Source organism: Dipodomys spectabilis, unplaced genomic scaffold, assembly GCF_019054845.1.
Source record: "Dipodomys spectabilis isolate Male_0828 unplaced genomic scaffold, ASM1905484v1 ptg000132l, whole genome shotgun sequence".
Taxonomy (NCBI): Eukaryota; Metazoa; Chordata; class Mammalia; order Rodentia; family Heteromyidae; genus Dipodomys; species Dipodomys spectabilis.
This window is the reverse complement of record NW_024870809.1, coordinates 2502478-2636989: the sequence shown is the minus strand read 5'-3', so window position 1 is coordinate 2636989 and position 134512 is coordinate 2502478. Positions and strand designations below refer to the sequence as shown.

The 134512-nt window shown below is 37.7% G+C and overlaps 1 protein-coding gene across 2 annotated transcripts; it reads right to left on the bottom strand.

The window, feature by feature from the left end:
* Nucleotides 1-15755: 15755 nt before the first annotated feature.
* On the bottom strand, nucleotides 15756-112324 carry Dcx (doublecortin). Of its 2 annotated transcripts, none has more exons than XM_042690071.1 (7): nucleotides 112306-112324; nucleotides 110197-110582; nucleotides 101291-101631; nucleotides 37260-37362; nucleotides 36406-36543; nucleotides 25341-25435; nucleotides 15756-15816 (listed from the first exon to the last, which is right to left on the bottom strand). In XM_042690071.1, the coding sequence occupies exons 2-7, from the start codon at nucleotides 110558-110560 to the stop codon at nucleotides 15760-15762; spliced, it is 1098 nt and encodes a 365-aa protein (XP_042546005.1). In that variant the 5' UTR covers nucleotides 110561-110582; nucleotides 112306-112324; the 3' UTR covers nucleotides 15756-15759. The 2 variants fall into 2 exon arrangements, with proteins under 2 accessions (XP_042546005.1, XP_042546006.1); XM_042690072.1 differs by lacking the exon at nucleotides 112306-112324 and adding an exon at nucleotides 110915-111118 and having other exon boundaries at nucleotides 15760-15816; nucleotides 36421-36543.
* Nucleotides 112325-134512: the final 22188 nt, after the last annotated feature.

Genomic DNA, 134512 nt, shown 5'->3' with positions numbered 1-134512 from the left:
GCTGGGATGACAGGCATACATTACCATACCTGGCCCTTATCTTGAAGGCCATTTTTAAGTATACAGTTCAGTAGTGTTAAATATGTTCATATTATTCAGAAATAGATCTTCAAAACGGTCTTTTTTTGCTTGTTGAAACTCTATATTCATTATTTACCTCTTCCCTCAAGCCCGTAGGGACTGCTCTTTTACTGTCTATGAATTAGATTGCTTTCGATACTTCATGTAGGTGGAATCATATAGTGTTTGACTTTTGTGTTTTTAATCATTGGTCATAATATTCTAAAGGTTCTTCCATGTTAATAGCAACATGTGACAGGATTTACATTCTTCCAAGGCTGTATAATATTCCATTTCACATATACTCTATATTTAGCTTATCCATCCATTGATGGCTACTTGGGTTGCTTCCAATTTTTGGCTATTGTGAATGCTTCAGAGAACATGTTTGTACAAATATATCTTAGGGATCCTATTTTTAATTTTTAATACATATTCAAAAATAAGAATGTTAAATCATATAAGTATTTTTATATTTTAAGGAATGATTCAAAGCATAACAGCTGTACCATTTTATGTTATTGTGACCCACCTACAAGGTTTCTAATCTCACTATATGCCTACCAACTTGTTAATTTCTGCATTTTCTTTTTAAAAATAATAGCTCTTCTTAATGGAGTGAGTTGATTTCTATGGTTTTGATTTGCATCTCCTTAATGATTAGTATGGTTCAACATTTTTCATATGTTTCTTATCCCATATGTTTTTTGTTGGAGAAATACCTACTCACGTCATGTACTAATTCTGCAATCAAGTTATTTTTTATGTTGCTGGCTTGTAGGAATTCCTTATAAACTTATATATTCTGCGTAGCAATCTTTGGTCAGATATACTATTTGTATATATTTTCTGCTCTTCCATAGGTTGGTTGTTCATTCTGTTGTGTTTTTGATACTGTAGTTTACATTAAAACAAACATGAAATTAACAAACTATATACATATATACCTACATATGGTATATAATATGATGTTTTGAAATGAGTGTCTATTGTAGAATGGCTAAATCAAACTAACATACATGTTACCTCATGTACTTATGGCTAAATCAAACTAACATACATGTTACCTCATATACTTAACTTTTGTGGTAAGAATTCCATCTGACTTTTTTGATGGTTCTGTTTTTTCCTTTTCTTTTTTTATTATTTTTGTATTTTATTGTAAAGGTGCTGTACAGAGGGATTACAGTCACATAAGTAATGTAATGAATACATTTCTTTTTGGGCAATGTTACCCACTCCCGAATTTTCTTCTACTTTCCCTCCTCCTGCTGACTCCCTTCTCCCTCAAGTTGTAAAGTTCATTTTCAGCTTAGTATCTAGTGAGTATAACTCTTGCATTGATCCCCCTTTTAGTATTACAGATTGAATCCAAGATCTGTGGATGTAGGTGGGCTATCTACCATTGTCTTACATTTCCCATTTGATTATGTTCCTCCAGAGTTCCACCCAAGATTTATCTTTATGGTATCAGCATCAAGCTTCTAGAGAGAAGAAGTCCCCATTCTGTTCTAAGTACCATTTGCCTTAAACACCCAACACATCCTTGCTACTTTGCCCACACCTGTGAGATCAAGCATTTTGACATGGCAGCTTCAGATTTCCTTGTAGTCTCTTTGGCATTCCAGCTGAAGAAGATGGTGAACTGTTGTTATGGCATTCATAATGGTAAGTCTTATTGTAGTGGTAATTTGTCATATCAAATTTTATGAAGTCAACCCAATGGAAAGACCAACAGACTATCATTTTTGGCTGTGTGTGTACAAGCAGGTCAATCCATTTTGCCGAACCCCGTTTTCTCTATAAACATGAGAACAACCTGGGTTTGGGTGAAACTTATTCTGGATAATGTGTTTGGGATGCTGAGAACAGTGCTAGCACATATTAGGAGAGTTCAGCAGCTGGTAGCTCCTCCCACTTGGCCCTGACTTTTCCTTTCACCAGGATGAAGCAGGGAATCCAAGACCACTGTGAGGCAGCACACCAGTGAGGGGTGGGAACAGTAAAAAAGTCATCATTGGCTTCTTGTCCCTCAGAATCTTATGTCCACAGCCCAACTTCTGTGAGAGCTTTCACTGCTCACCAGGAGCTTTCACTGCTCACCACTGCTCCCAAATGACAGAGTGGTCCTTAGTTCTTCCTGGCTCAGTGTACTTCCCCTCCTCTGACGCACTTCCATCCAGGCAGAATGTTTTTCCTTTACTTTTCCACAGATTTAAACCTTCACCAAGAATTCAATCCACTTCCTGAAAGTCTCTCCAATTTACCACACATTTTATCTGCCCATCTTACTCTCCTGTTTCAGACTCTTTAATGACTCTCTGAGTGCTCTTCAGGGGGAAATTCAAACTGCTTAATGCAACTTACAGGCCCCACATGGTCTGACCTCTGTCTGGCTCACTGGTGTCATCTCTCACCACTTTTCCTGCATCTTCATCCATACTTAGGCTGTACTGAATTTCTTTCAGTTGCTCTAACACAGAGTTCTTTTTCTCAGACACTTCACATATTCTTTTCCACTCAACTCGCATGTTTTTTTCTCCTCTCCCAGCTAATTTTGATTCACATTCAGGTTTCAACTAAGATGTCACTTCCTCTGCCATTCAAAACTTCCTTTTGTCACAGAATTTGACAAATGCTGCCAAAAGTATTACATCACTAAAGCTTAAACTGGAGACCTGTGAAGTGAAGGGCGACAACTGCTTATCTCATAGAAATTAGCCCAGTGCCTCCACAGAACATATTGCATAGTTCTCTAGGAAATAAATCTCAAGTTCATTTTTCCAAAATGGTTTCTATCTACCTCTCTACCTTTCATTCCACACTCTAGGCTCTTCAACCTTACCAGAGGCCTTTTTAACCTCCAGACACATTAGACATGGATCATACGTCATTGATTTTGTTCATACTGGACTTTTTGGCAGAAATGCCCTTGTTCTGTCCCGCACCCGGATTTGCCTAACAAACATCAACTTGTTTAAACCTCAGCTCAAGTTTTACCTCCTCAGTGAAACCTGTGTTTGAAGGAGACCATTAAAATAAAGATTTATTCTAGGCAGGGTAAATGGTAGCTCTTTCCTCATCATTAATGCTTTATTATACTACCCCCAATATCTAGCAGCCTTCATCACCCTATTCTAGCAGTTACACCACCCCTCTTTGGGCTCTCTGGCTCCTTATACATTCTCCATCACACAGTTTTGGGGGATAGTTTTTGGTATCTTAAATTAGTTTATCCCTCCCCTAGATGATGTAGAAGGACATTTTATAACCTTAACTCCTGCCCTTCACCCCATAGCTCCTTGTAAGGGGACCTTGGCTCATTTCTTCAAATAAAATGAGACATAAATCTGTCCCTTCCCCCACCCTTTGTCTTTTTTTTTCCTGCCAGTGTGCCCACTCATTACTGAGACAAGCCAGGGCTGCTTCTCTTTCAGGAAGCACCATTTTTCCAATTAGCCCTTGATTGGAAACAGTGCCATTGCAGCTGGGCTTCTTTAAGTGCCTGTTTGGTGATGAGCAGCATGGTCATATGGAAAGAGTACTGGTGCAGAAATCAGGAGTCCCTAATGTTAGCCATATCTGTTTCAGTTTCCTCTTCTGAACAAAGATGGGCTTGAACTTATTTTTTAATAACTTTTTTATTGTGAAAAAACTGTACAGAGGGTTACAATTACATGAGCAAGGTAATGAGTACATTTCTTATCAAGAATTGTTGCCCCCTCCTTTGTTTTTCTCCTACCATCCCATCTCCACGACTACACTCCCCCTTCCTCTCCCCCCTCCCCCGCCAAAGTTGTAAAGCTCGTTTGTTTTTGACATTAACATCTTGTACATCTCATTGTTGCAATGGGTCCACCTTTATCCCTATTTAAACAATTCATTTTTCCCTTTCCCTCCCCAAATTATACCATCAAATACAGTGAAAACAGGGGTTATACCGTGGGGGGAGGAACATACAAAGCAACAAAAGAAATCACCTTATAAATACGTTAGAATCAATAGCAAGAAAGAAAAAAACCACTTTGTGTCCTTGTCTTGGGGTTCATTTCGCCTAAAATCATCTTATCTGACCTTTTCTGCTTGACTCAGACATATACTAGTTATTGCAAATAAGGGAAACCATGGAACCTATGTTTCTTTGGGCCTGGCTTACTTCACTTAATATAATTTTTTCCAAGTCTTTCCATTTCCTAACAAATGGGGCAATGTCATTCTTTCTGATGGAGGCATAGAATTCCATTATATATATATATATATACATACACACACACACACATACATACATACATAGTGTGTCCATGGACCAGAAAAATAGTTTTTCAGTGAGTAGCTTTTAAGAAAAACAATCTGGGCTTTATATTAAATCTCCTAAATCAGGAGATCATTTTTAACAACAGCCTCTAGGGATACTATCTACTGCAAAATTTGGAAGGTGTTGTAAACATCTCAGATGGAATAATCATTGAGGTTCTTATTCAATGCAAAGCTTTCCATACTGCTACCTGAAGACTGTAATAAAGTGAGTCAGAGATAGAGTCCCAAGAACTGGTGTTTGAAGCAACTATACCATGTCACTCATATCCCCAAGTAAGTTTGGGGACTACTGGATTAGTGGTTTATAAATGCTCTTCCACTTTTTTTCTTAATTTTATAAGCATTAGTTCATTTCTAGGGAAAAGTATAGAGATTCCAACAATTTAAGTGAAGTATTCTTGATTGGAGAAAATCAGCAAACTCAGCTACAACAAATTACCTGCTTATTCAAGGTCATCTGCTCAAAGCAATTAGGCTTCATATAAGTAGATGATTTAAAAGACCCTCTTGGAGTATTGTAAAGAATTACAAATGAAGGATACAGTAACTCTCCCATATTAGTGAGGGGACACAGGGGATGAGGGATAGACAAGTTGACAAGGAAATCTGAGCGATGACTCTCGTGAAAGTAGTCCTATTTTACAAATCCTCAGTGAGGACATGCAGGCCAAAAAGGGATGTTTTCAGCTTTGTGAGTGTATTTGTATAAATTCTTTTTTAGGAAGGTATAAAAATGAAATCACGTTCAGATATATATTTAACACATCACCTTTATTTGGAAAAGGAACAAAAATTACATAAGATTGGGACTGCCTTGGAAAGTTCAGGATAAAAAGTTGCCAGTTTTTCTCCATGTTTGGGTTTGTTTTTCTTATAAATATGCCTTAAGTTCCGTTGCTGGTAAGTTTTGGCTCTGGTTGAGATTTAGACAGGTGGAGAGAATGTGGAAGGGCATTCAGAGGGTATTTTTCTAGGCAGGGAAAGAAGGATAGACTGTCAGCAACAGGGAAGTGTGAATGAGCATTGCAGAGCCAGAACTATTCAAGGGAGGAGCAGGAAAGGCTACTGATCTGTCCAGAGCAAAGGAGCCTCATGGAACAAGGAAGGTTCCAGGCTGAATTGCTCCAGTTGGAGTATTCACTCTTCACTGTGCCGCTTGATTTTTGTGTCAGTAGTGGGGCTTGAACTCAGGACTTTGCATTCTTCCTTGGCTTTCTGCTCTACCACTTGAGCCACAACTCTATTTCTTGCTTTTTGCTGGAATTAGAGGGAAGGGTCTCACAGACTTTCCTTCCCAGGATATCTTTGAACTACAGTTCTCAGATCTCACCTTCCCAAGTAGCTAGTGCCTGACTCATGCAACCAATTTGTCCACCATGTCCTGACACTTATGCCTCATAAGTTCCTTATCTCCTTCACACTACCATAGCTCTAGCCTTAATTCAAATTCTCTATCTGAACTCTTGGAACAGCATAGAAGACCTATTTTACCATATCTTTATGTATGTGAGTTTTGTCTCCAATTTGAAAAGGCTGTCTTCTTAGAACATTAAGAAATAAATGCAGGGCAAGGAATGTGGCTTAGTGGTAGAGTGCTTGTCTAGAATGCATGAAGCCCTAGTTCTGGTTCCTCAGTACCACATAAACACAAGCCAGAAGCGGAGCTGTGTCTCAAGAGGTAGAGTCTTGAGCAAAAAACAGAAGCTCAGGGACAGTACCCAGGCCCTGAGTTCAAGTCCCAGGACTGGGGAAGAAAACAGAAAGAAAGAAATACATACCTATCTTCTGCTATGACCAAAATTTCACAAAAGACCCTCTAAATAACAACAAAAAAAAGAATGTGATTTCTTTTTTTGCATCGTACACATAAATGGACATGTCCAGTTATAAACCCATTGTACAAATATTTAAAGGTAACAATATATATTAAAAATGATGAATGTTGAAATCACGATTCTTTGCATTGAATTCTGGATCTGGCCCTTGGGGATTGTCTGACTTTAAGGAGATTAACCTAGCAGAGTTAGTAAAGAATGTGATTTCAAAAGTAATGACTATCACTGAAGTGAATACTTTCTTATTCCTACAATTTTATTTATTCCTACAAACCCTCCCTTTAAATCTTTTCTTTAAACTCTTTAGCATTATTTGACCCTTATCCTTGACCTTGGTCTCAAAAACAATTGAGGGATATGATAAAACAATGAACAAAAACACCCATCACTGTATTGTCTTTCACATTATATCATTTTTGGATTGGAAACAACAAGATGTCCCATCTCTATCCATTCTGTTTCTATGAGAGTCAGGGGGTTAGTTAATAAAATACTGTTAGGGAGGAGGATTTTGTAATCATTTTGGTCCTATGGTGTGAGATGTTGGCACCTTGTTGTTCAAAGCACAGATTAAGGGGGACCTGCAGGGTTGGCCTTCACAAAATGATGTTGATCAAAAGGTTTCCATCCTCCTCTCTCTGAACTGTTTCCTCCTACCCTATCCCTCAACATCTCCCCAAGCCAAATTCTTTCTGGTTTTCATCCCATTAAAACTTTATCTGAGAAAAAAGGTATTATTCATTTTTAAGGATGAATAAAATCTGTTTCCTCTTCCAAAATGGTTGTACCATCAACCTTTTGAGGGAAAAAGGCCACACTGTTAAAGAAACTGCAGGCAGCAGGTATAGGTATTTTCAAGGAATATGAAGTATTTTCGTGGGTCATAAAGTGACTTCCTATTTGGATGATAGAGACTGACTGTGGGATATGCATTTTATATACATAAGAAGGTAATTTGATTCCTGCTGAAACTTTGAAGGGAGATTTGACATATTACAAATATGTGCCATTCATTGTGGTCTTGGTAGCCTACTCGACTTCCTCATGTATAAAATGAAGAGTTTGGTCAATATAATGTCTGTTTCCTGTCAACCTGGATGTCCGTGGTTATTATGATCTTTGATTCATTTTGGTTTTTTTTCCCCTTTCTTTTTTAAATTTTTTTTAAATTTTATTTTTTAATTGTGAAAATACTGTACAGAGGGGTTACAATTACATGAGCAAGATAATGAGTACATTTCTTATCAAGCATTGTAGCCTCCTCCTTTGTTTCCCCTTCCCATCCCTTCCCATCCTCCTCCCGCCCCTCACCCAATCCTCCCCGCCCCCCCCCACCCATTTTGTTTTTTTTTAAAGAGAATGTCAGCCTGAAATATTGAATGAAATCAAATTTTATTTTTGGAAAATGACATTACACACATCTTGCAAATGTACACATAAATGAGAATGCGATGGAGAACAGCGCTTGAGAGCCAAGATGATTTCAAGTGCAGCACTTTGGCTGCCCGGTATTGAACACTGCACATCTGCAGCATTCAGTTTACAACATCTTACACACATGGGGGAGCTTCTCTAGATGACCTTGAAGTCCTCTGATCAAAGAGCCTTCATCAAATCTTGGAAGGGGGAAGGGAGGAGGGATAGTAACAGGCACAGAAGATAAAAAGGGTCTGCTCCAACCAGTTTACATGGGCCTCACAAAATCTACCAGTCCACGGGAGAAATACCAAACGAAAAAGGAGAATGTATTCTTGAAATACTGCCTTTGAATCAGTCTAATCCCATGGCCTGGGAAACTGAAATGCATATAAACCCAAGCCCTTGCCATTGTTGGCTGTAAGAATTCTAAATGGGTTGCTAAGGCCCCTAAACATTTTTCTCTTCTTTTTTTTCAGACACTCATGCTGAGTCTTCTGGTGTCCTCAATTACCTCAAAACTACTACAGAGATCAGGGACATCCTTATCTATTGCTTTTAGATTATTTATGATTCTGAGAATTATTCAATCCTGTCATGTAATCCAAGGGCCAAAAGCACCTTGATTTTGTGACTGATAATTTATGGACAAGGAAGCTGTCTTCGATCACATGCCATCGTTAAATATAGTCCATAATCACTGCTGAAAGATTGTTGAGAAATGCCTTTCTCCCCTTTTTGGTATTTGTTCTTTGCTGACTTTACTTGGCAAGAATTATTGGCCCCTTAGTCAGTTATTTACAATTAATTTGTAAGATATCTGGGAGCAGGAAGTTGGAGAGGGAAGAGGTATCACAAGGAATAATATAGTTTGTTCAGAGGTTAAAATGAGATATTTAAGAAATGTGATGTACAATACCATGCATTTACTCTCCAAAGCTAGTCACTAGCAAACTAACGCCTCTAACACTACAACCACCAATTACAGTTGTTTTGCTACAGTTACGCAATTCTAACTACAGTTATAGGGCAGAAAGGGTGGGCTGTTTCCATTTCAAACTTTCTCCCTTTGAAAAATGGCCATAAGAGCATTTTCTGTACAAGGTTAGTGGCACAAAAAGGTGATCAAAAACATTTTAAAAAACTTACCGCACATGAGAAATGCAAAATTCAATCAAAACATGCATTAGTTGTATACAAGTCATAAGGGATCATTGGCTTCAAGCTGCAATATATTACAGGACCATATATTGGCGACATTTTGGCATCACCTCTTACTTTCTCAAACCCCATTAAAAGAACTTATAAAGAAAGTCATTGGAAAAGTTGGCATTCCAGATGGTATTGCCAAGCAATGACATTCCCAGGGGCTGTGCACTCTGTTGAATAAATTAGCACCTATGAGCTGGTTTCTTTAAGCCCACTAATTACTCATACATAGACTGCCTGTGCAGGATCATGAACAGTTAGTGTCAAAAGTAAAATTTTAGCTGAATCTAGTAACAGAAGGAAAAATAGATTTCAATTAAGGGAATGTGTCTTTTATAGTATGGATTTATTAAATACCATTTTCATTTAAATTAAGTCCAATTGCCTACTAGTTTAAGTTAAACAACTCAACAGTTGGCAAACCCCAAACATACGGTTATTACAGAGAACTTAATGAGTAGTGGTAAAAGTTTAAACACATTGCTCCCGCTTTCCCTCCCCCACCCAGCCAAACCAAATGACAGGAGCAATTACCTGTGGTCTCTCACTATATTATATTGCAGCTTTTAAAACTATGAGCAAATGAAACAAAATCAACTAATGGTATTTAGCTGATATTAAGCCAGGGGTGGATTTTTCTCTCAACTGATTATTTTTCTGAGCATGCCTCATTGCTCTACAAAATAGCAGACTAAAAAGGAATCACAAAGAATTCTGTACAGTGCTTGGAAGGCAAAGACCTAAAGATACCTAAACATAAGAAAATGCTTGTAAGATCTGCTAAGACTGAAAAATGGAAAAGAAGAAAGGGCTTGATCAGATTGATTTCCACCAACATACTTCTAACTGGACTGGGGTATGACCAAGGCTAGGCTAGTTGAGTCAGAAAATAATTTCTCATCAATCCCAAGGCAAAAATCACAGGCTAAGAATAGGTAAATGCCCAGTGCCTAGAAAAGAGGAAATGAAATATAATAGTATAAGGAGAAGAACTGCACAAGTCAAAGAATTATTGCCTATGTTTGTGCTATGAAAAGACAGATTAATAACACAATAAAATGGAGACCAAATCTAGGGAACAAGAGATAAAAGGGGAGTGAAAATGGCAAAAAGCTATTCATTTCCTCATGTTATTTCCAAGAAATGAGCAATTCTAATGTCTTCAAATCATTTCCTTAATTTATGAGGTTTTGTTCAGACTTTTGTTGTACTGTCTGAAGTCTCTAATCTGGAGCAGAAAGATGGTTTATTTCCCAATGGAAAGTCTGTCCTCAGGCATTCAAGGTAAGAAAATAATGGTCTCTAATTTCAGAAAATGTTGAAGCTAATAAACTACAGGATAAAAAGATACTTATGTCAAATGATAGCCAATGTAACAGTAGCTTAACAAAAGTGAAATTTATGCATGAATCTTTCACAAATAGACAGCGGCAAGCAACAGCAAGAGATTGGGGATGAAAGCAAGCTCTGGGGACTAAAGTAGAGCACACAGATAGCATAGATAAAAATGGAAATATTCTTCAATATTCTTCAGTTAGACATACTGAAAAACAAGCTTTTGGAGAGAGAGCTTTCTAGTCTTTGATGAAAAAATGTAGACTAGGCTAGGAGAAGCTAACAGCCTCAGACCATAGTATGCTCCCCATTGGGGACATTATTTTACAGTTTTAGAAGTGTATTTTATTCCTCATATCTTAGCTGTTATGTAACAAGAGCTCTAGCCTTTTGCCTACTAGAGAAGTGAGGTCTGCTACCTACAGGAAGAAAAAGATTAGGAATTAATTTTTTAGAAATAATCTATGTTTTCTTAGTCCATGGCCACAGCATTTAAAGGCTGACTACAGGTATTTTTTCAGGAGACAACATTCTGGTCGACCAATAGCTAGAGAACCTAAAGGAGATGCCTTTCTTGCCAAAATGTAGACATAAAGAATCAATGACAAGAGAATGGGTGACATTGTCCAAAAAGAAATGTAGTATTTACCTGACATGTAACTTTAACCCCTCTATATATCACCTTTATAATGACAGTACAAAATTTTTAAGAAGCATCAATGAACTACTCTTGCTCCATATGGTTATGCCTTCAAGGAAAAAGGAAAACGTTCATGGATTCATGGATCAATGATAGGGCTTACATGGGGCCCTCTTAAGGAAGAGGTAGAAGTATACTAGCTTCTAAATTCTATACTAGAAGAGAGTCAGGAAGGCCTAGCCTTTACAGGACTCAATTGCTATAAAGAGATCTCAAATCACTCTTGACAATATAAATGACTGGAACAGTATATAGCCTTTGTCCTCTCTGGATTCCAGATCCAAAATCTAAGCCTTCAGCTAGTACCTTGCTCCAGATGTGATCCAAACCATTGCTTGTTTACTTAGGAAACCAGTTGGACCCTAAAATCTAAAACATTTAATGCAGTAAGGACAATACATGAATGATGCCTAGTCATGGATCCATGTAGTCCCATGCAGCCAAAGACAGTTTGCAAATACCTGTTTATTTAAAAAATGAAAGAAAAAAAACAAAAAGAATAAAGAAAAATACCCTGTGCCTTTTATAGCTACATCTATCTGGACCATCACAAAGAAGGGAATTGAAACCACATTGTCCCAGTGCATCTGTCTAAGGAACTTTCTGGATACAAATCTTTCTGAGGAGGGCTGATCCTTTGAAACCTTCTAATCACTGTGCTGGAACTCACTATGAGGATATTGGCATGCCTATTCTTTCATCCCAGAGAAATTGGATTTTTTATTATAAAAAGAAAAATCCATTACTAATCAGATGGCATTGAGTGGCATTATGTCTTCTCTATCCAGAGAATTAAAAATACTAGGGTTGTAGATACAATTTTACCCAAGGCAAACAATGAATTGTTGTTCTAAGACTTGTGCTAGATAATTCTAGAAAATGTCTATATGATAACTGCACATCTACCTTAAGATTCCTTGATTACTTCTGGTTGGAGAGAAGAAGGAAGTAGAGAGGTACCTGAGGAGTGGGATGAGCCTAGCAGAAGATTTCTTACAACTCAATGAATAGCCCTTAATTTTCAGGAAGAAACATGTTTCAGGGAGAGCTAAATGTTCAGACCTTGCTACCCTGGCCATAGAAGCAATGTACACAGGAAGATAGGCCTGGTGTGGAGAGCATACTGCTTGCTATTTTGGAGCAGAAATGAGGAGGCAATGTTTAACACCAGATATGGTACATTTTAGTCAGAAAGCCCAATGCGTATGCCTGGAAATTGTTTCCATCAAGGGTGGGTAACTAAAAGGGCATGGTGTGAGTTAGGGCAACCATAATAACATAAGATTATTTTCTGTAGCTTGTTTCACTCTGATATTTCAAAAGTATACATTGCCAGTAGCAGTTATAAGAAACAAAAATTATTCTACTCTTCCTTTTTTCCTTCAAAAACTAGAAATCTTTCCTTTAGCCTGGGAAGACCAACCAGCATGAGAGGGTACGAGGTGAGCTGGAATGGAAAATTAGTCTCCTGTTCCATTTTGACACTGCTCAGAAGGCTATTTGGAAGGCTCCTCAAAGTGGCCCAGTTGTACTCTTAGATTGATGGTCTGTATCTCCTATTGTTCTTTAATATCATTCTCTCTTTGGGGACATCTGTAGCTTCTGTAGATTGGAACCATGGGAGTGTGAGGAGAAAAGGCCTTATGAGATTCCTGGGTGGTTTTCCTGTTGTGTATGAAACATATGGCTCCAAATGCAACATGACCCTGGGAAATAATTCTCAAGAGTCTAGTGAAAGGCAATGCTGGTAAGTGGGAAATGGTCCTGGAATAAGAGCCAAAAGATGTGAGTTCTAATCCCAGCCTTATCCCTGGCCAGCTGTGTGATCTTGGGGAAATTTCTTTACATCTATGTCTCCCTTTTCTGGCCTGAAAAATGAGAGATTTAGAATAGATGATGTGATCTTAAGGTTCCTTCCAGCTAGCAAATTCTATGATTCTATCTAGGCTAATCCTAAATCCATAAGGACACAAAGCAGTCATGCTAATGGCTATCCTTTCCCAAACAGTGAAGAGAAAAGAAGCTCTTCTCTCTAGTTAACACTACTTATGAAGTTAGTTGTTCAGCCCAGCCCCCATATATACATTTCCCTTTCTTTGTCTCTATTTCTATTTTTTGTAGGGAATATCAGGAGGTAGGAACAAGCAACAGATGAAGTGTGTGTGTGTATGTGTGTCTGTGTGTGTGTGTTTCTATGTCTGTGTAAAGAGGGAGAAGTTATGGGCAATAAATAGTGGCAAATGCCTTCTGACTTCATATTTTCTGACCATGCAGAAGTCAGCACAAGGGGACTAAAGTGGTAAAACTGGATTGGATAAAATTGGGAATGAATAACAGAGGTGAAGGTGTTCAGTTACACATGACATAAAAGGTCAGGACTTGAAAAGGTTCAATTTAAAATGAAATTATTGGAAACTTGAGTTTTGAGCCAAGTCCCCCTCAAACAGCAATACAAAAAATCCTAGTAATTAGCTAAAAGAAAGAGGGAAATTGGTACAATTGTTATACAACAGTGTTGGTTCAAAGATAATTCTAAAGAAAATATATCTAATATTTTCTAGTGTTATATATGCCACAACCAAGGAAATGTTCAGCAAGCTCGTGTGTGGAGCCAGGCATGCGGAAATCTGGATTCTCCCTCTGCTCCTAATTCTCATAGTAAAGACCATAAAGCTGCCTGGGTGTCTATTTCCTTGGCTGAAAATGAAGGCCTGGGGTTAAATGAGATCTTGACAAAGGCCAGAGTAGTTGGGGAGGGTCTAGCTAGAAGATTAAAAATAGACCTTCTAGCACTCTATCCCCACTCCCACCATGTACCAATTTTCCCTAATTAAATATAAACTTTCTGGGAGGCACTAAGGAAACCCTGAGCTTCTAGAAAGAAATAGGGGCTGAGTAAAGTGGACTTCTAAATGGATTTGAATGTGCCTAAAATTTAAAAAGGGGCATAATTTAAAACGTCTCATATTATTGAATTCCTCAATAACTAGTGTAACCAGAAATGAGTACTATCATCATATCACTTCTGAACAAAAGATATTTCTAGTACCTAAGGACATTTTATATTTGTCTCGGGATAAGAAGCTACCCCTCCCACCCTGGGTTCCCCCTGTATATCAGCAATGCACAATTGGTGTCACGAAGTTGCCACTATTCCAGGTTGGGTTATCCTGTACTACCTGTACTATTTTCTGATCATGAAGCAGTTGCGGATGTGCATGTGTGTGCAGGCACACACAAACATACACCTGCATACACATACACACACACACACACACACACACACACACACACACACACACAGAGCACAAATTCATTCCACTTATAATGGAGGGACAGCTGCAAGTCATTCAGTAACCAAGCAAAAACTTGGTTTTGAATGCTACACTTTTCAAAATATTAGTATAATTACAAAAAAAATCAAGGAAATTGTCATAATAGCAAACACAGTACTGGCATGCATGGCTTTCACCTAAACTTAGTTGACTGCTATTACGGGCTATGATTATAGACAAAAAGTAGTGTTATGAACCTGTACCTCAAAGACTAAGAACTATTTCAAATGATCAGTCCATTGTAAAGAGAAATCCTTTCTAACATTAAAGACAAGTGAAAGGTTTCTGTGTCTTCAGTATGAAATATTAGGATTATAGATAAAAAGAGTTGCTGAAAATATGCCATAACATCTCATTTAAAATATAATTAGAATGTCTGGTCCACATTGAAATTATTATTAATGTAAGCACAACTGTCAAAAAGCTATCAAAAGACTGATTCTATTGAATTGCCCTTTGCTATTCATTTTATTTTCTCCTGGAGATTTCTGTTTGGCAGTGACTGCATGATTTCTAAACTACATTATTCTTCCATATTTTTTTTGGTAAGTTTTCTGCATGTGTTTTTTAGACAAAAGAAAAATCACCAGTTTATAAAAAAGGAGCCTGAAGAGTGTGCTCCTGAAATACAGGCATGTTTTATAAAAAGGATACTGGTTTCTTGCTATAAAAATCGACCAAAAGGTGTCAGACCTGAAAACAAATTCTCACAGTGTTTTCAGTGTTGGCTGTTTACAAGGCATTCAATAGAACAGAGATAGATGGATACCACATAGTTCACATAATAAGTTGGTATGTTAGGCAGCCTCCTTGAGGAATCAAGTATATGAAGTCCCTTACCCAAGACTCGTATCAATTGCTTATTGATTCCAAATTGTCCCATTAGAATAGAATGATTGACCAGGAATTCATTGTGCTTTATAAACTCTACTGAAGTGTTTTCGGCATTTGCTGATTCTGTCACACTATTTTTAGCTATTTCTGCACCATGGTCCTAACAATCTTGTATCACAATTATAAGTTGCTGGTGTTTGTCCCCCTTGTCAACCAGCATTGGTGCTAGACAACAAGTTGGGAGGGGGGCAAAATTAAGAGTGAAAAGCAAGGCTGGGGAGCTGCCTTGCCAACCTCAGGAATCCTCCTGCACTGTTAAATTTTAAGACAAAAAGAACTTAGCTTTATCACTATTGAAACTACCAATGGGTTTTTGTACCCCATGAAAACATTTTGGGGGCTATGCATCCCACAGAAGTAAAGCTGTCACGTAAGAGCAAAGTGCTCAGTAGAAAGTTCATGGACTAGCACATTTTGCATTCCTGGAATGTTACCTTAAAAGATGGCTATCAATCTATCTCATAACTGGTAACTGTGAATTAGTGGCCCAGAGGAGAAGTCACAGGAAAGTAAACTCAAACATATTGCAGTGTGTTTTGAAAATAACAACAACAACAAAATTTGAAAGCACCAAGAGTCCTGTTGGATATTTGAGCAAAGTTACCCTACATTATTGGTAGGCCTGCATTATACTTTGGACTCTGTAGTCATGTCTCCTTCACATGGAATCACCGAGTGAATCCGAATCATCCAATGAGAGGGGAAGGTACAGGTCCTATAAGAAGAGAAGAGACAAAGTTAACTTTCCTTTTCTTTCACCTTTCAAGATATGGAATGATTGTTTCATGTTGTTTTCTAATTAGTGTTTTTCCTAATTTTTATTTTGTATTTTATTTTCAACAGAAGTTGAAAAAGATATAAGAAGTATCTATGCAGTGATGCCCCATTCACTCACTTTTCCCCATGGGTAATAGCTTGCAATTTTAGTTATTCTCATTTGTGTGTGTATGTGTGCATGTATAATCTTGTGTGATTGTATCATGTGTACAAATACAGAACTGTACTCACATAGAGCTCCCTTGTATTACCCTTTTATAGACTTATCTTCCCTCATCTCTATGCCTTGGCAACAAATAATATACTCTATCTGTACAATTTGCATCTTAAGAATGTTGTATAAATGGAACTATAAAGTAATATTTTAGGATTCATCACTTTCACTCAACATAATTCCCTGAAGATTCATCCAAGTTGTTCTATGTATCAGCATTTTGCTCTTTTATACTGTAGAGTGTATTCCATGGTGTGGATATAACACCTTTTGACCATTCACCTATTTAATGGCATATGGGATGATTTCAGTTCTGTGTTATCTGATATAAAACTGTGGTAAATATGGCTGAGTGCCTGTGACTCACACCTGTAATCTTAGCTGAGATCTGAATTCAAAGCAAGCCTGGGCAGGAAAGTACATGAGACTCTTATCTCCAATTAACCATCAAGAAGCCAGGTGACATGGCTCAAGTGGTAGAGCCTTGAGCAAAAGATCTCAAGGACAGGTCCTAAGCCCTGAATTTAATCCCCAGGTCTGGGATAAATACCCCAGAATATGGAGTTAAGACTAGTCAGGTGTACATAATGAGACACCATCTGAAAAAAATACATACTTTGTAATAGACAATCCCATGAGGTCTCTTCCAGCTCTGAGACTATATAACCAGTGGCTATTCAAAGGAATACTGAATGATTTAAAAACACATCAAAGACAACCATAGAAAAATAAACTCAAGTCTCATCAACTACTGTCCCCTCCTTCACTGTATATAAGGGTTTAACAAACTTTTTTGTAAAAGGGTAAGCAATAATATTTTGGACTTTCTCTGATGGTCATGTACGATCTGTTTCACAGACGCTTCTTCATTTCGTTGAGATTTATTTCTTTGTGTCTCTTTAAGATGTACATTTTTTTTCTATCAGGGACTATTTACACAAAAATATAGTGGGACTCAGGCCAGAGGGGTAGCTGTCCTAAATGATCACACAGAAGTTAATAACAAAATAATAAAGATGTAAGAGGCATAATGTGAGGAATAATAACATTGTAACAACATGTTTATAAAATTGAATTAAAGCAAAAGAATATATAATAAAGTAGTCTATGCAGGGATTTAATTCACAAATGCTTGAGTAATATTAAAATTCAATAAGAGCCAAAATATTTTTGAGCTTGGCATCCAGAAAGGTGGAATAATACCATGAAAATTTGTTCTTCCATAAATACAGTGACATTAGTAAAGTAACTTTTTTCAGAACTCTGGAAATGAACTGAAGGTTTGCAAAAATAAAAGCAGAAATGGTCAGATAAGTTGATGTTAGGCGAAATGAAACCCAAGATAAGGACTCAAATGGTTTTTCTTTCTTGCTATTGTTTCTAGCATATTTATAAGATGATTTCTTTGTTGCTTTGTATGTCCCTCCCCACAGTATAACCCCTGTTTTCACTGTATTTGATGTTGGTATACTTTGGGGAGGGGAAAAAACAAATCATTTAAATAGGGATACAAGTGGGCCCATTGCAACAATGAGATGTACAAGACGTTATGTCAAAAAACAAACTTTACAACTTTGGTGCAGGGGGGAGGTGAAATGGGGGGGCGATGGAGAGATGGGAAGGGATGGGAAGGGGAAACAAAGGAGGAGGCTACAATGCTTGATAAGAAATGTATTCATTACCTTGCTCATGTAATTGTAACCTCTCTGTATGGTATTTTCATAATTAAAAAGAGGTATTTATTGAACAAAAATGTTTGAAACTTGTAATGATACTATGATTTGTGGTGTCTTAGCTTGTCCTACTTTCATGCTTCCCATTTCCAGCTTCACAGTACCCTTGAAAATCAGCAGCCTCCAATATCCACAAAAAGCAACCTGGGCATCACTGAAGTTGAGGAATCAGAGCTCAACAATGACATTCTCAGAGAACTGTCACACTTTGGTCTGTGTTGGAGCACACTGGAAACTCTACCTTAAAGATTTCTTTATTTGACATAATTCAGAGCACACTTATTGGAACAGTATTTTCAGGGTGTGTTAAAAACAGATACAAGTGTTTAAAAATTGTAGTTGCCTGAAGGTGGGCAAAAGGTGGAACAAATAAAGCTGCTTCAGGCCTCATAAGGAAAACTGTATAGAAGTAGCTCTTCATTGGGAGCTTCAAAAGCTTCTAATATATATTACTAGGAATCTAGAAGGTCAGGCATATGTTGAGGCTTGGGCATATTCTCAGGAAAGAGAAGCTCTAGTTTTTCATCTCTGGCTAACCTTGAAGTCCTATGCAAGTAGCAAGTTAAAGGCTGAGGGAGAGATTCCCCGATCCTCAGCAAAGACTGGGAGACATAATTGCATAGAAATATTTAAGGAAATCAAGAAAAATTACTTTTGTTTAAAGCCATAATTATCAGATATAAAGGAAAATAATGAAGATATACCACATTACACTGTGGTAAATATGGCTGGGTGCCAGTGACTCACACCTGTAATCCTAGCTGAGATCTGAATTTGAAGCAAGCCTGGGCAGGAAAGTGCATGAGTCTCTTATGTCCAATTAACCATCATTGAAAATGTGGCTCAAGTGGTAGAGCCTTGAGCAAAAGATCTCAAGGACAGGTCCTAAGCTCTGAGTTCAATCCCCAGGATTGGCACATATCCCAGGACTGGGATAAATCCCCAGTAAATGAAAATAGAATTCTCCTAATATAATTTTATTAGCTACTGTCTTTGTGTTATACATTAGATCTCTAGATTTATTCAATTTACAAAATTGCTTTGCATCATTTGACCTACATCTCCATATATATGTATATATATATGAATATATGAATTTTACTTATCCAATTGGAATAATATGGTATCATTTGTAAAGGAATGGAAAGACCTAGAAAAATTATGTTAAGTGAAGTAAGTCTGGCAGAGAGAAAAAGGGTGTATATTTTCCTTCATATATGTAAGCTAGAATTCTTTTATAAACTAATAAGTAAATATATTAGGTGGTATGCAAGTGAATACAAATGTATTAACTGAAATATGGTAGAATGTATTAACTGAAATATGGATTCAAGGGAAAACTAAAAGAACGTAATGCCTTAGAAAGGCAGAGTCAAAGTTCAACAAAATGAACACTAGGACGCAAGTACTTGGAAGGGGTGGGGTGGGGTCATAGAGAAAGGAGTTGGCAGAATGAAGAAGAGAATGCAGTCAAGAATTCAATGTATATGTTACAAATGAAGAAAAGTGAGGGAACGGGTGGTTTGGGAGGAATGGGTGAAAATGTTGAAAAGGGTGACATTGAGCAAGATGCATTGTATTCATAAACTGTTAAATAGCAACCTCTTTGTATAACTACTTAAGATAATAAAACATTAAAAAAGAATACAATCATATACAGCAAAATGCATGCAGGGATGGATAATTAACATCATAATATTTAGAATGTAATAATATGTATAAATGTAAGAGGGGTTGTAGTAGTTTTTCTTTTTAATTTTATTTTTTGTTGGACATGGGGATTGAACTCAGAGCCTAGGTGCTGTCCCTGAATTTTTGCACTCAAGGGTAGCACTCTACCATTTTGAGCCACAGCACTACTTTTGGTTTTCTATTGGTTCATTGGAGATAAGAGTCTCAAGGAGGCTGGGAAGGTGGCTCAGTGGTAGAGCACTTGCCTTGCATGCCTGAGGCCCTGGGTTCGATTCCTCAGCACCACATAAGCAAAAAGAAAAAAGCCAGAAGTGGCGCTGTGGCTCAAGTGGTAGAGCCCTAGCCTTGAGCTGAAGAGCTGAGGGACAGCGCCCAGGCCCAGAGTTCAGGCCCCACGACTGGACCCAAAAAAAAAAAAAAAAAGTCTCAAGGACTTTTCTGTCCTGGGCTAGTTTGAACCATAATTCTCAGATCTCAGCCTCTTGAATAGCTAGAATTATAGGCATGGGCTACTGACACCCAGCCAGTTTTATTTTTTTATTTTTATGAATTTCATAATTTCAACATACATATTATGAAACTCTCATCTGGTAGAAAAATGACAGGATTAAGAGTCATAATTTTCAGTTGATAAGCCTAGCTTTGTCTTTTAACTTACGCTTTCAGGACCTTTACTTTCTTTAGCTGAAAACTGAAGGAGATGTGGACTATCCGATCTCTAATATTCTTTCTAGTTCTCAAATTGTTTAAAGATGCAATTCCAATAATTGCATTTTTCTTTAGTTACACTAAAGCACATGAAGTGAACTGAATATTCTCGTTGGTGAACTCCTAGAGTAATTTTCAGGCAGTACACAATGACTTTACAAAATTTAGAGGCCACTGTGAGTCTTACCACAATGAACCACTGAGTATCAACATCCACTTCTGCTCTAACTTGTTCAAGTAAAAGACACTTAGTGGAACTGATTTATGGAAATAATTCTATGAGAATATTGTTCCAGACTTTAGCTCAGACAAAGTAGTAAACATCTAAGAGTGTAGTAAACATCTAAGAGTGCAATGATGACTTAAGGTAGGTATGGATAAGGCTATGGTGAAAATCCATGAGACTAGACCTAGGTATCAACTTCTGAACTTCTGATCTCCCTATTTCCTATTGATGATTTATTTCCAATTTATACTTTATTTTCTTGTATGGGTAGAAGAGTGTTCAGGAAAAGTCATTGTCTCTGAATTCTGTTTCTGTTGACTGATATGTAGAAATACAGAAACGTGCATATCGCTTAACAATACAAATAATTTGCACCTGAAATTCATTTGCTTAGTCCCTTGGAGCCCTAAGGAACAAAATGTTTATAACAAATGCAGCTGTGCTGGCAATACTACTGCATTAGAGAAAACAAAAAAGTTGGTCTGTGGTCCAAGGAACTTATAGTCCAAAGAAAGTCATGAAAGGCTTTTGAGAAATCTGGCTTCTATTCCACATTTTCTATTTCTTGAATGAGCCCTGAACGTTCATGGAGGTGTGGCTTTGTTCTTATGGACGTTTTTCAAAGCTGGAATGCCTGTTCTCTAAACCAACAATCAAAGCCTTGGAGATCCTATTTAAATGTCATGTCTTTGAAAATTGTTCCCCATCTCCTACCCTCCCCAAATCAGATGTTTTTCTTACTCTGCTTTTTGCACCTCGAATCCTTTTATTACTCTGATTTCAAGGTCGAAGTTTTGGTTTGTTCATCAAAATATCTCTCCAATCACATGGAGGAAGATGAAAGAATCTGTGTGTGTGTGTGTGTGTGTGTGTGTGTGTGTGGTGTGTACAGATAGATGTTCAGATAATGTATTAAATATATTTTCTTCAATTTCCTAAGTGGAATGCAGTAACCTGAAAAAATTAACTGAACAGAAGGTTTTCTCTGTATTTCTAGATTTTTTGAACATCACCAATAGGGGACTATCTCCAGATGGTGGCTTCAATAAATTTTTCTCCTTAATCTCTCTATAGTCCTTTCTTCAAATCAATACAGTAGGAATGCTAATCACCCCACAGTGATATTATGATATTCCTCCACAGGAATATCATAATAGTGAATGAGAAAATAGCATCACAGAAGGTTAAAGCAGTATAGAAAAGCAAAATGTTGTTCTCATTAACAACTCAAAGATTTACTTTGTGTCCATATCATAGCACTTGAGTATGCGGACTTTGGCTAACCCCATTGCAGCTGCATTAAAGAGTATTCTACATGAGCTGCTCTACAAGAGAAGCCAAAACTCTGATTACAGTTTAGGCCTGCCACAGCCATCAAAAGTTACCAAAGGGATGCTGGGATTTCAAGATTGTTTCCAAGTATGCAGAAGGAAAGTCATGGCCTCAGCCACCTGCTTCCTGTCTCCAACATGACTCACACCTTTCAGGTCCATTTGGACAGAAGTTCAGATGAGATATGTTAAGGGCCAATGTCCAGAGATATTGATGGTGTTAGGCTCAGAGAGCTGGCTGAACGGAGTGGTGTGAAGCTGGAAACTGAGGCACAAGGGGATCAGAGTAGCCACAAGACATATTTTTTACCTCATTCAGAAAAATCAGTTCAGCCTCCATCACTGGTGGTATAAAACATGAAGCTATTGCCTCTTGGTAAGGTGCAGTGGGAGGGATGTGATAGCATTTACAGATATTCCTGCCCCAAATGCATCACTTGACTCTAGTCATGAGAAAACATAAGACAAGCCCAAATTGAAAGAAAGAATGAGGTAGTCATGGCTCATACCTGCAATCCTGGCTACTCAGGAGACTTAGACCTGAAAGATTAAGGCTCAAAGCCAGTCTGGATTGAATTCTCTTGTTAACCCGCAAAAATGCAGGATGAAGGCAGGGCTCAAGTGGTACAGTGTCAGATTTGAACCAGCAAGCTGAGGAAGAGTGTTCAGTACAAAAAAAAAAGAAGAAAAGAAAAAGGAAAACAGAAGTCTACCAAATAATTACCCTATGCTTTTCATTCCTACAATATACTTTCTTGAAACATAAAGGTTCAGGAAATTTCCAAATTACAAAAGAATAAAATGACATTGTAACTGATTATAATTTATGATCCTAGATTAGATCTTAGACCAGAAAAATAACATCACTGAAGCAATTGATAAAGCTTGAATATGTGCTGCAAAATGATGATAGTATTAAACCTCATAGCTTTGGTCATTGTACTGTGATTAGAAAAGAAAATGTCTCTTTTATTAGATATATGGAATATTTAAAGGTAAAAATGCATAATGTTTGCAATTTAATCTCATGGTTTTGGAAAATAGTAAAGTGTAATGAGTATATATGTGCTTTTGTATGCATGCACATAGAGGTAGAACGGAAAAATAAATGTGGCAAAATATAAGTAACTGGTAAATTTATATAAAATTGATATAGCTCTTCTATAATCTGGAAGTAATATAAAGATATGTTCATAAAAATAGCACGGCATACAAATATAAGTGTTTATTTTAATACTTGCTCTAGATTTATTACTTCATGTTTGTATTATTGACTAAAAGAATAATTTTAATGCCAGGTACCAGTGGCTCACACCTGTAATCCTAGCTACAGAGAAGCTGAGATCTGAGGATCACAATTCAAAGCCAACCTGGGAAGGAAAGTATGTGGTACTCTCATCTCTGATTGACCACAAAAATCTGGAAGTCAAGGTGTGGCTCAAGTTGTAGAGCTCCAGACTTGAACACAAAAGCCCAGGGACAATGCCCAGGCCCTGAGTTCAAGCCCCAGGAATGACACAAAAAAGATTATTTTAAAAATCAAATGATATATTGAAAATTCAACAATGAAGGAATCAGTAAGGTCAGACAATTCTGTTACTTTCAGTTCTACAATGGTTAAAATGTTTTTAGAATTGAAACCCCACTTACACACACACACACACACACACACACACACACACACACACAAAGCACAAGTGCCTGCAAGAACAACCAATAAAAAGTTTGACATTGTCAATACTCACTCACCTTAGTGGACTTAGGGATGATCAATCCTCAGCCTAAATAAACTGGACATGGATGATTTAAACTGACTGAATGTACAGAGTAAATGCTCAAGTTGCCTCTAGCATTTTGGAGTCAGTGCTGAGTAAGTGATGGAATATACTTAGGAAAGTGGCTCTTCCCAGAAGAAAGGTGGGGGGGGAGGGGGGTTTGATTGGGTGGGGGGAGGGGGGGAGGGTGGGAAGGGAGGTGAAGGGTAAACAAAGGAGGAGGCTGCAATGCTTGGTAAGAAATGTATGCATTATCCTGCCCATGTAATTGTAACCCCTCTGTACAGTATGTTCTCAAATAAAATAAAATTAAATTAAAAAAAAAAAGAAAGGTAGGGCATAAAGGCATAGGGAAAATATAATGGAAGAAACATGGTGGTATGGGAGGTTCTTTAAAGGCATTAGAAGAACAGATGTAGGTTGTTCTATTTTGTAATGTCCATATTAGCAAGGTTTTCTGCTCATCAGTAACTGAAAACTGACTATAAATGCAATTTTCATCCATCTTTTGATATCTGGGTAACAGTCTATAAAACAGTTCAGCAAATCTTGAAGCCAAACAGCTCAACAGAACAATCAGAAAGGTCAATACTGGACGTTAAAGAGGTTATTAAAGGGGGCTGGGAATGTGGCCTAGTGGTAAAATGCTTGCCTAGCATGCATGAAGCCATGGGTTCGATTCCTCAGTACCACATAAACAGAAAAAGCCAGAAGTGGTGCTGTGGCTCAAGTGGTAGAGTGCTAGCCTTCAGCAAAAGAAGCTCAGGGACAGTGTCCAGGCTTTGAGTTCAAGCCCAGGACTGGCAAAAGAAAAAGAGGTTATTAGAGGAATGGAATCGCATTAGCAAAGTAAGAGTCAGATTAACCTGGAAATGAAGACTGATGTAGAGAAAAGGAAATGAAAATGGATGTCAGAGTGTAGTGTACTATTAAATTCTAACAAGTGATTTTTTGTGTGAAAATGACAATCTTAACTTACATAATTTTTTCCTTATTTCCATGTATAATTGGCTTTACCATAGCAGAGTTCAAGTTACCAACACAATGTCACTGAACACAGAATGTGATGCATACAATGTGCTCTTAAGAGATAGTTTTGAACTGACTTCAGAATACCACTTGTGATGACTTGGGTACCTGTTTTATAACTAAGTTGCCCTAGGAAGTAACTTACCTATCTCTGTCTCATTTTTCTTGTATGTAAAATGGCAACCTTATACCACTGAGCTATGCCTCCAGCTCTTATACTTCTATTATTTTAATGATGTATTTATCTGTGTTAGCACAAAGGGTCTTAATGGTGACTATGGCCCTTGCAATACATTTGTGCAAATATTTCACATACTGCACAAAAATCTGCCTGCTAATAAACAGTGCACAGTGAAAGTAGAGCCCTTTGGTTATTGAAGTCCACTGAATTGAAAGGGAGTAACTTTGTGCAACTTTTCTTTGAACCACTATCACATTATTTCCTTTGTTAGGTTACCTGGTGATAGAAGCTTCCTTCAACACCTTCTTTCTGTTTCACTGAATTAAGGAGACAAGAGCTAAACCGATGCCACAATCGCGGTTTGGTTACACCATTACTTCAGAATAGGCACTTAAGATTATAACTAGAAATTTAGACCCTGTTGGGATTCTCAGGAAATGAAGATAATGGAGGCAGATGAAATGGAATTCTGCTGTCACTGTATGTTGAAGTAGAATAGATAAGAAAACCTCCACCCATCCAATAAAGAAACTGAGTGCAAAGGGGTTTAGTAAGGTATAAGAGACATAATACCTTGTGCTTCCGGAGACTGCCAGGGCTGGTGGGAGTGGAGATGGGAGACTGCTTAGACTTGGGAGTAGACAGCTGGCTGCTGGAGGTTCCATTTGCTAGCCCAAGGCAAGAGAAAAAGGATAAAAATCAAAAACATACAAAGGGGTAAGTTATCATTCCCTCCTAAGACATTAAGAACATTTAAACAAGGCACACATACAAGTGATTTGATGAGCAGAACGAGGACATAAAGACGTTCCTCCAAAGGGAAAGAGCTGTAATCCTCAGTTCATTAGACTTCTGTGCAAAGCAAGGCACATCCCCTTCCCCTCCCCCATGCCCCCTTCAAACCTTTTTCATATTCATTCCCAGGTTTGACCCTACATATGTGAGAAGTAGCCTAGCAAATTATTATTTTGTCTTGCATAATTTTATAGAGAAAAAAGAGAAACCCAGAGAGGTTGTGTGCCTTATATTAAAGGGGTAAAAGTATGGGTGATCTGGGCCTGGGCACATCATTTTGGTGGCATGTAATTAGGCAGATGCAGGAAGACCCACTGTCAATCTCTGTCTATTTTGTCTGCTCATTTCCTACCAGTTTGTAGACATTTTCTAGTTTCTTTCAATGCCTCCCCCTCCCCCAGCCCCTAGCAACCACTAATCTACTTTTTTGTCTGTATAGATATGCCTGTACCAGGTTCATCTTCTAAGATTTCTCAAGTGTTACCTCCAGCCCTCTGAATATAATTCATGCTCTGAGCTCCAATAATACCCTTTGTATGGCTCTGTCTTCACATTAAACTTTATCCTCGCCTGCCACGTAACATGAAGTAACTTAATCATTTCTGATACCTCCTCATTTAATAGTTTGCCTCCCTTAGAGGCAGTGCTCCATAGCTGTTGGCTAAAGGAATAAATGTGAAAAAAGACAGTCTTTCCAGGAGCTATGAGAGATGACTAAATGGGCACTTAAAACCCGTAAATAGGTGCCTAAGTGCTCATTTTTCTGCTCACTTCCACTTGAAACAATGTGCTAGCAAACACACTTGTATCTCTTTCACCTCCATTATTAATGTTCATGTTCTGAAAAACTTAGGAGTTACTAGCTCAAGTGATATGGAAAGATTATATCTTCAGGAAATATTCATGATAACAGCAGTGTAAACTTTATCTGTGGGACTAGCAGTTACAATTTAGGCCATTTTGCTACTTAGACTAGCTCTTGCTCATTCTTCTGCTCACTCTCTCTCACTCTCTCTTGCATGCAACATGCCCTCCCCTCCTCTCAACCTGTTCCAGATAGAGGAAGTATCAGACAGAATTCAAATGTAGCCTATGTACATTATTTTTTGTTTTTGGCATTCCCTCCTTAAAATTATTTGCTTCAAGGAATCTTTCCATTGACAATTTTCTGACAATAGTTAAGGAGAAAGATTGTAAGGCTCTGACAAAGAGAAAGGAATCAGAAGGTAAAAACAGACACCAGAGCTGACAGCCATCTTCAAAGCCTCTATCCTACTTGATTTGGTTTAATTGGAAAGTGGTTAGCAAGAGCTTGTGTTCATTTTGCAAAAAAAAAAAAAAAAGTTGGGCAAACACACAATGCCATGAAACAATAGAAGGCAGAACAGCCAGAATGGCAAAACTACCTTCATGCCACAGAGCTGTCTGAGAAGATGGTATTTGTGCCCTGTCTGTCACCTCTCTTAGATGATGCCTTTCAGCTATGTAGCACAGTTGCCAAGCTTGGCCCCATCTGGCCTTGTCTTAGTGACTTCTCTGAATGACTGTGCTTGTCCTTGCCCCAGCACACATCCTTAGCAACCTGGCTCTGTCTGCCTTTCCTGTCAGAACGGACCAGGACAAGCCTAAGCAGGAAGGATATTAAGGCAAATAGGCTAACTTACCTCAAAGACAGGGATTTAAATATATGAGGAGAAAATAGGTCCCCAGGAGTAAGGATTAGGTTGGTGGGGGATGGCTATTCCCAAAGAACAATTTTCTGTTTCATTAGTAAAGTGAGCAGTTACCAGGAAGGGAGGGTTACAACCACTGAGTTTCCACACTGTGGACTCCCTTGTCTGGAGGCTGTAGTGATTGATCCCTGAAAATTAAGATGCCACTGATAGGAAGTTGGGGGTAAGTGGTTCCAGAGATTGTGAATAAAAAGTCCTATAGAAGGCAAGTAAGGCAAATTTTATTATCCGAATGGTTTCAAGAAGGGTCAGCTTAGCATTTGCTTTTCTCTCAGCCTGTAACTGGGATCAAACTGACTTAATGCTCATTGTTCATTCACTTAGCCCTGGCTTTCCATCTCACTCCATTAGTTTGTTTTTCTTTTGGCTGTTTGTTTTTGTTTGGAGTTTGAACTTAAGAGTCATGTATTTACATGAAGCACACCTCCAGTTGTTGGTTGTTCTAGGGTATTAACATTTTGCTCAGGATAGCCTTTAAGTCATAATCCCACTAATTTCTCCCTCCCAAAAAGCCAAGTTTACAGGCATGAGCAACCATGATAGGCCCTTCCTTTCTTTGCTGATACTAATACTAAACCCAACTAAAAACCAAATCCACTGATTTTAATTTGATGTCTTTTCTAAAATATTGCTCAATATGAATACCATTTACAAAAGTCTATGATAACAATTTCATAGTCCATTTACCATTGTAGTTACTATTCTACATTTATTTTCAAATTGTTTTATTATCCTCATGATAAACCTGAGAGACAATTAACAAAGATACAATGGGTTACAATAAAAATTATAAGCCAGGCACTGGTGACTCATTCCTATAATCCTAGCTACTCAGGAGGCTGAGATCTGAGGATCAAGGTTCAAAGACAGCCCGGGCAGGAAAGACCATTTTTTGGGGGGGGGGGGGGGGTCCGGTTGTGAGGCCTGAACTCTGGGCCTGGGCGCTGTCCCTCAGCTCTTCAGCTCAAGGCTAGTGCACTACCACTTGAGCCACAGCACCACTTCTGGCTTTTTTTTCCTTTTGCTTATGTGGTGCTGAGGAATCGAACCCAGGGCCTCAGGCATGCAAGGCAAGCACTCTGCCACTGAGCCACCTTCCCAGCCCAACCATGAGATTCTTATCTCCAATAAACCACCAGAAAACCAGAAGTGTTGCTGTGGCTCAAGTGGTAGAGTGCTCGTCTTGAACTGAAGGGCTGAGGGACAGTGCCCAGGCCCAGAGTTCAGGCCCCAATGACAAAAAAAAAAATTAAAAAATAAATAAATATAAAAATAAAAAATAAAAATTATATATTATAAAAGATATAATGGTTCTGATCAGGGTATACCTTGTTTAAAGTGTATAAACTATTACTTCTCCTCCCTGTGTGGTGGTTTCCAGGATCTGATCACAGAATCTATTTCAAGATGTCTAAACAATTACCCATCATATATCTCCACTGTGATCTTTAGTGACTCATTTTCTGTCTAATATTGTCTCATCTCCTAAAGTCTTATAGAGGGACATCTCAATGCATAATTCAGCCACCTCATCATTTTTTCATATTGAGATGCTTTAAGCTGTCCTTCATTTGAACCCAAAGAAACTGTGTTTCCTGTTCACATATACAGGGAGATTTTCTTTTTTATGTATACATTTTATTGTAAAAATACTGTACAGGGGGGTTACAGTTACATGAGTAAGGTAATAAGTACATTTCCTATCAAGCATTGTTACCTCCTCCTTTGGTTTTCCCCATCATCCCTTCCCTCCCACCTCCACAACTACATTCTCCCCTCCATCCCCCCCACCCCCGGCCTTGCCTAAATTGTAAAGTTCATTTTTCAACTAGAAGGCAATCCAAGTCGTTTCAAGGTGGTTTAGCCTTACTTCAAAATGAGACCAAGAGAGGCAGACCCTATGGGTTTTCACATGAATATCTATTCCCTGTAGCGCTTGGGTTAACTTGGCCAATTGTTTTTGCACAAAGAAATCCTTTGTCCATCTCCTTAGCCCCATCCATTAGGAAAGCAAGAATAGAGAACCAGAAACTGTTCTCAATGATTTGGTCATTGGGTTGCTATTCATGCCAAACAGAATCACATAGGTTCTGAGATACTGTTAGATTAGATAAAATTTGAATTTTAAATCTAATTTTCTAATGAGTCTTATGAAGTTGTGAATCCTTTCAAGAAAAGGGAGGAGTGAACATTTCACCTATACCCAACCCTGCAATATTTTGATACAGATGAGTTTTTCTCAAGAAAAGGACTCATGTTAAGGGGACTGGAAGTGTCTAGGTTGTTTGCTCAGGCCTGACAATGCTATCCATACTCTCATTTCTGTCCTGCTGAAGGTGGTTCTGCTCAGAGCATGTTTGTAGAACAGGGAGCCTGAGTGATCTTGGGCAAGTCACTTAATCTTCAGTTTCTTCATCTCTAAACAAGGCTAACAATACTACATATAAGGTTGTTTTAAAGATTAATTTATAGATTGCAGTGATAATAAAACTATGAAGTTTTATAATATAAATTTATATTAGCTATGCAAATATCCAAATAAAACAAATGCCAACACTACAAGATACTTGTCATATTTTTTTTCTTCTTAGTACCTAGTACTCCACTAAAACTTTAGAGATTCAATTGTACTTAAATACAAGTCCTTGGATAGAGTAGGCTAATAGGACTCTGATTGTAGGGATGGGGCAGCACACCTCATGCACTATGTGGTTCTCAGTGGCCTTCACTGTTTTGTCTAACCCAGCCATATTCTAAGGTCTCTCCAATAGTGATAGAAAAGTTGACTTAGTTCTTTCAGCTAAATTGGACATAAGCTGCAGCATTAGAAAGAATCACATTGGAGAAGGAATCTAGGGAGGTTTTCAGCTTCCTCCAATCCTAACAAGTCCAGCTCTTCTACTTAGAATGACATTAGAGAAAGTGATAGAATATGTAAGATGGGACACTGGAAACAAAGACATATTACGTATGGCCTATGTGCAAAGCAGCACAAAGACACCATACCACCCTCCATGGTATCCCACACTTCCCTGGCCAGGAGATGGGAAGACAGTAGGAAGCTGTCTGCCTGCTCAAACAAACTGACTTAAGAAACCAATCAAGCCACAGGAAAACCAAACACCACAAGCAGACCAGAGACTCCACCAAAGCACACAGCATTTAATTCATACAAGGAATTGTTACCCTGAACTGCTCTTAGCTGGAGAAGAAAGGGATTAACACAGTAACCACTAATCATATGTGGCTGCTGATCATATGATATGTGGCTAGCCAGATTGTGTCGTTAAGTAAAATACAACTCAAACATCTCGATAATGTCTTAGGTTGATTATATGTTGATATTCCAATATTTTGAATACATTGCTAAACATTTTCAAGTTAATTTAACTTTTTCTTCTGACTTTTAGAAATGTGGTTACTAACAACTATTAAATTCCATATATGACTTGCCTTTGCGGCTCACATTTTATTTCAAGTGAACAGAATTGGTATGTCTAGGAGGTGGAAATAGCTAGGTCCTCTATCATGAATGGCCTTGAGCAGACTGCAAGCAAGGGCTCTCTCATTGAATCTTCCTGTTTTATGTTCCTTAACTCCCCCCTTTTAAAGACTGTACATCTTTTCTGAGAAGTTTAGGAACATCTTAGAGGTTTGCCTTTCAATAGTATGTATACATGTCTACAAAGAAAGAAAGAAAGAAGGAAGGAAAGAAGGAAGGAAAGAAAGAAAGAAAGAAAGAAAGAAAGAAAGAAAGAAAGAAAGAAAGAAAGGAAGGAAGGAAGGAAGGAAGGAAGGAAGGAAGGAAGGAAGGAAGCACTAGTAGCTAGAGAGCATCAGTTGCTACAAAAATGACTTGTAGAGAAAGAAAAGAAAGAAAGAAAGAAAGAAAGAAGGGAGGGAGGGAGGAAGGGAGGGAGGGAGAGAAAGAAGGAAGGAAGGAAGGAAAGAAAAGGTTCCTTCCCCATAAGTTCTTTTATTCTTTCGATTCAACTCAGTTTGGGGAAATGTTACAAAAGGGAAAATTAAGACTTTAATGACTGAGATAGATACAGAGAAAAATATACAAGAAGCCAAGCTTACTTGGCTAGCCTATCAAAATAACAATTCCAGAGTTAACCCCATGGCAATTCCAGAGTTAACCAAAATATGACATTGCATAAACTTTCCTCAGATAGTCAATGGAAATGTCCTGGGTTCAGATTTTATCTGGTTACCACAGCTCTCTGGACTGCTGCACATATAGATATGGTGAATGTGACTTGGTTTCTATGATACTATCAGCTGTGCTCAGGAAGAATGAGCTCCTTATATGAAGAGAATATGGACAAACAAAACTTCCTTCACTGATATTTAGGGCTTAGCAACACACATTCCATTGGAGGAAAACTCAGTATTGGCAGGGGTAAGTGAACTTGAAGAGAATAAAGTAAGGTTTTGATTTATTCACAGGGCAAAATAGGAAAGAGCTTCAGAACTAAGGAATCAAATTATGACGCACATTACAGACCAAATAGTATCAATTTACAAAACCTCAAGTCAAACTGAACTCAGATATTAGCTGAACCATGAACTAGACCAAATATATACATATTAAAAGCCAGCAAATTTGTTCAAACTAGAATAAACCCTTATATATTTTCTAGTGAGCAAGAACATCAAAATATTCCTTTAACTGAACCTGAACTGAACCAATGTTTCATTTGGTTTGAGTCTCTGGTATGAAGGGACAATTTTGCTTATTTTTTTTCTTCAGCGAATGGTAGTTAAAAGTGGCCTCTTCACGACCTTTAGTTACTCAGTCTACATGGAGGTTATGAACCTTTCCATAAGTTCCAGATCCAAGATAGATTAATATGAGACATAAATAGCTGCTAACCGCCATGGCCTAAAAGAAAACAAAGATGTCTGGTGTCACCCAACACTATTATTCATGAGTTAAATGTGTACTGCCCTGCCTATTTCCCTTACTAAAAACTCAGAAAATAACTTGGCATTTTAGGATATGATTCTTCCTTCGCCAACCTCAAACACCTGGAAGAAGAAACATATACCAACTGAAAACTGCATTGTCTACATTATCTCATTCTGAACCTGTGAGAGCTGTTTTCTATTACTATAAATTATAACTGACAATAACAGTAAATATTATCTGTAGGTGCACAAATCCTGTCTTATCTAAAAATCATACTAAAACTTAGAGAAGGTAAGAAATTTGCCTCAACTCACAAAGCTAGGAAGTAGCATAACTGGGCATTCTTAAAGAGATGCTTCCCTTCCTTCTTCCATATCCTACCTCCTCCTATCTTACAGTGGTCCTGAGTCTGAAATGGAGGTGGAGAAGAGAAAATGTGTATGCCAAATCCTAAAATTACCTAATTTACTGTTTTGCCCGAGATCATCTTTTGCCTCTATTGAATGTTTACTAGTTTCACTTTGCACTTGTCCTAACCAGTGAAGGAGAAGAGGCATAGACATATTATATGAATCCTCCTATTCACTGGAACTAAAAGCATATAGAGGATTTAGACATAACAAATAAGGTAAATGTAAACATTCTGAAATTGCCATAAAGGTTGTCTAGACTAGTATTTTATTTCATTTATGTTCATGAACTGATTGAAATGAAGTTTCAAATTGTCTACTGAGAATGATACTTTAGATTGGTCATATGAACAGGATTGTGGATAATTCTAACATCTGTCAAGTAAACTTCCTTGTTCTCCTAGCTTGTGATTGGATTTGAGTTTTAATATGTCCTTATTCATTTTTTAGCAAGGTGTAGTCTGATGGAACAAGAGCAGATCTTGCTTGCCTAGCCATAGATTTTACTATAACTATTTTCAATTTTACAAATATTCTTTGAGTCCAATGTATTCCTACTGGTTTTTGTCAATGAAGTGTATATTTTGCAGAAGAGCAACTCGGTAGGTAACAAATTAAAAATAAATGTTCAAGCTGTGTTTAGTTACAGGTGGTTGTGTTCACATGTTCTGAGTAACCAATTAAGAATCTGTTTACTTAAAATTAATAAGTTATATGATGGTTTACCACTAATTCTTTTACACCTTCTTTGGAGAAATATAGCCCAATTCTATTCCCTTTGAATGTTGGCTACTCTTACTGCTTCTAAAGATTAGAATAATCTAAAAGTGACACTATTGGCCTTGGAGACAAGGCAGTGCATCTTCTTTGTGCATTCTCTAGAGTAGCTGACTCCAGTGAGAGAGCTTGCTCACAACCATCTTGGAAGTTGATCCTATAGATCTACTTGAGCCTTGTGATGATTACACCCCCCTCCCAACACCCTAACCACAACAACTTTAGAAACTCTGAGCCAGAACCATACAGTTAAGCCTCTGCAGAATTCCTGACTCACAGAAACCATGAGATAATAAAAGCTTATTTTAAGCCACTAAGTCGTGGGGTAATTTGTTTCACAGCAGGAAACAGCTAGTTCTGGTTCTGAAAAAAATGATAAGCTAAGCAATTAATGCCAGACTTTATAAGTCTTAAACAAATGTTTTAAGGTTCTTAGAAAATGCCCAAATAGTTTTATTCTCCAATCCAAATGTTAAAACCTGGATCTCTGTAGTTTAACCAATTTGAATTTGCTTTGCTTACACCCGTGTGTTCTTCTGCATTCTTGAACAAGATGCCATCAAAGCACATGGGTTTTTATTCCGTCATCAAACATTATGTAAATTCTTTCAAGTCTCTAGCACCATGCTAGGTGAAATAGGTACTTTGTTCAACTATTTATTAAAAACATTACTTGAGTACTACGATGGGTCAGGCACTGCTCCCTACTGAGGATTTAAAGGGAACATGACACTTTGCCCTTGAGAGGCTCCGTATTTAGTTGAGGGAATAGACAGATAAACACATAATTTACAACACAGTGTGGTGTATATTATCCCAGAGACGTGAACAGCATTCTATGATACTACAGAGAATGGAAAATCTCTCTATGTGAGGTCTTGAAGAATAAATAGGAATTTTTAAGCAAACATTGGTAGGTTAGAAGGATAGCATTCCAAGTGTCGGGAAACAGGGTATGCAAAGAAAAGGAATCATGAAGAGTTCCAACTGCTTTTTCACACTTGAGTTTCCTTTGCCTGAGAATAAAGAGATGGCTGGAGATAAGTACACTCCTGCCAGGGTGAGTCAGGCAAAACACGATATTTTTCTAGGCACAGAAATTTTAAAGCTTGCTCAAGCTGCCACCAAGTTAAAGGGCCCTTGTGCTTCCTGGAGAGTATCAAGTTATAATTCCTATGATGATTTCTAAGTATCCAGAGGACAAATGTGCACATTTTCTGGGCCATATAATTCTCTTAGTGTGATGAATTCTAAATGAGGGTGAATATAGGCAAAATACCCTATGTACATTTGTAAAAATGGGATAATGAGGATTGCTGGGATTGCTTTGGGAAAAGGGAGGGGGATTAGGGAAAAAGATGGAGAAGGTGTGTCTGATCAAGATACACACATATATGTATGTAAGGACATGTCAATAATAAAAATGTGGAGAACAGTATTCAAGTTGTGTGTGCATGAGTCTACTTAACTTCTGAATTTAGACATCTATGGCTTTTTATTTTATACATTTATTATAAAAGAATGGACTACATTGTCTTCAAATCAGTGCCATTCAAACTACAGGCCCAAGACAAGATGTAGTTCTTGCCACTAATTACTCAAGAAGCAGAGGCAGGAAAATCATGGTTTAAGGCCAGACTAAGCAAAAGTTAGTGAGAACTTATCTCAAAAGCAAGCTATGCCTCACAGAGCATGTCTGTGGTCTCAGCTACCTAGGAAGTGAACGTACAACGTGGATTTGAGGTTAGCTGGGAAAAAGCATGAAACCTTATTTAACAAACTAAGAAAAGCAATAAGGTGTGGGCATATTCGTTCATGGCTGTAATCCTAGCTACTTGACAGAAGCTAGCCTTGACAGAGGCTCTTATTTCTAATTATCCACCAACCCCGCCTCCCCCCTCCCCCAGAAGTGGAGCTGCAACTCAGGTGGTAAAGAACTAGCCTTGAGCCAGAAGCTCAGGGACAGCACCCAGGCCCTGAGGTCAAGCCTCAGGACTAGAACACACACACACACACACACACACACACACACACACACACACACACACACACACACACACACACACACACACACACACACACACACACACACACACACACACACACTAGCCTTGAGCCAGAAGCTCAGGGACAGCACCCAGGCCCTGAGGTCAAGCCTCAGGACTAGAACACACACACACACACACACACACACAGCAAAAATACTAGAGACATCATTCAAATAATAGGCCTTGAATTCACTCCTAAGTACCACAAAAGAAGTTTGTAAGAATGTAAATCAAAACATTCACTGCTGCCTTTAATGAAGTAATGCTCTGAAAGGAAAGGTCAGGTGGTCTAAATTGTTTGCTTAGTGGAATAATTAATTTACATTTAACACAAAACTTTAAGATTATACACTGGCTGATAACAAACAGCTCATACTTTGGCAGTGATCCATTGACTACAAATTAAAGATTATTCACAATCCGCTAAATATATTATAAATCTCTGTGGTGTTTTCAGAACCTTGTTGGTGTTCTTTTCCCATTAAAAGAATGAAACAATTTGGATTATCTGTTTTTTTTAAATTAAATGTATATATAATGCCCTTGACTATATTGTGTTACAATATTCTTAGGTCAACATCAAAATTGAAACTTGACTACATCAATTATGCATATACACTGGGATGTCAGCTTTTTACATTCTTTTCCTTGATGCTGATTTTTCCTTTCAGAATTACGCTTGTCTTATTTCATTAGATATTTTTGACAAATGGTGTTGAAGGTAATGACAACAATGATAGTCATGATATTAAGTATTACAGTAAGCACAGCAAATAGGCCAGATTTCTGGTTGTGGCTGTACTTCCATGACTCCAAACATGCTTGAGTCTCTGAAATGATAAGATGGGTGATGATCATGAAGATCATAGTAGTGATAATGAGGAAGTCATTTCTGTGCATCAGAGGGTATTAGCATCCATAAATGAAGTCAGCATGCACAATTTGGAGAAGAACACTCACCGTCTTGGTCGTTACCTGAGTCAGCTGGAGACTTGCTTCTGCGCATAGGGGCAGGGCTCTTGCCCAAACCCTTCTGAGGAGTTGGAGATGCCTTTGGGCCACCGGTGGCTGATGGGTTTCCCTTCATGACCCGGCATTCTGGGGCAAAAGAAACAGCCAGCTTAACAGAGGGTCGAACTGTTAGCATATAATCAGTGGAAACTGGACTAATTTCTAGAGACCTAAGTGGCTCAGGAGTACAAGGTCAACTTCCCTGTTTGTAGGAACTCTGGAGAGGGAGGCACAGGAAAAACTTCTGGTCACCTGAGCCAAACTAGGTGCTTAAATCCCTAGGCTGCACAAGGGCAGGAATTTAGAAGTAGGTCAATAGGTCATAAGTTATAGGTCAATTTACTCATTTGAGGCAGACAAGTTGTGCCTGAGAATAGCACTTATGGATACAATGTTTGATTTTCTTGGAGGAAAGGCTGATATCTCTCAGAGGTTAGGTTATAGCTATACAATTATAACATCTGAGTAATTTGAAGAGTAAGGAAGGACCACTTTTTGTCTATTGCATGCCACACACTGAATTAGGAACATTATGAAAATCATGTCATATACAAATAATCACTGGTCCACTACCATATTGCATTTATACAACTCTTTCTGATGCATGTTATAGTCATTTACGCCAGATAACTAAATGTGCCAGCAATGACTTATGTCCACTAATATATACAAAGAAAGCCTATCAATATTTTCCTTTGAAGGGTTGTGCTTAGAAAGTCTCCAAGCCACATAAACCCATGAAAATCCAATATGGTACAAGGGAGGGAAACAATCAAGTGATAAACTCCAATGGTTGTACTTACCATTTTCATCCAGTGAGAAATCATCCTGGGCATAGCGAAATTTTTCAGGACCACAGGCAATAAATACGTCATCATCACCGAAGAAATCATGAAGACAGGTTACCTGTAGAAAAAGCAGAAAACACTGCATTTGAATGTGATGTTCTTGTTACAATGAACCTCATGCCATGATGGCAAGAATAAAACCATGAACTCCAGGTCCCAGGGATCTCCTTTTTCTCAAAATACCTACCACACTCATCGTCCACACCATGAACCATAACCTAGCATTTAAAAAACAAAAACCCCTGGAAACCATTCTTCATTGAAAAACCAGGAGAGGAAAACTATGCTTACTGCTTGAAGTTCATGGAGAACAATGTATCCAACAGACTTTAGGCTTTTCTAGTAAAGCCTTGGTCCTAGAACTCTTCCTGCCCTCAAATGCCCTAAGAGACTCTTTTTCAAAAGAGTCACTTTATCCTTTTTTTGCACAAAGAAACAAGGATGCCTGAAAATGTATGCTGCTTCCTGCAATCTCCCCACTTCTCAGCTTTCCTAATTACATCTGATAATTAGTCCAGGACATCAGGGAAACCCCAGGAGAAACCATATAGTCAAAAGCATGCTTATCTAACTCCTTAGATTATAAGTGTTCAAAGCTTCTAATTGTTCTAAGCTTCTCATTAGAGCTGCTAGCAATGGCTTTCTAAAGGCATAGTGATCACAAACTAACAACAGCTTGCTGGGTGCAAAGAGCAATATGTTACATTTGAAAAAATGTTTATATTAATAATATCATTCCCTACTCAAGGTTGATTCAATCCTTGTTCCCTGAACCGAAGATGGTAATCCTTCCATGAAAGAAAGATACTAACTAGAAGATTATCTCTATTGCTCAGCCTCACAGTCATCTACCAGATGCCAAGAGGAGGGAGTCTTGGAAGACTGACAGTATTGCTCCTATTAAGCTTCTTACCATCTTTGACTCTCAACCTCATCAAAGACCCTTCTTCAGCCCACTTGTCCCTCACCATTCATTCCACAATCATGTAATGACAATCAGGGATACATTGACTGAATGATTGCTCTGTGACAAGCACTCTACTAATAGTTTGTGATCTGTCATCTTATTTTATCTCAAAAACTCCTGAAAGTTGGTATAATTGACACCACTATTTTACAGATAAAAAATTTGAAATCCAGAGACAATAAGTAAATTACCCAAAGGAAAAATAATGAATACAAATGACCAATTTTCTTTTACTTTATAGGTTGTGTTTTTAACCATGCAGCAGTACAAAAATATGTATAGCTTGGATATTAGAAGGCAGGAATGAACAATACAATATGTTGGACCTTGAGTCAAAGTTGTAGCTTCCCATGGATCCTGATAGAAGGCTTATGACAAGGCTATTCTGCTTCAGCTGCATGAAAAGAAGGTAAGAAGGAATGTACAGAACCATTCTACACATTCAAAAAGACAAAAGTAGAAATAAGAAAGAATTCAACTAGCACCCAGTCTTTCCCAAGTCCCATAAATACAAATTTACAAATGAGAATGGAAAATTGAATTCAGATATTATTCATGTGATTGTGCTAATTACTATGCTAATTAGATGAGAAGGGTTTTTACATCTCACTTCAGTGTCATTTACTTTTGTCCTATTGTTGAACAACAAAGCTTAAAGCTTGATAGTACAGAATTGTTAAATGACCCACTCTTCTTATATTATTGTTATTGTAAAAGTAATATACACAGGGATTACAGTTACATAAGTCATGTATTGAGTACTTTTACATAAGTCATGTATTGAGTACTTTTCTTTTTGAACAGTGTCCCCTTTTCCCCTATTTCCTTCCACTTTTCTCCCTCCGAATTTTCCTTCCCCACAAGTTATATAGTACATTTTCAACACAGTGTCTAGTGAGTACCACTGCTTCATTTATTCACTTTTTCTCCCACCATTTCTGTGCTCTCCTTCATCCTTAATCAATAAACTTGCCTACAATACAAAAAGTATAGAAATCAAAAACAGCTACAAAGGAGGAAAAAAGAGACAAAGTAACATAAACCCTCCTGTTTCCATTTGTTGGAGTTCATTTCAATAAACATTTTATCTGATCATATGCCCATAACTATTGAATCTTTGTGATCTTCTCCTAAGAATATCCTCCTTTGGTCTCATTGGGTGAATGTCTAGAGTTTTGCATAATTTATCATGCCCAAGTGTATTTTTTTGTCTTTTACCATCCAGTGTGCTTCAAGGATATAGCTATCAAGATAAATTGATGGCTAAAGAATGGGAGAATATTTTTACAAACTATGCATCAAAAAAGGGTCTCATATCTCAAATATAGAGTTCAAAAATAACCGCCCCCCCAAAAAAAACCCTCAAAGAAACAACAATCCAATAAAAATGGGCTAAAGAATTAAGAGAGAATTCTCAGAACAAGAAGAATGGCAAAATGTTCAGCATCTCTGGCCATACCCTGTTGTTTTCACTGTATTTGATTCCAGTAAAGTGCATCTTGAATATACATTTTCTAAATTGGGGAGGAGAAGGGAAATAACAAAATGCTGAAATAAGGATACAGGTTGACCCATTGTAACAATGAGATGTACAAAACACTATATTGAAAATGAACTTTACAACTTCGGAGGGGGGTAGGGAGGAGTTTGGGAGGTGGGGAGGGAAGGGATGGTAGGGGAAAAACAAAGGAGGAGGTAACAATGCTCGATAGGCAATGTACTCATTACCTTACTCATGTAACTGTAACCCCTCTGTACAGTATCTTTACAATAAAAAAAGAAAATTTAAAAAAAGAAATGCAAGGGAAAAAAGAGGAGGAGGCAACATACAGGTGGACCCATTGCAACAACGAGATGTACAAATCATTATGTGGAGAAACGAACTTTACAACTTTGGTGGGGGGGGGATGGGGAAACAAAGGAGGAGGCAACAATGCTTGATAAGAAATGTACTCATTACCTTGCTCATGTAATTGTAACCCCTCTGGTATGGCATTTTCACAATTTAAAAAAATGCAAATCAAAACAACATTGAGGTTCCACCTTACCCCAGTTAGAATGGCCATTATCAAGAAAACTAACCATAACAGATGCTGGCAGGGATGTGGCCAAAAGGCAATGCTGCTACACTGTTGTTGAGAATGTAAACTTGTTCAACCACTCTGGAAAGCAGTATTGAGGTTCCTCAGAAGACTAAGTGGAAAGCAGTATTGAGGTTCCTCAGAAGACTAAACATAGAGCCTCCCTATGAACCAGCAATTCTACTCCTGGGCATTTATACAACAGACCATAAACCAGGCCCACTAAAGCTACCAGCACAACGAAGTTCATTGCAGCATTGTTTACTATAGCCAAGATATGGATGGAATCAATACAGATGCCCTTCAGTGGATGAAAGGATCAAGACAATGTGATATATATACAATGAAATAAGCAATAAGCATTTGCATATGCTTCTATCAGAAAGAATGATACTGTACCATTCACATAGAAATGTGAAGACTTGGGAAAATACATTAAGTGAAGAAAACCAGACCCAAAGAAATATGCATTGCATGGATTCCCTCATTCGTTGAAACTAGAATGTGTTTATAAATCAACAAGTAAACACACTGGATTAAAAATGACCCACTATTTTTAAAGCGGCCTCTCCACACTAACCTAGGTTTTACAAAAAGCCTTTGAATAACTCCTCTTTGGAGAGTTCTAAGAAAGGCACAGACTCCTATGTTTCTGACAAACTCACAATGGTAACTGTTTTCAAGAATATTCATAGTTAGTCCAGCTGTTTCTTATTTGGTCCTACTCCCATATTTACAGACTCCCAAGTTTAGACAAATTTACATTATGTATCTAATACCCAGCTCTCCCAAGTACATTACTATTAAGACACAAGAGTGCTTACTTTTGTTATAGGGTGGGAAAATAGAATATCCTTTATTTAACATGAGCATCTCAAGACACAGAGACTCTCAAGGGTACACAGCTGGCTCATGGCAGAGATGAGACTAGTACTCAGGTTTCCAGCATCAATTTGGAACAAAATCATTCAGTTGCTTGAGACTTGCCTAAAGCCCTAACCTTAAAGGCTTTTACACAGTCTAGACAGAACATCATCTATTTGCTCTATTCAATGTCTACTGCACATTAGAACATCTTACTCGTTTTCGACATGACCTTGTACTTCTCATTGTTGCAACAGGTCCACCTGTATCCTTAAACGACTTGTTTTTCCCCATCTCCTCCACAAGTTATACTGACATCAAATATAGTGAAAGTAGGGGTTATACTGTGGGGGAGGGACATACAAAGCAACAAAGAGATAATCTTATAAATGCGTTAGAAACACATGCATGAAAGAAAAAAAAACTTTAAAATACATATCTAAGGGTTTATTTTCCTAACATCACATTATCTGACCTTTTCCGCTTGACTCATACATATACTAGATATTGCAAATAAAGGAAACCATGGGACCTATGTTTCTTTGGGCCTGGCTTACTTCACTTAATATAAATTTTTCCAAGTTTTTCCATTTCCTAACAAATGGGGCAGTGTCATTCTTTCTGATGGAGGCATAGAATTCCATTGTGTATATATACCACATTTTCTTGATCCATTCATCTACTGAGGGGCATCTGGGTTGGTTCCATATCTTAGCTATGGTAAATAATGCTGCAATAAACATAGTTGTGCTGGTAGCTTTAGTGTGGTCTTGTTTGTAAACATTTGGGTAAATGCCCAAAAATTCCTACTAAGTTATGAAGGCTCAGCTCAGTCTGTTTTCTCCAGGGGTGTAATAAATGCTTCATTTACTATGATAAAAAAAAGAACATCTTACTCAATTTTTAAAAAGAAGTTTGAGAATAGATTTTAATCTATGAACAAAAATTCTAATTAATTAGTGGCAACTAAGTAGGTAGTGGAGAAGACAAGAAGGAATAATAAAATAATAGGAAGAAGTAAAAGGAGAAGATGAATGAGAATGGAATGTAAGAAATAATTCTCATTTAATGCCTTTTTGAAATTACATGTGGGTAATGTGACACAAAGTCTACCTTGGCTTATATTTCAAATGTATGTTTTTCCAAATGAGTCTTTTGAGATAAAATTTCCATCATGAGCCGGCAACAAAAGTAGTAAATACATAAAATCATTATCATGATAATCATTATGATACATTTCCAGCCTTTTAGAGAGCAAAGATCTTGCTGACATCAGCTTCAGTATGAGTCATATAATTGAACACTGAAGCCAGAGAACCCAAAAGCCTGAGACCCATCTTTTAATTAATTACCACCAGCATAAAATCAATAAAATCAACTCTCATTAACATTGAACCATTAATTCAGTGCTGTACCTTAAAAAAATCAAGTGTTGAGAGAAAGGAGGCCAACTTGACTGTGCATTAGCATGAACATATATTATATCCATGGTCCAGTGACTTAAATGTCAAAGTACAAATGGGTAAATGGAGACAACAGATCACTATGTGGGAGTGGTTTAAGTCTATTAGCTGTAAATGGAAAATTCACTCTGTTACTTGATTTAAGCTTGATTAGATTCTCTGTCCACAGATTGGATACTGGCAGTTAGTTGTTGTATGTGCCTGCTGCTAGTAGATACTACATTTCACTTACCTAATTATTTAGAAATGTTACCTTAGGAGAATCTGCCTTGGTAAATCAATGATAAACACTTTCAGCCTGGAAAATATATTTACTGAAAGTTCAGTTCTACCAGTATTGACCATTAAGCTTTTACTAGGGCAAAGCAATTATTTGAGAGGCATATGGAAATGTAAAATAAAGAGGACTCATGTCAAAAGAGCTGACAGCATAATACGCAATGAAAATACAAGGCAGGCAGTTTGTATTATTTTAGAAAAAAACAAAGATCAAGGGAAAGCACAGAAGACAAATATAACAATTGTAATTAAAAGAGCTGTGGAAGGCTTTATAAAAAAGACACTAAAATGTCTACTATGGTTCCTTTCCTGCATGAATAGTAAAAATTGAACAGCAGATTTGTTTAAAGCAAGCTTTAGATCTCAAACTCTCAAGAATATATTTTGGATAAGCTAGCATAGCAGCAATAGTAATGGTTTTAATTACTTCTGTTTTACACCTGTATTCATGACAGAGACAAGATGACTCGTGTATTTTTCCTGTCAGGCTCTTAGTTTACAACTACAATTTCATTAGAATGTATCTCCTTTTAAGGGTCCTAACTTAATGCAAGGGGTATATCTTCACATTTCTCAATTTCCCAAGACTGCCTGCCTCACATGACTATTAATAATCAAAACATTGAATTCTAGGTATAGGCTTTTACCTCCATGAAAGCCCAAGCTTTGATAAACTGCCTTCTAATCTTCCTACAATTTGTGGTTCCTTTCCCCTGTTTTTTTGCATGTACAGCAAAGAATTTTTAAACATTTGCTATAGTTTCCATTTTTAAAAAGAAACTTACACATAAAATTACCATATTACCCAGTAATTCTATTTACATGTATATATACAAAACAATTTTAAAGAAATTAAAAATGATTCTTGTATGCCAGCTTCCACTGCAGAATAACTAATAGAATAACTCAAGTGTCCACCAACAGATGAGTGGATTAAAAAAATGTAGCAGGTGCACACAATTGAATATTCTTCAGCCACAATTGTAATACAAGGACCTGGAAAACATTATGTGAAGTGAAATAAGCCAGAAACAAAAGGACATGTATTGTATGATTCCATTCATAGGAAATATTTAGAAACTAAAAACTCATAGATAAGAGATTAGAAATTGTTTGGGAATTATAGCGGAACTAGATATGGGAAATTATTATTTAATGCCTATAGTTTTTATTTGGGTTGTTAAAAACTTCTAGATAAAAGTATTGGTTGAACAATGTATTACTAGTGCTGGTGAATTGTACATATAAATGATCAGATGGTTTTGGTTTTTTTGTTCTGTTTTGTTTTTGTCAGTTGTGGGGCTTGAACTCTGGGCCTGGGCCCTGTCCTCCAGCTCTTCAGCTTAAGGTGAACACTCTACCACTTGAGCCACAGCACCACCTCCGCTTTCTGGTGGTTTATTGGACATAAGAGTCTCATGGCCTTTCCTGCCCGGGCTGGCTTTGATGCATGATCCTCAGATCTCAGCCTCTGGAGTAGCTAGGATTACAGGCGTGAGCCACCGGCACCTGGCTTCAGATGGCAAATTTTATGTTAGATATATTTTACCGAATTTAAAATACTAATCATACATGAAATTATTTAACTATGTACTTTAAATGTGTAAACTGTATAGTGTGTGGATTATATATTATTACAACTGCTAGAAAAAGAAGTGGAGAGTTCGCCTGATATGTTCATCATTATACAGACTAAGATGGAGTGTAAAGAGTCATGTATCTAAAACATTATCATTATTATTATAAGTAATTTTATGTTTAATAAGTCAATTTTAATTTAAAGGAAAGACATAGAAGAAGAGTTATCTCTAGACTATTAATAATCACTCTATTCTATGTTGACTTGTTTACTGAATTCTGGGACTACTTGTTTCCTAATCAATTGCTTGTTATTCATATTTAAAGATAATGCAGTGTAAAACCTTTTCCTTGACTAAGTACCTTAGTCCTCCACCATCTTTCACCTATTTCTTAGGAATTCTATGTCTGATTAATTTTGCCTTCCCAAGCTTAGCTTTAGTGTGTGACATCCCAAGGCCTTGGGCAACAGTGTTGACTGATGATGGTTGAAAGAGGCATTGGTGTCCTTCTCCTCTATGTCACTCTATGAGTATTCTCACTCTCTATGCAGCTAGTTTACCTGTACTTATAGCAAGTCTTATTAGGATTGACTTCCTCTGATCCCCTAGAAAAATCTTTTCCGTTGGACTCTGAGTAGTTAAGTGTCATGTAAAACTCTAGGACTATGTTGTGTTTCTGTCAATAGATCCTTCCAATGTTCTTACCCTCACAGCTATAATAGTGACTACTCATCCTATTCTGCCATTTCCTCCAGAAAAAGAACTAGATTGAATCCTGGAAAGTCACATATCAGTTGAGATATTGCCTGTCAAGTTTATTCTTTTCAATCTTTATAATTATTTAACTTTTAATGTTGAAGGACCAAAGATAGTTTACATTTGTCAGGTGCTCTTACTTCTATTACCTCATTTGATCCATTAGTTTCATTTTAAATAAACAAAGCATAAAAACCCATCAATGTTAAGTGACTTGTACAGGTCACATCGCTAGTTAGTGACAGACCTGATACTAGAACTCAAGTTAGTTTATTTCGCTGACACACAGAGTATATAAGTTATGCAGTTAAGGCCATTATAATCTAAACAGGAAAACTTTAGGTACGGAAATAAAGTGGGAAAATATCAGTAACATACAAATATATTGCTGGTTTGAGAAAGAGGGGCATCAAGGGAATAACAGAAGGAATAAAACTTTCAACCTTATGCCCTATTTTCATGGGAGCTGGCTGTGACTTAATAACCCGAGCTTAGGCAGTGACACCTCCCTGTTGGAAGTATGTCAACCCCTAAATATTCAAAAGTGTTTTCTCCTTAGCTTTTTTTTGCCATTTTCCATGACTGTATGTCAGTTCCCATTGGGGGCCTCTCAAGGATCAGAACAGCTGCAGAGGCACTGGAGTGGGGCCGCTGAGTCCATGCCCAGGACTGACACCTGCCCTTCCACAGGGCCCTGGGGACAAGTTGGCTCAGAAAAATAGGGATGAGACAAAACTCCATTCATCAGAGAGAACTGGGGTGGAAAAAACCTTACTTGATCCCTTGGCACCATTAAGCTCTCAGATTGGCCCTGGGCCCTACACAACTTCAGATGCTGTTTAGTAAGGTCAATTAAATAAGAGTGAGTATATATGGACTATTGTAGTTATCTGTTACATTGAACAGTTATCTAGCATCTGCTATGCATGGGGGGGGGGGGTTTGGTATTTAGTAGAAGATAGGAATGTTTTAAGAAAGTTAATGTCTACCTACATTCTAAGTTAAGACTCGCCACCGACTCAATGCTTTCTCTCTGGACTTAAGTTTCCTTTGCTAGAAGGTAAAGGACGCTAGTATAGAGCCATTTGGGTTTTATATCATTTTTTTCTCAATAGGTCTTTGGAGAATTTACTGAAAACTATGAGGTTTCTCCCCAGAAAATAACATGTGTGCACAGATAGTGAAGCTTTAGTATAAAGAGGTTAAGGATTTCCCTGCAGTTCATCTTTATATCCTAAGATCTTCTGGCCTATTTGATTTCAGAAGTCTCTTCTAGCTCCAACAGTCTATGAAACATTCCAGGTTGGACACAGTTAATGAGCAAAGACACTCAGGCCAGAATACTGGCAGCTGTCGTGGAATCCCAGAGGCTTAACTGTACCCCCCTTCCCAGGCTTCCTGAGACTCGAATCCAAGGGAAGCAAAGGATATAAGCTCATTCTATGCAAACTGGATCCAAGGGAAGCAAGTGAGTGCAAACTGATTTACAGCAAAACAGAGACTTGAGTATGCCTTAGACCACTGCCTCCCAGGTTGCTGGAATTTAGCAAGGATACTTTGTGTGAGAGAGTAGGCATGAGAGTCATGGCCTCTAAATATGTTCCTCATGGTTGACTGGGGATAGAACAAAAAGCATGACTGCTCAATTGGTGAGGAACATACAGCTGTAATGTAAATGTTCTGAGATGGTGATTAGGAGCTAATTCTCCACATAGTTGGACAGAGTTGTAATGGTCCTAAACCTAGTGCCTTTTTTACATACATATTGTGCATGTGTGTGTGTGTGTGTGTGTGTGTGTGTGTGTGTGTGTGTGTGTTCGTGTATCCACGGAAGTAAAGAAGAAAATAAAAACATTTGTTACTTAAGGTCTCTGTAGAAACCATTGAGAGGAGGGCTGGGAATGTGGCTTAGTGGTAGAGTGCTTGCCTAGCATGCATGAAGCCCTGGGTTTGACTCCTCATTTCCACATAAACAGAAAAAGCTGGAAGTGCTTTGAGTGCTAGCCTTGAGCAAAGAAGCTCAGAGACAATGCCCAGTCCCTGAGTTCAAGCCTCAGGACTAGCAAAAAAAAATAATTCAGAGGAGATAGAATAGAGGTTTGTTTCTTTTTTTAAGGTCCAAGATGGGGAGTCAAACTTGATACCTGCTGCTTTCACTGTACCAACTGAGCCACATCTTCAACACCTGAGTACAGTTTAATAAAGAGGAATGATAACAGAAATAGAAGCAAGATATAAGTAAAAACCAGGAGATACTCTAGTAGCCTAGGAATAGCAATAGTGGGATTCATTACTAGCATTAAATATGAAGGAGAGAAAGGAAGTAGAAGTATCCAGGTCTCAGAAATAAGAGGAGAAAGAAATAATCATATGGAGAGACCTCCATAATAAGAGCTGTGATCATTAGTCAAGAGATAGCCAGTGATGTCTCACTCAAGCTGAGTGCCAGGAAATAGCCCATATTCTCACTTGGCCAAACACAACTAGAGTCGAAAACAAAGGAATCTTTTTGACAAGGTCTGTTTCTAAGGAAGCAGAGTAGGGTGCATTAGGGTGGAGTAGGGAGTATATCTGGAGAGGAAAGCCTGGAGAGTCCATGTGCCACTGTAGGCAGAAAGAAAGCACAATTGTTATAATCTGGAATGTAGAAAAAATATGCATAGCAATTAAGCAGTAATAATTTGTTTGCATTTGTGAAAGTCTTTACACACTCCCTATTTTTACCAAATTGTCTTATCTGAAGTACATAATGGTATATATAGAAAATAATGAGAATAATGTTATTTTTTGCCAGTCCTGGGGCTTGAACTCAGGGCCTAGGCACTGTCCCTGAGCCTCTTCATGCTCAAGGCTAGTGCTCTACCACTTGAGCCACAGTACCACTTCTGGCTATTTCTGAGTAATTTATTGGAGATGACAGACTCACAGACTTTTCTTCCTGGGCTAGTTTTCAACTGTGATCCTCAGATCACATTACAGGTATGAGCCACCAGTGCCTGACAATAATGCTTTTTTATAGAGAAGGAAACTGCAGTTCGGCTAAGGTTAGACGATTTGCAATATCAAAAGAACAGTAACTTGAACTTGAATTTGGACTCTGGGTCCTAATGCCATTTCTAATACATAATATTGTCTCCTTTGTATCATGTTTTAATTCACAAAATTATTCTGGAAAACCTTCAAAAGACTCCTGCTACTTTAAACAAGCATGACAATCCACCCCAAAGCAAAAATATAGGAAAAATACCTATCTTTCTTACTCACATTTTACAGAACAGATCAGTATGCTGCAACTGAGTTAGACTTGAAATAAGTGATTTTTAATATGCTTTACATTACTTTTTCGCAGCAGAGGTTGTCAGACAGTATTATCTAAACTGTCTTAATGAAAGCTTCTTTTTTTTTGGGGGGGGGGGGGTCCGGTCGAGGGGCCTGAACTCTCGGCCTGGGCACTGTCCCTCAGCTCTTCAGTTCAAGCTAGTACTCTACCACTTGAGCCACAGCGCCACTTCCGGCTTTTTTATTTTTGCTTATGTGGTGCTGAGGAATCGAACCCAGGGCCTTGAGCATACAAGGCAAGCACTCTACCACTGACCCACCTTCCCAGCCCTTAATGAAAGCTTCTTATCTTCTCTGTCTATTGGGCTTTCCTAGCTAGGAATATCAATAATGCCACAGTTGAGAAACCCTGCTCAAGGGCACTAGTGACAGCCAATATTATCAGCTCAGTTTTGGAAACCAAACTATACACTCCTTGGCTGTAAAGATGATTTACTTCCTCCCACCTATGCATCACAGGCAACTCATAGAATCAGCTCCATCTCAGCAGGCTTCTGAGTTAATGAAGAATTTATCTCACTTCCAGAGTGATTTTACTGTTCCTATTGTCTGTTGCTATATAACTCTTAACCTTTGCCTTGCTTTAAACCCAGTAGAAGTTTATTTCCTAGTTTCTAACTGCTTGTCTAGTAGATGACACTGCCTACTTAGACCTCTGGGTTTTGCAAGTGTTTCTAGTCCTGGCATCCTTCCCAGGCTCTGAGGTTCAACTTCTTCCATGGTTTCAGCTCTATACTGTTTTAATCATTCAGTTCTGGGATACCAAAAAGGGGTTGGAGCAGGTAATTACACCAGTCACACTGCTTCTTCTTCTGTTTTTTATATCTTTATTGTAAAAGTGATGAAAGTACAGTTACATAAGTAAGGTAATGAGTACATTTCATTCTAAACAGTTACCCCCCTCCCTCATTTTCTCCCACTTATCCCTTCACCCCAAAGTTGTATAGTTCATTTCCAACTTAGTATCATTGTTGCATTAGGTCATCCTTTGTCCTGCAGTTTCTGTGATTTACTTTCCCTTCCATAGGTCTGATAAACTTATATACAAGGCAAAGGATACAGAAAACTAAAACATGCTGCTTCTTGAATCTCCACAAGAAAGGTGCCAGCACAAGGAAAGAAATGACTGTGAATTATCAACTGGTTCATGAGGTTTTACTAATGTGGCAACCAAATGATGCTGAGAGTGAGTGAGTGAGTGAGTGTAGTGAGTGAGTGTGTGTGTGTGTGTGTGTGTGTGTGTGTGTGTGTGTGTGTGTGTGTGTAAGAGAGAGGGGGGGAGAGAGGAGACACATCACATCCTGGGGTAATACATTTTAGAATTCTGTGTCAGCTGGTTTAAGCAGAGGCAAAGATAGCCTACTCAATGATGGTTTTAGAGCTAGTTAAGCATTAATGCCATATTTAAAGAAGAACTGAAAATATTCAAACTGTGTAATTGAGACAATGTCAGGTTTCTCGTGTCAACCTCATATCTTTAGAGTGGAATATGACAAAAAGAATTTGAAACATAAAAGGTATGATAATTTTCCTAACAAATTTTCATGCCTACATTAAGCATGCCTACTTAGGTGGTGTTGAGGAAAGGGACTGGCTTCTAGTCCTGGTTCAGTCATATACTATGAAGTAATATAAGTGCTGTACATCTCAGATTCCTCATCTAAAAGTGGAAAAACATTACTCTGAGGTCTCAGAGTGTTGTTTTTAGAATTAGAACAGACATTGCATATGAAAGGTTTTTTTAAATTACCAGTGCTATATGAACACAAACTATTAGTTCTTTCCAAAAGGTCTGCAGGAAAATGAAGGCAAATAAGGTGAGACCAAGGAAAGCTGGTTGTGTGAAAGTGAGACAGAGAGAGAAAGAGAGAGAGAAAGAGAGAGAGAGAGAGAGAGAGAGAGAGAGAGAGGAAGGAGAGCAAAAGGGGAAGATGAGGAAGATGAGGAGAAGCAAGAGATAAGCTTCATTTTTCTCTGCCCTTATGGAATATCTAACTTTCACAGCATGAATATAGTAACACCATTTTATTATTTTATAAAGTATATGAAAAGGACTTCTTGGAATTAACATATTCAAAACTCAATCTTAGAGTCAACCTTCTCAATTCATTCACTTATTGAATAAATTTTAGTTAATGTTTATGACAATTCACTCAGTTTGGTAATTACTAGGGATCCAGAAATGTTAACAACATGGTTCTTATCCTCAAGGAGTTATTTGGTAGAAATTATTTCCATCCTAATTCAATTTATTCCCTGAATCTAACCTATACTTCATGTTACAAAAATTGACTTTTACCTCGTTTATACAGTCATCCAAACTTTTTGACTATTGCAAGTTTTGAATCATACCATTGTTTTCTGAGCCTATTACAATTGCTTATTTACACAATTAAATTTGTCCTCATTAATAATGACAGAGGTAGAGGCTGTGGACGATGGCAGAGGTGCAACTGGGGTCTAACTGAACTCTCTCCGAGGAACCAGTTTCAGTGTCCCAGTTTAAAGTCCATGGCTAGAAAGTCATACCAGTGAACCATAGTAGGACAGATCTTGAGGAAAAATTCAAACAGCCTGATAAAGAAGACAGATTTGAGTACACACCAGTGGCCATGGTAGTGGCCAGACAGAGCCAGGACAAAGCCACCAGAGACAGAGAGTGTGTGGTTTTTCACTCAACCTCCAAAGTGAACTGGATGACTAGGAATGGAAGTCCACATCGTTCTGGACATAGATAGACACAGAAACCAGATGGTTGAAAACCAAGGGAAAGCATGAGTATCCCGCAAAAGACAACTTCATGGAAAGCAGTATGGAGGTTCCTCAAAAGACTCCACATAGAGCTCCCCTATGACCCAGCAATCCCACTTTTGGGCATTTACCCAAACAATCACAAACAAGGCCATACTAAGTCTACCAGAACAACTATTTTTATTACAGCATTATTTACCATAGCTAAGATATGGAACCAACACAGATGCCCCTCAGTAGGTGAATGGATAAAGAAAATGTGAAATATATATATATATATATGTAATACATAAATGTGATTATATATATATATAGTGGAATTCTATGCCTCCATCAGAAAGAATGACATTACTCCATTTGTTAGGAAATGGAAAGACTTGGAAAAAATTGTATTAAGTGAAGTAAGCCAGGCCCAAAGAAACAGAGGTCCCATGGTTTCCCTTATTTGCAATAACTAGTACATGTGTCGGACAAGCAGAAAAGGCCAAAAGCTATGTACATATGACCATATAAGATGATGTTAAGTAAAACGAACTCCAAGATAGGGACACAATATCTTTTTTCTTTCTTGCTATTGTTTCTAACATATTTGTAATATACCATGTGGGTTTTTTTTTTTGTTGCTTTGTATGTTTCTCTCCCATGGTATAACACCTGTTTTCACTGTATTTGATGTTGGTGCCCTGCATCTTGTATATACACTTCTCTAATTCGAAGAGGGGAAGGGAAAAAAACAAAATGCTTAAATAAGGATACAGGTTGACCTATTGTAACAACAGATGTACAAAACACTATGTTGAAAACGAACTTTACAACTTCGGCAGGGAGGAGGGGGGTTATTTGTGGAGGTGAGGGGAAGCGGTGGTAGGGGGAAAACAAAGGAGGTGGCAACAATGCTCAATAGGAAATGTACTCATTACCTTGCTCATGTAACTGTAACCCTTCTATACAGCATTTTTACAATAAGAAACATATTGAAAAAAGACAACTTCACTCTCACTGAACAGATTCTGGAAGGAAGCCCTCCCCACCACCATCCAAGATAATATTCTTATGTTATCTTTGATATTGGCATATTCAGCCAGAACAGATAGGAGATAACTCAGGCCAGAAAAACCAACTACTGTGGTGCCATTTTTCAATAGGGCAAAGGAATCTGACCAGTGAGAGTCAGCTCTACCCAGGGGAAGGCTGCCCCACCCAGAAGGAGGAAGCTTCTACCAGGGAGGGACAACATTACTAGGCTAGGCATAGCAAGAGGTGGACCCAGCTAACCAAGACTTCCCAGTAATATAGCAGCTAAACCTGCAGCTTTGCTGATTGTAGGAATTAAAAATCCAAATCTATAAAATCTCACTGGGAAAAAAAAAAAAAAAAACAGAAAGAAAAGATGGATAGGCTGTAAAAGCTGAGAGCAGCTCCAGGCTGGGCCAAAAGAGAGTCTCAGGAGCTAGGTCCTCTGGGAAAAGGTACTAATTCCAGACATGCCACAACCCTACCCACATTCAAGTTCATTTGCAGAGACTCCAGCCTACATAAATCAGCCACTTCCTTCCTGCATTAAACAGAAAACAGAATCCCCTCTCCCACTGAGGTACACTTGGAGGAGGGATACAAAGACTTCAAGTTCGTAAGGCAGAACTATTTTTCTACGTGCTCAAACTAATTTGAGAAACCTATTAAGCCACAAGGAAAACTGACCACCACAAGGAGATGAAAGGATCCACCAAGAGAATGGATAGTGAACATAGGGAAGATATAAGATCCCTCAAATAAATTGAAGATTTTTTTCTGTTTTCTTTTTCTTTTTTTTTCTTCTTTTTCCCCCCATTTTTTCTTCTTCATTTCTGTTGTGTTTATTCCTGGATACACAGCCTACAGTATTTACTAGGACTCCTCCTTAATTCTGGCATACTTAATTCAGGCTAAATTTTGACAATTTAATTTTCTATTTCTGAATCTTAGCATTTCTAATTTTAGTACTATTACTTTATACATATATAACTTTTAATTTTTTATTATGAAAATACTGTACAGAGGGGTTACAATTACATGGGCAAGAATAACTTTTAATTTTTTAACTTCTTTATTTTTTCTTGTTTTTTTTTTTTCTCTGAATTTAGGTTTTAGTTTTCTTCCTTCTGTTCCTTTCCTTCTCTACATTATTCTACTCTTATTTTCTTCTCTTTTTCATCATATTTCTTATTCTTTCTTCAAATTTCACTTCAATCTGTTTTTATTTCTGGTTACCACTTCATTTTCTTTAGTCCACTGATATAAAGTCATAGTTATAAAAACAGCATGTTGCTGGCACAAAAACAGGCCTGAGGACCAATGGAATAGAAATTATCACACAGACAGACCTATGTCCAGCTAATCTTTCACAAGAGAACCAAAATCATTAGATGCAGGAAAGACAGACTTTTCAACAAATGGTGCTGTCAGAATTGGCTATACACGTGTAGGAAACTGAAGTTATATAATTATATATCACCCTGCACCAGAATCAACTCCAAATTTATCAAAGACCTCGAGGTAAAATCGTATACCGTGAAAATATTATAAGGAGGAATAGGAGATACACTAGGGTTCCTTGGCAGAGGTTGGAACTTCCTAAAGATCCAGAAACAAAACAAATCAAAGAAAGGCTGGATAAATGGAAATGCATTAAACTGCAGACTGAGCTTCTGCATGGCAAAAGATGTAGCTAGCAAGATGAATAGAAAGCCCACATATTGGTAAAAGATCTACACTACCTATACAACAAAGACCTCATATAAAAAAGGGGGGAGGGATCCTTTTCCTGGAAGTATATAGATGCCTACAGAGAACAGAATTGACTTGGGGTATAAATTTCTAATAGTAATTATCTTATGTTGTTAGAGGTATTGAGGACCTGTCATGATTTTTTAAATCACCATCCTTATGCAAATCATCTTTAGAGCCCTGTTTTCACCTCTCTTTCCTTCTTTTTGCCTTTATACCAGTCACTTATTCTTAAGGTTGTGAACTTTGAATCCAGTGCCTCAGGCCGACTCAGCTTGTTTGTTCAGCTCTACCACTTCAGCCTTACCTCTAATCCAGCTTCGTGCTGGTTAATTGGAGATGGAGTCTCATAGACTTTTCTCCCTGGACTGGCTTTGAACCATGATCTTCCAGATCTCAGCCTCTTGAATAGCCAAGATTATAAGCCACCACTTCAAGTTGAATCACTTTTTGAAAATGAGTCACTTTAGTTCAAGCTCAGTCAAGGCCAAATATATAAGGAACTAGGGCTTGTCTCTGTGCTAAAATAGAATTACCGTGAAAACACTCAAAGAGGTCATGGAACAAATTCTTCTCTGAGGACACCTAGAAAGAACAGCCAGTGAAAGTTCTATATCCAACCCCTCACAAAAAAGGCCTTTCTTTTTACCCTCCAAGTTTATTCCACCTCCCCAACAGAACTAGTGGCAAGTTATGGCAGGAATGCAAATTGAGAGATGTGTACAGGAAGACAGAAATAGACTGTATAAAATGGCAACCAGTGTGATCACCTTTGTGGAGCTCAACTTGAACCTTTCCACTTGGAGCAAAGCAGCCCTGTTTACATTTGCCTTTTGCATGGGCTGTTGGGGTCAGAAGCTCAACTTGCAATGCCTTATAGGAGAAGGACAACACTTAGCAGGATCACGGGATCCCTTCTCACTGTATCTCTCAACTAAAAAGTCGTAGGACCCATGTTGAAGGGATTGGAACCTTATTTAGCTGGTTTGAACCTGAAGAATTTTCCTATCTCCAATGGTGACCAGATCTCTTGCAAGCTCTGCAAAACAGCCCACAGAACTATGTGGGGAGACCAACTTTAGCCTATTTAAACTTATTTTCCTCACATTTACAGTAGATCAAGGGTCATTTAACTAACACATATTTGGAACAGAGAGCTTGGATGAATTTCATTTTCTGGTCATTGGAGGTTAACCTTTAAAAAATTCACTTATATTTTGGTTCCAAGTTTTCTTAAAGTAAAGGGTTTACACAAATGAAACTTGTCATTCTATTATTATTGTAGACTTTTAAAAATTATTGCAAACTTTTAAATATTATATCTTTGGCTCTTTCTGGTGTCTAGCACAAGACTGGGCACATAGTAGGACCACAAATACATCTGTTGCTTTTAAGATTGAAATGTGTGATCACAGTTTTTTAATGTATTTAAATACCTGATATTTTTCTCTTTCAAACATATTCAGCCTAAAGTACATCAATTATTAATCTACTAGCCTTAACTTCTTGAAACGCTTTCCTATTTTGCTTGTTATCTTTGTCACTAACAGTTACTAACCTTGGCCCTAATTGGGAACTCAAGGACAGATGTGCATTCTTTTGGCCATTTTTGTGCTGAGGCTATACTTTAGCCATCCAAATTCAGCTCAGAGGAGACAAAGTGCAGCAAAGAGAACATAAAGCCAAGGAGGAGGAAGGGAAGAAAGATAGGGTCATCTGAAATGCTTCTTGGGCCATGGTTCAGAGAAAACTGCCTCCCTAAACTTGGTTCTTTTTTTAGGCCAAGCCTCTGTCAATAACACATTTATTGGCCCTCCCAACTTCAGCCTCTGATTTGCCCAATTCAAATATACTTTTTTTTCCAAGAAACAGCTCTCCTAGTTATGGCCCCTGACCATTACAAACAATGCTGTTGAAAGGTCGAGTGAAAGAAGCCATTTTCTCCAAATGAGTCACCACCACCTGGAAAGTTCTTGGAAAATAGAAGAGGTGCCAGAAGGCCGAAGACAAGAAAATGTTGTCCTAATTTTTGCAATTGGGAAGAAGCATATCTCAAAAAATAAAAACTAATAATTAATTGATGCTGATACCCAGAAAAAAACTAAAAATGATTATTAGAATATTGTTTTTGAGCATTCAAGTGAAATTACTATCAGTTAACAAAAATAAGCATTGACACACAAAATATCAAGCTAACTTCACTTTTGATCAAATTATTAGATATCTGGGGGTGGGTAAAAGTCTGGGCGTAGGTAAAAGTCAAAGGTATCAAAAGTGAAGTCTGCCAGGCTCTAAGGTCAATACTGGGTTGGCAAAATACCTTCTTCTAAATCTGAGAGAGAAATCATCATCCCTTCATAACACTCTCTTCTACTGAGTTACTCTACAAGTTCCCAATTTTTCTTAGTAGTCCACCTTCCATTACAGGCTCACAGTCTGGGAATGCAATGAATACCTAAGAATATTGAGGAATTCAAAACCTACTAGAAGATGCGTTTTAGATATGATACTTCTACTACAGTAGAGAAATGAGACCTTTCCATTCTGCTACAATAATGCAGTCTGGGGATTAAGGAAGATTTTACATAGTGAAATAGCATTTGAAATAGGTTTCAAGAATTAAGAGTTCTTAAGGTAGAAAAGAAGTTTGTGAAGATAGGTCTAGATTACATGTTTGTTGGCAGTACAATGAGTTATAATGCAATAGAAAAGCTCTACCAAAAGAATCAAAAGTCAAAAGTTTGATGATACAAATAAGTCCCTTCAAATACTTGAAGAGCTATTCTGCAATAAAAGAATTTGACTTATTCTATTTAGCCCTAGAAAACTGATCTAAAACAACCTGATGGAAACATTTCAGAACAGATTTTTATTCAATATAAAATGTACTTTTATGTATGAGTCAAGCGGAAAAGGTCAGATAATGTGATGTTAGGAAAATGAATCCTTAGATATGTATTTTAATGTTTTTTTCCTTTCATGCATTTGTTTCTAACGCATTTATAAGATTATCTCTTTGTAGCTTTGCATGTCCCTCCCCCACAGTATAACCCCTGCTTTCACTATATTTGATGTCAGTATAACTTGTAGAGGAGATGGGGAAAAACAAGTCGTTTAAGGATACAGGTGGACCTGTTGCAACAATGAGAAGTACAAGTTGTCATGTCGAAAACGAGCTTTACAATGTTGGTGGGGTGGGGGGAAGTGGGGAGGATTGGGTGGGGGCTGGGAAGGGATGTGAAGGGTAAACAAAGGAGGAGGCTGCAATGCTTGATAAGAAATGTACACATTAACCTGCCCATGTAATTGTAACCCCTCTGTACAGTGTGTTCACAAAAAATTAAAAAAATAAAATTTACTTTTAAACATTTAACCTTATGAACTAATGATCTTGTAAAAAAATTTAAAATGAGGCATACATTTTGCACAATAGAAGAAAAATATTCTTTTCATTCTGTATGTTTGCTTACTCAGAAATTCTCAAGGAATGAGCTGAAAATATTTGCTTCAGTAAGGTAGTTCAACTAGGTGGCCATAGACAAGATCAATATACAAACACAATAATTTTCTTATACTGCAGCAATAGCTAATAGTTAAAAATTATGTCAAAATAGTGCATCCATAATAGCAAGAAAAATCGAAGTCTTAAAAACAAATATGTAAGAAATATAGTGGAACTATTTGGTTAGGTTTTATATCATCTTTACTGAAGAAAAATGAAAATCTTTCTGTTTTCCAAATATTTTGACAATAATTTTTCAGGTAAACTTAAATATAGATTTCATAGTACAAATAAAATATCAATAAATTTTTATAAAAATTAATGATCTGAGTCTAAAGGTCATATAGCAGAAAATGTATACAAATAATATATGATATTTTGAAAATATCACAATTGTAAACTTGGAATATCAAGTATTAAAAAGACTGTATTGCTTGAGACTAGGGAGCTATTGGGGCAGGAATACATGGAAGTAAGTCCAGGAAATGGAGATTAGGTATAAGTATAGTCCAGAAATAGAACAGTGGGAGTTAGTTAGATGATCCTGGTAACATGAGTAGAAAATAAATTGTATTATAAATTTAACTTAGACATTGTCCTTCCAAGCTCATGCCAAACAGAGATATAAGAGAATAAAACAAAAGGAAAACAAGTATTTAAAAAAGGTAAGGAAGTCCCTCTTCAGAAAGACTCAAAAAGTAGTAGCTATAAAACAAAAGAATGATAAAGTTAACTGTGTAGCAATTAAAAACTTTTGCACAACTGTGTTTAATAATTCCCAAATACATTTTGTAATATGAGACAATATTTGCAACATATTCAACAAAGGATTATCCTCTAAAATATATAATTTTTAAAAGAAAAAGCAATGGAAAGAAGGAAAAATAAATATAATTCATCTTAAATGGCTACATTTACATTGTGAAACTTTATAGTAACAGGCCAGTGCAAATTAGAGCAGCAACTATTATTATTTCCCTATCTGATTGATAAAAACAATTAAAAGATTAATAAGTAATATTGTTAAAAAGTTTGCAAAAACAGCACTATTAGATATTACAAATAGATGTATCTGTTTATAAAGACTTTAGGGGAGGTACGCTTGGCTGTAGAATATATATACAACCTTTGACATAATGAATGTATGAACTTATCTAATATATGATATCTGTACAAAATATTTAATACAATATTGGATTACAAAAGTTGAAGCTAAGAAATACCCACCAATGTGGGGTGATTATACAGTAAATTACAGTGTACCGATATTATAGACTAGCATACAGCTGTTAAAATGAATGTAATGGAAAGATATGCATCATATATAAAGAGCTCTTAATGGTCCAAAGTAGGATGTGATCCCATTTTTTTGAGAAGGGAGGGTATATTTAAATTGAGCTCTACTTCTATGTGTAAAGATTTTCTCAACCTTGGTGTTACTGACATAGTGTCTTTGTAATTTTAAGATGGTTAGCATCTTCCCTTGCTTTTTACCTACTAGGTGCAAGTAGCTTCCTACAGCTAACTAAAAACTGGTTGGGGCAAAATGGCTCCGGTTGAGAATCCCTTGTATAAATGTATATCTCAAAATGATATTTGGCTAATTAATTATGTGTATTTTTAAAGAAAAAAATGATAAGAAACAATGAACTTCTTGTTTCTGGGGAAATGTATGCATTATCCTGCCCATGTAATTGTAACCCCTCTGTACAGTATGTTCACAAAAAAAATAAAATTAAATTAAAAAAAATTTAAAGGACCACTGGGAAGAAGAGTTTTTTGTTTTGCATGGAAGGTGAGGTTGAGTGACCCCATAAAGTTTACTCTATGGCCCTAGAAATATCACACTTCTAAGAGGAGAAATTGTCAGTATGTTTAAAACAGCCAGACTTTAGATGCTTACATTCATCTCAGTATATTTAATGTTTGGTTTTATAAATTTCAGTAAGCTCTTAAACTGTTATTAGAAATCCAATCTTCAAGCCTACTGGGAACTATATCCTTGTAAAAGTGTGAAAAATAAACCAATCCCAAATGCCCAACTAGTCAAATAACCAAGTTATTTTCCATCAAAAGCTCATTTTTATCTTTTTGTTTCCTCTATAACTAGCTTCAAGTCATCTATACATTTCATTTACAGTGAAATTTACAACTACATTGCACAATGCTAATCCAGGGTTCACCCTTATCATAGCTGACTTGTTCTTGTCCTTCAATAAATGATGGCAAATATAGCATGAAAATGAAATTAGCAATACCCAAGCCTACTGCCTTATATAGCTCCTGAGTTTATGGGATTAGCAATGGTCTCACTGGAAATCTCTGGGTTTGGTTTTATGAATAAGAGCTATTCCAGTTAATAGCAGCTGTGGGGCTGATGTGGTTAAAGCATTCGAGGTTTCAACTTGCTCCTCTGTGCCGGAATCCAGAGTAATACAGGAGAGGTTGGGGATCCAGTCAGAATCTCTTTCCTAGTGTTGATGAACAGGGGCATACGGGTTTACAAGAATTTAAGGCAATAGATTTAGAAAAGATTGTGGGGAAAAGCAAGGTTTGGAAAAGAAGTGAAAAGGAATGAGAAAGCAGCATTCATTCCTTCACTGTGATGAACAAAGCTTAAGTTAAACTTTCTTCAAAATTTTATCTTTGTTCCATTTCTAGTATATTTTCCAAGTCTTTTATTTTCTCCTCCTTCCATGTTAATCCTCTTTGAACGTGAAGAGAGTGCTATGCTGGCAAATTATTGGGGGCAATTATTGTACAAGAAATTCACCAGCCTGGCTTTGTTCTGAATTTAGTCATTCAGTTCCCCTGCTATTCAAGCTTCACAACTTGCTGCAAGCTTTCCCCCTAAACTTCCAAAAGCAAGATGGTCCTGTGCTCGAGAATGGACATGTGTCCTGGAGAAGACAGTAGTTTGAAGATAGGAAAATGCTAAACTTTCAAAGGCAAGGATTGACCCTCTGTCATTCTCAATCTTCCTAGGAGAAGATATTGTTGGCAGATTCAGGAGATTCTTATGGCTGTTGTTAGCTTTACACAAAGGTGGACTGGGGATTCAGGGCAAGTTGTTTCTTTTTGGTGTGAGTAGAGTGATGGTGGTGTCTGGCTTTCCTCTACTTTAAGAACCTGAAATTCACAAACATTTATTTATTTAACAAATGTGACTTGGAAGTTAGCATGTGATGAACAGTTGTGCTAAAGGCTGAGGATTTATGATGAACAAGAGATACAATTTCTGTTCCCATGTCCTTAACAAGCTGGTAGAGAAGATTGATATTAACCAAACATGCAAATTTAACCAAAGATGCAAATTTATTAATGTGAGATACTTGATACATAAAATAAAAGAACATGATTTAAATCTTTTACTCATTTACTTTACAACTGATTTCTTACTTACTTAAAAAGGGAAGGTATCATCACCGCAGTAGGTGATGGTCAGAAAAAAAAACTAACCTGCCTAAATGCAGGCTAAGGTGTAAAAAGTCCTGCCCTTCCTCTGACATCTCGTGCACATCCTTGGTGTGAACTTTTAAAACTGTACCACCACAGAACACAAGTAACTTAACTGAAGGTTAAGAATACAACTCCAAGAGAACAGCACTCCCTTCCCTCAACCAATATGGCCCTTTCACAACATTTCTTAGACCCTTTCTAGGAACCAAAGTAAACAGCCATATTATGAAATACAGAAACCTGGTTCAATCCCTCCACTTCTGGAGTAATCAAAAGAACTGAGACAAGCCAGAAAGGTGTGATTTGGTGTACCTATTTAGATTTATTCAATCTGATCAAAGGCCAGTTTTGGTTGAGTCTTTGGAACCCCTGCTTCTGATCCTTTACCACAACAAAATAAATCATGTTCTTCACTACAAAGGTGGCTGGGCTGCAAGCCCCATATTTTCAAATATGTTAGAGTCTTGACAAAGCTTTCCATTTGGTTCTACTGCTTGACTTGTATTTTAGACCACTTTTTATCACATGTACATTTTCAGTGGCACATTGCTTTTGGTTTATGCTTAATGTGGGGAAAATAACTTGATAAAACAACTTGTTTGTAGTAGTCACAATCACCCAACCCCATCTTTGGCTTTCTCATGCGGGCTAGAAAACAGATGTTCTTAATGAAGATTAAGTGAAATTTAATGGTCCTAATTGCCATTTGCACGGGCCACAGATACCATCCAGTTCACACGCCGCCTTTCATGGTCCTTTATACTTTACCACATATCAGATTTGTATGTGACTGAAGCGAATCTGACTGGCAGTACCTGCTGGCTGCTCAATGTCAAGATGCTGGCATCATAAAGACTCACAGTCCAGAGAAACATGCAGCCGTGGCAGAAACAGGCCTAAAAAATTTGTTTCCTAACATAGCTGCTTTCCTAGATTTTTAGTAAAGTCATCTTTTCATTTGGTCAGGAAAAGACTCAGGATGTGTCTAGACATTTTATGTAATTTTGATATATTGTTTTCTATCTTGCTTCTTTGTTTAGTACAGGGCTTCCCAAGGTTGACACTACTGTGGGGGGGCTATCCTGACTTTTGTAGGATGTTTAACAATATCCCATGATTCTACCAACTAAGTGCCAGTAGCATACATAGTCATGGCCATCAAAATAGATGAGGCATTCACACACAGTGAGAACAAAGAAGGATATTCTTAGGAGAGGAACACAAAGGTGCAATGCCTATGTGCTACTGATCATATGATATAATATTTATCAAAATGAACTCCTGGAAACGGAAACAAGAGGTTTTCTCTTCATATTTTTGTTTTCTTTTCTGTCTTCTTTGGTAGGGTAAGGGGAATCTCAGAAATGGTGGGACACATGGTGAACAAATATAGCAGTGTTTCTCACTAGACACTGTGTTGAAAATGAACTATACAACTTTGTGGGTGGGGATGGGTGGGAAAAATTTAGAAAGAGTGAAGGAAGGGGTGATATTATTCAAAATGAAATGTACTCTTTACCTGACTTATTTAACTGTAAACCCTCTGTACATCACCTTTATAATAACAATGAAAATTTAAATGTCTATAGAGAGCGAGGCATAGTGGCTCATGAATATAATCCCAGCTACTTGGAAGAAGGTGATTGGGAGGGTACCAGCTCAAGGATAGCACAGGCAAAAAAATAGCGAGAGTCCAGTTCAACATAGAAGCCAGATATGTTGTCACATACTTGTGATCTAGCTTCATGGGAAGTACAAGTAGGAGGATCATGGTATGAGGCTTGCCTAAAGAAAAAGCATTGGATTCAATCCGAAATATAGCTAAAGCAAAAAGGCTGGCAGAGTACTTGCTTAAAAGTGCATGTCTGAGAGTTCAAACCCACTATCACAAAAATAGGTCTATAAAATTTCAGGTTCAAAATGAGCTGAAAATAAAAAGCTGACTCAACATCTGCACAGGTTTATTGAGGGTAGAAAACCTGTGCATGGGAGCCTCCAGCTAGACTTAGAGACTTACAATGCAAGGCGTTTTAAATAGGAGTGTAGTGTGGTCTGGTGGGGATTAGTAATAGGGCATCTAATGGTGAGATTTTCACAGTTAGGCAAGGGAAGGTACAAGAAATTGGGGTGTTAGTAATCAAATGGGTTATAGCCAGACAGAGAAAAGGAATGGGCAAGACAGGGGTATTTTAAAATAAAAACACTGGTGCCTGGTAACTGTGTCACTCCCAGACAAGGAAAGAGTGAGATGGAAGTATTTGTAAATCAAAGCACTAGTCTGGAGCCTCAAGATAAGGACACCTGATACTCAACCCAACATGGGCATTGTATTTTCCCTGATGGGTAAGATAAATTCTGGTCAAAAGTTATTGGTTGAAAACATAATTAACATAAAGTCATGCTGTGTTTTTCATAATCTATCTCATGCTTGCAAACTTAATGGTAGTGTGTTGTCTCTGTTTTATCCTCACACTCTAATCTGCATATATATTTATTTATTTATTTATCCTAGGCCTTGATAATGTATGCTTTTTTGGGGGGGGGGATCCGGTCAGGGGGCCTGAACTCTGGGCTTGGGCACTGTCCCTCAGCTCTTCAGCTCAAGGCTAGCACTCTACCACTTGAGCCACAGCACCACTTCTGGCTTTTTTTCTTTTTGTTTATGTGGTGCTGGGGAATCGAACCCAGAGCCTCATGCATGCAAGGCAAGCGCCTACCACTGAGCCATCTTCCCAGCCCTGATGTACACTTTTTGTGTCCCAGTTCTGGAGCATGAACTCAGGGCCAAGGAACAACCCCTGAGTTTTTTGCTTTGCTCAAGGATAGTCTTCAACCACTGAGCCACAGCTCCACTTCCAGCTTTTTGGTAGTTTCATATATATACATATAGACATAAATAATGTCAGGATTAGCCTCTCTTTTTCCCTGTCTCTGCATGCCCTATTGGTTATCAACCTTCAATTTAATACTACAATACAGGAAGCATTATGTTTGATGGTGGAAATGCAAATAAAATTGTAGTCTGAAATCCATTTATCACCTCATCTTTAAAGGAAAACAAATGTCTCAGAAATTGGAATGCCAAAGCAGTGAGAATATCTCTTACTTTGAACACATAAGTAAAGCATGTAATACACTATCTATTCCATGCCTCCCACACTAAGAAGGTATGAGGAAGGAGAATTACACTGTAAGATTCTGTGGCTCTGAGAGTCCAGTTCAAAGAGAGAGGTGAGTTCATGAAGAGCACACAGGGAAGTTGGTATCAGATTTCAACATCAGAGGTTACAACCTGAATCTTCTCAAATTCCTAAACGCTTCTCTGGCAAAAGCTTTTGCAGCTCTGAGCTAAATTAGAGGTATCCCTTCTTGCATCTCTGGCTGCTTCCTGACTTTCCAGTACTGTCAAGCAGCAGAGCTAGGTTGAAAAGTATTTCTTATGGAGCTGAATGGCTTCCCTGTCTGTCCATCTAGCCTTTTCCTGACAAGATTTTCCCTGATTATTTGAAGTCTGCAGATATAGGGAAATGGAGCCAAGTGAGACTGACCCTGGTGCTAAATCTGGAGTGATAATAAAAATCTCTTAGCAGGAAAAGGAGTACTGCAGGATATCATTATGCCTTGTAAACAATCCAAGGTCCTCCACTAAATGAGATAAATTCAGTCAGAGGAGTTTCCACAATATATTATTTGAAACCTGGTGTTTTCTTATGCCCAAGGTCATTCACTGTCCAAATGTTGGACCACTTCCAAGCATCCAATAGAGATCATGCTTTGTTGTGAAAAGCATTAATAACTATATCAAATGCCCAGTTGCTTTGTCTTCCTGTAAATTTTCCTTTGTCTTGGTTTCTCTGGCATCAGAGGGTCAAAGGGAGTAACAAATTATGAATATACTATACAGTATTATACTCAACTCTTTGGAGGATATTGTCAAATTTTGGGGTTGCTTTGAAAGCCCTATTTCAATTTATATTTCCACATCCAGGAATTATTGAGCATAAGCACAGACAGGGAAACCTAGAGCACAACTGAGAAAAAGACAAGCCTTTTTTTCTCATTCTTCTTACTCTGTATCTGCTTTCCCTAGTAGAGGGTCTTTCTTTTTCCAGATTAATTAAACCATTAGAACTTTTATTCCTAAAAATAAATCAACAATGATAATAAATAAATGAGCTGCTTTTAATTCCCAAGGTTTTCAAGCTATAATTTGCACGATGGAAGAATTATCTGCCTTATTAGTGTCTAATTATCATGAACTCAATAGATTTGAAACAGGTATTCTGATTCTTAGATCTCTTTATTCTACTAAACACTTTATTGAAGTGGCTCTGCTAATTTTGCTGCCATTGTGCCATACCACCTTCCTGAAATTGCAGTGGATTCATGGAAAACCATATGTGGGGAGACAGGGGTTCTTTCTCAGAGAGAAAGGCTCTATTGGAGCCTTTGGCCACCAGGCTAAAAAAAAAACCAACAGAATTGTGGTTTTAGCACCACCTCTTCCAAACCATAGACTCTATCTTAATGAAATCTAATTTTCTCAGGCCTCATGTTCTGGAGCTTTCTGTAGCAAGGAACAGTGATGTCTGAAAGACCTGATGTAATTTAGAACCCTGGGGTAGGATCACAACCAAGGCTTTAATAATGATGCTGTGATGATTTTAACCTAGAGGACTTGATATTCTTTGTTTACTATGCTCACTGGACTCATTGGACTTTTCCTAGCTATTTTTCCAAGCCAAAAATCTAATGTTGAATACTTTGATAACAATTGGGATTAGGAACAATTAAATTTGGAAGAGTAGAAGTGGGTTTATGGAGAGTTTAAAAAGTTAAGATGAATCTCAATTCACAATTCTGTTTTTTGCTTTAAAGTTTCCTTTCCCTTTTGAAATCATGTTTCTCCCCCCTCCCTGCTATCTCCCCAGCTATCTCTTAATTTGTATCCCTTCGTTTAATTCACATATTCATATATTTTGTAAGGGCTTCACATATTCAATATATTTTCTAAGGGCGCTTGTTGCATAAACTATACAATTCACCTAATTTTAATTGTAATTATGCACTAGTGCACAATTCAGTGATTTTTAATATATTCATCGAATTGTACGATTACAATCAAGTATAGGACCAGTTATTTGCTTTAGAAAGAAGCACCTTGTCCTTAGAAGTCACTACACATTTCTGACAATCTTCCCAGCCCTAGACAAAAACAATTAGCTTTCTCTATATATAGTAATCTATATATATTATCTTTATTTGGGGGCTGAGTATTGCACTCATAGCCTAAAGAAGGCTAAATTTGTGCCCTACTTCTAAGCTACAATACCAGTCCCAAACTTATATAATTAAATAGAAATCAACTAGAAAAGCTGCATTATCCAAGGAAATCTCTCAAAAGAAGTATATTTTGGAACCATAGAAGGACTATGACATAACACATAGGGAAGGTGGGTAGCCTTTTGGTTGACACAATGTAAATTATATCATCAAATTAACACTTGTTTTCAAGAATCAAAGGGGGGGGGACACAGGAACAGATTAAGTCAGCACTGAAAGATGATACCTGCTTTCTACCTCTCCCAATTCCTTCTCCCAGAGACTGAATCTTCAGTCTCCACTACAAAGGATTACCTTTGACAAAGTAAACAGAACAGGTAAAGCTGCCTCTTTCCTGACACTCAAATCATCCCACTTGCAACAAGGAGGAGGATGAACACACGGCTATTTTTTTTTAATTTTTTTTATTTTTTTGGTGCTCAGTCATTCATCTCTTAGCATTCTTTTTTTTTTTTAATTTAATTTTATTTTATTTGTGAACATACTGTACAGAGGGGTTACAATTACATGGGCAGGATAATGCGTACATTTCTTACCAGGCATTGCAGCCTCCTCCTTTGTTTACCCTTCACCTCCCTTCCCAGCCTCCCACCTCCCCCCCAATCCCAAACCTTCTCCTTCCCCCCCCTTCCCCCCCCCCCCCCCGCACCGACGTTGTAAAGCTCGTTTTGGACATGACAACTTGTGCTTCTCATTTTTGCAACAGGTCCACCTGTATCCTTAAACAACTGGTTTTTCCCTATCTCCTCCACAAGTTATACTGACATCAAATATAGTGAAAGCAGGGGGTTATACTGTGGGGGAGGGACATACAAAGCAACAAAGAAATAATCTTATAAATGCGTTAGAAACACATGCATGAAAGAAAAAAACATTAAAATACATATCTAAGGGTTCATTTTCCTGACATCACATTATCTGACCTTTTCCGCTTGACTCATACATATACTAGATATTGCAAATAAGGGAAACCATGGGACCTATGTTTCTTTGGGCCTGGCTTACTTCACTTAATATAATTTTTTCCAAGTTTTTCCATTTCCTAACAAATGGGGCAATGTCATTCTTTCTGATGGAGGCATAGAATTCCATTGTGTATATATACCACATTTTCTTGATCCATTCATCTACTGAGGGGCATCTGGGTTGGTTCCATATCTTAGCTATGGTAAATAATGCTGCAATAAACATAGTTGTGCTGGTAGCTTTATTCAGACGGCTATTTTAATCTTGCAGCTATCCTGAGATCCTGCTGCCATTTTGACATCTATTCCAATAGAAATTTGCTGAAGTGCATTCTTTCCTGGCCTTGTAGGTATCCATGAGCTTGTCCTGCTTTATTTGATACCTTAAAAAAAACTATTCTTAATGGGTATCTACAGAGCAATAAATAATTTGTCAATTTATTCAAGAAATGTGTTTTGGACATCAATTTTGAGCCAAGCACTGTGCTGGGAACCAGGATAAGGAAAGTCAGCAAGTCTGAGGGCACTAAGATTTTTTTAACTCTACTTTCAAATATTGCCCTAACCTTGAAAAAGCTATTCCAGAACAAAAATCCACTTTTTAGCTATGCTTAGTGCCTATAATTCTCAGACTTAGATGGCCATATTAAGTGCAAGAACATGTTAATCTGTTTTCAGACACTTGCTGTTTTTGACAGTTTCTTGTAAATTTAACAAATCACTTGGTTTCTCTACTTCTGCTCTCTTTCCTTCCTTTTCTTTTTAATAGTTTCTCAGACAAGTGAGTCACAGAGACTATCCTACTGAGCATGAGACATGAAGATAAGCATCATTTGGTAGAAAGACAAAAAAAATATTCTAGGTCCTAATTATTCAATGTGTGGCCAATGTTTTCCATGGGATGGGCATCACTTGTGGGCTTTCCAGAGATGTAGAATCTCAGACCTCACCTCACCTTCCTGAATCAGAATCTTCATTTTAATAACATTTCTACCTGAGTGGTATGTGCTGTTAAATTTGTGAGGCACTCAATTTTAGTACAACTGACATTTTTGGCTGGATAAGTCTTTCTTTATGGTGTGGAGGAGGCTAACCCAGTGCATAACATTCAGCAGAATTTCAGAGATAATTAGTTTGTCAAGATATTTTCAGTTTGGAATCCAGAGGTACTTATTTTGAACTGGCTTTGAAAGCCCAGCATTTGCTGTGAAGATCTAAGATACATTACTTATTCACTAGTAAGTAGTGTCCTAGCCATGGTTTCATTCTTGGTTATGTGTTGAAATTATCTGTGGAGCTTAAAACAACTATATAGCTGTGTCCTACTCCTGTTTCCAAAACTCTGAGAGGATCCTAGGCATCACTGTTCCTTCAAATTACATTTAAGGTGATTCCTTTTTCTTTTTAAAAAATATTGGGAGCATTTGCAAACACATAATAATATCAGTTTCATCTAGATTCTTTTTTTGTATGCTTTTTTGTAAAAATGCTGTGCAGAGGGGTTACAGTTACATGAGCAAGGTAATGAGTACATTTCCTATTGAGCATTATTGCCTCCTCCTTTGTTTTCCCCCTACCATCCCTTCCCTCCCACCTCCACAACTAATCCCCCTCCCCACCAAAGTTGTAAAGTTTGTTTTCAACATAGTGTTTTGTACATCTCATTGTTACAATGGATCAACCTGTATCCTTATTTAAGCATTTTGTCTTTTCTTTTCCCCTCTCCAAATTAGAGAAGTGTATATACAAGATGCAGGGCACCGGCATTAAATACAGTGAAAAAGGGGTTATACCATGGGGGAGGAATATACAAAGCAACAAAAAAATCATATCATACATTATAAATATGTTAGAAACAATAGCAAGAAAGAAAAAAGATATTTGTGTCCCTATCTTGGGATTCATCTAGATTCTATAGATACTATTTGCTTTATCTCCCCCTGTATTCATCCCTCTACCAAAACACCTTATTTTTGATACATTTCAAAATGTATTACAGTCATCAGTACATTTCACTCTTACACACTTCTCAGATATATCATTAGTGAGAGTTTGATATTTCTTTAAAGTTCCTTTTAGCCAGGTGCCAGAGGTGCATATCTAATCCTGACTACATAGGAGGCTGGAGTTTGAGGATCATAGTTTGAAGATAGCTGAGACACAAAAGACAATGAGACTCTTTTTTTTCCAATTATCCAGTAAAAAGATGGAAGTAGAGGTATGATTCAAGTGTTAACATGCCAGCATTCACAGGGGAAAAAAGCTATGTGACAAAGCCCAGACACTGAGTTGAAGCCCCACTACCAGCACATAAAAAATAAAATTCATTTTACTAGTTAACTTTTTACATACAGTGAAATGTATAAATTGTACTTGTGTCATATGATGAGCTTTGGCAAATGCATAAAGATGGAGCCAATCCTTTGTTAGCCTTTCCAGTAAATAGGCAGCTCCACCCAGAGGGCCAACATGGTTCTGTCCTGACTTTTTTCCAAGTGACTCCAATTCATAGCCAGAGAATCCACAAGGGGTACAGGGAGGTGTGTATTCCTTCAAGGAAAACAGGTTCCTTGAGATTATTAGCACTGCAATTAATCCTTTACTGTCTTTGGGTCTAACAGCTTAAAGCCAAATAAGCCTCAAATAATACTATTACGATTCTAAACAAGGTAACCCACATAAACCTCAGTTTCTTCACTCATAAAATAGGGATCACAATAGTATTTACTAAACAAGATTGACTGGGAGACAAATATGATAAAAATAAGTAAATTAGTAATAAGGTTACTGTTTTGTTAAAGGCTTACAATTTGTTACACACTAAGCTAATGGCATGGGTTATGTCTCTAATCCTTCCTTCTGTTGGAAATGTATTATAGATAAGAAAAAGAAGCTTAGAAAGAGTAAGTAACTTGTTCCAAATTGCACAGCTAATCTTGGAAAGGGCCAGAATATAATCTGTATATTGTTTTATGCTGAAGAAAACATTCCCACACTTTAGCCACCTTAATTCCTTCTCTCTATGTGACAGAGAATAAGAGATCAGGGATGCTATATATTCACTATATGCACATTGTACACACACACACACACACACACACACACACACACACACACACATAGAGTATTTATAGTCTATTGAGTTACAGTCCAAATGAAGGCACAGAGCCTCCAAATCAAACACAAAAAAGCCTAAGAATATGATGGTCTAAACCTTGACACAAGCATTTATACCTTTCATGTTCCCAACAACCTTCTTATTGTGACTTGGAAAACACTCGTACTAGATTCAGTCACCAACACCTATAGCAAAACAGTTATGCTGACCAGCATACAAAGCTCTCAGTGACAACACCCGTCTAGAAGAAAAAACTAGGAAAAGTGCTCTTTCCTATTAACACATTCAGCTCCCCCTTGCTCTGATCTGTTCTGCAGCTGTGCTACAGTCATTCAAACAAAAGGCTTGCTGGAAAATTGGTTACATCATCGCCTTCAACTCTGAAAGACCTGCCAGGAGCAGCATGATTAACATCTCCAAGGAATCAGAGAATGGGCAGGGCTGGGACTGGCTGAATCTATATTAAGTTACCCTTCCCCTTAATGAAAACACCATTAAAGAAGACAATAAGACATACTTTATTTAAGGTGGCTGTTTATGAATATCAGAGGCCATTTTCTTCCTAAAGCAGCATTACATGGAACCATTTTATCCCTCAGCCTTCTCTATTGGGCCACTCAGCCTAATAGCCTGTCTGCACAGGCAAGAGAGTGGTGCTCTGAGAAAAGCAGTAGATGAACATCAAGTAGTAAACTCTATTGCTGTACCTTAAGGTGGAAGCATGGTGACAGCCGAAAATCACAAAGACCTTCTTTTATCACCATTAGGAAATCTACAAAGGGCTGGTAAATTAATTTGAAGCTTTGGAATAGCAATTCAGCCAGGCAGGCAGCAGAATGGGAAAAGGACAAGGAGAGGTGCTGAACCTTGAAGCTCAGTGGTTCCTTGGAATTCCAGAATGCCATACTACTTTCAGTGATTAGGAAGGTTTATTAGGGACCCCTGTGCTAGGGAAGAAAAACAGCTGCAATTCACAAAATGAGTGTCTAGAGTTATTATAATATCAAGGGATGTTTCCCAATAGAGGAACGCTGATATTCCAATGCAATGAAATGAAGTTTCCTATTAGAGAGGTCAATATTGTATTATCATAGAACTCATGGAGGTAATATCCCCAGTGTAATCATAGATGTTTGATTTGATATATGCAGATACTAGACTTAGCCCAAAACACAACAAAGCTAGCCTTTCTACCACTATTACTTCTAATCCCAGAGGAACTAGTTTGTAGGGCTAAAAGACAGAGGACCAAGATCAGGTTACAAGAAATCCTTTCCCATAACATAATGCGATAAGGATATAGATTGACCCATTGTAACAATGAGATGTACAAGATACTATGTTGAAAACAAACTTTACAGCTTTGGGGTGGAGGGAGGGAGAAGTTGGGGAGGTGAGGAGGGAAGGGTTGGTAGGGGAAAAACAAAGTAGGGGGTAACAATGCTCGATAGGAAATGTACTCATTACCTTACTCATGTAACTGTAACACCTTTGTACAGTATCTTTACAATAAAAATATATTTAAAAAAGAAAACCTTTCCCTTGTTCCTGATTTCATTAAACAAAGAAATTTTTTCCCAGGTTCCTGATTCCATTAAACAGGAATAAGACTTTGTGTGATTATTTTCCATCAGTGGTTGGCCCAGCACTTTAGGGGATCTTGCCTGTGTGGATTCTTTGACTCTCAATCTAGAGACAAATATTTTCAGGATAGCTCTGGTACTCAATTCAGTGTTATTAGCACACAACAGTTTTGTTTGCTGAGCCAAGGATCTAGACATGCTAAGAGCAAATATTAAGCAGAATCAGCTTCTGGCCAACAAGAACGTCTGATTCATTGCAATTGAATTCAGATTCCCTCTATAAGTTGAGTAAATATTTGTTGCCAAAAATATTAATAAGTACCATTTTTGAGTGCCTACTGTACATCAGATATTTCACACCAGATAAATCTAATTATTATATAAGTCCTGTGTTGTAGGAACAGTGTATGACAGTAGCCACTCAACAAATAGTAAACATACAATATTGTTGCACCTGTTTTATAGATGATAAAACTTATTAAGGACCACTAGCTAGCTAGATAGCTAGCTCTAGCTAGCTGTCTTCTACTTTATCATGTCCTAGACAAGCCATAGAAAAATAGCTTTGGGGTTTCTTTGGGGTTTCTTACTTCGACTACCCAAATGATTGTAAAGTCCATAAAATTTCACTGAAGCCAGCATATAGGTGTTTTTGTAGTGTAGGTCTGAGAATGCATTATGAAATACAAAGACTTTAAAAGTTGCCAGGTGCTGGTGGCTCATGCCTGTATTCCTAGCTACTCAAGAGGATGAGATCTGAGGATCACAGTTTGAAGCCACCTTGGGGAGGAATTTGGAATTTCAGCCTGGGGAGGAAAGTCCATGAGACTTATCTCCAATTAACCACCAGAAAACCAGAAGTGGTAGAGCATTAGCCTTGAACAAAAAAAAAGCTCAGAGAAAGTGCCTAGTTCTAAGTTCAAATCCCATGACTGACCCCCCAAAAAGTAACTAAAGTATAACCATGCCATAATGGGAACCTCAAAGAGGTAAAGAGAACCAAGGTCCAGTGGGCAGGATTGAGATTTTGCTAATAGATGGGCTATTATGTATCACCTTTTTAGGTCTCATCATGTATCCACCCATTTGAATATGTCCTAAAGCAGCTTCCATAAGCTTCCACAGAAAATCCAAATATTGGGAAACATATGTATCTAAGCAATCTTTTTTATATTATTTATGGGAATATATGTTAATACCATCACTTTCGAAAGTAGTATTTTATTGTCTGTAAAATTGATTCAAATTGCAGGGTTTGAGTCTGTTTAACCTCAGATCCACTCTCTCTGCTCCCTTATATGCTCAAGTTGGCAGCAGAGTGAGTGTTGCAAGCTGCCAATGTTCAGTATCCATATTATCTGCCTTACAGTTGGATTTATCCAATTGAAAGCAATGGAGGGGAGAATGAAATATGGAAGGAAGGGAGCAGACAACAAATTTCTCAACCAGTATCCTCCCTACATCCATCTCAGATAGCATCCCTTGTGGAAGCCACAGGCTTCCAGTTCCAACAGGCAAGCTGACAATTACAGCTTTTATCAGGTGACCCTGGCCCTGAGCTCAGATAACACTAAACTTATTTCTTCAGTTCTAGGGAAGAGTGGTAACAGTGTGCTGATATTTTGACTGTCTGGATTGACCTACCATCTTCTGTCAGTCTTCTCAGTTGTTGATTACCAGACTACCCAGCAGTACCTTCAGAAGCAGAAGCAGCAGCAGCAATAATAACAACAAAACCTATTGATACATGCCCCAACTTAGTTAAACCTCTAGGGATTTATGGAAAAATTTAAATATCAATACAAACTTCTAAAAGTGACAAAATTTTTGCAATGGAGAATGGATCAGTGCTTGCTAAGGGTTATATAGATGGGTAGGCTGTGAGGGAGAAATGAGTGTGATTTTATAGTAAATGTGACTGGTGACAGAACAATTATGTATATTATTTGTAGTGGGGATGCTATGGTTTGAATATGGTTTGTATCCCCATACAATCTCATGTGGCATTATGGGGATGTGGTGGAACTTTACGATGCAGGGTCTAGTTTTGTCCTTAGGTCACTGGGGCAGGGTGGGGGGCATGTTCTTGTAAGGTAGTTCTCATGGGATTCCTTGAATTCTTGACATGGTTGTTCTAAAAGTGGCAAAGTGGGCCCTTTCCATCATCTTAGGCTTCCTGCTTCAGATGTGACAACTTTCTCCTAGATGTACATGCACCATGATCTTCCATCTGTCCCTTTACCAGAAACCACATCAATGGGTCCTGACACATCCTGAACTCCAAACCTCTGAAACTGGGATCTTAATAAATCTCCATTTCTCAATATGTAGCTTGTGTCAGGTATTTTATTACAGCAATGCTATTCTGTAATTATCCTTGGCAGTATTAGAACAGCATACTTGAATAATCTCACACTTAAGTGTACTTGCTAGTATGACTTGTGAGTCCTATTCCAGCTTTTAATTGCTAACTTCATATCTTAGTGTTCACTCATATTTATGCAACTCACTCTTATGCAACAACACATTCTACATAAAATCCTTCTTGTTAGAATAAAATATCCTTACTTTAGCTAGGAGTGTCTCTCTCTTGTTATTCCAGTAGAAAAGCATCAGAGGAAGCACAGGCTTGTAAAGCAACATAATTGCCCTGGTTATCTTGACTAAGTGATATGGCATGGTTTGGCTCATCATGCTGTCTCTTTTGGTCAGTGAAACAAAACACAAACTACTACAACAAGGCAGCTTCTGTTCACTTTTCTGTTCATTTCCCAGGAAGAATTCTGAATTTAGGATGGACAACCACATTCAGGACCATGGACAACACCATTAGCTATCAGCTTCTTTGGGGAACAAGCAGTCCAGGGTGCTCAGTGGCTCGTGAGTTTCTCCTTTTGATTCTACCCCCTTTAGTAACCATATAGGCAGTAGAGTAAGAGTCTATACTGCTTTGTAGAAAAACAAAAACCCAGAATGAGCTAGGGAAGGGGCTTTTGGAATCACATTAGGTTTTTAAACAAAAAGAATCAGAATTCAAGGCAGCTGTGGTTCAAAGCAACTTAGGAAGCCTGATTGAAATGAGTCCTTCAATAGTAATTACTGTATGTTAATATTCACCCAAACAGTCCTTTGTCTAGCAGTGAGATGAAGTAAGCATGCAGCACTCAAACGCCTTTCTGATGCTTGTAGAAGCATTCACTTTGACACTGACCTATTGGCAGAATTGATCTTAGAAATCCTTGCCCATGCTCCCTAAGTAGATGCAGGGTACAGGAAAATAAGAAAGGCTACAAAGTCAAATGAAAATGAAAATATAAGGGAAGCCTTTGTACTGTGATGATAACTCACTACCCTTAAGATAAAAAAGAAAGGATGGGAAGAGGATGGGAATGAGAATATTCCTTCTACATAACTGGCCGAGCACTGGGGTTTGACAATTAGTAAGTAGAACCAATAAAAATAAGAGCTTAAACAGGTAATAAAGATTCTCTAGCTCAGTGATTCTCAAATGTGAGTTTGCATCAGAATTAGCAGGAAGGTTGTTAAAACTAAGATTACAAAGCCGGGTGCTGGTGGCTCAGGCCTGTAATCCTAGCTACTCAGGAGGATGAGATCTGAGGATCAAAGTTCAAAGCTAGCCTGGGCAGGAAAGTCTGTGAGACTCTTATCTCCAATAAACCACTAGAAAACCGGAAGTGGCGCTGTGGCTCAAGTGGTAGAGCGCTTGCCTTGAGCTGAAAAGCTGAGGGACAGCGCCCAATCCCCACGACCGACAAAAAAACAAACAAACAAACAAAAAAAAACCCTGAGATTACAGGGTCCAACATTCAACTTCTAATTCAGAAGGTACAAATTGTAGTTTGATATGCTTTTGCATTTTAATAGACCTCAAGTTTTCTGATGCTGTTGCTGGAGGAAGGGGGGACTTTGAGAAATCACTGTATACGCTATACCTTTTGTGGCATTTGAGTCTGAAAAAAGCAGTGACTTGGTCATCACCTTAGCTGCTTAAGAATCCATCCATTTAATCCTACAATTTGTGCCACATGGTTTGTAATCATGTATTTATCATGGCAAACCATGTTTAAGCTTAATCACTAGACCAACTTGCTAATAAATAACTAAAAAAGAGACATCAATAAAAATGAGTCCTTTACACTATATGACTCTATTTTTTAAAATCCTTCTAGCACACTAGCCCAGCCAGTGCTGAGGATCTACAAACATCTACGTTTCCCATTTCTATTACTCTTTTGGTACCAATCCCTTATAAAACTCATATGAAAATTATTGCATACTACTTAGCTATAAGTTTGACAAATATGAATGAAGGATGGCTGGGTGCTGGTGGCTCATTCCTATAATCCTAGCTACTCAAGGAGGCTGAGATCTGAGGATCATGATTCAAAGCTGGCCCAGGCAGAAAAGTCTCCATGAGACTCTTACCTCCAAATTAACCACTCAAAAACCAGAAGTGGCACTGTGGCTCAAGTGGTAGAGCGCTAATGTTGAGCCCAAAGAGGCTCAGTGATAGCGCCCAGACCCTGACTTCAAGCCCCACAACTGACAAAAGAACAAAAAAAGAATGTAGGATGCCCAAGTTAAATTTGAATTGCTTATTGGTTTATCTAAAAATCACATTTTTATACTGTGTCTTATTATGTCAACTAGGCTAACTCTAGAGCCAACTACCTTAGTCTTCAGAGCGCTAGGATTACAGGTCTACTCCATGACACCAAATTGATACTAAAATTTAAATACATCCTGCATTCAATATTGCAAGCCTAATTCTAAAAATACTGCTAATCAATTTGAATGAAGAGAGTCAATATCTCAGTTCATGATTCAGCTATGAATAGAAACGAAAGATGCTAAGGAACACCTGACTCCTCTACCTCCTGATTCCACTTTTAGCCTTACCAGCTTGTTGGGGCTGCATTGAGATAATAGAAAGGCAGTGATTTGAAGAGCAGAAAAAGAAAAGAAAAAAGAAGCAGCTGAACTGGTTCCCTCCAGTATTTTTCATTTCTATGAAAAGTTTGATTCTTGTTCATGCCCTGTGATTAACGAAAACAAGAGAAAGACAAATAAATATCCCATACAGCTGTTTCACACTGACAGACCTGACCTTCCCAGCTGAGGGTTCTTTGTGCTGAGAAATTGTTACCTAGCAACTAGACCTTGCAGCTGCCAGACTCCACACACTGAAAGCATGACTTATAGAAAAGAAGCCAGGAGAAGTAGAATGGGGTGGAGACTGCATCAATCTGAGCTTTGTCCTGGAGTCTAATACTATGCTATAGTAAAGGAAGATAAGCAGGAATAGAAGCTGCTTCCTGTTGAGAATCAATTGCCAAAATCAGGCCACTTGAGTTGAGCTTTCTGTCACCTTCAACTTCTCTAGTAGTCACCTCTAGGTGTGAAAATGAGAGGGTTGAGGGAGGGTGGGAGTGAAGGTGTTTCCTAGAGATGTCAAATACTCTGTGTGGTGCACAGGCTTTTATTTTTTCTAACAATGGAACACAGCATCAATGATCAAGCCCTTTCTTCTTTCCTTTGCCCCCCTTCTTCCATAGCTCCTTTCCTTCCTTCCCCACCTGCCTCCCTTTATTCCTCCTTTCTTCTTTGCCTCATTACTTCCACTATGATCAATTTTGTTCATAAAATAATGATATAAATTAAGACAGATGGAGCTTACAGGACTTGGCCTATTCTGAGCAATTTTTTTTATCTTGTTTCTCTTGTTAGTGTGTTAAGACTTGGGCAGCAGTGAGAAGGCAATATTGGGAGAACAAAGAAAGGCTCAGGATGGAAGGTAGGTTTCCAACAACTGGAGCAATACTGACCCTGAAGAGCCTTGAGAATCAGTGATTGAGACTAGATGCTGAACCACAGTTCAATCAGGGTCGAGGAACATACAAGCCAGACAAAGAAATTAAACAAATAATAAAAGGTCTAATTTAATTGGTTTAGTGATAAGCCCATTATCTGTATTATTTTGACACAGAGTCTCATTATATTGCCCAGATAGGCCTTGAAATACACAATCCTTTTGCCTCCACCTCGTGATTACAGTGCTGAGATTATAAATCTGTGCCGCTGTGCCTGGTTTTAAAACTTCTCAGATGTTTAGAATATGTATAGAGTGTTCAGATGCTCCAAATACTGCTACAGTTAAAGGATTCACTCAGTGTTTTTCAAACATTAGCACATAGATGAATTACCTGACCAGCTACTTTAAAAATGTAGTCTTGAGTCTAACCTTCTGATAGATCAGCAAATCTGATCTATCAAGTCTAGGGTTCAAAAAATGGGTAAGTTTCCCATGTGAATGCTGAGATAAAAATCTGTACAGCATACTGCAAGGTACTGATGTACGATATGTCTTAACATAGGTTTTCTTTAGATAACCAAATAGGGTTCTTCGTGTCATTCAATTAATCTTCCCTGAAAGACAGAGCTAACTAATATTCCCAATTTGGTAGTGGCCCAATTTCTGTTTCTGGGTCTGGAAAGCCCCTTCAGTGAGCTAACTGGCTCTACTATAGTGTCCTCAGTTGTCTGCCTAGTAAGCATCCACTTTGTCTCTGATTTCAGGTTTACTGGAGTTTGGAATTGGTTGTTTTAACAGTTTGCTTGCATCCTCTCTGATCGTCAAAGGTTTTCAGTATGGCAGAATTAAGAAATGGTGCCTTTAAGAGGTAATTAAGCCATGACAGCTCCTCTCTTATGATTAAGGACTTGAAAAACAAGCTTCAACCTGGGCATTGGTAGCTGACACCTGAAATCCTAGCTACTTAGGAGGCTGAGATCTGAGGATCCCAGTTCAAAGCCAGCCCAGGCAAGAAAGTCCATGAGATTCTTATCTCCAATAAACTACTCAGAAAAAGTCAGAAGTGGTGCTATGGCTCAAGTGGTAGAGCATCTACCCTTGAGCACTAAGAGGTTCAAGGAGAGCATCCAGGCCTTAAGTTCAAGACCCAGGACTGGCATTATTATAAGCTCAAAAAGGTGGAAACAATCCAAATGCTCATTAATGGAAAAATAGATAAAGGAAATGTGAAATAACTATGTGATACAACAGTATTTGGTCATTAAAGGGAATAAAGTATTTATAACATGCTATAATGTGGATGAAATATGAAAATATTATATTAAATAAACTAAGCACAAAAGCCCATATGATGTATGATTCCAGAAGAGGCAAATAATCTTGCCTTTCTAACACATGAAGACATGGAGTTCCTTCCTTCCAGAAGACATAGTGCTCACTAGACAGCCAAACCTACCTGTGCCTTCTCAGCTTTTAAAACTGGCTCAAGTATTTTTTAGCATCATAAAACAGAAGTTTGTTTCATAAATAAACATTTTAAATTCATGTAGTAACTGTATCACTAAATTTGACTATCTTTAAAATACTGGCATGGTACTAGAGATTGAACTCAGGGCCTTGGGTTTGCTAGGTTAGTGCTGCTCTAACATTTCAGTACTTCAAGCCCCTTTTTGTATTGGTTATTTTCAAGATAGAGTCTCACTTTATGCTGGAGCTGATATCTTCCTACTTGTGTTGGACTTCCCCTGCGTTTCTAGAGATGACAGGTGTACACGACAGTGACCAGCCATTGGGATTCTCCTGCAGCCGGATTAACTAACTGGGAAGATACATAATGTCCAGCCATTGGTGGAGATAGAATCTTGCAAATTTTGATGCCTGGGCTGGCCTTGAATTTTGATCCTGTTCTCTATTTCCCAAGTAGTAAAATAGGTATTATTTTTAAAGTAGCATCATACAACTTGCCAATTTAAAATGCAGACTCCATTGGATTTTTAATGGATTCATAGTTCTGAAACTATCAACACCATGCTAAAACATTCTTATCACATCAAAAATAAACCTTAAATCTATTAACAGTAAGCCCACATTTCTCACGAAACCTCTCAATTCTAGGAAATTAGCAATCTCTTTATGTGTTAAATATTTGCCTCTTCTGGAATCATACATCATATGGGCTTTTGTGCTTAATATATTTTCATAGTTCATCCACATTATAGCATGTTATCAGTACTTTATTCCTTTTGATGACCAAATAATGTTGTATCGCATAGATATATCACATCTCCTTTATCTATTTGTCCATTAATGAGCATTTGGATTGTTTCCACCTTTTGGATCTTATCATAATGCCGTTAATAACATTTGTAAGCCACATGCTGATAGCTCATAACTGTAATCCTAACTACTCAGGAGGCTGAGATTTGAGGATCAAAGTTTGTAGCCAGTCTAGGCAGGAAAGCCTATGAGACTCTTGTCTCCAATAAACTTCTCAAAAAAAGCATTCAGTGGAGCTGTGGATCAAATGGTAAAGTGATAGCCTTGAGTAACCAAAAAAGCTCAATGACAACACCCAGATCCTGAGTTCAAACCCAGCATAAAAACCCAAGCAAAAGCTAGAGGCCTAAACTTCAAACCCCATTACACTGGCACAAAAAATTGTGCTGGGCATAGTGGTTTACACCTGTAATCTGAGGCACTTTGGATATAGATATCAGGAAGATTATTGTTCAAGGCCAACCTAGAGAGAGTTAGTGAGACCTCATCTCAACAACAAAAAAGTGGACTTGGTAGTACAAATCTACAATCATATCTATGCAGTATACATATGTAGGGGGATCATGGTCTGAGTCCAATCCAAAAACTGTGAAACTTTATCTGAAAAATAGCTAAAGTAAAAAAGGGTTGGAGGGTCATGGCTTAAGTGGTAGATTGCCTGCTTTGTAAGGAAGGCCCTGATTTCAAACCTCCATACTACCACATAGAAAAGAAAAATATTTGTCTACAAGTTTTTGCGTAGACTAAATTTTCACTTCTCTGGAGCACAACTGCGATCATTCATAGAAATGCCAGAATCCTTGAAAAGTTGCATCTATATTCTCACCATCATTTTATAATGATTCTTTTTTTCATCTTCATTACCAATACTTGATATAAGCTTTACTTTATCATTGCATGTGAATATCCAGTTATTTCAAGCCATTTGTTGAAGAAACTATTCTTTCTCCCATTAAATTCTCTTAGGTTTTTTTTTTTTTTGAAAACTTAGTTGGGTGTCAACATAAACTCTCAACTCTACATACTCAGTCTATGTACAGAACCAGACTGTTTTGATTATTTTAACTCTGTGGTAAGTTTGAAGTTCAGAAGTGTAAGTCCTTCTATCTTTGTTCTTCTTTTGAATTTCCAAATGAAGTTTAAGAATAGCTGATCAATTTCTGCAAGGAAGCTAGCTAGTATTTTGATAGATATTTCACTGAATCAGTACATCAATTTAAGAAGTATTGTCATCTTAACAATATTATCAATTCTCTTTTGAAATTGTTTATAACATTTGTCTTGTTTTCTCAGTGATTATTAAAATATTTAGCACATTTTTGTTTCATATTTGTATGTCATGATTTTATCCTTTTTAAAACGATTTCCTAATGCTGTGACTTAGTGAAATCAAGCTTAGTTACCTCATTTCCTAGGTGTAGAAACTGTCTCCCTGAAAGCTTACGTAGCTGCTTTACAGGTTGAGCATTAACACAATGGCAGAGCTGCACCTAAACTCAAAACTTCTGACTCCCAAAGACCTTTTCACCAGCCTAAACTTTCTCTTTTTCTATAAAAGATATTAAATGATAGAACATTTTCTTGAAATAACTCTGTTAGGTTTGTGTTTGGAATGTAATTTCTTTTTCCTCTTTCCCATATTCCAAACTATTAAAAACAAGAAAAGTTTACTGTGCTTGTTTTACGTCCTGATATCAAATATGTTTTAATTTTAGCTGTATCACAGTTAAAATATTTGTTTCCTGAATCAACACTATTCAGAATATCTAAATGTACTGCAAAGGATTAGACAGGCTACAATACTGGATGAGAGTACCAATGAAGCAAGTGGCTGATGACATAGGGAAACTCAAAGGATAAACTTTATACAGAATCATAAGTGGCAGAGAATTATCTTTCTGTACAGATACAGGAGTAAGATTTCCATGAGAGGGAGTAGTATGGTTTTAAGAGCAAAGAATTGCCTCAAGGCCCAAGCATGAAACCATTTGTCCTGGATTTACTATGAAGAAGACTTTTGTCCAGAGCCTATTTAAAATAAATATTTTTCCCCAGAAAATAGCTTATTTTATCTTTCAGTTTTGTGTGTTCAAGCATTTATTTGCAAATGGGAAATGTCTGTACTAAGACATAAATCCTAATAACTGTGCGTGTCCAAAATTGGAATTACTCAACACCCACTTTCTCAGAAAATTAGGCCATGTATCAAAAAAATTCAACAGAGGACTCTCGGAGGCCTTATTTCAGCCCAAATGAAAAGATATAAGGTTCTTATTCCTATAGGGTTCTAATTCCTTGAGAACAAGGGCTTTCCATAATACAAGATTATCATTCTGGTTTCCTGATGTAGCTATCAAATGCAAGCCTTTAATTCTTGAAAGGAACATGTAGTCCAACTGGCTGCCAGTAGTTGATAAGGTTCCTAATATGTAGAAATTTAAAACAGAGGAATTTATCTATGCCCCTCTGACACTTGCTATCTGTTTTAACTCAAGCAGATGAGGGGGAAAAAAGCAAGACAGACTTAAGATTATTAAAGGTTACAGCTTGTTTCACGTCTGTGCTTTCAGTAACCTAATTAGCATTTAGTGCATCTTGAAAATGAATTTTTTGATCAGTCAGCATGATTTGGGGGATAACACTGACCTAAGGGGCAAGAGAGTTGAATCTAGATCTGACGCTGCTATTGATCAGCTTTATGATCTTGGGTAAATACCTTTACATCATGGAATTTATCAGATTTGAAATCTGTCAAGTGAAAGCAATCATTTCTACCCAGGCTACCTCATAAGGTTGTTGTGACAACTAGCAGACAATAAAGTCAAAGGAGCTGGGTGTGGTGACACAAGTCTTGAATCCTAGCACTTTAGAGACTGAGGGAGGACAGAAAGTAACAATGCCACCTTGGGCTATACTGTGAAATAGTCTTTTAAAAAATAAACAGAAAACATAACAGGACTCCTAAAAGTATGAAGTATAAGACAACAATAAGTTAATATTGTATAATTTCCTTTTTTCTGCTTTTAAAACAAAGCTTAAGATTTATAGAGAACTCTACAGACATCCAATGTAAGAGAAAGAGACAAGATTCAATGTTTTAATCAAAATCATATCAAATATTTGCTACATGGCTTATAATACAGGTCATTTCCACAAACACAATCACATTTAAGTTCTACAATAGCCTCCTTTCACATTACGCAAGTCAACACAAAATGAGAATATATATTAATCACCTTCAATATATTTACAGCACCTAACAAAATACATGGCAGCATAAATTATTGTTGAAGTTGTGCATATTATTTCTATCTCCGTTTTATAAATGAGCAAACCAGGATCTAGGGAGAAGCATGAATAGATGAGTGAAGAAGCTACTTTAATTCACGGCATCACACCCTTGTACCTCATTACTAATATTACTTACAGCAGCGGTTTTCATTCTTTGGCAATTGACAGACTCACCCACAAGAACTGTTGAATCACAGAATACCAGGCCCAGCTCCAGTTTTAGACTCTAAATCTAGAGTGGGAAGGAATTTTCCTTTTTCTCCTTCCTTTTTCCCTTCTTCCCTCCTTTCTTCCCTTGTTTCCTTCCTTCCTTCCTTCCTCCCTTCCTTCCTTTTTCTTCCTTCCCTACCTTGTGATATAGAAGAAAAAGTACAACTCAGCACCATAGGACTAAAAGGAGAACTAGAAAACATGTAACATTGAACTTCATACTTTAGTACAGAAGCACGAATTAGAAAGAGTAGATCTAATTCAGTAGGACAAGGGAAATAAGAATGGGGAAATGACAAGGTAATAGTGGATCACATCTGTAATTTTAGGTATTGAGGAGGCCGAGATGTGAGTATCCAGCTTGAACAGCAAGGTCCTTGAGACTCTTACATCCAATTCACCATCACCAATAACAAAAAGCTGGAAGTGAGCCTGTGGCTGAAGTGGCAGAGCACTAGCCTTAAGCACAAAAGCTCAGGGATAGCACTCAGGCCTTGAGTTTAAGCCCCAGCATTCTGTCTCTCTCTCCCTCTCTCCCTGAGTCTTGCTTGCTCTCATGCTCATTCTCTCCTCTCTCCTCTGTCTCTCTGTCTCTCTGTCTCTCTCTGTCTCTCTTTCTCTCTCTCTCTCTCTCTCTCACACACACACACACACACACGCACACACACACACACACACACACACACACACACACACACAGAAAAGAATGAAGAAATGGACCTTAAATGGCTAATACCGTCTGCCAGATGTGGCATCTACAAATTCAGTACAGGCTGAAGACACTAGAGCCAAGAGCAAAGCAAGGCCTCAAGCCAAAATATCTGATACCAGGTTAAAACTCCCAAGCTTCACGCCGCACCTTTCAAGCAGGTCTATGTTCCAAACATTGTATAAGCTAGAACCATGGTAAAATAACCGGCATCCTTTTCTATGGAGCCATTTTTTTCTTATAGTATGATTAGGGTTTCTCCTTGAAAAAAATGTAAATTTCAAGCCAATGCACATCATTTTTGTTGGCTAAGAACCCAATCCAGTAACTCATATTCTATCATTTGAAACAAAACACTTATTCCTTTACTAATTTCCTGAGAGACCAGGAAAATGAAAAAGAATACTCACTTCATGCATAGTTCTCATAGTGTAATTTAATGACGGGATACTCTGGAATTAATATTTGCTGGTTCTTTTGGCATGATTACCAAGCTTCAGTTTGTCATTTTTGGATATAAATAATGGTTCTTATTCTTGTATGAGCATTTGATTTTCCTGGAGAGATTTTTTTTAAACTGATATAGATACCTGAGTCCCAATTCTGGAGATTTCTGAATGTAAATGAAGTGGGTTAGTCCTGGGTATTGGGCCTTCTAGAAGTTTACCAAGGATTCGAATGAGCAGACAGTGCTGAGACCCACTGGATAGAATGAGGTCTAAGATCAGCTCTAACATTGTGAGTCCAGATATCATTATTTTATAGATAAGGGTACAGAGGTAGAGGATAATTGACTATCAGTTCTAAGGAGGGCAATAGGTCCTAATCTATACATTTCTACTTCAAATCATAGTCTTCTGTTTCAAGAAGTCTTTAGCTTACCAAACATCTGCATCTATATGATTCTTAAATCTGACTTTAGCCTGTATATCTTTATAGAAAGCGCCTTGAGCCTTCCTGTGTTGGGTTTACTATACATCTCCTCTAATGCAGAAAAGCCTCCACTAGTTGACTATCCTAAATTAGCCTCTTTCTGATCCTGATCTAAGTGTACATGAATCCCTTTATTGCTCACTACTCACTAAATCACTCTCTACTTATTCATATTCAAACTATAGTATACAATATGCACATACCATGTTCTAGACCTTGAGGGTGCATCTATGAACAAGAAAAGGCTTTTGTTGTCCCAAATTGTTTGTTATGCTAAAATACATGACTTTATTTTAGACTGGAAGAGGTTCCCAAAGTACCTATGTACAGTACTCTGTATACTGTACATTAACAAATATAACTCTATTTAATTATTATAAAGAACTTTTTAGTGGAATCCACTATTAAGAAAGTCACTAGGAAATTAGAAAGACTGGCTATTTTGTTTAGGTTTTTTATAATTAAAATTCACTCTGTAAATTCTTGTGAGCATAGAATTATTTCTAAACAATCCCAGAAAGAAGTTTTACTATTTAAGGCCTTTCAAAATTGGGTTTTGGAATGAGGGAACCTTAGGTATAAAAAAGACTGACTATATAGAATTCTTTCATTACCAAAGGAACTTTAGGGTAATCTACCAATGAAAAACTAAAATTCAGAGAAAATAGGTAGTTTAACTCAGAAAAAAACAGCTGTTTATGACAGGACAAGTCTCTGGGTCCTGTGTACAAAGTTTCTTTACTTTATTCCTTCCTGATCTGCAAGAGTAGACAAGGTTTTCTATAAAGTACCATACCTTTGGACTACTGGGCCAAAAATGTAAAGTCTACTGTGTATATCCAATCTGGCTTTCCCTGTGTATTTCAGATTTATTGGCTTCCATAATCACATGAGCTAATTCTATGAAATATATCTCAATGTACCCATTCTATTGGTTTTATTTCCCAGGAGAACCCTAACACAGTCTATATAATAAACACATTACTTAGAAAAGTAGATTCTGGTATATTTTTCACACAGTATGTTACTTATAGCTACCAATCCGTAATAAATATTGTGAAACAGCTAGAAGAGGATTTTTAGTAATCCTCTCACAAAAAGATAAATGTTTAATATACACTAAGGTATACATATATTAAAAATAAGTTACCCTGTAATAATGATAATTTTATATATCAATAAAACCTTTTGGATTTTGTGATCTTACCTTGTCTCTGTCACTTTTTTCACTTTTTTTAAACCTACAATTTGACAACCTCTAATCATCTGTACTGTGAGTAACTGAAGATCAAGTTCTTTGTTTTCCAAAAGGAGCATTCCTTAGAGATCCTTAGAGATTGCAAACTCTCATGAGCCTTAATTCTTTATAATTATATTCACTCTGATTACTCTTGTTTTATAACCACACTAGCTCTGCCTTTTGTATGAAGATTTCCAGAGTCTGTATCTTTGCATTTATTCTGTATGTGTTACATACACAAACCTGACTACCCCCGTACTGCTCTGTTCTGTTTCAGGCTGGAGTTTGACAAGGGCAGTATGAAGCAGATGCTGTCATCCTTGAAAGCCACATTCAGCTGTGGGGGGATGGGGACTTATATTTAAACATGTTTTGCTCTTCAATAACGAAAGGGGACTGATTGCTGTCTGACCTCAAGGTCTCCATAAGGTCCCTGTGGGGTAGCCAAACTCCATATAATTCGCTGAACTGAACCAGACCCAGGGCTGTAAAGCTGAGTGAGGCTGTATATGTAAATTTTTAAGCCTGCTCAGCAATAGCTATTGTCTCTAGATTCATGTACTAGTTTCAGTCATAGACAAAAATCTAAAATCAAGGATGACAATTTGAAAGTCAAACTCCATAACAGCATTCTGTGTACTTTGTCTTCTATATCTGTGTATTGCCAATACCAAGTGCCACCAGTTTCTAGATGGGGTTTACTGGTAAAACTTTATACGGCAACTCTTCAATAGTCAATACAACAGCAGTGATCATGTTCAGTTTTACCAGGTTTGCAGGCCCATTGCTTTCGTTGGGGCTGAGATAGAGGTACCTATATTAACTAGCATAAAATATAGTCATTTATTAAGCCAATTCTTCCTTCATTTCCATGCATGCACAGCTTCACTCCATCTCATGGCTAATCAACTTCCCATGCTACCTTCACAGTTGCTGTTAAACTAAGTGGCAGAAGCAGTTCTAGCCTGTAAATGAATGATGCTATCAATCAGTCCCAGAAGCCTCTCATTGAGGAGGCTGAGGAGGCAGATGACTATACCCCACTCAAAGTTCACCAAGTCAGAGAATATGCCAACCATTAGCAGCATTTCATCATATTTTGTATAACTGGCAAAATTTATTAAAACTGAGGTAGGGGAAAGCTCCCCCTTAGCTTATTTCTATTAGTTGGGAGAGCCAAGAAGCTACCAACCACTGTTAGGCTGAATATTCATTGTTTTCTATACTTCTATTCATGTGCACTCAGTACAAACCCAGGAACCAGACAGCCCAGAGCTAAGAATAAGGATATCAGGCATAGTGTTTAAGTCCCACAATACTTTCATTTGCCCATGAGAAGTGTTGGTTTCTTTATAGAACAGAAACACAAATGAACTTTTAGGTTGAATAAAATGTTTAAATACATAATATTTTACTCTTCATTCTAACACAGTGGGATGTTTTTATAATTGAAGAAGGTCTTTTCAAAGGCTAAAGGGCTTAGGGCCTTCAAAGCTCATAACACATTTGATAATATATCAGCTGTTAGTGAATATTCAAAATCTAAAGAGTACAATGGGCCATTAAGGGAACCAAAACTTCTTTAATTCAGGGAAATCTGTGAAAAGACAAACATCAATCTACACAGGGGAGAAGTCGAATACGAAGTGTTTGCCAGGCAAACAGCAATAGGAAATTCACTTATCAACTGCCTTCCTAAATAAATTGTGGAGTCAAATACTGCCAGAAGGAAGCTTGTTATCAATGTTCTAATGTCTCTGGTAAGACTAGAAATGCCATGACATATAAATAGACATATAAATAACTATATGCAGCTTCATCAGATGAGACAGCCAATACTTGAAGAAATAAGGACATTAGTGTGTGTGCAAATACAAGGAGACTTTGAGGGGGTACTGCTTTCTGACCCAAAACCTCTTTCAGGAGAAATTATCTCACTGGCAAGCTATTTAGACTCCTAGGATTTTCCAAATTGTTGCCAGCTGGAGAGGCATGGACATGGTAGAATAGAAAGTGTGCAGTCTATTTAAATGGTAAGCACTAGTTACGGAAGTTAAGCCTAATTAGTGTACCTGTCTGATTCTTCCCGTGAGATTCTACAGCCTGGGGAAGTAGGAAGAGTGCTGGTTTGTGTTGGGCTAAATCTAATGTGAGGGATCTAGATACAGCAAGTGATGTTGCTACCTCTACCACTGAGTTTAGAGAATCCAAACTTTTAATGTTTATTATTATTAAAAGGATTTCCCAAATCTTTGTAACTTTGGAGTACTACTGAAATGTCTTCTGGAAAAATATCACTATTTTATTCTATTTCTCCTTTTCCTTCTAAAGGCTGTTTCAGAGGTAGATGTTTTCAAGCTGTCTTGTCCTATCTGTGACTGGATACTACCTTTTTGAGGGTTATCAGTATTCTATTTAAAATAGCCTTTTTGCTCCAGTTTATAAAACCTGTCAGAATACAATGATGCCTGTTTTCTTTCAACGTAATTATTCCTTTGGGTCTTGAAGTGTTTTCCTTTGCAAGACTTTCTAATTAAAATGCAAATAAGTACCTAAGGCAGGGGCCAATGATTCCCAAAGTGCATTCTACCATATGGTCATAGATTTAAAAAAATATCATTGGTATTCAAAGTAGATTGGAGGATACTGATCTAAACAACATTAATCAGGTTTCTTTAAAGAAGGCTTCTTGAAGTCTTATTCAAAGAGGAGAATATACAGTGTAATGTTACTCAACTTACTTGACTGTAGAGTTGATAAAATACATATAACCTAGTTTGGAAAATGGACCCTAAATTAACAAAGGCTGATATTGCGCTGAAGAATAATTTTGGGGTCATTGCCAACTGAATGTGCATGTTGAAGTCAAAGCTCTGAGAAAAAATATCATACCCAGAAGGATTGTAGCCTATCTAAGAGCTAGCTCTGTATGTTAAAATTCATATATTACATGAGTTATACAGGAAAGGCATTTTGGCAACCAACCACATATAACAGAAAAGTCAGAAGAGAGAAAACATGACATTGAACAGGCAAGTTTAAATAGATTTGTAACATTAGGAGTAGCCAAGAAATTAAACGATCCCCATAGACGGACTCAATCATGACTCAATCTTTCTAGTGACCTCTTGGGATCTTGCTAAACCAGGCCTTGATTCTAGTCTACTGTACAGTTTTACTTCTTGTAACACAAGAAATAATGAAGACTCAAATCACCTGGAGTTGATTGCTTTGTAATCCTATATCGATCGTCATCAGAAATGGACATTGCAACAGACAAATGAAAAATCTTCACATCATCTCTGGTCATAAAGGAAATGCAAATCCAAACAACTCTGAGATTCTACCTCATCCCAGTTTGAATGACAATTATCAAGAAAACACATAATAGCATGCTGGTGATGATGTGGCCCAAAGTAAAATTCTAATACACTGCTGGTGGGAATGTAAACTTGTTCAACCAATCTGGAAAGCAGTATGGGAGGTCCTAAAAAAATCTGAACATAGAACTACCCTATGATCCATCAATTTCACTCCTGGCCAATTAAGTAAAATATTACAAACAAGGATACAGTAAAGCCACCAGCAAAACCATGTTCATAGCAGCACTATTCACCATAGCCAAGGTTTGAATCAGCCCAGATGCCCCTCAGTAGACAAATGGATCTCAAAATGTGGAAAAATTAGGTTAAGTGAAGCCCAGTGACACAAAGGTTGTGTTAAGTCTTCCTTCATATGTGGAAGCTAGAATTAGCTTATAAATATGTAAGTAAATATGTTGAGTAGTATGCAAATATATATAAATGTATTAACTGAAATATATTAGAATCAAGGGAGAATTCAAATAGTGTAATTCGTTAGAAAGACAAAGTCAAATTTCAACAAAACATGTACATGAAAGAGCTAGGATGAGGTCAAGGAGAGGGGGGTAGAGAAATAAAGAGAAGGGAGAATGCAGTCAACAATTCAGTGTATATCCTATAAAATCAAGAAAAGTGAGGGAATGGGTAGGTAAAAGGGATGAAAATGTTGAAGGGAGTGACATTGATCAAGATGCATTCATAAACTGTGTTATTAAATGGCAGCTCCTTTGTACAACTACTTAAAGATGATAATAAAAAAGATTAAATCATAGTTCAGGGTCTGAGCATCATATAGAAGTAAGTGTAAAGAATTCCCTTGGTAAAATGATATGATCTATCTGCGAAAAAAGAAATGGATACTGTCTGCTACATTTGACACAGCTGTTCACTCATGTTCAAAATGACTCAGCTTATCTGTATACATCTTTACCCAATACTTTATGATTCTAACAGTCTGAGATCTTCCTTTCACCAATTCTTTTAATGCAAATCCTCCAAGGGGCCTTTCGTGGGTCAACTTCTCATATACACCCTTGGTAGGCTCATCCATTCGCTAGATTTTAGCTAGAGAATTGTTTGCAGATTACTTCCAACTCTATTTCTGGTCCAGAATTCTTTCCTAGCTCCCACTGCATATATATTCTTCCTTTTTCCGAGTTTCCACCCAGATGTAGCATGTTACCCCACATTGAGTGTGTCCATACTCTACCTTCTTTCTCTGGATTTCCTTATCAAATTGAAATACCCCAACTATCCATCCATATACCTTACCTATAAACCTCAGTGTTGTCTGAACCCTCCTTGACAGAATTCAAGAGTGACCCTGGTTTCACTTTTATTCTAGTCAACAGATCATTGACATTTGTCCATTTGTAAAATTATGCTTAACATAATTAGCTATAGAGAAAATTCAAATAAAAAGCACAATTAGATACCATGTCACACTTACAAAATGACATTCATTAGATAAGGGAAGGGGAACAACAAAATGGTGAGACCAAGGACAAAGGGAGAACCAATGCAACAGTGATATTCAAGACAATATGTTGGAAATGAACTGTACAACCTGGGGGTGCTGGGGGAGAGGGTAAGTGGAAGAAATGAGGGAGGGGGTAACAAGTTTGACAAGAAATGTACTCACTACCTTATGTATGTAACTGTAACCCCTCTGTACATCACCTTGACAATAACATTTTAAAAAGATATATAATAACAAATGTTGTTAGGGATGTAAAGAAACTGCAATTATGCATTGCTGGTGAGGATGGAAAATGTTCAGCCACTTTGAAAGCCAGTTTGGCTGCTTCTTAAAATTTTAAGCATGTATATGCCTCATTTGTGATAGTTCTTTTTTTAATTTAATTTAATTTAATTTTTTGTGAACATACTGTACAGAGGGGTTACAATTACATGGGCAGGATAATGCGTACATTTCTTATCAAGCATTGCAGCCTCCTCCTTTGTTTACACTTTGTGATAGTATTCTTATAACTATAACTCAAACATTTATTGACAAATGAATGACCAAATAAAATGTGGTATATCCATTCAGTGGAATAGTACTTATCCACAAAAATGAACAATGCACTAATGCATGTTATAGCATAATGAACCTTGAAGATATTATCCTACATAAAGAAATCCAAGCACAAAAGGCCACACATGTCTTAAATAGGTAAACTTATAAGAATGGAATATAGATAAGTGATTACCTAGGGGTTGGGGATAGAAGTGAAATGGGAAGATTGGACTGTGATGTCCAAAGGGTACATATTTCTTTGAGAAATGATATCAATGTTATAAAACTGATTATAGTGATGGATATGGAACTCTATGAATATAATAGAAGTCATTGAATTGCACACTTAAATGGGTGACTTATGGTGATTTTCTCTCACTAAAATTATTCAAAATTCTTATTTTTAAAAGAAAATAAATAATTAAAATGCTTGTTTTTATAGAGAATGAATTTCCTACTACTTAATAGCAATTCATTTAGCTCTTATGATAACTGCCCTACCAGCAAACATCCTTCTCCAACACTGAAAATAGCACTAGTGCAGAGATGCCTTAATGATGGAACTGTGAAACTCTTGTCATAATTCCAACATCAGGTTTTAGACTTGCCTAGTTTCTGAATCTTCTAGTTTCAACATCTCATATAACCAATGTTGGAAAAAAAATGAAGGGAAATTGAAAGTATAAATTTGAAAATATTCTTTGACAATAAGTAGCAACAAAAAGATCTGAAAATAACTGTGCAAATACCATTCATCTGCATACTAAGAAAACATTCATCGGGCTGGGAAAGTGGCTCAGTGGTAGAGCGCTTGCCTTGCATGCCTGAGGCTCTGGGTTCGATTCCTCAGCACCACATAAGCAAAAAGAAAAAAGCTGGAAGTAGTGCTGTGGCTCAAGTGGTAGAGCGCTAGCCTTGAGCTGAAGAGCTGAGGGACAGCGCCCAGGCCCAGAGTTCAGGCCCCACAACCGGACCAAAAAAAAAAAAAAAAGAAAGAAAACATTCATCAAAGTGAGTACTATATCATGTTACAGTTCTAGAATCAGAGAGGTAGAGTATATCAAAGCTTGGTAAAAAATCAAGACAGAGGGCTGGGAAGGTGGCTCAGTGGTAGAGCACTTGCCTTGCATGCCTGAGGCCCTGAGTTTGACTCCTCAGCACCACATAAGCAAAAAGAAAAAAGCCAGAAGTGGCGCTGTGGCTCAAGTGGTAGAGTGCTAGCCTTGAGCTGAAGAGCTGAGGGACAGTGCACAGGCCCAGAGTTCAGGCCCCACGACCAGACCCAAAAAAAAATTTAAAAAAAATCAAGACAGAACAGACACTCTGAGGTGAATATTTTTATTAATGGAGTGCTAGAGAAACTCTTACATACTATATAATAAGTTTCCCTAAAAAACTGAGGCTCAAAAAAGAGATGTACTGCATCTTTCTTCATCACACAGCTAGCAGAGTACACAATGAAAACTAGAACTCCGATTTTTCCCTTTCCATTCTATGACTCTTTAGAGTTGTTGAATAGTAGATTGTGATAGACTAGTCCTTCTATAAGACTAGACTACTAAGCCAAAGCTTTTTATTGACATGGCCAATGCCTGCCTCCTCACCAGTATAAGCCAAAACATCTCATCCACAATAAAATCCTGAAGACATAACTCACACTACACTTGATCCTTCTTTTCTAGAAGGAAATACATTTGATACTTGGCCACCTCCATTGGTGACTCCCTTTTTTAAAGTACAAAATCTACCACCACACACTCAAAGGTTATTTGCAAACTGTTCTTTCAACAAGTCTAACATGGCTTTCTACCGTTCTTTTCTACCTCATCTCATGTCAGTCCTCACAAAGTCTGTCTCCAGGAATCTGTGAAAAGCTGAGAAAGTGGAATTTTGTTCATATAAACATCACCTTTCTAGCCTTTATTTTCTCACATGAAGGTCAATGATAAGTGACTTGCCTCTTGGGGCATAATTTATGGCCACGTGGCCTTTTTATTATGCCTAGGATTGACTGACAGGGTCATAACACTAGCAGGATAGAGAGGGGCTCTAGGGTAGCTGGAAGTTACGAAATTTAAGAGCAGATGTGAATAGACAAAGATAACAGAGGAAAGTAAAACTGACTGCACTGACAAGGGAAATAAATACGTTTGGGAAATGCACTCATTTATGTGCTTCCTGTAATTGTCTTTGAGCATCTAGTTAAAGCATGTAGTTACTATGTACCATCCAGTTACACTGTCTCATAAGATTTAAGAAAAAAACCCTCAAGAATATTTAGTAGCAGCTCAAATATACTTTGTACTGTCATTTCCTCGATTTAAAATATTTCCTGGGGCTGGGAAGGTGGCTCAGTGGTAGAGCGCTTGCCTTGCATGCCTGAGGCCCTGGGTTCGATTCCTCAGCACCACATAAACAAAAAGAAAAAAGCCGGAAGTGGCGCTGTGGCTCCAGTGGTAGAGCGCTAGCCTTGAGCTGAAGAGCTGAGGGACAGCGCCCCAGCCCAGAGTTCAGGCCCCACAACTGGACCCAAAAAAAAATAATAATGAAATAAAATATTTCCTTAACACTTTTGTTCTAGAGACCCAAGGTTAGAATCAGCTTAATCCTCTCCTGTTGTTCTGAGACCTACCATCCCTGGTCTAAACAGTTGGGACTAGAATGGGGCTGGCAGAAACATGGCATAAATTCATCCAATTGAATATTGACCTAAGAAAGCTAGTCATAATCATAGTAAGCAACCAGCTAGTCATAGTGACTGTCAGCCTTATGTTCTATGCAGCTGTCTTGAGGCTATATAATGAATCTTTTTTTAAATACATCCTAGTGTGGGCAAAATTGAACCTAGGATGCCAACCAGTGTAGCATGAAAATGGATGGTGTAAGAACCAGCTGCACTCCTTTGTTTGATGCCAAAAAAGCTAGAAACCTATCATTAAAGCTGTAAATCTATAACAGAATCACCGTGCTTTCTGCTCTCAGAATTGACTTTAAAGTTAGACCATACATCTATTAAACTATTAACTATCAAGTGAAGCCGAAATATGGTTTGCAGTTATTATGTATCCATGATAGTTATGCATGAAGGTCAAGGTATGGCTTGAGTATAGAAACTGATACTTGGGTAATTTTATTAAAACATTGCAACAATTCCAGAAGCCAAAGAATCAAAACAGCAAACTCACCTGAGAATGGATTGATAAACAATATTGCCCAATCCTCCACTATTTCCTCTTGGTCTTTGCAGAAATCTATTTCAGCTCCTGTGAGTAATGAGAGTCTTGCCTACCAACTATTGATTCTGTTAGCAAGTCTTGATTGAGGCGAGGAATCAATTTGGACCTCTTTGTACTAGTTAGAGTTAGTTTTCCTATCTACATAACCCATACACAATTATCTTACAGTCCAGGAATCTAGTCTTACCAGCAAAATATAAGCCCTAAAAGGATGAAGGGCTCCAAAACCACTTCCAAACAAAATAAAAACAGAGGCATACATAGGTATGTAGTTTTATCATCAGAGTAAACTAATAATAAATTTCAGTTATTTTAGCCAATCACTACTTAAATGTAAGGAACAAACACTCATGATTTGGTTGACCTGAGATCCAGTTACAAAATATCCTCACATCAAGCTATAGTCTCAATTTCATGAATAAAATGTTCTACAACAAATAGGTTTGACCATGTTTTGCCCTTTCCAACTAGTTCCTGCTGTCAAATATAGCCAAAGACAGGCACCTGAATCTCATGCAAGCAAAATCAAACAATTGCAACATAAGTGCCTTTACCTTCCATAGAGGAAGACTATTTTCCTAGCAAGAATATCCAAAATAAATCAATAGGACTGACAAGTGGTAATATTAAAGCTATTATCACGAGAATTGGGAAATGGAATGGGTCTCAAAATTTGAGCTTGCATCAACTGTCAATATATTCAATATCTATTTTGTAGTCTGTAGGTCTATGAATTCCCTATTTTTTTATTTTAATGTCTTTGCTAAAATTACACAGTATTGTGTGGTTCATTTGGAGTGCCCCATGCACATGATTAAGGTTAGTAGGGTAATTCCTAATCATTCAGTATCTTCTGTAAGCATCATGTCTCTCTATTTTTTGCCAGTCCTAGGGCTTGAATTGAGGGCCTGGGCACTGTCCCTGAGCTTCTTTTTGCTCAAGGCTAGCACTCTACCACTCAAGCCACATTGTCACTTCCAACTCTCCTATCTATCATTTTCTTCCTCATTCTATGTATATACATATATTATTTTATTAAAATATTCATGATTCAATAAGATTGGGAAATCATTGACCAAAATTGATGGGTTTCCTTGCTATAGTGCTTCTCAGAACATAGATATGCCAATTAGTACTGTGAATGTCTAAGAAAAGCATAAAGTTTGTATTATTTTACAACCTTATTTACCATAAATAGAATCCTCTTCTGAGCTTCTGGAGGTGGAGATATGGAGACAGTTATCCTTAGAAAATGTTTAGACACACTGACACTGCTTTAAATGTCTGTTCTTGGGAATTTCCAAGTAAAATAGCAACTGGAAGCTGCCCAGGTGAAGTATGCCCTCCTTTAGAAATTCCCTATTTCTTCTGCTAGACCAAAGAGCAGTGACTAAGGAACTGGAAGAAGACACCTCTCACAATGTCTACCAGACACACAAAAAACTGGGCCAGTTGATTCAATGAACAAGACTTATAAGGCATTCAAAATGTATCAGAAACTGAATTTTGGTTTTAAAAAATGACTTCTTGTAGTGTCCCATGTGGAGAGAGAAGTTTTCAAAGATAAAATAACATTTGAGGGGCTGGGAAGGTGGCTCAGTGGTAGAGCGCTTGCCTTGCATGCCTGAGGCCCTGGGTTCGATTCCTCAGCACCACATAAGAAAAAAGAAAAAAGCCAGAAGTGGCGCTGTGGCTCAAGTGGTAGGGTGCTAGCCTTGAGCTGAAGAGCTGAAGGACAGCGCTCAGGCCCAGAGTTCAGGCTCCACGACCGGACTCCAAAAAAAAATAATAATAACATTTGAACTAGATCTTAAAAGATTATTTCCTGGGATCATGGTGGGCAAAGGGAGGAAACTTAAGGCAAATGGGCTATACATGCAGAGGTACAGCTGCCTGAAAGGGCATTATTCTGCTTTAGTGAGCATCATTCACCTGTGTTTCTGTATATAAATACTGTATTGTATGCTAGCATTTTGTATTGTATTCCCAAAAGAATGAGAACTAAGAAGGGGTTGCAGAGAGCTTGCCATTCTGCATGCCTGTTGATGATGAAAAGCCACTCCTTACTTAACTAGAGCTTGCATATTAGGAGGTGTTTAGGTATCTCTTTATAGATTAAGAACAGTCTCAGAATGCAAAGAAATAAGAGAGCTTCACAAAATGTTGGAAACTCATATTAAGAATAATAGAGTGAAAGAAGATGGAAAAATAAATATTAATTACATGTGTACATTACCATAAATATTAGTTAATGGTGAATGGTATGCAAATGTGCAGGTTTTTCAGTTTCAAAGAATCTGCACAAGAATCTGTAAACATGGGGAAGGTGAAACAAAGGAGGAGGCAACAATGCTTGATAAGAAATGTACTCATTACCTTGCCCATGTAATTGTAACCCCTCTGTATGGTATTTTCACAATTAAAAATAAAAATAAAAGCTCGCTGCAACTAAAAAAATTCCAATTATTACTTTACAGATAAAAACACAATTGTAAAAACTGAAAAAAAGAATCTGTAAACATGGCAGGGAAGGAATGTTATGTGCCACTATATAAAGTAATAGTGTGATATTCACGATGCTAAGTACAAAGTTGCATACTAAATGACCATCTCAGTCCAAAAATGTATAGAGAAGCATAAAATACCTTGGATAACCAAAGTAATCATGAGCAAAAAGACAAATGTTAGTGGTAGAGCACTCACCTTGAGCTGAAGAGTGCAGGGACAGCACCTAGGCCCTGAGTTCAAGCCTCATGATTGACAAAAAAAAAAAAAAAAAAAGACAAATTATATGGTAGAGCCATAGTAACAAAAATGAGCATGGTATTGGCACAATACCATAAACCAGTGGAACAGAAGATCCAGAATCATGTCCACTCAGCTATAGCCATATGATTTTGGACAAAGGCACAAAAACCCCACATTGGAAAAAAATAGTCTTTTTTTTTTAACAAACAATGTTGGAAAAACTGGATAACTATCTGTAAAAGACTGAAAGAGAGCGCTGTCACCCTGTACAAAAATCAATTCAAAATGGATCAAAGATCAATGTAAACCCAGAAACTTTGAAAGCACTCAAGGAAAATGTAGGAAAAACCCAAAAGATAGACATTAGAAACACTTTACTAAGTAGAACTCCCAATTGCTCAGAAAATAAGAACCATAACTGAAAAATGGAATTTTATGAAGTTAAAGAGCTCCTTCACAGTAAAAGAAAAATTTCAGATTCAAAAGAAAACCTATTGAAGAAAATATTTGTCAGTTATACATTAAAGTAATATTCTGAATATATTTTTTAAAAAACATTGGAAATTAAACACCAGAAAAATAAAAATCCACAATAAATAGAGAAATGAATATTGTTTTCAAAAGGGGAAGCACAAATGGCTAATAAATATATGATTATATGTTCAACATCCTGAGCTATAATGAGATGCAAATCAAAGCTACACTGAGATTACATCTTGCCCCAGTCAGAATGGCCATCATCAAGAAAACAACAAATGGTGGCGAAGATGTACATTCCCACTGGGAATGTAAATTAATTGGACCACTGTGAAATTTAGTATGGAGGTCCTTTATAGGCTCAAGCTACTCAGGAGGCTGAGATCTAAGGATCAAGGTTCAAACCAGCCTGGGCAGGAAAGGCCATGAGACTCTTATCTCCAATAAACCACTCAGAAAACCGGAAGTGGCGCTGTGGCTCAAGTTGAAGAGCTCAGGGACAGCGCCCAGGCCCAGAGTTCAAGCTCTATGACCAACAACAACATCATCAAAAATTAAAGCTAGAACTACTATGTGTTCCTGCTATTTCACTCTGGGAGATATATCCAAGGCCATGTAAGTCAACATACAGTTGAGATACCTGTACACTTAGGTTTATAGAAGCACTATTCACAACAGCCAATACATAGAATCAACCTAGGTGCCCATTAACAAATGAATAGATAGATAAAATATGGTGTATATATATTGAGTGGAGTATTCAACCAAAGGAGAATGAATCTATGTTGTTTGCAAGAACATGGGTGGAACTGGAAATCACTATGTCAAGTAAAATAAACCAGACTAAGAAAATGAAAATTCACATATTCTCTCTCATATGCAGAATCTAGCTCTAAAGAATGAAGGCCAAGAATGTAAAACAGGTTCTATCTGGAAGTGAGTACCAGCAGGAGGGGTGAAGACCAAAGAGACAATATGAAGCATGAATACAATAGAAGCATTTTACACATATTTATAAAAGAACAGTAATACTTGTTGAAATTGTCACAAGAATGAAGAAGGGGTGATAAAGGCTGAAAGAAGGGTTTGGATTGATAAGATACATAGTATGCATATAGGGAAACATCACAGTGAAACCCGTGCTAATAAAAATGGGGAAAAAATACTGAAAACCAGGTCTTTTGATTCCCAGTCTTTATCTTTGATTTATCTTTTTCCTTTATTACTTCAAGAGGCAAAAGACATAGGAGAGCAAACTTTGGCCAAAATATAGTGTTTAAAAAGTGCAGCTGTTGAACAGAAGACTAGGTTATCTTAAGAAATGGTTGTAGAGAACATACCTGTTTTATAGCACATCAGTTGAGCAGTAGACTTGCTTACCTTATGAAGTGGTAGTAGAAAACATACCTGCTTTACATTGCAGCTGTTGAACAGTAGACTAGGTTGTCTTATGAAAAGATTATTATATAGAAGATTAAGACATCAGAGTTTCTATTCTGGAGTCCTATGTTTCTAAAATTCCTTGGTTATATTCCTCCCAGAGAAGGTGGGAATAATTAGCCCTGTTTCTAAGCAGCTAATGTTACAGATACACAGACAGTTCAGAAGAGGCATATTCTTACAGAATGCTTGAAAGATGGAACTTTTCTCATCTTATAAGCAAATCCAGTGTTCTGGCATAAGAAACACAAATCAGATAAAAACCAAGCCTGTAGCTATCTCTCAGATCACACAATGTTGAGTAGATAGAAGCCACAAATTTATTTAAATTACAAAGGAAAAATATATAAGTGAGAGGTTCCTGAAACCTAAAATCCTAGAGCATACATATCAGAAATTATGGGAGGAAGCACTGTTCTGCATTAGAACACTCATTACTAATTTTGATGTATGGTGAATTTGCTTTTTTAGAATACATAGAATATTTATAGTTGTACTGACACCATAGGCATTTTAAGAGGTACTTATCGACTAAGAATAATCCACACATGTCTTTTAGATGATGGATCAAGATTCTCTTTAGAGCCACTAGACCCAGAGCCCCTGTTCCAAATTTCTTGGAACATTTCTTGACATATATTTTCAGATCCCTGTGCTCAAGAGAATGGTGCATCTGTCAGATGGAGATGCCTGGATGCATTCTTTCCTAGATACGAATATAGGTGGCACTTTAGTAGTATAAGCAATGAAGAACCTGATTTGGAAGGGAACAGATAGCACATTTATCTTGGGCTAATTTTGGAATCCTCAAATAGTCCCTTTTTCACATAAATCATCAGTGGAACCAAATTATAATGGTTATGTCTCATGGAAAATTGAGAGAAAAGTAGGGTATGGAGAGAAAAATAGAGTGTAGCATAAGGCAAAGATAAACCAAAGGAATCAGTGTGACTCCTTTCAGAGAATCTGAAGTTCATGTGAATTTCTTTTCATAGAAGGTAGACAGAATACTAATCCGTTAGCTAAGAAAACGAGTAGGAAAATCACATCATCAGTCATATGTTTTGGATATTCAATGCTATATTATACAATAGCTAAATTCATACTCGTAAAAATGAATTCACAGGATCTAGTTTTTAAGACATTTTTTCCTTAGTAGATAAGAAAGCTGAGACTACCTAATGATTTTATTTGATAAATCAGAAGCAAATTAATTTTAAAACCTCAGATTCTTGCCTCAATTTTTGCCACCAAAACTACTTTCCTTCAAATGAGACAATACTTTATCAGTGAGAGATGATGACATGAGGTGAAGAATCCTTCCCTCAACCATGAGTTTATAAGTTTAAAAAAACTTTATAAAAATGAAAATAACACATTGAAAAGTTACTTACCTGTTTACCATCCAGAGTGTAGAGTTTCTTGACGACTCCAGTCTCCAGTTTAATGGCTTCAGTAATATCGGTGAGAACTTGTTCGAAAGAATGTGCAGTCTTCTTGTTCAGCAGCACACGCACAGCTTTTCGGGGTTTCACCCCACTGCGGATGATGGTCACCAGTTTAGGGCGCACAAAGTCCTTGTTCTCTCTAGCCTGAGCACTATTGCTGCTGGCCAGGGATTGGGGAGCTTTCATGTTGGCTGATGTCTTTACATTAACAGACCAGTTGGGATTGACATTCTTGGTGTACTCCACCTTTTTAAAGAAGTTGTCGGAGGAACAGACATAGCTTTCCCCTAAGGGAAGAAATAAGTGGTTAGGTGATTAGTTCAATGGATATAAACTCCAATCAAAGTTATGCTGACAATGGAGTAAAAACTAATACCAACCTTAGGTATGAATCCTAAATGTGCTCCTTGACAACTAGCTCATTCAAATCCAAAGATAACCAGCCAACATTCTTTAATCTTAATAGCCTACCTAATTGAGGAACCCTGAAAATTTAATAGTCCTAAGGATAATGAACAATCAAGCTTAATCTAAAGTGAGGTCTCATCCTTAGTATTATTTTATTAGAATTTAAATTTTATATTAGTTTCTAGAATAAACTTTGCTAACTTCCAGGGAATTCCTGGAGCATTTTTTAAACAAGTGTTTATTTTTAAACGTGTTCCTGTGTTAATTTTATGGATCCATCTCTTTGTTATACTATGAACTGAGGAGAATTTTCAAAGTTAACACATTATTATTCCAATTAAAGTGAACCAAGTAACATTGTATATCATGTATAAAATATGTATTTGGTTAAAAGCCAGACCACACTTTTCACTAATTACTGGGCTAAGTGGAGGAACACTGAAATATGAAGTGTGTATATGTTCAATGTTGAAATATTTCTATAGCTTATTATATACTCAAATGTTCAGAGTGGGGAAAAAGTATCTGTACAGATGCATACAGAGAGAGAGAGAGAGAGAGAGAGAGAGAGAGAGAGAGAAACACATACAACATTCCTTGTGTTCACAAGTCTAACTCTTCCTTGAAAAATATGCTTCCATCACTTTCTATCTTTCCATCCTCTCCAATGCTGCGCATTTGGAGCCATCTTCATGGATGCCTTCCTTTGGCTACCACAAGTAGTGAGGTAGAGATATGAGAGTATATTACTTAGCCCTGACTTGTGAATTGTAGGTACATAATTTAAGTTTTACATTTATCTTGGGCTAGAGGAAATGACTAATACAGTGGAAGACATGTAAGTGTTGGAGGCAAGAGGAGGGAATAGACAGCTAGGATAAAGGCTGAAGAAAATAGGAAAAGTAGCTTAGCTTGAGGGCTAGAATACTGAAAAAGGGTGAATAAGTTGAATGAAGCATATAAGCCTGAAGGTATACAGAAGTTCATCCAGAGGTTGAGCTGCACATGCAGTGATTTAATCAGGCTCAAGTCAAGCAGTAATAACCCTAAATAAATAAATAAACCCTAGAAAGCATGAAATGCAATTATAGTCTGATGGCTCTTCTCCTCCCTTTGGTCTCAGCAGGATAACCACACAGAGACATTCAGAAACCTCAGGTTAATAATTCATTCCCTTTGTAAATATTTATTGTTTTGCTGTAGCACCAAATGCTTTTGTTAATTAATAAATTTCTCAATACTCTGAGAATATTGTCACAATCTCTAGGGCATCTTTTAGGACACTGAGAGGAGGATAAATAGCATCCAAAGCTGCCCTCAGCCTCACTAGTGTTCTATCAGAACAGCAGAAACTATGGGATGGCTTATAGGTCAGCAGAAGCATTTTCTCCCAAATGGCACATGTAAGCATATCCAGAACAGGAAAGTCAAAGACACCAGTCAAGATAAACCCTAATTGCTCTGGCTTCCTGACTGGCTAACCAACCTAATACACATGATCAGAAGATAAGTATTTAATTCACAACTCAAAGGTACAAAGGAATCTGGGTTAATGGTGGTTCACATCAGTAATGCTAGCTACTCAGGCCGAGATCCAAAGATTGCTATTCCATGTTCAAAGTCAGCCTGGGTGGAAAGTCCATAAGACTCATCTCCAATTATTCACCAAAAGCCAGAAGTATAACTGTGGCTTAAGTAGTAGAGTGCTAGCCTTGAGGGAAAAAATGAGCTCAGGAACAGTTCCCAGGTCCTAAGTTCAAGACCCAGGACTGGTATACACAAGGGGGAAAATGGTAAAGACACTCATACTTTCATAGTCACTATCCTCCCCCTTGGACAGGTCCTCTTGTCTTAGTACTTCACCAGGTGCATGGGTACCTTCCAAGAGGCCACTGCCTCTGAGTCAGATATTTTCCATAACTTGTCATACAATTTAAACGATGTCAGACAACTGGTGGTGTGGAAATGTGCAAGGCTATATATTTATGATTTCTCTCATCCACAGTCTCTTCTGGAGAGTCAGCTGTGTGGCCCTATTAGAAGCCTGGACTTTTTTTTGCTCCTCTCTCTTAAACCTCTTAAGCCTCTGAACTATGAGTATGATTAATTGCCCCCAGATTAAAATGAGCATGATGACAAACAACTATAGTATCATATGGCACCCAAGAGCTTTCCAGAGGGCTAGCCTTCAGCCAAATCTATGTTGAGCACCTACGGAGAGTACATTTCACTCACTCTAGTCTCTCCTTTTGGCCTGAATAGCAAGTAATGGAAAAAGAACAGCTGATATGATGTCATTCAGAATGGCACGTTTTTTTTCTAGTTGTGTGCTCCTGGGCAAGTGACCAAAATTTCTTTGCCTGTACTTTTTTTTTCTGCAAAGGGTAGGTGCAAATAATATGTACCTTATAGAACTGTAGGAAAGCACAGATCAGTTGATGTATAGAAATTGTCAATCTAGAGATGAGTATTTCATAAATTCTCATAGTTATTACTAAGCCCCTCATATGAAAGAATAGAAAAGGGAACAAGAAGCAAAATGCAAAGAGGGAACAGAGGAAGTAAACACTGAAAGAAGGGGGAATGAAAAGTTAAAATTGAAAGAAAGAGAGAGAAAGCAATAAGATAAGCCATGAGGTAGCTGAAGAGTGATCACTATGTAACATGAGCAAGAGCACTGTAGCGGGGAGGGGTCCCCGACCTCAAAGATGAGATTCTGTTTCCTGAAAGGATCCCTCCAAGTGCTGCAAATTACACTCAGCAAAACTATTGCTGCTGCCCACTGAATGACTAGGGAGGCAGACTGATCTTGATACATAGACCAACTAGGCACTGAGTTGCTGTGTGATCTCAAGCAAATTACTTGGAGCCTCAGTTTTTTCAGCTACAAATTGAAGATATTTCACTAGGTTACTTCTAGACCTAAAGGTCAATAAGAAGGAATTTTCTTCTCTTTTCCATAGCAAACAGAAAATAAAGCTGTTACAGTAATTAAATGTGAAATGGGTACTCATAAGGATTCTTCATGTCTATTGCAAAAATATCAAATATGCTTCTTTGTTCTGCTCTTGTAAAGGTTTGCAATGAATATCTACTGCCTGTTACCCAGAGCTGAGTGATATAGGTTGCACCTTTACACTGTTCTGCTCCAATCCTGCCACAGGTTCCACAGGTTATTTCCTACCCACAGAAACCTAGAAGGAAAACTGGTTTCAAATCCCAGCAAAGCTTCCATTTGTTGGAATTGACAACCTCCTTTCTGGTGAGAGGTTAAAGAAATGTAGTTATAGAAATATAGCCCAAATGGCAGAACTAGAAGGGACCATAAGTTCCAAATGATTGAATGTCTTCTTCCCTTCACTTTTAGACAGGCTCCATTTTCCAAAGTATTAGATAAATGTATTTTTATCTCCTCAATGCAAAAGCATTTTACCTGGGCTTTCCCCTTTTCTGAGAGCTCTTTCTAAAACATGAAGAAAAATATTAAGTGATACTTCACTGGATTTTTACTTTAAAGCCCTAAATTTTCTTTAAAATTTTTATTGTGAAAATACCGTACAGAGGGGTAAATGATCATACCCAATAAAAATGCATCCCCCTTCCAGATATCTTAAAATCCTGCTTTTTGGAAATGATTGCTTTAGTAACTTGAGAATAAAGTAGTGAAAAAGAAGTTTTATTTCACAGGAACAAGTGAGCTCTGGTAAAGGAAGTGCATCAGATTGAGTGACACTCTACAATTCAGATTTTCCAAGACTGTCCCAGTTGTAAATATTCCATCCTATGGCCTGCATAATAATATTCAAACTTGTCACAATTAGCATTTAGATAAAAGACAAGTCATAAGTGCACCCCTCAATTTGATCTAGCTATATGTATACAAAGAGGTGGGAACCATGGAATGTGATATAAGAGGAAGGAGAAAGATTCTACAACGAAAGACAAAGGAAAGACAAAACAAAAGGAAACACCACCAATGGATTTCATCACTGACTTGCCTGGGAATGCAGTTAATGGGATCCACTTCCTTTGTGGCTTTGCTACGATCCTCCATGTACTCAAGAAGCTATGGCAAAGCTCTATTCAAAAACCTGCCTTTGGTTCAAAATGCTCCCCTTGATATTTTCAGGTTTTGTAATCAGACAGTTGTCCAGAGGTCAGAGTGATTATTAGTTGCTTTTTATTCCATTTCATTTAAGGCTAATAATTCAATAATCTGTCTTTTTGGAAACATAGTATGTTATACCCTCCATTATTTCTTTAAGATCTACAAAGCATAAAAAAACAAGGATTTCTGCATTCCTAGGAATAGTAATGATTAGTAACACTGTTGCTAGCTACAGAAGATAGTCATGATCACCTAATTGAACACTTTCTAAGCTTATGATCTCATAAGAATATATTTGTCAAAACAAATTCTAGGAACCTAGCCCTGGGGATTGGGATCCAATTGGTTTGAGATATGGTACAGAATCTATCTTTTGTAAAGCTTTGAAAGATTTTTAGAAGGCAAGTTTAGGAACCACTGGCAGTTACAAGTTATCACTAGCCTTATTATTATTATTATTATTTTAGTATTTTCACATCATTAACAATAATTGCTCCTTATAGCTATTAGTTTTACTGTGTTTCCATACCATATCTAATTTTATCCTCACAACTACCTTAATGGATAGAGAAGATTGGTGTTACTAGTCTCTCATTTGGGTTATCTCATAAGAGCTATACCAAATGGGCTCTATAATATACAATGGAACAAAATGCTGATACATGGTACAACACAGATAAACTTTGAAGACATTCTGAGGGAAAGCAGCACAAAAGACCACACATTTTATTATTTAATTTATATGAAATGCCTAAAGCATGCAAATTACAGAGACCAAGTTGAGAATTCGTTTTCTAGGAATAAAAAACTTGAAGGTAATGGACAAAGATAGCTAATGATAGAGGGTTTCATTTAGGACATATATTGTTTTCATAAACTACTTTGTTAAATGACAACTGCTTTGTGCAACTACTTAAAGATAGTAAAAAGAAAAAAATGCTTTAAAAGGGTCAAAAATTAGGAAGTGAAGCTATAGCTCAAGTGGTAGAGTGCTTACCTTTAGCAAAAGCAAAAGATTAAGAGATAGCACCTATGCCCCAAGTTCAAGTTCCAGGACCAGCACAAAAAAAGTAGCTTAAAATTCGTTTATAGTGACCGTTAGTTGTACTAATTTTGATTTACATTGTTGAATCATAACTTACATGAGTAAATGTTATGGTATGCAAATTATGGCTTAATAAGCTTGTTCTTTTCTTTAAAAAAGAACCCAGAGATGCCAGATGCTGGGGGCTCACACCTGTAATCCTAGCTATTCTGGAGGCTGAAATCTGAGGATCATGGTTCAAAGCCAGCTTGGGCAGGAAAGCCCATGAGACTCATGTCCAATTAAGCACCAAAAAAGCTGGACATAGAGCTGTTGCTCAAGTGTTGGAGTGCTAGCCTTGAGCAAAAGAAGCTCAGTGACAGCTCTCAGGCCCTAAGTTTAAGCCCCAGATTGTTGTGAAGTGCATAAGCGTGCGTGCGCGCGCGCACACACACACACACACACACACACACACACACAGAAAAACAAGAGGCATTTTGTTCCATTTCCGTTGTAGTTGCTCATGTTCTTGTTTAGGGATACCATGTAGGCCAGCCTATCCAAGAACTCCCAAACTCATCATAGGCTCTCAGATGCTTGGGAATACAAGTATTTGCTATCACAATGGGCTAAAACAATTGGTTTAGTCACATTAGTCACATTGATAAGGACAAACACATGATCATTTAGCTAAATTGCTATAAACTAGAGTTATTCAAATGATAACTACCATTGACAGTGCTACTGTGTACCAGGATAAAAGTTAAGCAGTTAAGCATTTTCTATCCATTGTCTTATTTATTAAAGTAATTATTCCCATTTTACAGATTGGAAAACAGAGAGCTTCTAATGGTTCCTCCCTAGTTTCAACATGCTGACAGCTAGCAGATCTTCACACTGATACAAAATTAATTCCAAAGAGTACCTTTTCCATTATAATCAGTGGACTCAAAGACTAGAATGCAACCCTCCTGATTTTTTTTTCCTGTGTCAGTCCTGGGGCTTGAACTCAGGCCTATGTGCTGTCTCTGAGCTATTTTTTATCAAACTAGTGCTCTGCTACTTTAGCAAGAGCTCTACTTCCAGCTCTTTTTGCTCATTAATTGGAGATAAAAGCCTCATAAACTTTTCTGCCTGGGCTGGCTTTGAACCACCATCCTCAGAGTAGCTAGGATTACAAGGCATGAGCAACCTACATCTGGTTTAATTCTTTACCCAGTATTATCATTTCCAAGTATTTTCAATTTGAAGCATAATAGGATGCAAGGTATACGCATTTTGGATCTTTCCATCAAACACTTGCACAATCAAACACAATTAATAGAATTCAGGCCTGCTTTTACTAGATGAGTAAAGAACAAAATAGGTTTAGAAAGACCAAATTTCTTTATCCTCTTCATCCCAATGTCATTTCCTACTTAGCTCTGTGGCAGTGTGAAAACTGACCATATTTAGTAATACCATTCCAGAGATACCCCTGAATTTCTTTGACATAATAGTGCTCAGGACTGGGAAAGCATTAGCATTCATCCACTGTGTCTTGCATTTGTAGATTACATTGCATAAATACAGGTGATCCCTATTTACATTCTATACTGAGTGGGAATCAGCAGAAAGTACTGTACCCAGGATTGGTTGGTGTGAGGGGTCTAATATAGAAGGACTAAAGTGAAAAAGAAAGCTTCAATCTTTTAAAAATTGCATTTATTTCTACCTATATTGATTTTGTCATTATCATTTGCTATACACACACACACACACACACACACACACACACACACAAACACACACAGATATTTAGATAGAAAAAAAATATATATATATAAAACAAAATCATACCTTTCTTATACCAATATAAGAATAGTCTTTGTTCTGAATACAATGTCACTTGGTTTAGAATTATGTTTCATATCTATTAAGACAGTTCACAGGAGACATAAAGACATATATGTTTGTGAATGGCATTATAGAGAAATCCCTCAAATTTGACTCAGCTATGCATCTTACAGCAACAAAGACATACATCCTATCAATTACTCTGTTGGACAGCTCCCTTAACATAGCTTCAAGCCCTTCCTTGCTTTTATTTGAAGATATACATTAAAATGATCAATCCTTTGATGGTCAGGAAAAGGAAAAGATTAACCTCTGCCTTTCCATTCTGTACATGATGAAATAATGAAGCCTTCTCAGTATTGCTTTTCAAGGTCCTCTATGTAAAAATCTCTAAGAGTTGGACCCCCAGACTCAGGAACAACAGCCATATGAACACTATCTTTTCTAAGTTATTAGCTCCAGTCTGACTACTTGGGAAACAGGAGCTACAGGAGAGAAACAGGGTCTTGTACAAGGTAAGCCCTCATGCTCCTTTGTCTAGGAACACAGCAATTCTAGAAGCAATAAAAATGCAGGATGGCTTGTACCTCCTAGTCATTCAATGTGCTGGTTCTCTTTTTTTTTGACATTTTATAATTTGGTTTCCCTAGTGATCTGCTGCTCTTGACACACCTTTATTCAAGGAATGGAGGGAGGGTAGAAGAAAGGAAGGAGGAAGGCTGTCCTATAAAGCACTGGACCTAGTGAAACTGATACTATGCTGCGCCCACCAATTTAAAAGTAGGAATAGGGGAATATCTTCCATAATATTTGACAATATAGAATATGAGTAACTTGACCCAAGATCTATATTCTGCATGTCCATAAAGGAGATTTTATAGTTGAGTAAATTTAGGTAAGAACCAAAAATTTCCCACTTATCAGGTATCCAGGTTGTCAGGATTTGGGGCAATTTAATAGTAAAATTCAGTTGTAGTATGAAAATCTGTAGGGGAGTTAAAAACATTTAGGTATAATGAGTCAGAGTTTATTAAAATACCAGGCATACCTACAGCTTTCACTGGTATTTCTCCCAATGATCTCACCCTCTCAGACACACCCTGAAGTGGCTTTTTTATAAGCAACAGCTGAGCAGTGACCACTTACCTAAAAGTATAATCCTCTGTGAATATGTCCGGGAAGTCCTGCTTTTAAAGTGCATATTTGCAATAAGTTGTAATTCACAAATAATTTCTCAGCAGTTCAAAAGAAATGTTAGTACATTTGTCTCTATTAACCCAACAAAACATCCTTCCTTGCTACGCCTCTAAAATATCTTGGTCTGCCTTGATAGTGATTAATTATGAACAAGAACTAGAATTTAGATCTGCAATTCAAATTTCCCTTTGTATATCATGGCAGATAAGCATAATGAATTATCATTACCACAACTGAAGCCCATAAACACTAAGGGCCACCACCCAGTATTTGAATTACCTTCTTCTAGTTCATCCATGCTGCCGATTTTCCTGGATCCGTCAATGGTGTAAATATAGCGCACCCCTTGAGGCAGGTTGATATTGTCGGACAAAGAGCGAGTCAGGTCTGCCAGCAAAGCGTCGAAGCTGCGGAAACGGTCAGAAGACACAGCATACACAATGCCTTTGAAGTAGCGGTCTCCATTGCGATAGAAACGTACCTTCTTTGCTTTTTTCTCATTACTTAAAGCCTGCAAGGTTCTGGTTCGATAGAAGCTACAGTGGGCACTGTGGGTCGGGCTAGGCAGGCCATTCATTCGTGTGCCTCGCATGTTCCTGGATGTCTTATCTCTTTCGTCAAAGTGTCCGAAGTCAAGTTCCATATTTTTGTGGTACCTCAGAAACCTGAGTGTCGGAAAGAGGGGTAAGGGTAAGGAGTGGCAAAGAAAAAAGGGATGAAGGGGAGAAGAATTCAAATATTAGTCAGATCCAGATCTGCAATCTGCTGCCTGTGAAAAGAATTGGTGAGGGGGGGGCGGAGAAAGCCTGGGACCCATCTGCTGCTTGCCCCTGACCCACAGGAATATTGATCTTAATAGAGAATGAGGAGGGGCTGAGGAGGGGAGGAACAGAGGGGTTGGGAGTAAGAGATAGAAAGGGAGGCACTTTTGGCATGGCTCCAAACAGAGAAGGGGGGCGGGGTGGATTTTGAAACAGCTTAAAATCCTGGAACTTACTGACACTGGCTCCTACCAAATTGTAACTTCGGGCTAAATACATTAAAACTGGCATCTGTTTCCTCACACATGCTCACATGAGTAACAGTTGTAAATGAATCCATAGCCTGACAACAATTCCCCTTGAAGAGAACAGAAGGAGCTAGCCAAGGTTAGGATCTCCAGTATAGGAAGCAGTATTTGCATCTCAGTACAATGAGTAGGAAGAGGGGTGTTTTCATTTTATTCCAAACCTTCTCTCCCTACTCTGTGTGTGTGTCCCCTCCCCCAGAATAAACTAGGATTCTCTTTTAAAGGGACAGCCTCCAGGGAATAGCCAATGTCTTTGTGCTATTCATCAAACCCTCTCCCTTCCAAGCCTGTGCAGCTATCCAACAATAGCAAAGAAGCTGAAAACCAGCATTAGAAAACAAGCAGTGATTTAACACGTTTTTAGCGCTGCTTTCCTCTTAGTACCATTTGGTCTCCAAATCCTTTATCCCCAGGTGCTTCATCCCCTCCCAATGCATGCAATAACACCTCTTAATGGAATAATCTAAGCGTGCAAAAATTCCCAAATGAGCTCCTGAATAGCATATGGGACTTTTAGAAACAAGTACACCTTTCATTGTTCTGAGTTTCTACCCTAACCAAAAGAGCACTTTTGTCTTCACCACAGATAATTCACACCAAACTTGTCTACTGCTCAGGTGTATTAGCCAGGGCAAATGATGGGCTTCTGTCAGGCATTGATTTTTCCCCTTCTGCTGAACCCTACCCCTCCAACCCAAACAATGGAAATACGAAACCAAATACAAGCAAAGCCCCTAACGCAAGCCAAGGTAGTGACACCCTAGGAACCAAACTATTAGCATTCATCTCACAGATGGAGATAAAAAAAGGACTCACAAAGCAAGCGGGGCTCAGCTGCCACACACTGCCACATCAAGATTTGCAACAGACCAGGGAGACACGAAGATAAAGGGGAACTGGTGGCTAGTAGTTTTGTCAATCTCAGTCTCCCCTTCTTTTTCCCAATGTCACCATGACCTATGCTGAGCTCAAGCATTGTCTCTGTCAGACAACCTGCAGCAGGAAGACCCCACCTCCTCAACACTAGTAGCAAGCATTTTCCCCAGACATGCCAATAATGCTTTGCTTCCCCTTAGAATCAGAGGTGGAATTATTCTAAATTAACATCATAGTCAAAACAAAAAGATTATCAAACTCACTTTTTCAAAGGAAATTCCCAGGTAGAAGCTTAGGAGGAAAAATCCAAAAGCATAAGACCACAAAAGCAAGAGAGGAAAGACAGAAAGAGACACAGGCAGGAAGAGAGAGCTTTGCCTTGTGCTTTTCCCATTTGACATCTGTTACATTCTGCTTGAAAATCACTGGAAAGCCTCACTCACCGGTATTCTGCTGGTTGGGTGGAGATGCTGAGAGAAAGAAAACCAATCTCTCTATGCCTTTGTTGTCTGAGCTCCAAGCAAGAAATTCCTGCCAGGGTGGATAGATGCCTTCTAGGTCCTAGTGCCTTGTCCAGCTTCTCCCTGTAACTCAGGCTTAGTGAACCACCCTCCCTACCTCCTATGATTAATTGCATGCTTTTTTCCCTCAATTCACAGCCCACATTAACAGCTAGAAAGGTTTCATTTATAACCAACAGGAAATTGAAGGATAGCAAATGATTGCATAGGCAAGTCCAGAATGCTTTACTGAGCTATGTGTTATGCTTTTCTTTCAGAAAATTGGCAATTTCGCTTAGCCAAAACCTTAGCCTAATCTGACTGGTAGATAGACTCAGACAACTAAAATTTGTTTCTTAAAATTGTAGCTTCCTTCCTTTCAAATTCTTCTTTTGGATTGGGGTGGTGTTAAAACAGGATTCTACTATCTCTTTTTGTAGCCCATTTTGACCTCAAACTCCAATTTCTCCTGCTTTAGCCTACCAAACACTGGGATTATAGACATGTACCACAACCCCCAGCTTTCTTCACCCAGCTTTCTTTTACCCTATTCAGAGGAAAATCAAACCTGCAAATGTTTTAAGTCATTTTAGTTCATCCATCCACCACTAGTTGTTTTTGATATAATGTCTCAACAGTGTAAATTAAGAGGGAAGGAAATGACAAAACAAAATAGTTACAGACTTTCATGGAAGGATGATACTGATTTAAGGAATTTGTTAAAGAAATCAGTAACATTACTTCAAGCCCCACGACTGAGAAAATATATATATATGAAATTATATATATATATAGTTAGATATATTAAATGTACTGTAAAGAACAAAGGAACATCCAAATTGACCTCATTAGATCAGGTCAAAGTACTGAAAAGAGAGAAAGGAAACAAAGTGAGCAGTAGAGTTACCAACTTTGCAATTAAGATTTCATGCATTAATATGTAATCAGCTTAAACTATCATAACTCCATTTTGCTCTTCCTCTGGAAGGCTTAGAGCTAATCCTATACCTCCAATTGGGATTAAAAAGTAATCTTTTTTTCCTCTGGAAGGTATTGGCTCAATAAAGCCTAAGATTACTGTGTTACCTTCTCAAGTAAGCAACCAATAGCTTTTGTTGCTCCTCTCCTACTTTCTGGATAAATACACCTCACAGAGGCTGCCCTATCTTTTTCTATCTGCTATGACCTTACGCTGTTGCAGTTTCTGAAAAAATGAAATTATTTGGGTCAGGGACAGAAGACTCAAAGATTAAGTACAAGGAAATAGAAAGGGGAGGGATGGCTAAAGTGGTAGAGTGCCAGCAAAAAAGTGCCAGTAAAAAAGGTAAGAGACAGTGTGAGGACTTGAGTTCAAGCCATAGTACTGGAATAAAATGAACAAAGAAACAAAAACAAGAAACAACACGAGCAAGGAAATATGGAAATTCCAGCAAAGCTATAATGTCTTAACAACATCTATTACACTCATGCATGCATGCACACGTGCACACGTGCGCACGCACGCGCGCACACACACACAAACTGTTACTTTACATCACATTGCAGAAGCACAGGATGTAGGGTAGAGTAAAAAATAGCAAGGGATATTGGAACAACAAACAAAACTAGAAGTTCCCTAGAAATAAATCTCACAAACATGTAAGACCTTTGGTGGAAAAATCATAAAACTGTTAGCGAACATAGAAGAAGCTGTGAGTACATGTAGAGAGAGACCATGCTCATGGGTACCAAAATACAATGCTGTCAGAATATCATTCCTATCCCAAGTAATCTACACATGCCAAAATAATTCTAAGAAAAACTCCAATATAAATTTTTGTGAAACCTGAAAAATGATTGTTAAAATTTTTATAGAAGAATATCAAGGCTGACAGAAATTGAAACTATTTATAAAGTCAAGAAAGACTCCCAATCTTTCAGTCTGGAACTTGAATTCCTAGCCAGAGTAATAAGGAAAAAGAAACAATAAAAGCAATCAAAATTGGGAAAGACAACACCAAATTATCCCCATTTGCAGACGATATGACAATAAAGACATGACTTCAAAACTCTTACAACTGACAAATATTTTTGGCAAAGTAGCTAAATACAAAATAAAAATACAAAAAAACTATATCAATTCTGCATACTAATGAGTACACTAGAAAAGAAATTAAGAAAATAATGTGATTTACAATAGCCTTGAAAAAAAAAGAAAATACCAAGGGAAAAACTTAACCAAACATGTGAAAGACATATACAATTAAAACCATGAAATGCTGAAGAAGAAATTGAACAAGATACTAGAAGCAAAACAGAGCTCCCATGAGCATGTTGTTTAGAGAATTTAATATTGTGAACATGAATATGCTTCTGAAAATAATACAAATTCAATTGAATCGAATCCTCATCAAAACCCTAATGTCATACTTTACAGAATTGTAAAAAAAAAAAAATCCAAAAATCTTCCATGAATGAAGCACAAAAGACTGACTAGAATAAACAATTATGAGCAAAAAGAGCAAAACTGGAATGATCACAATACTTGACTTCAACTTATGTTATAGAATCAAACTACCAAAACTAGCATGGAACTGGCACACAAACAGAAACATAGACCAAAGGAAATGGTAGGGGGATTCAGAAATTGTGCACTGGCGGCTCACGCCTGTAATCCTACCTAAACAGGAGGCTGAGATCTGAGGACCATGGTTCAAAGCCAGGCTGGGAAGGAAAGTCCTTGAGATTCTTATCTCCAATTAACTCCCAGAAAACCATGAGTGGAGCTGTGGCTCAAAGTGGTAGAGCACTAGCCTTAAGCCAAGAGCTCAGGGAGAGCTCCCGGGACCTGAGTTCAAGCCCCAACTCTCAAATTAATACATACCTATATAGATACATACATACATATATGCACACATACATACATATGAACATACATAAATGATCCAGGAAAAAAACACACAACAGCAGCCATCTGAATTTGGATAAAGAAATCAAAGCACACATTACTGGAAAGACTCTCAAACAAATGATGTTGGCAAAACTGGTTATATACATGAAGAAGTTTGAAACTAGATGCATTTTATAAAAAAAAAATCAATTAAAATTTACCAAAGGGCCTAATGTAAGATATGGAACTTTGAATCACCTCCAGGGGAAACCAATTATCCAAGAAATAAGAACAAGAATTGCCAAATGAGATTAATCATAGTGATTAAATTAAAACAGTTCTGCAATGTATGTATGTGTATCTATTAATAATATAAACATGTAGATCTCCATATATTTATATATATGTGCATGTGCAATATACATAAAATATATCATATATACAATTACACAAATACATGCATATATGCACACATATAGTACATACATAAACACACATATATTTATGTATATATATATATATACACACCTGTGTGTTTACATATAATGAAACCTCTAAGAACTACTGAAAAATATAGGGGGAATAGGAAAGGCATTAAACAAGACTAATATAGGTGACATAAATGTCATCAAAATAAATGATATGCATGTGTGTAAATAGAGTGAAGCTCAATATGTAATCAATTTATGCCAATAAATATATTAAAGGAAAATAATATGTCTTGACAAATAGCCAGGATCATCAGAAAACTCAAGTTTAAAGTCAGGATGTTTCACAAACTTATAGTTGTCTTTTGGTATTGGCTTGGAGGACAAATGACCATGGAACCATTCTCTAGAGTAGTGTCATGGAAAAACATAAATTATGGAACTAAACTACCTGGGTTCAATTCTAACACTACCACTTTCAGGCAGTGAAAGTGAGTGAGTTACATAATTCCTTTGTGTGCCATTTCAATCATCTGTCACATAGGATTGGTGATATTACCTATCTCAGTTCTGACAAACATTAAATGGACAAGCCAGGGGATCGCTCTGCAATCTCAGCATTCAGGAGGTTAAGGCAGGAGAATCCTGTTTGAATCTAGATGACATAATAAGACCTCGTTTCAAAACTGAAAAAAACTGAGATCAAATGAGCAGATATATGAGGACTGCTGAGAATACATTCTGCCAAGTTTTAAACAAGACATATGTATTAACTTTTATTACCTCATGAATATTATATACTACCAACTTAATTTCCTTCACATCATCTCACAAAGATCAGTCCATAATGCCCTATTTAAAATTACAAATTCTTTCACAAACCAGCACTCCAAATTTCCTTGAATCTACTTTTCTCATAACAGCAAATATCTCCCAACATACAAGATAATATGCTTATTTGTGCTGTTCATTATACATCTCCTCAAAGTAGAACATAAGCTCCTGAAGCACTTGTATTCTAACAAAATTAATGAAATATAATTCATTACAAGAATATTTTACTATGTAACACTGTATTCTAAATACCTAGGACAGTGTGTAATTGATAGTAGGATTGGATGGATGCAGCTCAAGTGGCAGCGCCAAGGAAGAATGAGTCCTTGAGACCAATCTCTAGGACTATATAACAATTTGGGGCTTTTTATTCCTTCAGGACAATCATGAGGCTTAAACTCAGGACCTGGATGCTGTCGCTGAGGTCTAGCCCCCAAAGCTACTTGCTCTACCACTTGAACCAAAGATTTGCTTCAGTTTTGGTGGTTAAGTGAGTAAGAGTCCCAAGGACATCTCTTCCTCAACTTGCTTCAAACCACATTCTTCATATAATGCCCTCGTGAGTAGCTAGGTTCACAGGGATGAGCCAACAGTGCCTGGCTTAAAGTTTATTAACATGATATGTAAAATCTGTTTAAACTTGGGATAAAAACATTTATTAGATTCAAAAAAGTCTAACTTTTCCTTGGTATTGGAGGCTCATGCCAATAATCTGAGCTACTCCAGAGAATGAGATGTGATAATCCTGGTTTCGTGGTTCGATACCAGCCGGGGCAGGAATGTCCACGACATTCATGTCCATTGAAACACAAAAAAGCTGGAAGAATGACTATGGCTCAAGTAGTAGAGCACTAGTCTTGAAGAAAAAAAAGCTTAGGAAGAATGCCTAGGCTCTGAGTTCAAGTCCCACGATCAGCACACAGACAAACAAAGTAGAAGAAATCTTAAAGCAAAATGCTGGTACATGAAAAGTAAACACTTCTGAAGGCAAAATAAAATATTAAAGTGTTATCAATAGAAGAATAGAGCTACAAAAGTATTTTAATATATATAAATTACAAAAGATTAGTGTCTGAATATATGACATAAATGATATGATATTATAGATGTGTCTTCTTGAAGATAAAGCAATTTCATATTCCATGAGATAATGACAAAGATGCCTACTCCCACCAAAAGTTAAAAGTCCCAAGGAGAGTAATTTCTATCACAGTTTCATTTAATTCATCTATCTGGGCTGTGTGAAAGAGGAATGAGAAACAGAAAATATTAACAAATTATCATCATGATAAAGATTATCCTAATTGTAAACAGTTCTATCTGGTAGGATATACTTATTTTTAAAAACTGAACACATCTCCTAGAAGCTGATATACTGTTACCATCTGGTACTTATCTCTATCCTGATAATCAGAAAACAGTAAATATAGTATTTTCATTCGTTTATTCTTACTGAGTTAAAGTATACTCTTCTAATATCCATATATTCTTACCCCTTATTTCAGAAGTTCATCCTCTTATTGAGTCTCTGTAGAATATTAAGTCAGAGGAAGGGAGCCCAGTCTTTACACCATCCCAGTCAGCACCAGACTGAGAGGACAGGACTGGTTCACATGATACCTGGCCCTTGGGCATTATGACTCCACAAACTAGTTGCCATAGCAACTAGAGGCTGGTGGCTAATCCCAAGAGGATAAACACCTATGTATGCCCATCCACTGCCCCAAAGGTTTGGAGAAAAGGTTTTGTCTTGAGAAGTAGCACTTGATTGGTCAAAGTGGCATGCTTCAGAACTGAATGCTTCACCACAGAAACAAAAGGATCCTGGAACCCCAGCATTTCATCCCATGAGGTCTTGTCTGATATACCCAGATTATGAACTTGAGCTTAAACAAATCAAATGATATTAATCTACAGTGTAATACAAATCAGAATCACATTTTCAAGAGGGGTAGGTATGTGGTTGACTAGAGTACTTCCTTGCCATATTTAAGACTCTGGGTTTAATGCTTGGAACTGATGAAACAAGACTAAGCCCTAGTTATTCAGGAGGCTGAGAGCTGAGGATTTGGGGTCAAAGCCAGACCAGGCAGGAACAACCATGAGACTCTTCACTAATCAACTTCCAAAAAGTCAGAAGTAGAGTCACACAAGATAAGCTATATGATGAAGAGAGAAAGAGAAAGTGCTTTGGGATTATAGAAGATCAACATACAAAAAGCTGAAAAGCATGCATCAACAGAAAGGTTATAGTCAAAAGCAAAGAAACAATCCTGAACTGCATTCTTGCATCCCCAGGGTTGGAGGGTAGGGGAAAGTTGAAGATATAACTTCAAGGGGAGCTTGAAGTCTCAAGTGACAAAGTATGAGCTGGAGTATAAGCTCACAGTTTCCATAAGCCTTGAAACCAGTGTGGTTTCAAGAGGCAGAGAGTGATCTGGTTTAGAAGGCTAGCTTCCATGGAGAAAAAGAGGACATAAATTATCAAGTGAAAAATGAAAATAATCCAACCTAAATGTTATTCCTAACAAAATTTATTGCCGATCCTGGGGCTTGAACTCAGGGCCTGAACACTGTCCCTGAGCTGCTTTTGCTCAAGGCCATTGCACCATTTTTGGCAATGTCTGTTTATGTGGTTCTGAGGAATCAAACCTAGGGCTTCATACACGCTAGGCAAGCACTCTACCACTAAGCCACATTCCCAGCACCTATTCCTAACAATTTTTGAGGATGTTACTCCAACCTTTTTCTTAGGTGCATGCTCATATCTCCCTATCTTCCCACTCCCTCCCTCCCTCCCCACTCCCTTCCTTCCTCCCTACTCCTTCCCTCCCTCTTCCTTGTTTCTCTGTGTCTCTGTCTCTTTCTCTTTATCTCTGTCTCTATCTCATATGAACACATTGACATCTTTCTAATAAAAATCGGTTCATTCTACTGTAATAAACATCCTCTGTGAAATCTGAATGCCTATTACCTACTCCAGATTCCTGTTGTCAAATGTGCTATGTTTTATTTACCTTGTTCTTTATTGTTGAGTATTCAACCTCTTTACTGTTTCAATTTAAGTTACTTTATTTCAACCTGGGAGTGAATAAATGCTTCTGCACTTTGAAAAAATAAAGAACGAACAAGAAAGGACACTCTAGTGATAATAAAATTGATGAATCTTATAAATATCTCAAAAGAATGATTAAAAGAACAATCAACAAGACTAAAGATGATATCCAAGAAAATGCCATAAACAGCCAAAGGAAATAAGGAAGACAATACAGGAAATGAAAGAGGAATGCAATAAAGAAGTAATTCTGATTTAAAAAATCAAACAAATTTGTGGACAAAAATGCTCCATAGGGCAGAGAAGGAGGCTCAGTGGTAGAAGGCTTGCCTCCCATGCATGAGGCCCTGAGTTCAATTCCTCACCACCACATAAACAAAAAGCCAGAAGTGGTGGTGTGGCCCAAGTTGTAGAGTGCTAACCTTGAGCTGAAGAGTGCAGGGAAAGAACCCAGACCCAGAGTTCAAGCCCCATGACTGACCAAAAAAAGCTCCATGAATTCAATAAATAACTCAGGGGAAGCTTTCCAAGTAGACTGGATCAAATTGAAGACAGATTATCATTAGATAAAGATAAAATAGAACTTTCAGATAAATACAAACAAAAGCTTGAAATATGACCATGATATTCATATGACTTGTGGACCATAGGCATAGAAGCAGGAGAAGAAATTCAAGCAAAAGACACAGGAATTATTGTGAATAAAATAATACAGAAAAAGACCCACATTTAGGCAGGCACCAGTGGCTCATACCTGTAATCCTAGCTACTCAGGAAGCAGAGAATGTGGGCCAAAGCAGCCCAGGCAGGAAAATCCATGAGACTCTTGCCCCCAATAAACTACTTAGAGAAAGCCAGAAGTGGTGCTCTGGCTCATGTAGTTGAGCCAGGGCTCAGGGACAAGTGCCCAGGGCCCTGAGTTCAAGCCCCTAGACCAGCAGAAAACGCTAACCATTTATAAAGTAGTGCACGTCAAGCTGAGTGCCTTCATACAATTTTCTGCAATGGTAACAACTTCTAAAACTCTATCAAAATATGAAAATCAGGAAATATATTTTATGAATTGTGCTTTTGGTTCTGGAGCTATAGTGTTCTTATGTAGCTTCACATGGCCTATAACTCTTGCCGGCTCTGACTCTCCTACAGAGTGCTGAGATGACCAATTGTGGTTATGAAAACCAGAAATTTGATTTTGGCTAATGTGTATAGTTGTCATTTCATTATATGTTGTTTTGTGAAACTAACATCCCAGTTTAAAATAACTGTTTTGTGGGCTCCTGCCAGGAGGTGGCACACTCCGCAGCCATTGGGGACATGGGCATGTGCACAGGTGGGTCAACAAGGCTCTGCTAGGGATATTGCTAGCCAAGAGGGTCCTGCTTGCTTCGCCCTCCCCCATTCCTCCCAGTTACCAGCTGCAACTTAGAAGCTTCATGTCCCACAGACCTGTGAAGTGACACCCTCAGAGGGCTCAGGGACTCTCGCATTGCAGTGCAACTGCTGCACAGCCAGAGGCTGACTGTGTGGTGAACTGGAGGTAGTTAACTTGGTACCTCTTTGCTCAGCCCCCTGGCACTGAAGGTTAGGTGTGAGGTAGAATTAAGTGAGTGTGCGGTACATACAGACCTGGTACAAATAATGAAAGTCAGTAATCGTGGAGAATAAAGTTAGCAAGCACCAAATGTTTCTCTGTGATGGAACATTGGAACATGGGAACCAGAGGGAAATGGCAAGAGGAAAACAGAAGGAATTCGAGATCATCATATTAATGAAATAGGCGAAACTTAGAAGTAGAAATAAAAAGAACTGCATGCTTTCTCTCCAATACAAAATCTAGATCTTGAAACAGATATGAACATGGTGTCATATGGAGGGAGAACCAGTGAGGAGGGGGTAGGTTCCCACCAGCCACAGAATCTACAACAGAGCTCCAGCCCTGTGGTTCAATTAAGCTAACATCAATGTTTGGCAAATTATTTCATACAATAGTATAAAAAACAAAACACTGCCAACAAAAAACAACCTTATTTCCTCACTTCAAGTATTGCCTATGCAGTATGATATTAGCCACACCTAGCATACCTATTTTCTCATACTGGTTTAACTTTGAATATATAAATGAGTTAGGCATTAGTGGCTCACATCTGTAATCTTAGCTACTCAGGAAGCAAAGATCTAAGAATCTCAGATTGGAGCTCGCTCTGGCAAAAAAAAAATCCACAGGACTTTTATCTTCAATTAACCAGCTAAAATTTGGAAGTGGTGCATGTTTCAAGTGGTAGAGCTCCAGCCCTGGGAGGAAGAGGCAGTTGAGAACACCAGGCACTGACTTCAAGCCCAATACTGGCAAAACAATAATGAAAATATTAATAAAACAGCATTAATCAAATAAAACACACAATTGCAAATGAAGCTATAAAATCTATAACATCGAGGATGTACATGAGAAGCAAACTCAAACTACTGCTCTTTCAGGGAGATTAATGTAGTAGTGACTGGGAATGTGACACCCAAAGACATGGGAGTCAAGGAAACTAACCAGAAGCTAATGTCATGATCATAAGTATTTAGTGGAAAGTGTCTTTATGGAAGTAAGAAGAAATAAGTTTGGGACATTTGAAAAAGGATTTTGTAACCAAATTCTACAGTCCAATCTTCTGTTGTATATCTAACATAAGGGTTGTTACACAGAAAACATAGTGAAGAATGTAGCATAGTGAAGAACCTACATTAAGTACATGGCCCCAAGCCAGCTATTTAATCACACTGAACTTCAGTTTGCTCAGCTATATAATATAGATAATAACAGGGACTAGTAAGAATTAAATAAAATCATTCATATAAAGTACTGGGTTCTTCCTTGGTGATATTAAATAATAGAGGCAATTAATAGAGATGTGCAAAACTTACCTTACAGACATGTTATTAATTTTTTTGTGTACATATTACCTGTTTCAGGTGCAATAGCTGCATATCTATCTACCCCAAAACTTGGAAGCATAAAGTAACCATTCCTTATTCTTCTGAATAGGATTGGGCAGTGATTTAAACAGAACACAGTGGGAATCACTTCTCTCTGCCCTACAATTTCTACATCCCCACTAGAATACTCAAAGGCTAGGGGGATGAAATCATCTCTAAGCTGATTCATCGAAATATCTGTCAGTTGATATTGGCTGTCAGCTGGAGGATTTGGTTCTCCTCCATTCTGAGCTTCCCTAGATTGTCTCCCTACTTGGGCTGCTTTGATTTTTTGAAAGTATGACGGCTGGTGCTGGGTAAAACATACTTTTCCTCTACTTTCTTAGGTTCAATGTCTGGAGGCCTACAAGATAAACTGACAAAAAAGACTGGCAAATGAAAAAAAGGCAATAAACTCTCTTTTTAGACAGATAGGGGACTTCAGCAACTCAAATGCTTCACCTCAAGAAGCTATTTTTGTTTGTTTCGATTACCTAAAATAATAGAGTATCACTGCTACTATACTTAAATGATTGGCACAATCATAAGCTCCCACAGAGATTCATGGAAGGAATCATAGAAAATACAACAAAGGAGGAACATCAAGATCATGCTTTAAGAAAAACATGTATGATTCAAGTGATGGTTATTATGCTATAATAAATTCCCCAAGGTATAACCCCTGCTTTCATTGTATTTGATGTTGGTATAATTTGTGGAGGGGAAAAGCAAAAAAAAAAAAAAACAATTAAATAGGATACATGTGGACCCAGTGCAACGATGAGATGTACAAGTCATATCAAAAAATGAACTTTACAACTTTAGCAGGGGGGGGAGGTGCCAGGGTTGGGATTGGGGGGGGTAGGAAGGGCTGGGGATGGGAAAGGGAAACAAAGGAGGAGGAAAAATGCTTGATAAGAAATGTATTCATTATCTTGCCCATGTAATTATAACCCCTCTGTATGGTATTTTCACAATAAAAAATAAAGAAATAAATTACAACCTTTATATAAAGCAAACTTGCAAGGTCAAAGGGGCAAATGTCAGCACTCCATCTCCCTAGAGAATGTCCTGTTTGTTACGCTTAGCATCAGCTGATACCCTGGACATCTTTTAGCTTCCAAGCACCGGAAAATCTGGTGAATTTTCATGAACCCCTCTGCCTTGGCCAATTCACTAATATATGCCACTAGGTTACAAATGTTCTAGGCATCATACATAGAACCAACCATTTTAAGCAAAATTTGCCCAAACCAAAGTGGAATGAGTCACTAACTGGCTCAAATAAGTCCTGATTCATCTCTTCAAAATGTGAGAGAGGTCACTTCTCCTCAGAAAATAATGGTTTCTTGGAGGAAGATGAAAAGGTGGGGATTGTTTGAGTAAGGAAGAGGTTGAAGTACTCAACAAGATTTGTTACAATAGTTATCATTTCTGGCCCTCATAATACATGTTTCCTCTCTAATAACTGATGTGGTTAGTAAGTGAGATGACTCTAGCAAAACACCAGATAAATATCAGCTAATAATATTGTGGTTGGTGTTATTTTGGTTTTTAATTTGGTAACTGATTCTTTCTATACTTTCCTTAGTCCCCCACAGCTTGACATCAATGTTTTATTTTATGGTCAGAAGATGGCTACTGCAATTATAAGCATTTATCATATGCAGATAACATCTTTAATCTTCAGTTTTGCTATCTTCAAAGTGGAAACTTTTGTATTTACCTCAATGATTTGTCATAGATATCGAATGAGATCATTCATGCACAAGTTCAACAAATTTACCCACTACTGTTGCTGCTACTGACCTCAATAATCTGCAAGAGAACTAGGAAATATTCATACCCCTCAGCTAAAAAATGTTCTTACAGACATCAAAAAAGCATTTATGAAAAATGAAAAAATAGGTATTTTAAATTCATCAAAATTAAAACACTTGTAATTAAAATGATACCATACAGAAAGGACAAGCAAGCTGGCTACTGGAGGCTCAACTCTGTAATCCTAGCTCAAATCCCAGGAGGCTGAGATCTGAGAATCACAATTTGAGGCCATCCTGGACAGGAAAGTCTCCATGAGACTCTTATCTCAATTAGCTACTCCAAAACTGAGGTGGAGCTGAAGCTCAATGTGGTTTGTTTGTTTGGCTGTTGGAGCAAAGGAGACCAGGGACAGCAGCCAGGCCCTGAGTTCAAGCCCCATAACCAACAAAAGAAAAGAAAATGTAAACAAGACACAGTGAAGAGAGTATTATAAATCATACACTGGATAAGAGACAGGCATGAAAGGCTGGGTGCCAGTGTCTCATGTTTGTAATCCTTGCTACTCGGGAAGCTGATATCTGAGGACTGCTGTTTGAAGCCAGCCCAGGCAGGAAAGCCTGTGAGACTCATCTCCAATTAAACACAGAAAACGCTGAAAGTGGCACTGTGGCTCAAAATGGTAGAGTGCTAGCCTCGAACAAAAAGGAGCTCTGGGATAGTGGCTAAGTCCAGAGTTCAAGCCCTAACAGAGGCAGAGAGACAGACAGACAGACAAACAGACAGACACTCGAACAAAAAGGAGTTCAGGGATAGTGGCTAAGTCCAGAGTTCAAGCCCTAATACAGGCAGAGAGACAAACAGACAAACATGGGAGAGAGACAGACAGACAGACAGACAGACAGACAGACGGACAGACAGACAGACATAGAGAGAAAGAGACAGACATAGAGAGAAAGACAGACAGACATAGAGAGAAAGACAGACAGACATAGAGAGAGACAGAGAGACAGGGAGAAACTGAGAGACAGAGAGAGATAGGGAGAGAGACAGAGAGAGGGAGAGAGACAGAGACAGAGATAGAGATAGCGAGACAGTGACAGATATACCAAGACCTAGACAGTGATACAGAGACCTAGACAGAGATACCAAGACAGAGACAAAGAGAGAGGGAGGGAGGGAGGTAGAGAGGGAGAGGGAGAGTGAGACTGGTATGTACCATACATACAGAAATCCTAAAACCAGAAAAAGAAAAAACCTTATTAAAATGAACAAAATTAATCACAGGAAAGCAAAATAGGCCTTGTTGGAGGGGTAGGTGCCAGAGGAGGAGGAAGAGCCAAGAGAGGGGGGTAAATATGGCCAAAGCACTTTTCAAATGTATAAAGATAGACCAATGAGAACTATTAAAATTGTTTTAAGGGAGGGGGAGGGAAAGCACAGACATGAAGAGGGTAAGTTGGTTGGGGTGCTTATTTGTATGCATGGGAATGCCATAATGAAATCTTCTTTTCTACAATTCATATATGCTAATAACAATCTTTAGAAAAATAGCCCTGAAAAAGTTAAGCACATTGGAGGCAGAACAATATTAGCATGAACGAAGGATCTGAGTAGAGATTTCTTCAAAGATGTACAAATGGCAAATATATACACAAGATACCTACCATGTTTAGTCATTAGAGAAATGTAAATCAAAGCCAAATTGTATACTACTTTTTAGTTGTTAGGATGAAAGAATCAAAATGACAGAGAGTAAGTGGTATTGCCAAGGAAGAAGAAAAGTTGGAATCTTGTACTAGTGCTGCCATAGAGATGCCACTCTGAAAACTAGCCTGACAGTTCCTCAAAAAATTAAAAGTATCACTAGATGATCCAGCAGCTCTGCTTATAAGTATATAACCAAGGGAATTTGAAAACTTGCATACAAGATGGGCTCCCATAACTCATGACTATACTCCTAGCTACTCAGGAGGCTGAGAGCTGAGGATCATGGCTCAAAGCCAGCCTGGGAAGGAAAGTCCTTGAGATTCTCATCACCAAATAACCCCCAGAAAACTGTAAGTGGAGCTGTGGCTCAAAGTGGTAGAGCACTAGCTTTAAGCAAAGAGCTCAGGGACAGCTCTCAGGACCTAAGTTCAAGCCCCAACTCTTAAATTCATACATACCAGGGCTTGGGAAGGTGGCTCAGTGGTAGAGTGCTTTCCTTGCATGCATGAGGGCCTGGGTTTGATTCCTTAGCACATCACCAGAATAAAAGCCAGAAGTAGTGCTGTGGCTCAAGTGGTAGAGCGCTAGCTTTGAGCTATGAGCCCAGGAACAGCGTCGAGGCCCAGAGTTCAGGCCAATGACAGGCCAACAAAAATAATTCATACATACCTATGTAGATTCATTCATACAAACATACATACATACATACATATGAATATACATAAATGATCCAGGAAAAACCCACACAACACCCGCCATCTGAATTTGGACAAAGAAATCAAAGCATACCTTACTAGAAAGCCTCTCAAACAAATGATGTTAGCAAAAGTCTACATGTGGAAGTTTGAAACTAGATGCATTTTATTAAAAAATTCAATTAAAATTTACTAAAGGGCCTAATGTAAGATATGGAACTTTGAATCACCTTCTGGGGAAACCATTCATCCAAGAAATAAGAACAAGAATTGCCAAATGAGATTAATCACAGTGATCAAATTAAAACAGTTCTGCAATGTATATATGTGTACATACATATACTGTATTTATGTAGATCTACAAATATTTATGTATGTGTGCAATATACATACAATATATATTCTATGATCTATACAGTTGCACAAATATATGCATATATATACTACACATACTTACATATATACATATATATATATACACAACTGTATGTGTATATATAATGAAAACATTTAACTATTGGAAAATGAAGGGGTAAAGGGAAAGGCATTAAGCAAGACTAATATAGATGAAGTAAATTTCATCAACATAGATGATAAGCATGCGTGTAGAATGAAGCTTAATTTGTAATAATTTAATAAATATATTAAAGGAAAATAATACATGTCTTGACAAATAGCCAGGATCATCAGAAAACTCTAAAGTTTATAGTCAGGATGTTTCACAAAGATATAGTTGTCTTTTGGTGTTGACTTGGAGGGCAAAAGACCATGGGACCTTTCTCTAGAGTAGTGTCATGGAAAAACATAAATTATGGAAGTAAACTACCTGGGTTCAATTCTAACACTACCAATTTCAGGCAGTGACAATAAGTTACATAATTCCTTTGTGTGCCATTTCAATCATCTGTCACATAGGATTGGTGATATTACCTATCTCAGTTCTGACAAACATTAAATGGACAAGCCAGGGGATCGCTCTGCAATCTCAGCACTCAGGAGGTTAAGGCAGGAGAATCCTAAGACTGAAGTTTTAATGCAGTATAATTCATTACAACAAGAATATTTTTCACTGTAACACTGTATTCTAAGTACCTAGGACACTGTGCAATGTATAATAAGGATGGATGCAGCTCATGTGGTAGCACCTAGCAAGCATGAGACCTTGAGTCCAATCTCCACCACTATAGGACAGGTCGCAGCATTTTATTCCTGTAAGACAATCATGAGGCTTAAACTTGGCACCTGGATGCTGTCATTGAGCTCTAGCGCCAAAAACTACTGCTCTACCACTGGAACCAAAGATTGACCTCAGTTTTTTGGTAGTTAATTGAGTATGAGTCCCAAGGACATCTCTTCCCAGACTGGCTACAAATCACATTTCTCAGACCATAGTCTCCTGAGTAGCTAGGTTCACAGGTATGAGCCAACAGTGCCTGGCTTAAAGTTTATTAACATGATATATAAAATCTGTGTTTAAACTTGGGATAAAAACATTTATTAGATTCAAAAAAGTCGAGCTTTTCCTTGGTACTGGTGGCTCATGCCGCTAATCTGAGGTACTCAGGAGAATGAGATGTGATAATCGTGGTTTCCTGGTTTGATACCAGCCAGGGTAGGAAAGTCCATGGCACTCATGCCCAGTGAAACACAGAAAAGCTGGAAGAAGGACTATAGCTCAAGTAGTAGAGCACTAGCCTTGAACAAAAAAGCTTAGGAAGAATGCCCAGGCTCTGAGTTCAAGCCCCAGGACAAACACACAGACAAACAAAGTAGAAGAAATCTTACAACAAAATGCTGGTACATGAAAAGTAAACACTTCTGAAGGCAAAATAAACAATTAAAATGTTATAAATATAAGAATAGACTATGAAAAGTATTTTAATGTATATAAATTACAAAGGACTTCTGTCTGAATATATGACATAAATGACATGATATTATAGATGTGTCTTCTTGAAGATAAAGCAATTTCATATCCCATGAGATAGTGACAAAGATGCCTACTCCCACCAAAAGTTAAAAGTCCCAAGGAGAGTAATTTCTATCACAGTTTCATTTAATTCATCTACCTGGGCTGTGTGAAAGAGGAATGAGACACAGAAAATATTAACAAATTATCATCATGATAAAGATTATCCTAATTGTAAACAGTTCTTTCTGGTAGGATATATGTATTTTAAAAAACTGAACACATCTCTTAGAAGCTGATATATTGTTACCATCTGATACTTATCTCTATCCTGATAACCAGAAAATAGTAAATATAGTATTTTCATTTGTTTATTCTTACTGAGTTAAAATATACTCTTTTAATATCCATATATTCTTACCCCTTATTTCAGAAGTTCATCCTCTTATTGAGTCTCTGTAGAATATTAAGTCAGAGGAAGGGAGCCCAGTCTTTACACCATCCCAGTCAGCACCAGACTGAGAGGACAGGACTGGTTCACATGATACCTGGCCCTTGGGCATTATGACTCCACAAACTAGTTGCCATAGCAACTAGAGGCTGGTGGCTAATCCCAAGAGGATAAACACCTATGTATGCCCATCCACTGCCCCAAAGGTTTGGAGAAAAGGTTTTGTCTTGAGAAGTAGCACTTGATTTTGGTCAAGGTGGCATGGTTCAGAACTGAATGCTTCACTACAGGAATAAAAGATCCTGGAACCCCAGCATTTCATCCCATGAGGTCTTGTCTGATATACCCAGATTATGAACTTGAGCTTAAACAAATCAAATGATATTAATCTACAGTGTAATACAAATCAGAATCACATTTTCAAGAGGGGTAGGTATGTGGTTGACTAGAGTACTTCCTTGCCATATTTAAGACTCTGGGTTTAATGCTTGGAACTGATGAAACAAGACTAAGCCCTAGTTATTCAGGAGGCTGGGAGCTGAGGATTTGGGGTCAAAGCCAGACCAGGCAGGAACAACCATGAGACTCTTCACTAATCAACTTCCAAAAAGTCAGAAGTAGAGTCACACAAGATAAGCTATATGATGAAGAGAGAAAGAGAAAGTGCTTTGGGATTATGGAAGAAGATCAACATACAAAAAGCTGAAAAGCATGCATCAACAGAAAGGTTATAGTCAAAAGCAAAGAAACAATCCTGAACTGCATTCTTGCATCCCCAGGGTTGGAGGGTAGGGGAAAGCTGAAGATTCAACTTCAAGTGGAGCTTGAAGTCCCCAGTGACAAAGTATGAGCTGGAGTATAAGCTCACAGTTTCCATAAGCCTTGAAACCAGTGTGGGTCTTGGAGAGGCAGAGAGTGATCTGGTTTAGAAGGCTAGCTTCCATGGAGAAAAACAGAGGACATAAATTATCAAGTGAAAAATGAAAATAATCCAATCTAAATGTTATTCCTAACAAAATTTGTTGCCGATCCTGAGGCTTGAACTCAGGGCCTGAGCACTGTCCCTGAGCTGCTTTTGCTCAAGGCCATTGCACCATTTTTGGCAATTTCTGCTTATGTGGTACTGAGGAATCAAACCCAGGGGTTCATACATGCTAGGCAAGCATTCTACCACTAAGCCACATTCCCACCACCTATTCGTATCAATTGAGGATGTTACTCCAACTTTTTTCTTAGGTGCATGCTCATATCTCCCTATCTTTCCCCTACCTCTTTCCTTCCTCCTTTACTCCCTCCCCCCCACTCTTTCCCTCCCTCTTCTTTCTTGTTTCTCTGTGTCTCTTTTGCTTTCTCTTTATCTCTGTCTCTATCTCATATGTACACATTGACATCTTTCTAATAAAAATCAGTTCATTCTATTGTAACAAACATCCTCTGTGAAATCTGAATGCCTATTATCTACTCCAGATTCCTGTTGTCAAATATGCTATGTTTTATTTACCTTGTTCTTTATTGTTGAGTATACAAGTTCTTTCTAGTTTTCCATTTAAGTTACTTTATTTCAACCTGGGAGTGAATAAATCCTTCTGCACTTTGAAAAAATAAAGAACAAACAAGAAAGGACACTCTAGTGATAGTAAAATTGATGAATCTTATAAATATCTCAAAAGAATGATTAAAAGAACAATCAACAAGACTAAAGATGATATCCAAGAAAATGCCATAAACAGCCAAAGGAAATAAGGAAGACAATACAGGAAATGAAAGAGGAATGCAATAAAGAAGTAATTCTGATTTAAAAAATGAAACAAATTTGCGGACAAAAAAGCTCCATGAATTAAATAAATAACTCAGGGGCTAGCTCTCCAAGTAGACTGGATCAAATTGAAGACAGATTATCATTAGGTAAAGATAAAGTAGAACTTTCAGATAAATACAAACAAAAGCTTGAAATATGACCATGATATTCATATAACTTGTGGACCATAGGCATAGAAGCAGGAGAAGAAATTCAAGCAAAAGAGATAGGAATTATTGTGAATAAAATAATACAGAAAAAGACCCACATTTAGGCAGGCACCAGTGGCTCATACCTGTAATCCTAGCTATTCAGGAGGCTGAGAATGTGGGTCAAAGCCAGCCCAGGCAGGAAAATCCATGAGACTCTTGCCTCCAATAAACTACTCAGAAAAAGCCGGAAGTGGTGCTGTGGCTCATGTAGTTGAGTGCTCTGTGTTTAAACACAAAGAGGCTCAGGGACAAGTGCCCAGGGCTCTGAGTTCAAGCCCCTAGACCAGCAGAAAATGCTAACCATTTATAAAGTAGTGCACATCAGGCTGAGTGTCTTCATCCAATTTTCTGCAATGGCAACAACTTCTAAAACTCTATCAAAATATAAAAATCAGGAAATATATTTTATGAGTTGTACTTTTGTTTCTGGAGCTATAGTGTTATTATGTAGCTTCACATGGCCTATAACTCTTGCCGGCTCTGACTCTCCTACAGAGTGCTGAGATGACCAATTGTGGTTATGAAAACCAGAAATTTGATTTTGGCTAATGTGTATAGTTTTCACTTTATTATATATTGTTTTGTGAAACTAACATCCTAGTTTAAAATAACTGTTTTGTGGGCCCCTGCCAGGAGGTGGCACACTCCACAGCCATTGGGGACATGGGCATGTGCACAGGTGGGTCAACAAGGCTCTGCTAGGGATATTGCTAGCCAAGAGGGTCCTGCTTGCTTCGCCCTCCCATTCCCCCCAGTCGCCTGCTGCAACTTAGAAGCTTCATGTCTCACAGACCTGTGAAGTGACTCCCACGGAGGGCTCAGGGACTCTCGCCTTGCAGTGCAACTGCTGCACAGCCAGAGGCTGACTGTGTGGTGAACTGGAGGTAGTTAACTTGGTACCTCTTTGCTCAGCCCCCTGGCACTGAAGGTTAGGTGTGAGGTAGAATTAAGTGAGTGTGTGGTACGTACAGACCTGGTACAAATAATGAAGGTCAGTAATCGTGGAGAATAAAGTTAGCAAGCATCAAATGGTTCTCTCTCATGGAATATTGGAACACGGGAACCAATGAAAAATGGCATGAGGAAAATAGGAGGAACTTGAGATCATCATATTAAATGATATAATCCAAACTCAGAAGTAGAATAAAGAAAAGAACTGCATATTTTCTCTCATATTCTGAATCTAGATCCTGATCAAAGATATAAACATAACAAGGGAGTTAAATTTTGCAATATCTTATTTGTATTTTAAGTACGATTAGGAATAACTTCAAGCATTTTTGTGTGTGAGGTGGAGCATCAACATAACAAATTACTTCCAATGGCAATGATACTTGATTGAAAATACTTTGTGCCAGAAAAGTGGTACAGCTAAAAAGCAGTTGATCCAAGTCTTCAATAGGCTAAGACAGGAGGCTTGAAAGTTTAATACCACCCTGGAATACAGCTAAAATAATATAAATATTAAGTAAAGAGAATTCTTGGAAGGATAAAAATAGAAGTGCCCCACCTCTCAATTCACCTGAGTGCCCCTGCTCTCCTTAGCCATGGAGTCAGAGGACACATAAATGGATTCCTGAGGGACCTGAGCAAAGCCAGTCCTTTGTTAATATGTTCAAATGAAATGAAGTCCAAAAACTTATGTGGTGTGGAAGGCTTCATTCTCAAGTGCTCTCAGCTCCACAGAGCTGTAGCCTGTACTGGCAACTAGCACTGTGGTAAGAGAACAGTGATGTAAGCTTCTTTAGTTCAAGTGCTCCTGCCACCTGCACCAGAGCATGTGGAAACATGAAATTCTTGGGCTATTAAGCAAACCCACAGAGGAAAAGTCACACATTGTGAGCTGAATCTTCAGCATTGCAGCTTCAGTCTGAGCTCAGCTGTTGGGGCAGCAGGCACCAGGCTCTCTGCTCAGAACTGTTAGAAGCATTATAATTAAACCTCCCTGCCTCCCTCTGACCATGGTTGGCAGCTGGGAGAGCAGAGCTGTTAGCAGAGAAACACATATTCTTAAATTGTTTCTCATCCAGGAAGGGGATGGATTCATTCCACCTCCACAATTTCCAGAATAAAGAGCACTTCTATTCCTGGGAAGCCCATGAGTCAGAGATTCCTAAAGCATCTTGATGGCATAAATACTGCTTTGCACTTTGGGAAACATAAGAGTTTCCTGTAAATTTACACATGTACTTCTCTTATGATCCAGCAATTTAACCACTGGATATTTATTCAAGATAAATGTTCAGAAAAAGACCTTATTGTCCATAGCAGGTGTGTTTGTAGTAATTCAAACTGGAAATAGCTCCACATGTTTACCAATACAAGAATAATCTATGAATTGATACAATGGAATATTTAGAAATAAGAAGGGATGCAATGTCTCAATGAAACCCCTGAAATTTTATGTGCTAATAAAATGGTTTAAAATAGAATAAGGATCTAACTACTAATACATGAAATGAACCGTAAGCACATATGCTAAGAAGCCTTACACAGAGAAGTTCATATTATATGATTCCATTTATACAAATTTCTAAATCTGACAAAATATATGTTAAAAAAAAGAATCATAAGCTGAGTGCTAGTGGCTCATGCATGTAATCCTAGTTACTCAGAAATCTGATATCTAATTATCATGATTTTTAAATTTTTTAAGCCAGGGTGGGAAGTCTATGAGACTTTTATCTACAACCTACCACCTCAAAGCTGAAAGTGGAGGTGGGGCTTAAGTGGTACAGGCCCATCCAGCCTCAGTGCTAAGGGGAAGCACTTAAGCACTTAGTTCAAACCCAGTAACAGCAAACACACACACACATGCACACAAAGGTGATACCATGACTACATTATGTAAAAAATGAACATGTGTTAAATACATATTTTATTCATGTGAGGAATATAAGCAGTTGTAATAACTAGTTCCAAGGAAAATTTTACAAAGCACACAATTATATGATGACATCCAAATGTTAAGGGAGACAAAAGTGGTTTAATCAACATGGAGAAGAGAAGCCAATCAAAATGCTAATGGGTAAGGAAGAGTTTATATATCCATCAGTTATCTACAATTTGCTAAATAATTTTGCTCTTTGCAAAGACAAATTCAAACAGACAGGCTGGAAGGGTGTTCTGTAGGCAATGCATGGTTTTCCACCAAATAAATTTTTGTATCATATTTTAAAATTCAGAGAATTATATACTCTCAATTCAATTTCCTTAAAATAATTCTAAGCATTAAAAATTAAAATGATCACACAGTAACCCAGATATAATAAATAACCAAGAACAGAAACAGAGATAAACAATGGGGCCTATTGTTGTCTACACCAAATGTAGTAGAAGGTAATGCTAGGATTGTGCTGGTGGACAATGACACAAATCACTCATTTGAGGTTCTGAAAATGAAAGTATCTATTGAATGTAACTTCTGAAATAGTGAAATCTGCTCTAACAGGGGGATTTTTTTTTGG

Excerpts from the sequence above, each read along its gene's own strand:
- Dcx (XM_042690072.1), bottom strand. The coding sequence starts at position 111,018 with ATGGATTCATTTACAACTGTTACTCATGTGAGCATGTGTGAGGAAACA. Across the intron at positions 36,544-37,259 it reads TTTCTCACTGGATGAAAATG|AATGCCGGGTCATGAAGGGA; the intron begins GTAAGTACAACC and ends CTTTTGCCCCAG. Across the intron at positions 15,817-25,340 it reads GCAGTCTCCGGAAGCACAAG|GACCTGTACCTTCCCCTCTC; the intron begins GTATTATGTCTC and ends CTCTTCTTATAG.